General features: G+C 34.5%; 5 protein-coding genes and 1 long non-coding RNA gene across 6 annotated transcripts; 3 read left to right on the forward strand and 3 right to left on the reverse strand.

Annotated features, from left to right (window-relative positions):
- The first annotated feature begins 5,339 nt into the window (after window positions 1-5,339).
- On the forward strand, window positions 5,340-6,786 carry LOC102802595 (uncharacterized). Its single transcript, XR_438422.3, has 2 exons — window positions 5,340-6,168; window positions 6,394-6,786. It is a non-coding gene; the product is annotated as an uncharacterized LOC102802595 (long non-coding RNA).
- Window positions 6,787-28,198: 21,412 nt separating this feature from the next.
- Window positions 28,199-34,466, reverse strand: LOC100375470 (meprin A subunit beta-like). Its single transcript, XM_085490487.1, has 12 exons — window positions 34,413-34,466; window positions 33,125-33,221; window positions 32,828-33,026; window positions 32,622-32,748; window positions 32,408-32,477; window positions 31,409-31,612; window positions 30,942-31,068; window positions 30,509-30,764; window positions 30,197-30,264; window positions 29,636-29,897; window positions 29,088-29,163; window positions 28,199-28,397 (listed from the first exon to the last, which is right to left on the reverse strand). The coding sequence occupies exons 2-11, from the start codon at window positions 33,188-33,190 to the stop codon at window positions 29,091-29,093; spliced, it is 1,452 nt and encodes a 483-aa protein (XP_085346613.1). The 5' UTR covers window positions 33,191-33,221; window positions 34,413-34,466; the 3' UTR covers window positions 28,199-28,397; window positions 29,088-29,090.
- An 11,648-nt stretch (window positions 34,467-46,114) lies between these two features.
- Window positions 46,115-52,437, reverse strand: LOC102808721 (meprin A subunit beta-like). Its single transcript, XM_085490488.1, has 12 exons — window positions 52,307-52,437; window positions 51,025-51,121; window positions 50,728-50,926; window positions 50,522-50,648; window positions 50,308-50,377; window positions 49,313-49,516; window positions 48,846-48,972; window positions 48,413-48,668; window positions 48,101-48,168; window positions 47,553-47,814; window positions 47,005-47,080; window positions 46,115-46,313 (listed from the first exon to the last, which is right to left on the reverse strand). The coding sequence occupies exons 2-11, from the start codon at window positions 51,088-51,090 to the stop codon at window positions 47,008-47,010; spliced, it is 1,452 nt and encodes a 483-aa protein (XP_085346614.1). The 5' UTR covers window positions 51,091-51,121; window positions 52,307-52,437; the 3' UTR covers window positions 46,115-46,313; window positions 47,005-47,007.
- An 8,183-nt stretch (window positions 52,438-60,620) lies between these two features.
- On the forward strand, window positions 60,621-89,446 carry LOC102807552 (pre-mRNA-splicing factor SPF27-like). Its single transcript, XM_085490489.1, has 8 exons — window positions 60,621-60,720; window positions 61,746-61,909; window positions 65,005-65,106; window positions 68,082-68,141; window positions 72,450-72,500; window positions 88,120-88,162; window positions 88,801-88,838; window positions 89,045-89,446. Exons 1-8 carry the CDS (start codon window positions 60,646-60,648, stop codon window positions 89,148-89,150), a joined length of 639 nt encoding a protein of 212 aa, XP_085346615.1. The 5' UTR covers window positions 60,621-60,645; the 3' UTR covers window positions 89,151-89,446.
- A 4,500-nt stretch (window positions 89,447-93,946) lies between these two features.
- Window positions 93,947-106,387, reverse strand: LOC100313693 (opioid receptor sigma 1-like protein). Its single transcript, NM_001168148.1, has 4 exons — window positions 106,231-106,387; window positions 105,144-105,347; window positions 100,356-100,448; window positions 93,947-96,397 (listed from the first exon to the last, which is right to left on the reverse strand). The coding sequence occupies exons 1-4, from the start codon at window positions 106,370-106,372 to the stop codon at window positions 96,156-96,158; spliced, it is 681 nt and encodes a 226-aa protein (NP_001161620.1). The 5' UTR covers window positions 106,373-106,387; the 3' UTR covers window positions 93,947-96,155.
- Window positions 106,388-106,544: 157 nt separating this feature from the next.
- On the forward strand, window positions 106,545-117,970 carry LOC100313650 (MAD2B-like protein). The gene is given in 8 exon segments (NM_001168110.1): window positions 106,545-106,704; window positions 107,713-107,831; window positions 108,521-108,592; window positions 110,879-110,979; window positions 112,396-112,490; window positions 114,217-114,290; window positions 114,555-114,647; window positions 115,644-117,970. Coding segments are annotated over 8 exon segments (636 nt in total). The 5' UTR covers window positions 106,545-106,664; the 3' UTR covers window positions 115,686-117,970.
- Window positions 117,971-121,896: the final 3,926 nt, after the last annotated feature.

A 121,896-nucleotide genomic window follows, 5' to 3' on the forward strand; every position in this document is an offset into this window, starting at 1 on the left:
CGCAGCACTATGTTTTAGATTTTTGATTGTGGTGAGATATTTTTTATATGCAAACTCTGTTTTAATTTTCTGTAGGTTCGTAACTTGTTTTTATGATGTGTACTTTTATTTGCATCGTGTAATGTTTCTGTGCTATGAATTTCTAAAGGATTGTTCGAATTACCTGTCAATATTTCAATGATTTTCTTTTTTGTCATCCTGAGATTTATGTGTATTCCAAATATTATTTTTTCCATAGTCAAATTGTTTAAAATCTGATTCATGTCTTTTACAAGGATATTTTCTCAACTCTAGCAGGCTTGCCAAATTTCTTGGTTTGCTATTTACTTTGATCCATGTCTTTTACCCAGTTGTCTTTTCCCTTTTCGTCAATATGTATTCCATTCTTGTTTTACGATGAATATTCCTGATTTGTGTGTTTTTAGTATGCAGGTATATGTAGGTTTTTGTATATTCAAGTTCTCCCCCATCAGCATAAAATTTCGCTTCATAAAAATGAAATTTGTACGAGGGAGAACATCCACACACAAAATCCCGTCTTATGGCAAATCTGTCTAGACCAATGGAAAAAAAATGAAAATATATTACTGCAAATACCTTCTAAAATTAAATAGCAAAGCAAGAAATTTCGCTAGCCTGCTAGAGTTGGGAAAATATCCTCCCCCCATAGCAACTAGATTGAAATATTGGATCAAAATAAATAATTCTAACCCAAACTCGCTAGTTCACGAAGCTCACAAACTTGGAATACATATTGACGAAAAGGGAAAAGACAACTGGGTAAAAGACATGAATCAAAGTAAATAGCAAACCAAGAAATTTGGCAAGCCTGCTAGAGTTGAGAAAATATCCTTGTAAAAGACATGAATCAGATTTTAGACAATTTGACTATGGAAAAAAATATTTTGGAATACACATAAATCTCAGGATGACAAAAAAGAAAATCATTGAAACATTGACAGGTAATTCGAAAAATCCTTTAGAAATTCATAGCACAGAAACATTACACGATGCAAATAAAAGTACACATCATAAAAACAAGTTACGAACTTACAGAAAAATTAAAACAGAATTTGCATATAAAAAAATATATCACCACAATCAAAAATCTAAAACATAGTGCTGCGCTAAGGCGAAACTCGGAATAAGGGCTCATACCCTTAAAATGGAAAGGGGTAGATATAATAACTTTATAGCTGAAGACTAAATTTGCCCAGTTTGTGACAACTAGAAAATTGAGAACGAAAAACAACTTCTCAATTGTAATCTATACATGGAGGAACGAAATAATCATGATTAAAATATTAAATACAATAAAATCAACTTTAGGACGGACGATGAACACCTAACAGATATACTAAGAAGTTAAAATGACAAAATAATCATTGAGCTAGGAAAATTCGTCCACATCTGTTTCAGGTTACGACAAGAAAAAAAAACTAAAATACCAGATGTCTAAACCAATCACAAAATAATTTGTTTTTCTTTACATTCAAATGTTTGTGATTTTATTATTGTTACACATTGCTTATTTTTGTTACTTTATTGTATATAATCTTATAGCTGAAGACTGAATTTGCTCAGTTTGTGACAACTAGAAAATTGTGAACAAAAAACAATATCTTCTCATTTGTAATCTATACAATAAGAAACAAAAAAAATCATGATTAAAATATTAAATACAATAAAATCAACTTTAGGACAGATGATGAACACCTAACAGGTATACTAAAAAAAGTTAAAATGACAAAACAGTGAACGAAAAACAATATCTTCTCATTTGTAATCTATACAATAAGAAACAAAAAAAATCATGATTAAAATATTAAATACAATAAAATCAACTTTAGGACAGATGATGAACACCTAACAGGTATACTAAAAAAGTTAAAATGACAAAACAATCATTGAGCTAGGAACATTCGTCCACATCTGATTCAGGGCACGATAAGAAAAAAAAAATCCTAAAATGCCAAATGCCTCTAAACCAACCACCAAATATTTTTTTTTTTTTTTTTTTTTTTTTTGCTTTACATTCACATGTTTGTGATTTTATTATTGTTACACTTTGCTGGTTTTTTGTTACTTCGTTGTATTTCCAACCAAGATCCCACGCATGAATACGGTTTCAATTTTAATTATTATTGTGCAAATTAGATGGTTGGATATTGACATCATGGTCAGTTTACCACCTCAGTTATCACATCGTGCTTTGTAAATATTTGAAAAGCTCAGTGGTCACAGATAGTGTTGCTAACGCAGCACACGCACGCACTCTTTCGAAGGGGGAACTAGCCATGTTGTGTACGGCCGCAGTGAGTTGAATTGAAAAGCCCGCTTCAAGTTGTGTACGTAGAGTAATAGATTATTATAAATTATATTAGACATAATCATAATCGCAATCAAGAAGCAGATCTTTCCTCACCGATAAAATAGCTACTTATTGCTGACCCGTGTTTACCATGTTGTTAGGACAATTTGATTCATGGCATTATTCAATACAGGAGTTATGAAACGCGATCAGACCCCATTAAAACAATATCACGCGTCGTGCGTTACTTCAATAATAACACCCAGCTGATTTGAAGACTATATAGTTGTGTCTTCAATTATTATTTCAAAGGCGAATATCTTTCACGTATACACTATAAACATTACAAACGGTAACATCGGTGTAAAGTATTTATTTCGAGAGCAAGTCAACACTGTTCATAATGAAAGAATCGACAAAAATGGAAAAATAAAAGAAATATCTAATCATTCGAACTACAACGTGCATACATACATACAGTATTTTGAGGATCGTCGATTGATATTACGCCATATTGCAAGTGATACTATTATGAATGAAAGTGTTAACGAAATGTAATGTGCACGCACGCATTTCTCGTCCACCGGTGCCCCAGTCACGTCAAACAGTCGATTTACGAGAGTTTAAACAATGCGGTCAGGATATTATAATTGTATAGTGGAATCTGTCTAATGGATAAGCGAGTGCTCTCTGTACATCTTGGGAATAATCAAAACTTAGCGCATTTTATTAAACATGAATTAGCATACAAAGTGTATGCCATTATTACTGGTCGATGTTCGCCATTGAAAATGCGTACGTGTTTACCGTCAAAGAACAAACTACGCACCATCTCTATAATATGAAACATTTACGATTTCTTGACCCGCTTCCAGTTTGCTTATTGAATCTACAATGATAATAATAAAATTTCATCTCATTCTTTCCAATATAACTGTTTATTTTAAATTAGTGGTAAAGACATAATCGAGTATAATTTATAAGCGGAGTCTGAATTTGTCAATGGTATACGTTATTATACGTACTGTGATTCAGTAGTTTGTTGGTAAAAATGACAAGTTTGGTATTAAAATATGTATAATTTCAAAATTTGGTTAATTTTGTCTTAGAAATATGGGTCAATTTCTCGAGCTAGTAACTACAATTGTCTCTTTGTAGCCAAGCCAAGGCCGTTACCTCGAACAGGAGATCGCCTATAATGTTTCTTTTTTGTCGTTGATCGTGGAAATTTGAATCTGGTGGTGTGGTTAGTTGAGTGATTTCTTTTGCCAGGCTGCTAAGGATGTCAGCGTAATTTGTGACGAATCATAGTGCTTCATTTAATTTGGTTTTGAACCATTTGAAGAGAAACTCGTTGTTTGAAGCATCGGCTATGGCTCTCAATGTTTTGAGGTTGACTCTGTTTTTCAAATGGGTCAATGTATTTAATACATTCTGTTGCACGTTCGAGCGGGGTCAGCCCCTTGTCATTTGACCATTCAAATGTAACGTTCGTTCTTGCCTCTTCTAGTATTTCGAAATCGTGGATACTCGAAATGATGTTTAAAAAAACGATGAATGATAGTTTGCTGAGTACTGCCATTTTATTAGTGAAGAGAGAATGAACTGAATACTTAGTTTTGATGTTTGACTGAGTAAAGATTGAATCCTAAAATTTCGCGATTTCGGTCGGTTTTCCAGTTATTGTAAAATAAACCTTCAAAACTAAACTATTGATTGATGCATTACATTCGAGCGGTACACTGAATTACCGATGATATAAAAACGATCAGAGTGGTGGAATGTTTCTCGTCTACATCGATCACAGATATAGATCGACGGCGTGCACAGTCTTTGATTCGGCCTGAATTGAGACAAGGCGTCATACACCCTTGGGGTGTGCCTTTTCAGACAAGTGAATTGGTGACGGACTGGAATCATCATACTGCCTGGGTCAGATTCATGTTGACTGAATCAAGTTGACCCAGTTTTTATCCCCCAAATAGTCAATTTCGAGTATAATCGTAACATTGACACGGAGAACGCGTAATTACGAGATTGAACGTGTTTTATTTCAAATCCCTCCGCTGCGGGCCATGTTTTTTTTTAATGACGTGGAAAATGACGGTAGTATTTTAGCAAAGGCTAATTGATAAAAATAATTTAAGCACAGTCACTCTACTAGGAGTCACTCTACTAGGACGGTTAGGAAGCTCTATTGGTTAAAGGTGTGAACGAGCAGCTTCTGAGAACCTATGCTGGTCTCAAAACTATGACGTATTTGTCATTGGAATGCACTATTTTTCACCATTATTTATTGCGTTCGATGTTGCTCGAGAAGACCCTCGAGAAGACCGTGAACTTTTTTAAATTGTGCTTTATTTTTACATCAAACTACAATCTCAACTGAACTGTGACTAGGTGTGATATTGTATTTTTCAGATGAGCATTCTTTTGCAATCTTGAAGATGCTTTACTCGAGAAAAACGGTGTTTTGTTGACAGTCTCTTTGTCTTGATCTCTAACAGTCTTTCGGTCCGTAAAATAAACCCCTCACTCAGTTTAGAAACAATTTTATCGCTAAAAACATTGATGTCTGCAAACCTTTACAATATTCCTTTGTCCATTCTCGTATTTTTTGTGTGTTTTTAGAGTCACTTTATGGCGAAGTTTTGCATGTTTTCGTCTATGGAGGTGGTCGCCGTGTTGCTTTATTGCATAGTTTTCATAGGAGGTAATTGGACAAAAGAGATTTTTGATTGTCGTGCTTTCATATCCCTCCATTCGCTTTATTTGACGACTGATACAAATCCCGTTCAACATGTTTTGATTCAGTCGAGACAGGGGCGACTTTTGGGGGAAATTCACTAATATAGTATTCTATTAACTATTTATAATTTCAGAATGCCATACAAGACAGCAAGATTTTCTCGCGAAAAACGTGTATATACAAAGCATGTTCATTTCCGCATTTGAGACTGCTCTTCGTTGAAAGGTCAAAGTGCCATGTATTGCAATGCTTTGTGGGGGAAAAAGACGCAACTCTCGCACTGTCTCATGATTTATCGCGTGTTTTCCGTCGCCTGTTTAATGCTAATGACTTCTTAACTCGTTAACACCTCTCTTGTTTCAATGTTTATGGAGACAAGGGTGGGTACAATAGAATGACGCGGCGCTTCCTAACCGTCCTAGTAGAGTGACTGTGGTTTAAGTCAGTGAATTGACTGATAGTGCCGGGGTCAACAGAATGTCGAGTCATGTTATCAGTATCCCATACACGCAGGTCGAAATTCACGCTTTCAACTTGAAACTCGATATCCCTCAGGCTGTTTGTGAGTGTTCATGTTTTAGATAACATAAATATACCAACATCTGTTGTTTATCATCTACGTGGGAGGTCTATTTCACGTTGGGAACACTTAGGACTAGACACGCCTTACATTTAATCTTGTGATTGAGTTCAGACTGGCATTCACAAGTGTGCTTCGGAATGATACACATCGCTTATATCAAACACCGTTGATATTCGCGAGTGGAACGCGTTGGGCCACTTTCTGTCTGAAATACCCTTACCACGAAGACTATTATGACTCGTACGGTAGTCATGTCATGGAATTTATAAGATTTCTCGTACGTGGATCTACAATCATCAAATACTTTCAAGCCATGTGTTGCCAATACGTCCTGTATGACTCGTAGTGTCCATGAGATGAACTTTTCACGGAAGGTCAAACTTGGTCTATCGCCTTTGAATCTTTGGCAAGAAGCGAGGACATATTTTCTTCGTCGGGGGGAAAAACGAAAATCGCTACGTTACACCGTAAACTCATTCCGTGTGATGATTATGTATGTCAAAAGTTATTCTGTGAAACGATCAGGTAATTATACATTTTAACTCATAGTAGCGTAGTCCGCCATTTTTTGAAAAACAAACTGTACGTCGATCAACCGATTTTGCATACTTTGCATTTTAGCGGATTGATGACCGCAGTTTTACGGGATAATTCATACTATTAAATTTTCAACACATAACTTATACTTTCTTTATATAACTATCGGTTTTTAATATTATCCTCTCTCTCTCTCTCTTTCTTGTACGACAGATGAGCGATTCTGATTATAGTGATGGAATAAAAAAAAGTGTACAGACTGCTTGACTCATTGAAAGGAAGTAAGAAATGTAAAAATAAACAACATATGTATATATAGAATGAATTATTTTTTATTGATCAATGTTTACTATTATTGGCTTTTCTCGTTTCTGTGTTTTAATCGAATCGTTTATGTACTCGTATTTTTTGTGGCATTAAAAATAAATTTAACCACGCCGCACATTTACATGTATCTACGTATTTTTCGAGGTGTTAACAAAGAAATATTTAATCACGCTAAACATTTATACACTACGCAACTATTTTCCTTACTCACATCGTATGTTTTTTTGTGACGTTAAAAAAATACTCAACCATGTCATAAATATATACTCCATGTCAATATTTCATTCTTGTTTACTTCTTTTGTGCAATAAACTCCATTAGTTTTCAAAATGACGTGTATTTATTAACATGTGTGTGTGTGTGTGTGAGCGCCCTCTACGAAACATTCTGAAAAATCTTTCGTCCACGCCTGTCCAATTAAAAAATAATTAAAAATAATTTAAATTAATTAAAAAATAATTAAAAAAATATGATGGTAATTTATGCAAATGTATTCACGATGACCTCGACACGACCTCGTATTCACATCTATTTTATGTATGCAAATGTATTCACAATATCCCATTGTGACGTCATCCTCATGAAAAATCTTTCGTCCACGCCTGTCCAATTAAAAAAACAATTAAAAATAATTAAAAATAATTAAAAATAATTAAACAAAATAATTACAAAAAATTGATCGTAATTTATGCAAATGTATTAAAATACCCCATTGTGACGTCATCCTCATTCAAATTATCCCCTTTATGGCCATGGACGCTCATTTATGCTAATTTATGCACGAATTCCCATTGTGACGTCATTATTTATGCTAAAGCTGGACTATAGGGACGACCATGAGGGCGCTGTTCGTATGACGTCATCGCATCCGATTATGAACAGCGCCCTCATGGTCGTCCCTATTCGTATTCACATCTATTTTATGTATGCAAATGTATTCACAATATCCCATTGTGACGTCATCCTCATGAAAAATCTTTCGTCCACGCCTGTCCAATTAAAAAACAATTAAAAATAATTAAAAATAATTAAAAATAATTAAACAAAATAATTACAAAAAATTGATCGTAATTTATGCAAATGTATTAAAATACCCCATTGTGACGTCATCCTCATTCAAATTATCCCCTTTATGGCCATGGACGCTCATTTATGCTAATTTATGCACGAATTCCCATTGTGACGTCATTATTTATGCTAAAGCTGGACTATAGGGACGACCATGAGGGCGCTGTTCGTATGACGTCATCGCATCCGATTATGAACAGCGCCCTCATGGTCGTCCCTATAGTCCATGTTAAACTACTCACATCGACTTCATACAGGTGTACAGGTTTATATTGTCGCGTCTTGCCAAGCAGAAACATGTCTAACTACGCCATCGGATATATGGAAGTGTTATATTTGAGTATGCTTCGATTTTTGTTATTACCCACACCATTAACTTATGTTTCTACTCTATTTATAATAGTTGTTTGTTTTCAAAATCAAAATTATTCATATCGTATCCATTGTGAAACAAAACGTTCAAACTACGAATTATATTGATTTACGTTAATTAAGTTGGACATATATCCGATTACTATACATACGTAACAATGAAATGTGTAAGAAAATATAATTGTTTTAATTTGTACATTAGAAAATATTGTTTTTCTATGAATCTAGTTGGGCAACATTATTTTGCTGAGATGTATTCATATTTATTTTGAACATATTTTGTGCGGGTTTACGTTTCAGTGTAAAAGTACTAAACAGCTTAACAATCGGTTATTTTGCATACATTATTTATAATATTTTAACACGGGAGTAAAATGGCATTCGGCCGATATGACAGTTGTTTTACCTTCCTCGCTTATGCCGATTTCGTTTCACAAATTGTTTCTTGAGAATCTAATTCTAGCTGAATATAGTACTACACTTAAATATAAATATCTAGGGAAAAAATGTGTTCTGCTTTGATACCTCCGATCTATTCCATAGTTTGCACAAAACGTTTTCCAGCATCGTGATTTAAATTATTTGATATATTGTTTTTGTCGCTGTTACCATCAATTGAGTAACACTATAACATAATGGAAACATAATGTTCAATCTGATACACATGTGATATAATTTCAGATCTGCGGTGCCTGAAAAGTCTACATTAATAACTATACAGACGTAACAATGAAATGTGTCAGAAAATATAATTGTATTAATTTGTACCTTAGAAAATATTGTTTTTTCCATGAATCTAGTAGGGCAACCTTATTTTGCTGAGATGTATTCATATTTATTTCTTCCATATTTTGTGCGGGTTAATGTTTCAGTGTTAAAGTACTAAACAGCTTAAAAATCGGTTATTTTGCAGACATTTTTTATAATATTTTAAGACAGGGGTGAAAGGTCATTATGCCGATATGACAGTACTGTTACCTTTCTCGCTTATGTTGATTTGGTTTCACAAATTGATTCTTGAGAATCTGATTCTAGTTGAATATAGTACTACACTTAAATATAAATAACTAGGAAAAGGAAAATGTGTTTTGCTTTGAAGCATCCGATGTTTTCCATATTTTGCACAAAACGTTTGCCAACATCGTGATTTAAATTATCAGATATATTGTTTTTGTCGCTGTTACTTACAATTAAATAACTCTATAACATAATTGAAACATAATTTTCAATCTGTACACATGTAATATAATTTCACATCTGCATTGCCTGAAAGGTCTACATTAAAAACTATACAGACGTAGCAATGAAATGTGTCAGAAAATATAATTGTTTTAATTTGTACATTAGAAAATATTGCTTTTCTATGAATCTAGTAGGGCAACATTATTTTGCTGAGATGTATTCATTTTTATTTCTTCCATATTTTGTGCGGGTTTACGTTTCAGTGTAAAGGTACTAAACAGCTTAAAAATCGGTTATTTTGCATACATTATTTATAATATTTTAAGACGGGAGTAAAATGGCATTAGGACGATATGACAGTAGTTTTACCTTCCTCGCTTATGCCGATTTCGTTTCACAAATTGTTTCTTGATAATCTCATTCTAGTTGAATATAGTACTACACTTAAATATAAATAACTAGGAAAAGGAAAATGTGTTTTGCTTTGAAGCCTCCGATCTTTTACATAGTTTGCACAAAACGTTTGCCAGCATCGTGATTTAAATTATCAGATATATTGTTTTTGTTGCTGTTACCAACAATTGAATAACTCTATAACATAATTGAAACATAATGTTCAATCTGTACACATGTAATATAATTTCACATCTGCAGTGCCTGAAAGGTCTACATTAAAAACTATCCAGACGTAACAATGAAATGTGTCAGAAAATATAATTGTTTTAATTTGTACATTAGAAAATATTGCTTTTCTATGAATCTAGTAGGGCAACATTATTTTGCTGAGATGTATTCATTTTTATTTCTTCCATATTTTGTGCGGGTTTACGTTTCAGTGTTAAAGTACTAAACAGCTTAACAATCGGTTATTTTGCATACATTTTTTATAATATTTTAAGACAGGGGTGAAAGGTCATTAGGCCGATCTGACAGTACTGTTACCTTTCTCGCTTATGTCGATTTGGTTTCACAAAATGATTCTTGAGAATCCGATTCTAGTTGAATATAGTACTACACTTAAATATAAATAACTAGGAAAAAGAAAATGTGTGTTGCTTTGAAGCCTCCGATGTTTTCCATAGTTTGCACAAAACGTTTGCCAGCATCGTGATTTAAATTATCGGATATATTGTTTTTGTCGCTGTTACCAACAATTGAATAACTCTATAACATAATTGAAACATAATGTTCAATCTGTACACATGTAATATAATTTCACATTTGCAGTGCCTGAAAGGTCTACATTAAAAACTATACAGACGTAACAATGAAATGTGTCAGAAAATATAATTGTTTTAATTTGTACATTAGAAAATATTGCTTTTCTATGAATCTAGTAGGGCAACATTATTTTGTTGAGATGTATTCATTTTTATTTCTTCCATATTTTGTGCGGGTTTACGTTTAAGTGTAAAAGTACTAAACAGCTTAACAATCGGTTATTTTGCATATATTATTTATAACAGTTATGACAGTTGTTTTACCTTCCTCGCTTATGCCGATTTCGTTTCACAAATTGTTTCTTGAGAATCTGATTCTAGTTGAATATAGTACTACACTTAAATATAAATAACTAGGAAAAGGAAAATGTGTTTTGCTTTGAAGCATCCGATGTTTTCCATAGTTTGCACAAAACGTTTGCCAGCATCGTGATTTAAATTATTAGATATATTGTTTTTGTCGCTGTTACCAACAATTGAGTAACACTATAACATGATTGAAACATAATGTTCAATATGAGACACATGTAATATAGATCCGTGGTACATCATGGCCATTTTACAATGTAATCTCATCCTTACAATAAATTACAGAAAAATTTAGTATATTAGTCTTATTTTTGACTCGCTGTTAACATAACTCTGTACTATGGTATTGGTTATATATGACTTGCGTTCCATAGGATGGTACTTGATGGCCAACCAATCTAATCAAATATGTGTTCTGAATTGTACGAGTGCAAAATAAGTTATTAGGAAATTATAATATTAGGATATTAGCACCAGCTGTTTTAAACGCATGCGCATTGGCCGATCCTGTCAAATCTCGTCATCTGTTTTGAGGCGTGTCTGGTCGATGTGAAATTGCTTCAGCGGAACGACGGAATTAACTGGTGTCTGCGTGAAAACCGCTGTAACGTGGCGGTAAAATGAATTTGCGCGGTTTTTGTGCTGCAATTTTCTGAATGATTCGAAGCAGCAATGGCTGCCGACCATTTAATTGATAAAAATCTTGTCCAAAATATGATTTTAAATGGGCGAACTTATAGACAAATCAGTCTCGTATTGGAAAGCATATTTCCGGGAAGGAGAGGTGTCGATGTGGCGTGGCGTGTTGAGTAGATTTCCTCCCCAGGACGCCGAGTTGGGCGTCGGTACAGAAAAGGAGGCGGTGAATATGGTGTCGAGCTACCAACATAGTAAATCAAACTTAGAACTCGCGATACTGGTGCAGACGACTACGGTCGAACAACCATGAAAAATAAGTGGCGGGACTTTGGTGTTGCACGTTTACCGCAGAAAAAAGGACACGCCCACAGTTGGACAACCAATCATTTTAATATTAGTCACGATGTACCACACAAATCATCTCCACGTCCTTTGTAAACACCACATATACGATGTGCCGGCATCATATGGCGGGATGAGCGGCTTCCTTTGTGCACAATCAGCGTCAACTTCGTAAGAGAAACACGACGCACTTGCTAAGCCAGACCGTCTGGTGGCGCCCTACTATTTCATCAATAACCAAATATATTATTATCCTGTTCCCAAATTGGACATTTGTTTATTTGAAGTAATTTCCAATTCTACGTCAGGTCCTTAGTAATTAATGATTCCACGTATTTATTTGGCCGTTATTTGACAGACGTAAAATGCCATAATGTTGATTCACGGAAATTTAAACACACTGATACTGATAATGAATTAAAAATTTGCCAAAAAATACTAAATTTGTTATCCCATGGAAATAATTAAAATCAAAATGTTTGGCAATATATTAAGTTTTGCGTCGCATGCATAAAATTGAAATATCATTTAAAATGGGCCTAATATACTAATGTTGTATTTATTTAATTGTAAGAACGAATTGACAACCTGGAATGCCACGATGTACCACGAATCAATATAATTTCAGATCTGCAGTGCCTGAAAGGTCTACATTAAAAACTATCCTCGGGGGCGGACATCCGGGCAGTTTCTACCGCCTGGCAACACTCGCGGTGAAAAGAAAGACAAAAAAACTCGCAGAAAACGGTACTTTGCGATGGTTGTTGAGAGTCCCCTGAACAGTGTAACATATATGGATTTGGTTGTTCAGGATTACTTCAAAGTTGAGTTTGTGTTGTTTTCTCGAGTTTTCACCGGTTCCACCGGCGTTCCACAGCAGCGGTAAAATGGCCATAGAAATGGCCATAGAAATGAAATGGCCATAGAAATACGTGGTACAGTGGTGCGCGTCTTAGCAATGTAGAACGTCAGTGACGTAGCTCCGCCCCCGGGGATACAGACGTACCAATGAAATGTGTCAGACAATATAATTGTTTTAATTTGTACATTAGAAAATATTGTTTATCTATGAATCTAGTAGGACAACATTATTTTGCTGAGATGTATTCATTTTTATTTCTTCCATATTCTGTGCGGGTTTACGTTTCAGTGTTAAAGTGCTAAACAGCTTAACAAGCAGCCTCTTGGCTGAGATAGCTCCGCTGTTAGTAATGCACATTTCAATTAAAGAACAGAAGATATCATTAGAAAATGAACAAAATGTATAGTGTCAAAACAATCAGACTTGTGGTTTTCAACAAGAAGTGGAAAATATCACTTTCTACCAAAAATGACCAAAATATTCACCAAAATAAGAGAATTGAAGATATCATCATGAAATGGACAAATCTGAATTAGAACCACATGTAGTACCTATACTTGTAATGACAAAGCAATTGGACTTACGGTTTTCAACAAGAAGTCGAAAATATCACTTTTAACCAAAAATTACAAAAATATTCACCAAAATTAGAGAATTAAAGATATCATCATGAAATGAACAAATCTAAGATAAGTCTACCCAAGGTACATACACACCAAGTATCAAAGCATTCAGGCTTGTAGTTTTCAAGAAGAAGTCGAAAAAGTTAAACATTGACACGGACGCCGGACGCCGGATGACGACGGACAATCACTCATATGATAAGCTCTGCTCGACAAAGTCGACAGCGGAGCTAAAAATCGGTCATTTTGCACAAATTATTTATTATATCTAACACGGCAGTGAAATGACATTAGGCCGATATGACAGTAGTTTTTACTTTCTGGCTTATGTCGATTTCGTTTCACAAATTGTTTCTTAAAAATCTAATTCTAGTTGAATATAGAACAACACTTGAATATAAATAACTAGGAAAAAGAAAATGTGTTCTGCTTTGAAACCCCCAATGTTTTCCATAGTTTGTACAAAACGTTTGCCAGCATCGTGATTTAAATTATTAGATATATTGTTTTTGTCGCTGTTACCAACAATTGAATAACACTATAACATAATTTGAACATAATGTTCAATCTGAGACACATGTGATATAATTTCTGATCTGCAGTTTCTGAAAGGTCTACATTAGAAACTATACAGACGTAACAATGAAATGTGTCAGAAAATATAATTGTTTTAATATTTACATTAGAAAATATTGTTTTTCTATGAATCTAGTAGGGCAACATTATTTTGCTGAGATGTATTCATTTTTATTTCTTCCATATTTTGTGCGGGTTTACGTTTTAGTATTAAAGTACTAATCTGCTTAACAATCGGTTATTTTGCACAAATTATTTATAATATTTTAACACGGCAGTAAAATGGCATTAGGCCGATATGAGTTTTAACTTTCTCTCTAATGTCGATTTCGTTTCACAAATTCTTTTTTAGGAATCTGATTTTAGTTGAATATAGTACTACACTTAAATATTAATATCTAGAAAAAAAAGAAATTGTGTTCTGGTTTTAAACCTCCAATCGTTTACATAGTTTGCACAAAACGTTTTCCGATATCGTGATATTGTGTCAACACAGGTGGCGCTATTCAGCACAGACCTGTGTCTTATGACGCATAACTAGCCTCTGAAGGCTAAATATCCATCTGCCACTATTTTACTCAGCGTTTCTGCCGCGGAACTATATAAAAGTATTTTTCATTCTTTCCCGATTTTTAGCAAGATTAAATCTTTAATGTGTTGATCAATTAAAATAACGCACAACACTCATCAGAATGTCTTATTTTATTAACATTAAAATACATGTAAATTAGAGGTCAAAGGTCAAATGTTCCTCAATATTGGCATTGACACACAGATCGCTGCAAATCAAACGAATAGCGCAACCTGTGTTGACGCAATGTGAAAATAGTTCCGACCACCTTTTCCATAGTTCCACACGCGGTATGTGTAAGATCGGTTGGTCTGCGGCGATCTGCGTGTCAATGGCATCGTGATTTAAACTATTAGATTCTTGTTTCTGTCGCTGTTACCAACAATTGAATAACAGAATAACATATTAAATTGAAACATAATGTTCGATCTGAGACACATGTAATATAATTTCAGATCTGCAGTGCCTGAAAGGTCTACATTATAAATTATTATCGCCATTACAAGGCACAATTATTTATGTAAATTTTTCCATTTTACTAATCTCCTAAAAATATGTTATTTTGCGCAAATTATTCATACAACATTAACATGTGTGTAAAATTGCATGAGCGTAATTTTACATCTTTGGTTTCTGCTTGCTTCATTTTCAAAATTGGTGTGTGAATTATGTACACTACAGTACAGTATATATGAATCATAACAATGTTTTCACAGGAATACGTCTGCTCCCAGAAAGCAAGAATAAGATGGTGCTTAGAGTATCCACGAAATCTTAAAGTTCAAGATACTTGCATTGCTTACTGTATATAATATTGATATTGTTGGTATTCGAAAATTCCTGACTAGAACATGTTCTCTACCCATATCTGTATAAACCAAAAACATAATTTGACACATTTAAATTGGAATAATAGTCAGTAAATATATGATTGATGGTGGGTACAGTTGTAATATTGCATCTGAGTGTGGATTAAATGATTCTGGCAATGTAGACTCTAAATTCGTATCGATAGATTCTCTTGAAATTCTGCTCTGTGTGAATAAAACAAATAAACCCGCCGCAATTTTTTTCCCAATAGATTACAAACATTGTGCTCGTAGGTGCAGGTGTTCGTGGACAGTTATTAAACAGTTTTTTTTTTACATATTTAGGCGCTCTTTACTTCACATAGTCACCATTTCGGAGAGCTAACACAAATGAAACAAACTAAAAACGCCATTTACCATTAAAGTGCGAGAAACGTTACATAGTTTGAAAGGTTAAATAATGAATGTGAAATTTTGATATAAAAATGATGCCACAATTTCTATAAACTATACTAAAAATAACATGTTACAAACAATAATTATTACTTTTTATGTTAGGGTTATAATCACTTTATTACATGTAAAATTTGCATTTGGCGAATGATTATGAAAATTAGCCATTCCACAACTTTCACAGTCGAAGACGGTAGTTGAAACTGGAAAAGCTTTTCAAGTACTTTTTTGTTTCTTTGCACACAACTTACATACTATGTCGATGTCTTGTTCTACAGCAAAATACTGTGATACTGTCTTGTTTTATTATAACAATGTGCCAAACTGGTTTTAGCCGTGTAGCTAAAATATTATGATTTTTTTCTTGAGAAATACATTACTTAGGTTGTGTGGCAATTTCAGATCCCATGAATATAAACTCTCAAAACTGTTTAAGTTTGAAACTTTCTCTCCAAATTAATAACAAATATGTAATTATTATTAACCTCGCCAAAATATAAAAAAGCTGAAATTCATCAAGCTATGCCGTGGGAACTGCACAGTACAAATGAAGAACTTTTTCAGTTCCGTGAAAAGGAAATATGTTTGGTTTTAAGAGAACACCTTATGGGGTCAAATATTAACCAAAAATACCAAATAGTATGTAATACTTTATGTAATACAGCTCGTGTGCGGGTTCTTAACCAATATAAAATTACACAATTCGTGCAACACAAGGATAATTCAGACTGATGGACTCCAGTATAGTTCAATATTACCATATGCACATATAATAAGAAGCAATAATCCACACCGGCCAATCTTAAATTTTGGGATGTGGACACCACAGCAAGGTCGGTAACGATCCTATGACCCGGGGAGAAACGGCATACCCTACTCGTCACGTATATCAGTGACATGCATTCATAAAATGTTACATAAATAAACTGGCCAGAAAAAATAACACGAAATTAACAGGATAATATAATAACTCAAAGCCCAGGAGTGTGTGTGTAGGAATGTTAGGTACCTGACGTTTCCCGACGTGTGTCGAACAGTGTCAGTCGGGGGCGTCGCCCGGTGAATTGTAAGAAGCCAGCGACAGTAGTCAGTGACTTGAAGCGTCGAACTCTACCTTCTCATCCACAGCGCCATGGCTTCCTTCCCAGTGGGACTTCAGACTGATGTTCAACGCCGGGTACGACTATGGTAGTTTGTGGTGGTACTGCTCGCCGCTTCCAGAGTCGTACAAAGCGTAGATCTCCAGCAGCAAGCACCCATCAACACGCTGTCACAGTTTTTAAATACCATGCCATCACACAGCTAATTGTGTCAATCGCTAATTGGTTCGCGACACCTATTCATTCATCACACAGTCAAGTATTGTCCAAGTGTGATTTCGAGGTCATATACTAGGTACTTTCTGTAAGTGTAGTGTCAAATGCGGCTACCTACTGGGCTATAAAACCTACCTTTGGGCTGTTATCAATTTATACTACAACAATGAATTAATAGATACAAAATTACATCTTGCGTATATAACGCATAATAACAACTGTGTCCTTTTAATCATACAGTTTCTGATAGGATTCAAACACTTCGTGACTTACCCCCATGCTAAGATGTAACCATGGCATTAAAGATGGTATTATGGTTACGTCAACAATACAATCATTGATGTCACGGATCTGGGAGACTACAACATAAAACTACAATCATCATTTACTATATTACATTCAACACCATATTGGGGCAAATTTTGCCGATTCTGAAAACTGTCCACTTTGTGGTGATCTGGATTCGCTCATTCACATTTTCATTGAATGTCCGGCGATTGGCGCCCTCTGTCGCTTCATTTCGCGCATTTCTACTGAATTTTTACAACCTGGTTTGACGGTTCCTCTTTGGTGGTTTGTCATTTTGCCACCTCACCACTCACGTTGTTTTCTCTCTCGTCAATGTGAGAGTATTTTCTTTTTTATCCTTATCACTACAAAAGTAGCTATCCATATCTCCCGGCGGAATAAACGGGAAGGAAGTGCTTTTGTGGATCCGTTGGAAATTTTCAAAACTCGCATCACCAGCAGAATTAAATCTGAGTACCAGTACTTCAAACTTGTAAAACAGGAGGACAGTTTCGAATACATTTGGACCACAAATGACGCTCTTTGTTCCTTGGAAAATGGAAAATTACAAATCCATTTGTGAAAACTGTTATGGTTCAGAAGTCGTTTTCACATTTCTGTTTGTCAACTTGTCAAAGTCCTGGGCATGACGTTAAAACTGCATCCGGTTGTGGAGTTTTTGTACTTGGGAGAATGAGGTTACCCTTTGCCACAGCTACCTCCATGTCACCCTTGGGCAAGGTGTAGTACCTGTCAGCTTTGGGTGCCAACTTTCCACATAATAAGTTTGGTTGACGTCAGTAAGGGCATACGGTCATAAAAACCTTGCACCAACTCAACCTCACATGTGAGGTATTACCTGATAAAGGCAACGTACGGTTATTTAAATATGTATATATTTGTCCTGGGTAAGAGTTTAACTACATCCGGTTGTGGAGTCTATGGACTTGGGAGAATGGGGTTACCCTTTGCCACAACTACCTCCAGGTCACCCGTGGGCAAGGTGTAGTACCTGTCAGCCTTGGGTGCCAACTTCCCACATAAAATGTTTGGTTGACGTCAGTAAGGGCATACAGTCATAAAAACCTTGCACCAACAGATCCGCATAGGTGGACAATATATCATGTAAATATGTATATATACGTTTCAGTTTTCCTTAGCATTTGGCAGGGGGGATCGTAACCTCTTGTAGTGAGAACCAGTGTGACTGGCCTGCCAACGGGATGCTAAGGTTTTTATAGTAAAGGTTATCAGTCACGTTCGTTAATGTAATTTCGTTTTATTTATTCGAAATCAAAAATCAGTATAACAATGAATTAATAGATACAGCATTACATCTTGCGTGTATAACGCATAATAACAAATGTGCCCTTTTAATAATACAGTTTCTGATAGGATTCAAACACTTCGTGACTTACCCCCATGCTAAGATGTAACCATGGTATTAAAGATGGTATTATGGTTACGTCAACAATACAATCATTGATGTCACGGATCAGGGAGACTACAACATAAAACAACCACCATTTACTATATTACATTCAACAACATATTGGATAGTGTACTAAAACCTCAGGATTTCTAATTAAATAATTTGCCTTTAGATTATGATTACCCATTATACTAATTATTCGATAGAAATGATTTAAAATATGTGGTCCATCGCATAATTCGACTATTAGAAAGGTTGGCAGTTTTCATATAGACTAGAGGCTTGTGGTCGGTCTCAATCCAAAATTCACTGAGGTATAAATATGGTTGAAACTTTTTTATTCCCCAAACTATCACTGCATAATGCGACTCTGTGTGGATTACCTTCCGGCTAGCATACGCCATTGGAAATGCAACATCATCATAATATTGCAACAATACCGCTCAAGGCCCGTTTCCGAGGCGTCTGTCCGTAGAACGAAAGTTCGCTCATAATTAGGAAGTCGCAATGCAGGGGCATTACTCAAAATATTTTTGAGCTCTTCAAATGCCAGCTGATGGCCAGGCTCCCAATCGACTTTCTTGGGTGTACCTTTCTTTGTAAGTTCGTGTAGAGGCGCAGCAATGGCAGCAAAGTTTGGAACAAATTTGCGATAATAACCCGCCAGTCCTACAAACGATATAACATTAGTTACTGTCGGGGGTCGCAGGGCATTCTGCAATGCACGAACTTTTCCTGGGACTAGACCTAATTGGCCTCTCTCACCACATGGCCAAGAAATTCAAGCTGAGTGAAATCAATATAGTATTTTGATGGTTTACCCGTTGAGCCCGCCTTCTGGACGATCTAACAATCTCTCCTTCAGTACCCAAATGGCAGTTTTGGCTTTTGCCTCATGAGCCAAACGTTTGGTCAGGTAATTACCATCGGCGAATTGTTCAAATAATTCAACTGGGTTAGACATTGGCTCAGCATCAAATATTGCGATCGTATTGAGCTTTCGGAAGTCTTAATAATTTTCAAGAACAAGTTGTTGATGCTGTCGGCAAGTAGTGGGATTTAACCTGTTAATACACCGGATAAAGTTGTGCAAAGTGATTGTAAAGTTGGTGGATGTACTTGTACATATGACCAAAGTGGTTGACATATAGAAACGCCCAGTATTAAAGTCGACAAATTTAATAAAAGCCAGCTGAAAACAGCCTATAGATGTTCACATGAGCTGAGAGTAAAATGTTAGAAAACAGCGTGCAAAGTTGGAAAAAATGATGACAACCCCCACATTTAAATTTTGAAAAAATTAAGTAAATGTCTCGAAAATGCCTTCTATATGAGCAGATTATCACAACAGCAAACGGAAAAATCGACTGCTTACAAAGTTGTGAAAAGCGATTGCAAAGTTTGTAGATTCATTCAGGATTGTTACCTGTGATATCATATTAACAAGTCCCATAGTTAAAAGTTCGAAAATGTGAATATATATTTCGTAAAATGCCGTTAAATTAGCGTAGTGTTACTCGAAATATGTGGAGGTCATAGGACAATTCTAGATGATACTTGTGCAAGCGATGTCGATTTAAAAAATTCTAAAACATGAAATAGCCGGCAATTCGCCTCAATTTCAAATAATCCATGCAGCTGTATGGTTAGGTGACCGATCAATGTCTAAGGTAAAGCACAATTTGGCGTCGCTAGTACCTGCATGGGAGACTCAAGATATTAACACACCATACAGAGTTGTTCTAAGCGATTGAGAAGTCCATGTGGAGTCGACAAATTTAATAAAAGCCAGTTGAAATCAGCAAATAGATGTTCACATAAGCTGACTGTGAAATGTTTGAAAATAGCGTGCAAAGCTGGGAAATGATTGAAATGTTTGCTCAATTGCTTGTATATTTAAAGTCATTGTCATGACAATCCCGCAGTTAAATTTCGAAAATATTAAGTTAATGTCTCGCAAATGCCTCATATAAAAGCATATTATCACAACAGCGAACCACAAAATTGACGATAAACTGCTTACAAAGTTGTGAAAAGCGATTGCAAAGTTGGTAGATTCATTCTGGATTGTTACCTGTGATATCATATTAACAAGTCCCATAGTTAAAAGTTCGAAAATGTGAATATACATTTCGTAAATAGCCGATAAATTAACCCTATAACCTTGTAAGATGGACGCATTAGAGAATACGTTCACTTTTACATGTAAGAGTAGGCGTGGGGCCAACAAAGGAATGAAAAGTGCACGTGTCTGATTTCAAGTAACCATAAGTCGCCAGTGTATACATGAAGTTTTTGAGAGTACCGTTTTGATTTACGCAAGATAACAGCCAGGATCGGCCACAATTATATTAAGTAGTTAATAAAGATGCAGCTCTGACGTTTTGTTTTTTTTTTGTCTTGAGTGTTTTCATTTGTCGTCTGTGAACAACGATTAGTGACAACGAGTTGTTGCGCACACTTGCATAAAGTGAAAGTTTGCACACATGCACGGGTGTACGGGTTCTACTTGACAATGTACGGGTTCTACTTGTCGCTCAGGAAATATCGTCCACCAAGTATACTAAATTTAGAGATCCTTTGTTTCCGCTACCAATTTTCTGAAATAGTAAGTAAATTTACAAATAACGCATAATTTGTTTTCTTTTCTGTGCTTGTGTGCGAGTTCTGCTTTTCGGTATTAAATTCATCTTAAAATATCATCAACTTAATTGTGCAAATTAATTTGAATAATCGTCTCCTGTCTTTTAATTTTACACTATACATTCTTTTCACTCTTACGCTCAGGCAATTTCTTCGGCCAAATACGCTAAATTTCCCCCAAGAGAGTCTTGTTTCCGATACCAAATGTCCTCGCCGTTTATCACTTCTTAATAAGGTAATTTTTGAAATATTCTCTTTGTGACCATGGAAAGGTTGTTACGTGCTATACTTCGTTGATAGTTTACACAAAGTAAAAGAGAGCTATTGTGATTTGCGATGTATGATGATTGGGCTAGTATACAAAAAAAAGAACCACCAAATCTTTAAGGTAGATGCCTAATCATTACTTTCGAAAACGTTGGTTATAAATCACATAACAATGTTTAATGGTTTATTGTGTAATATCACAGGAACGTATGGTAAAACCGGTATAATACGGACAAAATGGCCGTTATTCAATAAAATACAATCATCATTATCTCAACACAATATTTTTATTGCATAATAATGAAATTCTGGGTATTTGTGAAAATGGTTCTACCTCATGTTACAGTTACATACAGTGTGACCCACGTTGTATTCACCTGAATTTTGAATGGAAGTACCCCACATCGGTTGAAATCTGTGCCCAAAATGATCAAGCTTGAAATCTTCTTCCGCCAATTCAATTGGCTAAATTTTTCCTAAAATAGCAGTAAATCTTAAAATTGATGTTTTGAATTTCTTGGTAATTAAACAATATTCGAGTAAAGTGTTTTAATTACCTATCTGCATCCTTAACGAAAAATAGCTAAATGTAAAAAGAGTGGAATATTCTATTTAATAATTTAAGCTAATTAATTAGACAAAAGATAAGTTGGTCTGGATATTGTCTGTTAATAATAACAACAAGACGAATGACAGAAACGTAAAAGCCACTACTGAACAATAGCAGCGTGATTCAAGTTAACTAATGGATTTGAAATTTTCCATTTTCAAAAGAACAGAGAGTGTCATTTGAAGTCCAAATATATTCAAAACTCTCATCTCTTTAACAAGTTTGAAGCACTGGTTGTCAGATTTAATTCTGCTAGTGATTTTCAATGGATCCATAAAAGAACATCCCTCCCGTTTATTCCGCTGGGAGAAATTCATATAAACTTTTGCGATGACAAAATACTCTCACACTGACGTGAATATATGGTGAGGTAGCAAAATAAGGAACCACAAAGCAAACAGTCAAACCAGGTTGTAAACCATTTTGTTTTTAACTTTTTGTTTTACTTTAGTCCAGTTTGTATCATAATTGTTATGATGTTATCCAAATATACACTTAATGCCCAAGTGAAAGTTGTTATTATTACGCCTGATGCCAACCTACACTCCTTTCGATTTGTCTGAGTAGATTTTGAATTTAATTTAGGCTAGTTTATTTAAGCCTTGTTTTCGCGTAATGCATATTCTTACGCCATCATCGTATTGATAGACAAATCATTTGTGTGTTCTCATAACATACAAATGTTGTTATATTTCCTAATTTCGGTATTTATGACATTTGAACTCTAAGCTCTGTGCTTGAAAGGTTTGAGTTGATGCATGGCGTCATCACCATGATAACATACTTCACATGAGGGCGTAGCAACACTTCCATACACCTTGACAAATATTACATCTTCAATCATATGCATAGTTGTTGGAATTCTAATGAAATACACGATGACGCACAATCTATTTCAAACGATCCCCTCATGTGCATCAAACTGACCAAAGTCTGCAAGACGCAGAATATGTGAATATCATTACATAATTCAATGATGATATAATCATCGTTTCTCCTTATTGGGGTACCAGGAAAAGACATGCCTTGAACAGCTTGAAAACAGAGGCCATGCCATTCAAGCCCATCACAAAAATATAGGAACCCTCAATTCATATTTTTCAAACATGAGAAAGTAAATGGGCACAAAAAAGCGATATGATGAAACCATTTCTTTTGAAGAAGTTACGATTAAAGTTCTTGTCAGTGGGTGCCTCACACACAAATTCTACTCATGACACGTCAGCAAGACAATACCCATCGCTCTATTCATGCGAGAGGCCACAATAATTAAATCGGAGCGCGCCTCAACATATGGTTGCAAACACATTCTGAAATTTCACAGCAAACAGCATGATTTCCTGGATTTAGATGAATTTAACCTTGGATGTGGAATATATTTGAATGGACGCCTCCATCTTGGTTGCCGTTTACCTTGCCACATCTAGAAAACCAAACACATTCCAAAAAGCCAAAATAACCCAGTAAAACAACACAAATAGTTACAAAAGACTGTATATAAAAAAATTACCCGAGAACCCCATTGGCAGGCCAGTCACACTTCTAACCGAAGAGGTTAAGACCCACTCCGCCAAATGTTAATACTAAAACGTAACGTGTTGTGTAATTACATACAAACAAGCAAAGGCGTTGAGTGAGATGCATTTAAGCAGGCTCGAAAGGATACAACAAGATTGAACTGAACAACAAGTTGAACTATAGAAACGTAAAAACAACCACTGCTAAATAACAGTGTGAATTCTAGTTCTCAAATAGATTTGTGAGTTGTCATTTTCCGTTGACAGAGGGCGTCATGTGGGGTCCGAATGTATTTGAACCTGTTCTCCTGTTTAAAGAGTTTGAGGTACTGTTATTCGAATTTAATTCTGCTGGTGATATGCTTAGCAACTTTTGTAGTGATGATGACAAACAGTAATGCTGATACAGGAAGGAAATGTATGTGTGTGCTGAGGTGACATAATAACGAACCATCACCGGGAAACTGTCAGACCAGGTTTTAAAAGATCGTAGAATTGTGACGAATGAAGGGGGCACCAACACATTTTGGTTTCAACTTTTTACTTTGTTTCATTCCAGTTTATGTTCTCTAAATACAAACTCAAATGTTTTAGGCCAGTACAGTTTCACTTAATATCCATAGGTGAGCTGTTAATGTTTTCCCAGCTGCCAACCCACAGTCCCTGATTTTGAACTTGGATGTGCTCCCATAAATTTCCAATCATTCTGCCAGATTATTAAAGAACTGTTTATATCTATATCATCAACAATCGCTGCCAGTTTGCTCACTTCCCCCCTAATTTTATAGAGTAACAGCGATGTTACATTAACAAGAATTCCTGAAGAATGCCTTGATACAACATAATAGATGATGTGAGGGCGCAACTCACGAAGAGATTTGGCATTTTTTATGTATAATGAATATAATTTTGCCTAAGAACAAATGCACGTAAACAAGAAATTGTGATTGATTCTGTCAAAAGGCTTTTTCCTGGTCAAAAGCTAAAATATCCAGGAGAGTGTTTGTGACGTTACAGTAATTGAAAGCCTCACGCAATAGATTGATTGTTCTGTCAATATACTGGGATACTGTAGTCTTATTCAGGATTAAGGATTGAACCAATAACTGAACGAAAACGAAGTGTGTTCGTGAAGATCTAAACAATTATTACACCGGAAGCTAACTACCAGTTTTTAGTGATTTCCTCATTTTTGTTTCGTTTTGTAAAGTGATGTATAAACGTTTTGCGTGATATCACGTACAGTATCTCACAAAGACAGTTAGTGTTTTGTTTGTTTTTTTGTTCCGTTTCTCAAGTTTGACAAAAAAATATAATTGGGAACATCCGACTCATTTAAATATTTGTGACGGGCTAGAATAGCAGTTCCTCAGTTTTCGTGCTGTTCGAGGCGTGAAAGAGTTGCGTTTTTTCTGATAAGTACAAGGCTTCATTTTATTAATTAAGGCTTCCTCGTTCTCTTCATTCACTTGTTTAAAATGACATTAAATTACACTATTCCTCGGACCACACTTTGATATCATGTTTACAAATGTTCTATCATGTTCGCAAGTTTTTGATAGCATCACGTTGGGTTTGCCACAGGGACCATGATTCTGTAATGACTTTTGCTTATTCTGCGTTTTGAAGTACATCAATATTCAAACACCATACTGGATGTTGTTGTTTTATGTTGCCTTTGGTCAGTTTGATGCGCACTAGAAAGTTGTCTTAAATTGATAGCTTATTTGAATAGCGTTCAAACGATTGTGCATGTGTTTATAGATGTAAAAACACTTAAGGCGTAAGAGAGTGCTATAACGCCCCTGTTATGAAAGGGTCATCGTGGTGAGGGGACGAGCGTGCAGACGAATTATATACGTTACGATACGAGTGTTGTGTACACAAATTAGTTTATTACAGATAGTCCAGCTTTATTCATCTAAGCCGTCAGTTGAAGTAAAGGCCTGTTGCCCATTTTGTCCTTATTCTCTCTCTCTTTATTCTCTCATCTTGTCTAACAAAATCTTAAAAGATCTGCCATAAAACTAAACATTCCATCAACAAATCGCAGTAGTCAGTGGCACGATCACGTGATTACCAGGGATGTGTCTCGCGGTTAAAGCCATGCGAAATTGCCAATATTAAATATAATATAAATATAATATAAATATAAACAAACTATACAATTCCTGTAGTGTGTGTTTAAAATGCCTATCCTAAACATACAAGTTGTTGATTTCAAAGAATACTGCAACGGCGTGTGAACCAAGTGTACGTATGTGACCTCATTACGATAACACGCCCCTATGTGAAGTTTGTGTTTGTTTGTTTGGAGGGGTTTGTACAATATCTTCAATATTTCAGTATTAATGTTTTCGATATTAGCCTTGACTTTCACCCATTACATTTAATTTTTCTCAACAATTTAGTATGTGCACGTTTATTTTATAGTTGACATTTCTTTCATTTTGAAATTCTATCACTCTTTCTTCACTTATTTTAAACCTTCTGCTCTGAGTTTCAGTTTCCATTTTTTCAGTATTACTGTTTTATGTTCGTATATGTAAAGCACATTCCCCTAACATTTGTATGCGTGTGCAAATGACAATTAGATTACATGATAATCAGTAGCACTTTGCAACCTTTTGGTTTTTCTACTCACTGTTTAACCCACGATGGGGTGATATGATCGCTCCCCTTTCAATTGTATGCGTCTAGTTCCGCGTACATCACATTTTCATAGTTGCCGTTTTTTATTAGTATATCATCAATATTCATGATATCTGGCTTTCACAGATGGATATCCACCTACCTCGACCACTATTGTTCACAGTATTATTTGTTGACGGCTATATTCAGCTTTTGGAAATTATAGTTCAATCAGGCAAATTCGTATCACTCTGATTTCGAGAATGGGACGGCCATTCTTCCATTTCTTTCTGATACTTTAGGTAGGGTGTGTGTTGATGTTGTATAACTGTTTCAGATCAATTTATTTACTAAAAATCATTTTATCCACGTACATCATTTGATGCTCTCCTTTAAAGTTGTATCATCTCATACCGCCATCATGTGTTTGATTTTAGCTAATGGGCTTGTTTATCCGCATATTCTCTCTAACGCCGTATGTGAGGGCGTACGTTTACTAGAGTACTACTGTATGATTTTTTGTTTACTGCCAAGTACCGGTGATCTATAGATTTGGTTGACTTTTAATTGTGTTGATAGAGAATCACGTACATGTTGCTTTCGCAGAATTGTTGTCGAGCAATGAATCGTCAACAGCAATCGTGTTATTGGCGTATAGCCTACCTAATGGTAAATGTATATTAGATCCCGTTTGGACGTAGTCAACCCATTTTATGAACTTATAAAACGACCCTTGAGTGTGGGGCCGAACTTGTGTCTTAGCCGTGCCTGGACCGATTACATTCAAACTTCACATGTACATATTTGTTTCATGATCTGATTCAAGATAGCCGACGCCCGGCTATTTTTGTGATACAAAATAATCAAAATCAAGCATTTCTGGCATTCCGCAACCGGATCTCTGCTGTCTACAGTTGGATTTTGTTCAACCTTGTACATACATTAAACATTATTGAACCCTGATGCACGTCATTGAAAATGACGAACTGATTTAAAATAGCCTACTGGCTGCCATTTTGTTCAAGTGCAATATTTTTGACTTGCTTTGACTGATCATGTTCAAATTTAATATTCATTATACATCCAGTCATCGATATCGAGATGTATTTAAAAAGCTTTTCCAGTCAATATCTATCAATATGGACAAGTACTCGTTTGAAGATCAGACACAAGATTAAGCATCAGCTTCGAGATCCATATCTGACATGTTTGTGTTCCAACTATATTATTATAACTGTGCCATGCATGGTTGTTTTCATAAATATACTGCAGTAAGTCTCTGCAAGACTTGCCCTTGAGAGACGAGGTGAGAAACTGTGTGATCATTCAATGGCTTATAGTTATTGGTGGATAATATATAACGTACCCCTAAGTAATTAGTAGAACTGTAAGCAATTTTATAAGGAGAGCGAGGAATTTTAAAGCTGGAAATGTTCTCTGACTAGTAATCAAGTGGTTTACATGATATCTTCCTAGTGTAAGTGCAGTGTGTGTTTCCTGCACACTACGTCCTACTTGTAAAACAATTGTCAACGATCGGTTTTGTGATTCATATTGCAGTATCGGTGTGTGGCGGGTGCTGCAACAGAGCAGGATACGCTCGCCACCTCTTGGTTGACGAATCTCTCCCTGAATTGGCTATGTTGTACCATTTTTTTTTTCGCAATCGTAAAGTTGCCTGTGGATTCTGATGTTGTCGGAGTTTACTTATCGACGTTTAATTATTGGCATCCTATTTTTTCATAAAAAACAATGAAGACAACAAATTTGCTTAATCCCACAGCTCAGTCTTGATATTTAGAATACTATGACATTTAGCAAGTTTATTTTAAGTGTCACATTTGTCGCAACGCATTCTTGTGGGTCACATGAGAAGCATTAATTATGTGTCAACATAATTCAACTCATAACAGACTGTAGGTCTTTAATACTGTGGTACTATCACGATAAAAGACTCAATATTTATGCTTTAGATAATTTATTTTCCAGCAATTCAACAAGTTTTATAGCATGCAATTACACTAATAATAAACTAAAATAACATTAGGAATGAAACTAAACTACACGTACGATTTATTTACGAGGCATGCGATTGCAGTAATATAATTTGCGGAGTGATTTCATGAATGAGATACACTTCATGTTTGACTCGGCGATTTCCTGCAATAAGAGAATTAATAATTAAGACTTTGATTTAAAGATGTAATTTGAACAATAAATCATGCCGTGTTTACCATACACAAAAAGGTTGCGTTGAAGACATGAAAATGAAATAAAAAGTGATTTTCAGTTTACCTACCAAAACAAATTGTTCACAACTTAAAAAATTATTGTATTGGTTCATAGAACAACAAATCGGATGTTTGCTTCAATATCAGGTCATTATGCATCCAATATAGTTATATTTTAGTTATATAATATATAATTATCTACTTTCAGTATCAAATAAGAATATTATTTTTTTTCAAACTGCATTAAAAAAATTACAGCAATACAATTAATTAGACTACAATTAATCAAAAGTAAAACAGTGTCTATCTCGAAGATGTCATTATCATTATGCTCAATTGTTTCATGTACTTTTTTTTTATTTTCCACTATACATTCTATATGTCCGAGGAAACTATTCAGATGCCAGATATAGTGGCGCCCCAATGATGGCTGGTAGCTCTACAGTTAAAAATATTCATTTAACATGATGCCTAGCCGGAAATACATTATACAATCAATTTCAAGAATTTTAGTTAATTTTACAACAAATGTGGGCGCGAGTAAAGAGAAGATTTATTAAGACTTTCACATATAATTATTTATAACTATTTATAATTATTCAGTTTGTATGATACTTACCGCTTAAGCAGAACATAAATACTTTTGAGCATAGTCGCATGTAGTGTCGTCTAATTTCCATGTATTGTTATAATACCTGTATATAAGGACAGAAGTGATTTTTTAATCCGATGAAATTGTTTGCATTTGTAAGCGCGAAGCTAATAAATTTGCAACTGAAGGTAAAACGCAATTGTGTCAAAATGTGTTTATACTTATGAGGAGATTTTTTTTCAAATCCAATGAAATTATTGATATAATAGATACGTTGTGAGATAACAAATATCATTTTGCACGATATGTCACCTGGCTTAATTTTAAAATATTGCGAGATAAGATACAATTGTATGTTTTACAAAAAATACTATTTTAACACCATTTTGTCAATCAAATTTTATTTTATCCTAAAATGTAGCAAATGTGAATATAATGACAATATTTTATTTTTGAGGAACTTCTTATTTTAAAATTGTGCTAAAACATGTAATTAACCTTTCTGTGTTTCCCATAGTACACTATCAACAATAAGAAAAACACACTAATACATAGTATATATTACATGCACTCACCACAAATGGAGACAGGGACCACTTCCATTGGGCTCATTTGGTTGAAACAATTCTGAATTAACCGATATTGTTGAACCACCAGTAAAGGTAATGGTATTGCCTGATATGCGCCCATCCACCCAGAAATTTCTATTCTCTCCATTTGTTTGAATTACGAGCTGTGCACGTTCTAAATCATTCTTGTCAGCAACTTGGAATAGAGATCCAAAATCACACTGAGGTTTAGTCGGAAGCGCTGTTATGGAACTAGGACGCGGTAAATCTGTTGAATATACGACAATTACAACATTATTAATAAGACATCACTTATACATGGAATATTTTCAGAACACGTGAATGTGTTGCCGTATAAATGTAAAAGTAGAACTTGAGTATTCATTGACCTTGGGTAAACATTTTGCGGAAAACTATAATACATATATATATATATATATATATATATATATATATATATATATATATATATATATATATATATATATATATATATATATATATATATATATATATATATATATATATATATATATAATACATATATGCTTATAACGATCATTGTACCTGCACATAGATACTTCTGATTGTAGTCGCACGTCGTATCATCCAATTTCCAGTCATTGTTGTACCACCTGTAAATATGATTTTTAAAGGCAATTTGTGCTTAAAATGATTTACTCACCTATAAACTCACGCACGACCTTCGTACTACATGACAAGTTGTTCAGATAGCTATTTTATGATGAATATAATTACTCTGCAATGTATATCGTCGTTCTGACAGTGTTTAAATAAACATCAAACTGTGTTTCAACATACAAAGCAAATACGGAATAAAATGTAATAATGAGAACAGGCCTTATATTTTGAACTCACCACAAATGGAGACATTGCCCACTTCCATTTGGTTCATTACTGTGAAACAAAGACGAATCTACGGACATTGTTGAACCATCACTGAATGTAATTGTTCTGCCTGAAATCTTGCCATCAACCCAGAAGTTTCTATATTCCCCATTCAGTTTCATCGCATATTTTGCTCGATTCCGACTAGCTTGATTATTAACTTTATATGGAGATTTACATTGATTAGCCGCTGGATACACTGATTCTGTGCTTACTTTTGGCAGAGCTGAAAAAATGTGTCATCAACAACAATTTTATAACGTAATACATTGATACAAAATGAGCTCGAATAGCTAAAACAACAGTGAAAAAACTGAATAATAACTGGGTATCACCAGAAACTAAAAAAACACAACTGTATTGATTAATAGAATAAAAAAATAAAAAATCCATACATACATACCTGGGCATTCATAAATTATATTGGCTAAAAAAATATCAGCGTTACTCAAATAATCACGCTCGCCCATTTTGTCTTGGTCAGCTGGGTTTTTCGCTGTTATTGTATTCTGTCCATTATTGCTGAAATACTGAATTTATTTTGACTTGTAAATATCACATATTGCATGTATAAAGGGGTTATTTAGATTGTAACTGCACGATACCCCTTTGAAAATCGTAATTATTCTCTCAGCATAATAGGTTATATTTAATTGACAATTGCGGGCAGAATGAGCATAAGTTTGGAAACTTAAAGAGTATGTAGGTTTGACATTTGAGAATGGTGACAAAAGTTGACTTTAGAACTCGGTGGGTTAATTATTATACAAGCTTCCAATGTAAAGATATATTGCATAGAACCGGTCGTATTATGAGTGATCACATATGGTGAATACAGTTAATGCTGTAATATTTACAATATAGTCCTACCTTAGCACCATAATGCATAATCGATCCAATGTCGTATGGCACGTTGTACATATTAACATTCACAGAGGTATATTTGTTGAAATTGTGACTTTTACCCGACTTGATGTTGTTCCAGTGAACTGTAACGTAATCATCTCGGTCCGTGCGACTTTGTTCATGCCAGAATCCTATTGCATGACCAATTTCGTGAGCAATAGTTCCCCTCTGTTTAACGCAACAACATACAAAAGAAGTGAGTGGGCACATAACAAATGTCAGTATCTGTATAATCAATTACTAGTATGTAAAAGTTAATTGATGAATGTGGTGTGACTTGAAAATATATTGCATTATATTATTTTCCTGACACCCTTGTATTATGTATGCATTGCTTTGCTGTGGTTTTGTTTGAAAAATTGGTTCTAAATTCAGACAAACTAATATATATTAATCAAGATCGTCACAATACAGCATGGCACAACATTATAGATCGCCACTGATTCAAAATGCTTTAGCAAAATTGAGGATTATATGTCATGTTCATTATAATTTGGGCCATCGAATATTTTGAATATTTATATATCTGACACGTGTATCTGTGTTGAGATGCTCAAATGTTCAATGCTGCAAAATTTGGTCTCCATGCCTCTGTGTTGTAGAGACTATGAGCTATCAGAAATCGGATTACGCAGAATGTGAAATCTCATACTACCAGATGTGAATGATCAAAAATTCTTACTAATCGAGTTTTATAATATAATAATTTAATTTGATTTAAATATTATCAAGATAAATCAATGTGTAGTATTTTGTACTATTTTACTACGTAAATATCTCTTAACGACGTTATGGTCAATTCAACAGTCGCATTTCTATGTCAGTGTTGACGTAACAATGACTATTCATCATAATTATAATTTAATTATTATTTAATTGATAACACGCACATATTTATTTCATAAACCAAAAATACACCAAAAGTATACAAGAAAAAAACACTTAAATACAAACGTAACTCACATATTCACAACCATATCCGATAGAAATATCTTGAGCACCATTACCAGTGCGACCAACGTAAGACCAGCATCTATAAAGGTAACACATACAGAAATGTATCATTAATAATATAAACCTTCACACAACAACGCCAGCTACGGTAACGGTACATACGTTAACTAATATGCTCAAAGACTGTTACTAATTCAGTGTTTAAAATTGTTAGTAACCTTACCCATAATCTTTTTTAAAGTTAATCCTATCAGAATGCCCTGCGCCCGAATTATACGGTGGGAATCTAATACAAGTGTTGCTTTCCCAGTAGGTCATCGCTTTTCTTATTACGGTAGAATCAGATTGACCTGTAATATTATAGATACATGTTGTGTACTGAAAACTTGATACATGAAAGCACAAACTATCAAACAGACATATACTTACTTGTTGATGATATCACATATGGCACAATAGCATTATTCCAACGCTTTGAAAGGCTAGTTATAGCTTTTCTTGCACCGACCCCACTTGCTTCATCGGCTATTATTGATTCAATTTCAGCTAGTTGCTCATCAGTTAACTTTATATCAGACTCAATAGTATCAGGACTTTCCGTTTCTTCGGGTGGTTCCGAAGAAGCTGCCTGTTGAAGTATAAACAATATTAAAATTCTCGATCCGATATCTCAAAATGCTGAGACAAATGAGTTTGATTGATATCAGTATGTTAATTATCACTTACTGTGTTGGTGCCATGTACAAACATCGCCACCATAACAAATATACATATTGATTGAATATGAAGCATAGTAACCAATTCTTCAGAACGGTAACCAAGTCTGTTGAATCAAATATTAAAACCGTTACTAATGACAGAGTAAAACCACTAAATAATAAACATATTCCTTGATTGCTAAAAATAATAATTTGTATATAAATTGATTGTCTCATTATCAGTCATAAGTTATTGTGTTTTCCATAATTCTTAGCTTTCTGATTTCACTTAGCTAGGTTAAATAATAATTATAAAAAGATAATATTTATATAGTACAAAACACAAATTTCAATCATTCTCTTGTCTAATATGTAGCTACAATATTCACTAAGTAATTATACACCAAAGTATGTTACATAGTACAATTGAGTGAGACATCAACATTAATATGCGTGTACATAAATCATGTTGGTCAACATCTAAATTAATAAAAACAACTGGGACAAACACTAAAACAGTACTAGCCTGTATTGATCTTAAATATTTCTACCCAACAAACGTTCATAGTCATTTTGATACCTGAACTATGTTACATTACGTGTCATCACAGCAAATAAAGACAGCTAAATGTGAATAGTATTCGCGATGTGTTATATTAGTTGAATAGTTATTACACCATGATTTCAATCCAAATGGGAGGAAGGTACATATATATCACCTAAAAACAGTCTATAAAATTGTTATCGTATTTTAGATGCATTTGGAAATCGCCGTATAAATACAAAACCTTATATATTATACACTACATATTGTACACTACGACGTGTTTACCATCGGAGTTACGTCGCTGTATAGACTACATGTAAATACTACATTTTACTTACAACCGAATATAAATAGGCTATCAAAGAAAGTTGGAAATATGCGCGAGTGTCAATAAACAGATACCATGCAATCAGTGCTATTCGCAGTTTTTAATTGCAAAACATGTTTTCAATTAGCTAACATATAGGTACTTTTAAATAGTGACGTTATGATTGCATTTTATCTAAGTACATTGTATAGTCAGAATTGGGATAAAACATGTACAAATTTCATTCTTTAAATCTCAACCGAAATAAGAAAGCAAAAAACAAAATTTAGAAACACAAGAACGGATTCTATATGGCCAATATTAGCAGTCCCAATAAACCAACAAAAATGAAAGGCGTATATACAAAGAAAGAATTTTGAATAATCAATACTTGCATGCATAAGAGATGCTATAGACAGATATGCTGCAAACAATTCATAGCATAAAGTTCATGATACTCACGTAGATACTTCAGACAATGTAAACACAGTCAGTCGTGTCAGAATGAATTGAACCTGAGAGCACGCTATGTTTATATGCGGTTGAATTGGCCAAGAATAATTTACATATTTCTGACGTAGTTTTTAATTCCTATATATCGCACCCACATACTGTTTCCGGAAAATCTATGTTAAAAATGTATGCAAGATATTGATCTACTTTTGAACTCTCTAGCTTGATGTCAGAGGTAACGCTATGAAGGACTAGGTTATTGATTTGTTTTCACTTGTAACTTATATGTGCATTCCATTTATATTTGTTTCTCTTGAGTCATACTAGGGTTGGGCATTTTGTAACATGCGTAATACTTCTTCAGTGTTAGTTATTTTGTTTTGCCTTAAAAAGGCTTTCTTTCTTAGCTTTCTCAAAACAAGATGAGATAAGAAATAAATCAACAAATCAACATGTGATTTGAAAGGACGGATATTTAAAGATCTGACATGAAAGACTGACTTTAAACGTCAACTATTCAAGTTTCGTCACGTTATTTGATCGAAAATAATGTACAGTACACAATCAATTTTCTCTATTCAGGAAATATTAAGCTATTCCTAACAGTTAAGTTTTTTGAGTTGAACCACATCTTCACGTGTTTTTTTTTTTATTTTGTTAAACTGACAATCAGAATCCATGTACTAAATTTAAGGTCAGGAAAAGAAAAAAATACATTATTTTCAAATGAAATGAAAAAATTAATACACTGATACAAACTTGGTAGAACACCTCGACTTCATACAGGTGTACAGGGTTATATTGTCGCACCTTGCCAAGCAGAAACATGTCTAACTACGCCATCGGATATATAGAAGTGTTTTATTTGACTACGCTTCGATTTGTGTTACCCACACCATTAACTTATATTTCTACACATTAACTCCATTTATAATAGTTATATTATTTCAAAATCAAAATTATTCATATCGTATCCATTGTGAAACAAAATGTTCAAACTACGAATAATATTGATTTACATTAATTAAGTTGGAAATATATCCGATTACTATACATACGTAACAATGAAAAGTTTCAGGAAATATGATTGTCTTAATTTGTATATTAGAAAATATTATTTTTCCATGAATCTAGTAGGAAAACATTATTTTGCTGGGGTGTATTCATTTTTATTTATTTGAGCGGGTTAAGTGTCAGTGTTGAAGTACTAATCTGCTTAAAGATAAATAACTAGGAAAAAGAAAATGTGTTTTGCTTTGAAGCCTGCGATGTTTTCCATACTTTGCACAAAACGTTTCCCAGCATCGTGATATAAATTATTAGATTTATTGTTTTGGTTGCTGTTACCAACAATTGAATAACACTATAACATGATTGAAACATAATGTTCAATCTGCAGTTCCTGACAGGTCTACATTAAAAACTAAACAGACGTAACAATGCAATATGTCAGAAAATATAATTGTTTTAATTTGTACATTAGAAAATATTGTTTTTCTATGAATCTAGTAGGGCAACATTAATTTGCTGAGATGTATTCATTTTTATTTCTTTTATATTTTGTGCGGGTTTACGTTTCAGTGTTAAAGTACTAAACAGCTTAACAATCGGTTATTTTGCATACATTTGTTTATTTGGAGTAATTTCCAATTCTACGCGAGGTCCTTAGTAATTAATGATTCCACGTATTTATTTGGCTGTTATTTTACAGACATTAAAATGCCATAATGTTAATTCACGGAAATTTAAACAGACCGATACTGACAGTGAATTAAAAATATTGCAACAAATACTGAATTTGCTATCTCGTGGATATAATTAAATTAAAATACTTGGCAATATATTAAGTTTTGCGTCGCATGCACGCGATTGAAATATCATATTAAATGGGCCTAATACACTAATGGTGAATTTATTTAATTGTAAGCACGAGTTTACATCCTGGAATGGCCACGATGTACCACGGATCATAGTACTACACTGTTACCAACAATTGAATAACTCTATAACATAATTGAAACATAATGTTCAATCTGAGACACATGTGATATAATTTCAGATCTGCAGTGCCTGAAAGGTCTACATTAAAAACTATACAGTCGTAACAATGACATGTGTTAGAAAATATAATTGTTTTAATTTGTACATTAGAAAATATTGTTTTTCTATGAATCTAGTAGGGCAATATTAATTTGCTGAGATGTATTCATTTTTATTTCTTTTATATTTTGTGCGGGTTTACGTTTCAGTGTTAAAGTACTAAACAGCTTAACAATCGTATAGTTTGCATACATTATTTATAATATTTTAAGACATGGGTGAAAGGTCATTAGGTCGATATGGCAGTACTGTTATCTTTCTCGCTCATGTCGATTTCGTTTTCAAATTTCTTCTTGAGAATCTGATTCTAGTTGAATATAGTAGATCCGTGGTACATCGTGGACATTTCACAATGTAATCTCATTCTTACAAGTAATTTAATAAAAAGTTAGTATATTAGTGTTATTTTTGACTCGTTGTTAACATAACTCTGTGCTATGGTATTGGTGATATATGAATTGGATGCCATTGGATGGTACTTGATGGCCAACCAACCTAATCAAATATGTAGTTTGCATTGAACGAGTGCAAAATAAGTTATTAGGAAATTAGGATATTAGTACCAGCTGTTTTATACCCATGCGCATTGGCCGATCCTGTCAAATCTTTTCATCTGTTTTGGGGCCTGTCTGGTAACGGAATTAACTGGTGTCTGTGTGAAAATCGCTGTAAAGTGTCGGTAAAATGAATTTGCGCGGTTTTACCAACAGAGTGAACCAAACTTCGAGCTCGCGATACTGGTGCAGACGACGATGGTCGAACAACCATGAGCAATAAATGGCGGGACTTTGGTATTGCACATTTAGCACAGAAATAAGACACGCCCATAGTTGGACAACTAATCATTTTATTATTGGTCACGATGAACCACGGATCATCTGCACGTCCTTTGTAAACATCACATACACGATGTGCCGCCATCCAATGGCGGGATGAGCGGCTTCCTTTGTGCACAATCAGCGTCAACTTCATGAGAGAAACACGACGCACTTGCTAAGCCAGACCGTCTGGTGGCGCCCTACTATTTCACCAATAATCAAATATACTATTATCCTGTTCCCGAATTGGACATTTGTTTATTTGGAGTAATTTCCAATTCTACGCCAGGTCCTTAGTAATTAATGATTCCGCGTATTTATTTGGCCGTTATTTGACAGACATTAAAATGCCATAATGTTAATTCACGGAAATTTAAACACACCGATACTGACAGTGAATTTAAAATATGCCAACAAATACTGAATTTGCTATCTCGTGGAAATAATTAAATCAAAATATTTGGCAATATATTAAGTTTTGCGTTGCATGCACGCGATTGAAATATCATATTAAATGGGCCTAATATACTAATGAAGAATTTATTTAATTGTAAGAACGAGTTTACATCCTGGGATGGCCACGATATACCACGGATCATAGTACTACACTTACATACAAATAACTAGAAAAAGGAAAATGTGTTCTGCTTTGAAGCCTCCGATCTTTTGCATAGTTTGTACAAAACGTTTGCCAGCATCGTGATTTAAATTATTAGATATATTGTTTTTCTCGATGTTACCAACAATTGAATAACTCTATAACATAATTGAAACATAATTTTCAATCTGAGACACATGTGATATAATTTCAGATCTGCAGTGCCTGAAAGGTCTGTATTAAAAACTATACAGACGTAACAATGAAATGTGTCAGAAAATATAATTGTTTTAATTTGTACATTAGAAAATATTGTTTTTCTATGAATCAAGTAGGGCAACATTAATTTGCTGAGATGTATTCATTTTTATTTCTTTTATATTTTGTGCGGGTTTACGTTTTAGTGTTAAAGTACTAAACAGCTTAACAATCGGTTATTTTGCATACATTATTTATAATATTTTAAGACATGGGTGAAAGGTCATTAGGCCGATATGGCAGTACTGTTATCTTTCTCGCTCATGTCGATTTCGTTTCACAAATTGATTCTTGAGAATCTGATTCTAGTTGAATATAGTAGATCCGTGGTACATCGTGGACATTTCACAATGTAATCTCATTCTTACAAGTAATTAAATAAAAAGTTAGTATATTAGTGTTATTTTTGACTCGTTGTTAACATAACTCTATGCTATGGTATTGGTGATATATGAATTGGGTGCCATAGGATGGTACTTGATGGCCAACCAACCTAATCAAATATGTAGTTTGCATTGTACGAGTGCAAAATAAGTTATTAGGAAATTAGGATATTAGTACCAGCTGTTTTATACGCATGCGCATTGGCCGATCCTGTCAAATCTTCTCATCTGTTTTGGGGCCTGTCTGGTAACGGAATTAGCTGGTGTCTGTGTGAAAACCGCTGTAAAGTGTCGGTAACATGAATTTGCGCGGTTTTACCAACAGAGTGAACCAAACTTCGAGCTCGCGATACTGGTGCAGACGACGATGGTCGAACAACCATGAGCAATAAATGGCGGGACTTTGGTATTGCACATTTAGCACAGAAATAAGACACGCCCATAGTTGGACAACTAATCATTTTATTATTGGTCACGATGAACCACGGATCATCTGCACGTCCTTTGTAAACATCACATACACGATGTGCCGCCATCCAATGGCGGGATGAGCGGCTTCCTTTGTGCACAATCAGCGTCAACTTCATGAGAGAAACACGACACACTTGCTAAGCCAGACCGTCTGGTGGCGCCCTACTATTTCACCAATAATCAAATATACTATTATCCTGTTCCCGAATTGGACATTTGTTTATTTGGAGTAATTTCCAATTCTACGCCAGGTCCTTAGTAATTAATGATTCCACGTATTTATTTGGCCGTTATTTGACAGACATTAAAATACCATAATGTTAATTCACGGAAATTTAAACACACCGATACTGACAGTGAATTTAAAATATGCCAACAAATACTGAATTTGCTATCTCGTGGAAATAATTAAATCAAAATATTTGGCAATATATTAAGTTTTGCGTTGCATGCACGCGATTGAAATATCATATTAAATGGGCCTAATATACTAATGAAGAATTTATTTAATTGTAAGAACGAGTTTACATCCTGGGATGGCCACGATATACCACGGATCATAGTACTACACTTACATACAAATAACTAGAAAAAGGAAAATGTGTTCTGCTTTGAAGCCTCCGATCTTTTCCATAGTTTGTACAAAACGTTTGCCAGCATCGTGATTTAAATTATTAGATATATTGTTTTTCTCGATGTTACCAACAATTGAATAACTCTATAACATAATTGAAACATAATTTTCAATCTGAGACACATGTGATATAATTTCAGATCTGCAGTGCCTGAAAGGTCTGCATTAAAAACTATACAGACGTAACAATGAAATGTGTCAGAAAATATAATTGTTTTAATTTGTACATTAGAAAATATTGTTTTTCTATGAATCTAGTAGGGCAACATTAATTTGCTGAGATGTATTCATTTTTATTTCTTTTATATTTTGTGCGGGTTTACGTTTTAGTGTTAAAGTACTAAACAGCTTAACAATCGGTTATTTTGCATACATTATTTATAATATTTTAAGACATGGGTGAAAGGTCATTAGGCCGATATGGCAGTACTGTTATCTTTCTCGCTCATGTCGATTTCGTTTCACAAATTGATTCTTGAGAATCTGATTCTAGTTGAATATAGTAGATCCGTGGTACATCGTGGACATTTCACAATGTAATCTCATTCTTACAAGTAATTAAATAAAAAGTTAGTATATTAGTGTTATTTTTGACTCGTTGTTAACATAACTCTATGCTATGGTATTGGTGATATATGAATTGGGTGCCATAGGATGGTACTTGATGGCCAACTAACCTAATCAAATATGTAGTTTGCATTGTACGAGTGCAAAATAAGTTATTAGGAAATTAGGATATTAGTACCAGCTGTTTTATACGCATGCGCATTGGCCGATCCTGTCAAATCTTCTCATCTGTTTTGGGGCCTGTCTGGTAACGGAATTAGCTGGTGTCTGTGTGAAAACCGCTGTAAAGTGTCGGTAACATGAATTTGCGCGGTTTTACCAACAGAGTGAACCAAACTTCGAGCTCGCGATACTGGTGCAGACGACGATGGTCGAACAACCATGAGCAATAAATGGCGGGACTTTGGTATTGCACATTTAGCACAGAAATAAGACACGCCCATAGTTGGACAACTAATCATTTTATTATTGGTCACGATGAACCACGGATCATCTGCACGTCTTTTGTAAACATCACATACACGATGTGCCGCCATCCAATGGCGGGATGAGCGGCTTCCTTTGTGCACAATCAGCGTCAACTTCATGAGAGAAACACGACACACTTGCTAAGCCAGACCGTCTGGTGGCGCCCTACTATTTCACCAATAATCAAATATACTATTATCCTGTTCCCGAATTGGACATTTGTTTATTTGGAGTAATTTCCAATTCTACGCCAGGTCCTTAGTAATTAATGATTCCACGTATTTATTTGGCCGTTATTTGACAGACATTAAAATGCCATAATGTTAATTCACGGAAATTTAAACACACCGATACTGACAGTGAATTAAAGATATGCCAACAAATACTGAATTTGCTATCTCGTGGAAATAATTAAATCAAAATATTTGGCAATATATTAAGTTTTGCGTCGCATGCACGCGATTGAAATATCATATTAAATGGGCCTAATATACTAATGATGAATTTATTTAATTGTAAGAACGAGTTTACATCCTGGAATGGCTACGATGTACCACGGATCATAGTACTACACTTACATAAAAATAACTAGAACAAGTCATTGTCAATGACACGTCCCCGTTCCGTTCATATTTGAGTGACATATACATTCAAAGCAGATCATGACCGAAATGCACCTGCATATGTACAACACATTGTGCTAAATCTGAACAAAATCCATCCATGCATGACTGAGATCCGGTTCTGGAATTGTGAAAATACGTGATTTTGATGCATTTTCGGCCTTAAAATGGCCATCATTTCGCTATTGTTAAGCAGATCATGAAACAAAGGCACATATCTATTTGTGACATGATGTACCATGTGTGTGTGAAGTTTGAACTTGATCAATCCAGACATGTCTTGGATACGGATCCAGAACTGAATTCTTTAAAACAAAATGGCCGCCAGTCGGCTATTTTGAACTTGATCCGAAAAAAAAAATGACGTGCATCAAGGTCCTATTATGTTTAATGTATGTACCAAGTTTGAATGAAATCCGTCCATGCATAACTGAGATCCGGGTCCGGAATGGTGAAAATGTGCGATTTCAATGCAGTTTCGGCCTTAAAGCGGCCGCCATTTGGCTATCGTTAATGAGATCATGAAACAAATACACATACATATTTGTGACATGATGTACCTTGTGTGTGTGAAGTTTGAACTTGATCAATCCAGACATGTCTCGGATACGGATCCAGAACTGAATTCTTTAAAACAAAATGGCCGCCAGTCGGCTATTTCGAACTTGATCCGAAAAAAAAATGACGTGCATCAAGGTCCTATTATGTTTAATGTATGTACCAAATTTGAATGAAATCCGTCCATGCATAACTGAGATCCGGGTCCGGAATGGTGAAAATGTGCGATTTCAATGCATTTTCGGCCTTAAAGCGGCCGCCATTTGGCTATCGTTAATGAGATCATGAAACAAATGCACATACATATTTGTGACATGATGTACCTTGTGTGTGTGAAGTTTGAACTCGATCAATCCAAGCATGTCTCAGATACGGATCCAGAACTGAATTCTTTAAAACAAAATGGCCGCCAGTCGGCCATTTCGAACCCGATCCAAAAAAAAAATGACGTGCATCAAGGTCCTATTATGTTTAATGTATGTACCAAATTTGAACAAAATCCGTCCATGCATAACTGAGATCCGGGTCCGGAATGGTGAAAATGTGCGATTTTGATGCATTTTCGGCCTTAAAATGGCCGCTATTCGGCTATCGTTAATCGGATCATGAAAAAAATGCATGTGCATATGTCCCATATAATGTGTGATGTATGAGTGAAGTTTGAACTCAATCGGTCCATGCATGTTCGAGATACAGGTGATCACGGACGCACGGACGCACGGAAGCACGGACGCACGGACGCACGGACGGACGGACGCACACAGGGCAAAACATAAGTCCCCGTTTTCGGACTGCGTCCGAACGGGGACTAAAAAGGAAAATGTGTTCTGCTTTGAATCCTCCGATCTTTTGCATAGTTTGTACAAAACGTTTGCCAGCATCGTGATTTAAATTATTAGATTTATAGTTTTTGTCGCTGTTCCCAACAATTGAATAACACTATAACATAATTGAAACATAATGTTCAATCTGAGACACATGTGATATAATTTCAGATCTGCAGTGCCTGAAAGGTCTACATTAAAAACTATACAGACGTAACAATGACATGTGTCAGAAAATATAATTGTTTTAATTTGTACATTAGAAAATATTGTTTTTCTATGAATCTAGTAGGGCAATATTAATTTGCTGAGATGTATTCATTTTTATTTCTTTTATATTTTGTGCGGGTTTACGTTTCAGTGTTAAAGTACTAAACAGCTTAACAATCGGTTATTTTGCATATATTATTTATAATATTTTAAGACATGGGTGAAAGGTCATTGGCCCGATATGGCAGTCTTGTTATCTTTCTCGCTCATGTCGATTTCGTTTCACAAATTGATTCTTGAGAATCTGATTCTAGTTGAATATAGTAGATCCGTGGTACATCGTGTACATTTCACAATGTAATCTCATTCTTACAAGTAATTAAATAAAAAGTTAGTATATTAGTGTTATTTTTGACTCGTTGTTAACATAACTCTGTGCTATGGTATTGGTGATATATGAATTGGATGCCATTGGATGGTACTTGATGGCCAACCAACCTAATCAAATATGTAGTTTGCATTGTACGAGTGCAAAATAAGTTATTAGGAAATTAGGATATTAGTACCAGCTGTTTTATACGCATGCGCATTGGCCGATCCTGTCAAATCTTCTCATCTGTTTTGGGGCCTGTCTGGTAACGGAATTAGCTGGTGTCTGTGTGAAAACCGCTGTAAAGTGTCGGTAACATGAATTTGCGCGGTTTTACCAACAGAGTGAACCAAACTTCGAGCTCGCGATACTGGTGCAGACGACGATGGTCGAACAACCATGAGCAATAAATGGCGGGACTTTGGTATTGCACATTTAGCACAGAAATAAGACACGCCCATAGTTGGACAACTAATCATTTTATTATTGGTCACGATGAACCACGGATCATCTGCACGTCCTTTGTAAACATCACATACACGATGTGCCGCCATCCAATGGCGGGATGAGCGGCTTCCTTTGTGCACAATCAGCGTCAACTTCATGAGAGAAACACGACACACTTGCTAAGCCAGACCGTCTGGTGGCGCCCTACTATTTCACCAATAATCAAATATACTATTATCCTGTTCCCGAATTGGACATTTGTTTATTTGGAGTAATTTCCAATTCTACGCCAGGTCCTTAGTAATTAATGATTCCACGTATTTATTTGGCCGTTATTTGACAGACATTAAAATGCCATAATGTTAATTCACGGAAATTTAAACACACCGATACTGACAGTGAATTAAAGATATGCCAACAAAAACTGAATTTGCTATCTCGTGGAAATAATTAAATCAAAATATTTGGCAATATATTAAGTTTTGCGTCGCATGCACGCGATTGAAATATCATATTAAATGGGCCTAATATACTAATGATGAATTTATTTAATTGTAAGAACGAGTTTACATCCTGGAATGGCTACGATGTACCACAGATCATAGTACTACACTTACATAAAAATAACTAGAAAAAAGAAAATGTGTTCTGCTTTGAATCCTCCGATCTTTTGCATAGTTTGTACAAAACGTTTGCCAGCATCGTGATTTAAATTATTAGATTTATTGTTTTTGTCGCTGTTCCCAACAATTGAATAACACTATAACATAATTGAAACATAATGTTCAATCTGAGACACATGTGATATAATTTCAGATCTGCAGTGCCTGAAAGGTCTACATTAAAAACTATACAGACGTAACAATGACATGTGTCAGAAAATATAATTGTTTTAATTTGTACATTAGAAAATATTGTTTTTCTATGAATCTAGTAGGGCAATATTAATTTGCTGAGATGTATTCATTTTTATTTCTTTTATATTTTGTGCGGGTTTACGTTTCAGTGTTAAAGTACTAAACAGCTTAACAATCGGTTATTTTGCATATATTATTTATAATATTTTAAGACATGGGTGAAAGGTCATTGGCCCGATATGGCAGTCTTGTTATCTTTCTCGCTCATGTCGATTTCGTTTCACAAATTGATTCTTGAGAATCTGATTCTAGTTGAATATAGTAGATCCGTGGTACATCGTGGACATTTCACAATGTAATCTCATTCTTACAAGTAATTAAATAAAAAGTTAGTATATTAGTGTTATTTTTGACTCGTTGTTAACATAACTCTATGCTATGGTATTGGTGATATATGAATTGGGTGCCATAGGATGGTACTTGATGGCCAACCAACCTTGTACATACATTAAACATTATTGAACCCTGATGCACGTCATTTAAAATGACGAACTGATTTAAAATAGCCTACTGGCTGCCATTTTGTTCAAGTGCAATATTTTTGACTTGCTTTGACTGATCATGTTCAAATTTAATATTCATTATACATCCAGTCATCGATATCGAGATGTATTTAAAAAGCTTTTCCAGTCAATATCTATCACTATGGACAAGTACTCGTTTGAAGATCAGACACAAGATTAAGCATCAGCTTCGAGATCCATATCTGACATGTTTGTGTTCCAACTATATTATTATAACTGTGCCATGCATGGTTGTTTTCATAAATATACTGCAGTAAGTCTCTGCAAGACTTGCCCTTGAGAGACGAGGTGAGAAACTGTGTGATCATTCAATGGCTTATAGTTATTGGTGGATAATATATAACGTACCCCTAAGTAATTAGTAGAACTGTAAGCAATTTTATAAGGAGAGCGAGGAATTTTAAAGCTGGAAATGTTCTCTGACTAGTAATCAAGTGGTTTACATGATATCTTCCTAGTGTAAGTGCAGTGTGTGTTTCCTGCACACTACGTCCTACTTGTAAAACAATTGTCAACGATCGGTTTTGTGATTCATATTGCAGTATCGGTGTGTGGCGGGTGCTGCAACAGAGCAGGATACGCTCGCCACCTCTTGGTTGACGAATCTCTCCCTGAATTGGCTATGTTGTACCATTTTTTTTCGCAATCGTAAAGTTGCCTGTGGATTCTGATGTTGTCGGAGTTTACTTATCGACGTTTAATTATTGGCATCCTATTTTTTCATAAAAAACAATGAAGACAACAAATTTGCTTAATCCCACAGCTCAGTCTTGATATTTAGAATACTATGACATTTAGCAAGTTTATTTTAAGTGTCACATTTGTCGCAACGCATTCTTGTGGGTCACATGAGAAGCATTAATTATGTGTCAACATAATTCAACTCATAACAGACTGTAGGTCTTTAATACTGTGGTACTATCACGATAAAAGACTCAATATTTATGCTTTAGATAATTTATTTTCCAGCAATTCAACAAGTTTTATAGCATGCAATAACACTAATAATAAACTAAAATAACATTAGGAATGAAACTAAACTACACGTACGATTTATTTACGAGGCATGCGATTGCAGTAATATAATTTGCGGAGTGATTTCATGAATGAGATACACTTCATGTTTGACTCGGCGATTTCCTGCAATAAGAGAATTAATAATTAAGACTTTGATTTAAAGATGTAATTTGAACAATAAATCATGCCGTGTTTACCATACACAAAAAGGTTGCGTTGAAGACATGAAAATGAAATAAAAAGTGATTTTCAGTTTACCTACCAAAACAAATTGTTCACAACTTAAAAAATTATTGTATTGGTTCATAGAACAACAAATCGGATGTTTGCTTCAATATCAGGTCATTATGCATCCAATATAGTTATATTTTAGTTATATAATATATAATTATCTACTTTCAGTATCAAATAAGAATATTATTTTTTTTCAAACTGCATTAAAAAAATTACAGCAATACAATTAATTAGACTACAATTAATCAAAAGTAAAACAGTGTCTATCTCGAAGATGTCATTATCATTATGCTCAATTGTTTCATGTACTTTTTTTTTATTTTCCACTATACATTCTATATGTCCGAGGAAACTATTCAGATGCCAGATATAAGTGGCGCCCCAATGATGGCTGGTAGCTCTACAGTTAAAAATATTCATTTAACATGATGCCTAGCCGGAAATACATTATACAATCAATTTCAAGAATTTTAGTTAATTTTACAACAAATGTGGGCGCGAGTAAAGAGAAGATTTATTAAGACTTTCACATATAATTATTTATAACTATTTATAATTATTCAGTTTGTATGATACTTACCGCTTAAGCAGAACATAAATACTTTTGAGCATAGTCGCATGTAGTGTCGTCTAATTTCCATGTATTGTTATAATACCTGTATATAAGGACAGAAGTGATTTTTTAATCCGATGAAATTGTTTGCATTTGTAAGCGCGAAGCTAATAAATTTGCAACTGAAGGTAAAACGCAATTGTGTCAAAATGTGTTTATACTTATGAGGAGATTTTTTTTCAAATCCAATGAAATTATTGATATAATAGATACGTTGTGAGATAACAAATATCATTTTGCACGATATGTCACCTGGCTTAATTTTAAAATATTGCGAGATAAGATACAATTGTATGTTTTACAAAAAATACTATTTTAACACCATTTTGTCAATCAAATTTTATTTTATCCTAAAATGTAGCAAATGTGAATATAATGACAATATTTTATTTTTGAGGAACTTCTTATTTTAAAATTGTGCTAAAACATGTAATTAACCTTTCTGTGTTTCCCATAGTACACTATCAACAATAAGAAAAACACACTAATACATAGTATATATTACATGCACTCACCACAAATGGAGACAGGGACCACTTCCATTGGGCTCATTTGGTTGAAACAATTCTGAATTAACCGATATTGTTGAACCACCAGTAAAGGTAATGGTATTGCCTGATATGCGCCCATCCACCCAGAAATTTCTATTCTCTCCATTTGTTTGAATTACGAGCTGTGCACGTTCTAAATCATTCTTGTCAGCAACTTGGAATAGAGATCCAAAATCACACTGAGGTTTAGTCGGAAGCGCTGTTATGGAACTAGGACGCGGTAAATCTGTTGAATATACGACAATTACAACATTATTAATAAGACATCACTTATACATGGAATATTTTCAGAACACGTGAATGTGTTGCCGTATAAATGTAAAAGTAGAACTTGAGTATTCATTGACCTTGGGTAAACATTTTGCGGAAAACTATAATATATATATACATATATATATATATATATATATATATATATATATATATATATATATATATATATATATATATATATATATATATATATATATATATATATATATATACATATATGCTTATAACGATCATTGTACCTGCACATAGATACTTCTGATTGTAGTCGCACGTCGTATCATCCAATTTCCAGTCATTGTTGTACCACCTGTAAATATGATTTTTAAAGGCAATTTGTGCTTAAAATGATTTACTCACCTATAAACTCACGCACGACCTTCGTACTACATGACAAGTTGTTCAGATAGCTATTTTATGATGAATATAATTACTCTGCAATGTATATCGTCATTCTGACAGTGTTTAAATAAACATCAAACTGTGTTTCAACATACAAAGCAAATACGGAATAAAATGTAATAATGAGAACAGGCCTTATATTTTGAACTCACCACAAATGGAGACATTGCCCACTTCCATTTGGTTCATTACTGTGAAACAAAGACGAATCTACGGACATTGTTGAACCATCACTGAATGTAATTGTTCTGCCTGAAATCTTGCCATCAACCCAGAAGTTTCTATATTCCCCATTCAGTTTCATCGCATATTTTGCTCGATTCCGACTAGCTTGATTATTAACTTTATATGGAGATTTACATTGATTAGCCGCTGGATACACTGATTCTGTGCTTACTTTTGGCAGAGCTGAAAAAATGTGTCATCAACAACAATTTTATAACGTAATACATTGATACAAAATGAGCTCGAATAGCTAAAACAACAGTGAAAAAACTGAATAATAACTGGGTATCACCAGAAACTAAAAAAACACAACTGTATTGATTAATAGAATAAAAAAATAAAAAATCCATACATACATACCTGGGCATTCATAAATTATATTGGCTAAAAAAATATCAGCGTTACTCAAATAATCACGCTCGCCCATTTTGTCTTGGTCAGCTGGGTTTTTCGCTGTTATTGTATTCTGTCCATTATTGCTGAAATACTGAATTTATTTTGACTTGTAAATATCACATATTGCATGTATAAAGGGGTTATTTAGATTGTAACTGCACGATACCCCTTTGAAAATCGTAATTATTCTCTCAGCATAATAGGTTATATTTAATTGACAATTGCGGGCAGAATGAGCATAAGTTTGGAAACTTAAAGAGTATGTAGGTTTGACATTTGAGAATGGTGACAAAAGTTGACTTTAGAACTCGGTGGGTTAATTAATATACAAGCTTCCAATGTAAAGATATATTGCATAGAACCGGTCGTATTATGAGTGATCACATATGGTGAATACAGTTAATGCTGTAATATTTACAATATAGTCCTACCTTAGCACCATAATGCATAATCGATCCAATGTCGTATGGCACGTTGTACATATTAACATTCACAGAGGTATATTTGTTGAAATTGTGACTTTTACCCGACTTGATGTTGTTCCAGTGAACTGTAACGTAATCATCTCGGTCCGTGCGACTTTGTTCATGCCAGAATCCTATTGCATGACCAATTTCGTGAGCAATAGTTCCCCTCTGTTTAACGCAACAACATACAAAAGAAGTGAGTGGGCACATAACAAATGTCAGTATCTGTATAATCAATTACTAGTATGTAAAAGTTAATTGATGAATGTGGTGTGACTTGAAAATATATTGCATTATATTATTTTCCTGACACCCTTGTATTATGTATGCATTGCTTTGCTGTGGTTTTGTTTGAAAAATTGGTTCTAAATTCAGACAAACTAATATATATTAATCAAGATCGTCACAATACAGCATGGCACAACATTATAGATCGCCACTGATTCAAAATGCTTTAGCAAAATTGAGGATTATATGTCATGTTCATTATAATTTGGGCCATCGAATATTTTGTCTTGATATCTGACACGTGTATCTGTGTTGAGATGCTCAAATGTTCAATGCTGCAAAATTTGGTCTCCATGCCTCTGTGTTGTAGAGACTATGAGCTATCAGAAATCGGATTACGCAGAATGTGAAATCTCATACTACCAGATGTGAATGATCAAAAATTCTTACTAATCGAGTTTTATAATATAATAATTTAATTTGATTTAAATATTATCAAGATAAATCAATGTGTAGTATTTTGTACTATTTTACTACGTAAATATCTCTTAACGACGTTATGGTCAATTCAACAGTCGCATTTCTATGTCAGTGTTGACGTAACAATGACTATTCATCATAATTATAATTTAATTATTAATTAATTGATAACACGCACATATTTATTTCATAAACCAAAAATACACCAAAAGTATACAAGAAAAAAACACTTAAATACAAACGTAACTCACATATTCACAACCATATCCGATAGAAATATCTTGAGCACCATTACCAGTGCGACCAACGTAAGACCAGCATCTATAAAGGTAACACATACAGAAATGTATCATTAATAATATAAACCTTCACACAACAACGCCAGCTACGGTAACGGTACATACGTTAACTAATATGCTCAAAGACTGTTACTAATTCAGTGTTTAAAATTGTTAGTAACCTTACCCATAATCTTTTTTAAAGTTAATCCTATCAGAATGCCCTGCGCCCGAATTATACGGTGGGAATCTAATACAAGTGTTGCTTTCCCAGTAGGTCATCGCTTTTCTTATTACGGTAGAATCAGATTGACCTGTAATATTATAGATACATGTTGTGTACTGAAAACTTGATACATGAAAGCACAAACTTACAAACAGACATATACTTACTTGTTGATGATATCACATATGGCACAATAGCATTATTCCAACGCTTTGAAAGGCTAGTTATAGCTTTTCTTGCACCGACCCCACTTGCTTCATCGGCTATTATTGCTTCAATTTCAGCTAGTTGCTCATCAGTTAACTTTATATCAGACTCAATAGTATCAGGACTTTCCGTTTCTTCGGGTGGTTCCGAAGAAGCTGCCTGTTGAAGTATAAACAATATTAAAATTCTCGATCCGATATCTCAAAATGCTGAGACAAATGAGTTTGATTGATATCAGTATGTTAATTATCACTTACTGTGTTGGTGCCATGTACAAACATCGCCACCATAACAAATATACATATTGATTGAATATGAAGCATAGTAACCAATTCTTCAGAACGGTAACCAAGTCTGTTGAATCAAATATTAAAACCGTTACTAATGACAGAGTAAAACCACTAAATAATAAACATATTCCTTGATTGCTAAAAATAATAATTTGTATATAAATTGATTGTCTCATTATCAGTCATAAGTTATTGTGTTTTCCATAATTCTTAGCTTTCTGATTTCACTTAGCTAGGTTAAATAATAATTATAAAAAGATAATATTTATATAGTACAAAACACAAATTTCAATCATTCTCTTGTCTAATATGTAGCTACAATATTCACTAAGTAATTATACACCAAAGTATGTTACATAGTACAATTGAGTGGGACATCAACATTAATATGCGTGTACATAAATCATGTTGGTCAACATCTAAATTAATAAAAACAACTGGGACAAACACTAAAACAGTACTAGCCTGTATTGATCTTAAATATTTCTACCCAACAAACGTTCATAGTCATTTTTATATCTGAACTACGTTACATTACGTGTCATCACAGCAAATAAAGACAGCTAAATGTGAATAGTATTCGCGATGTGTTATATTAGTTGAATAGTTATTACACCATGATTTCAATCCAAATGGGAGGAAGGTACATATATATCACCTAAAAACAATCTATAAAATTGTTATCGTATTTTAGATACATTTGGAAATCGCCGTATAAATACAAAACCTTGTATATTAGCATATTGTACACTACGACGTGTTTACCATCGGAGTTACGTCGCTGTATAGACTACATGTAAATACTACATTTTACTTACAACCGAATATAAATAGGCTATCAAAGAAAGTTGGAAATATGCGCGAGTGTCAATAAACAGATACCATGCAATCAGTGCTATTCGCAGTTTTTAATTGCAAAACATGTTTTCAATTAGCTAACATATAGGTACTTTTAAATAGTGACGTTATGATTGCATTTTATCTAAGTACATTGTATAGTCAGAATTGGGATAAAACATGTACAAATTTCATTCTTTAAATCTCAACCGAAATAAGAAAGCAAAAAACAAAATTTAGAAACACAAGAACGGATTCTATATGGCCAATATTAGCAGTCCCAATAAACCAACAAAAATGAAAGGCGTATATACAAAGAAAGAATTTTGAATAATCAATACTTGCATGCATAAGAGATGCTATAGACAGATATGCTGCAAACAATTCATAGCATAAAGTTCATGATACTCACGTAGATACTTCAGATAATGTAAACACAGTCAGTCGTGTCAGAATGAATTGAACCTGAGAGCACGCTATGTTTATATGCGGTTGAATTGGCCAAGAATAATTTACATATTTCTGACGTAGTTTTTAATTCCTATATATCGCACCCACATACTGTTTCCGGAAAATCTATGTTAAAAATGTATGCAAGATATTGATCTACTTTTGAACTCTCTAGCTTGATGTCAGAGGTAACGCTATGAAGGACTAGGTTATTGATTTGTTTTCACTTGTAACTTATATGTGCATTCCATTTATATTTGTTTCTCTTGAGTCATACTAGGGTTGGGCATTTTGTAACATGCGTAATACTTCTGCAGTGTTAGTTATTTTGTTTTGCCTTAAAAAGGCTTTCTTTCTTAGCTTTCTCAAAACAAGATGAGATAAGAAATAAATCAACAAATCAACATGTGATTTGAAAGGACGGATATTTAAAGATCTGACATGAAAGACTGACTTTAAACGTCAACTATTCAAGTTTCGTCACGTTATTTGATCGAAAATAATGTACAGTACACAATCAATTTTCTCTATTCAGGAAATATTAAGCTATTCCTAACAGTTAAGTTTTTTGAGTTGAACCACATCTTCACGTGTTTTTTTTTTATTTTGTTAAACTGACAATCAGAATCCATGTACTAAATTTAAGGTCAGGAAAAGAAAAAATTACATTATTTTCAAATGAAATGAAAAAATTAATACACTGATACAAACTTGGTAGAACACCTCGACTTCATACAGGTGTACAGGGTTATATTGTCGCACCTTGCCAAGCAGAAACATGTCTAACTACGCCATCGGATATATAGAAGTGTTTTATTTGACTACGCTTCGATTTGTGTTACCCACACCATTAACTTATATTTCTACACATTAACTCCATTTATAATAGTTATATTATTTCAAAATCAAAATTATTCATATCGTATCCATTGTGAAACAAAATGTTCAAACTACGAATAATATTGATTTACATTAATTAAGTTGGAAATATATCCGATTACTATACATACGTAACAATGAAAAGTTTCAGGAAATATGATTGTCTTAATTTGTATATTAGAAAATATTATTTTTCCATGAATCTAGTAGGAAAACATTATTTTGCTGGGGTGTATTCATTTTTATTTATTTGAGCGGGTTAAGTGTCAGTGTTGAAGTACTAATCTGCTTAAAGATAAATAACTAGGAAAAAGAAAATGTGTTTTGCTTTGAAGCCTGCGATGTTTTCCATACTTTGCACAAAACGTTTCCCAGCATCGTGATATAAATTATTAGATATATTGTTTTGGTTGCTGTTACCAACAATTGAATAACACTATAACATGATTGAAACATAATGTTCAATCTGCAGTTCCTGACAGGTCTACATTAAAAACTAAACAGACGTAACAATGCAATATGTCAGAAAATATAATTGTTTTAATTTGTACATTAGAAAATATTGTTTTTCTATGAATCTAGTAGGGCAACATTAATTTGCTGAGATGTATTCATTTTTATTTCTTTTATATTTTGTGCGGGTTTACGTTTCAGTGTTAAACTAAACAGCTTAACAATCGGTTATTTTGCATACATTTGTTTATTTGGAGTAATTTCCAATTCTACGCGAGGTCCTTAGTAATTAATGATTCCACGTATTTATTTGGCTGTTATTTTACAGACATTAAAATGCCATAATGTTAATTCACGGAAATTTAAACAGACCGATACTGACAGTGAATTAAAAATATTGCAACAAATACTGAATTTGCTATCTCGTGGATATAATTAAATTAAAATATTTGGCAATATATTAAGTTTTGCGTCGCATGCACGCGATTGAAATATCATATTAAATGGGCCTAATACACTAATGGTGAATTTATTTAATTGTAAGCACGAGTTTACATCCTGGAATGGCCACGATGTACCACGGATCATAGTACTACACTGTTACCAACAATTGAATAACTCTATAACATAATTGAAACATAATGTTCAATCTGAGACACATGTGATATAATTTCAGATCTGCAGTGCCTGAAAGGTCTACATTAAAAACTATACAGTCGTAACAATGACATGTGTTAGAAAATATAATTGTTTTAATTTGTACATTAGAAAATATTGTTTTTCTATGAATCTAGTAGGGCAATATTAATTTGCTGAGATGTATTCATTTTTATTTCTTTTATATTTTGTGCGGGTTTACGTTTCAGTGTTAAAGTACTAAACAGCTTAACAATCGTATACTAGTAGTTTGCATACATTATTTATAATATTTTAAGACATGGGTGAAAGGTCATTAGGTCGATATGGCAGTACTGTTATCTTTCTCGCTCATGTCGATTTCGTTTTCAAATTTCTTCTTGAGAATCTGATTCTAGTTGAATATAGTAGATCCGTGGTACATCGTGGACATTTCACAATGTAATCTCATTCTTACAAGTAATTAAATAAAAAGTTAGTATATTAGTGTTATTTTTGACTCGTTGTTAACATAACTCTATGCTATGGTATTGGTGATATATGAATTGGGTGCCATAGGATGGTACTTGATGGCCAACCAACCTAATCAAATATGTAGTTTGCATTGTACGAGTGCAAAATAAGTTATTAGGAAATTAGGATATTAGTACCAGCTGTTTTATACGCATGCGCATTGGCCGATCCTGTCAAATCTTCTCATCTGTTTTGGGGCCTGTCTGGTAACGGAATTAGCTGGTGTCTGTGTGAAAACCGCTGTAAAGTGTCGGTAACATGAATTTGCGCGGTTTTACCAACAGAGTGAACCAAACTTCGAGCTCGCGATACTGGTGCAGACGACGATGGTCGAACAACCATGAGCAATAAATGGCGGGACTTTGGTATTGCACATTTAGCACAGAAATAAGACACGCCCATAGTTGGACAACTAATCATTTTATTATTGGTCACGATGAACCACGGATCATCTGCACGTCCTTTGTAAACATCACATACACGATGTGCCGCCATCCAATGGCGGGATGAGCGGCTTCCTTTGTGCACAATCAGCGTCAACTTCATGAGAGAAACACGACACACTTGCTAAGCCGTCTGGTGGCGCCCTACTATTTCACCAATAATCAAATATACTATTATCCTGTTCCCGAATTGGACATTTGTTTATTTGGAGTAATTTCCAATTCTACGCCAGGTCCTTAGTAATTAATGATTCCACGTATTTATTTGGCCGTTATTTGACAGACATTAAAATGCCATAATGTTAATTCACGGAAATTTAAACACACCGATACTGACAGTGAATTTAAAATATGCCAACAAATACTGAATTTGCTATCTCGTGGAAATAATTAAATCAAAATATTTGGCAATATATTAAGTTTTGCGTTGCATGCACGCGATTGAAATATCATATTAAATGGGCCTAATATACTAATGAAGAATTTATTTAATTGTAAGAACGAGTTTACATCCTGGGATGGCCACGATATACCACGGATCATAGTACTACACTTACATACAAATAACTAGAAAAAGGAAAATGTGTTCTGCTTTGAAGCCTCCGATCTTTTCCATAGTTTGTACAAAACGTTTGCCAGCATCGTGATTTAAATTATTAGATATATTGTTTTTCTCGATGTTACCAACAATTGAATAACTCTATAACATAATTGAAACATAATTTTCAATCTGAGACACATGTGATATAATTTCAGATCTGCAGTGCCTGAAAGGTCTGCATTAAAAACTATACAGACGTAACAATGAAATGTGTCAGAAAATATAATTGTTTTAATTTGTACATTAGAAAATATTGTTTTTCTATGAATCTAGTAGGGCAACATTAATTTGCTGAAATGTATTCATTTTTATTTCTTTTATATTTTGTGCGGGTTTACGTTTCAGTGTTAAAGTACTAAACAGCTTAACAATCGTATAGTTTGCATACATTATTTATAATATTTTAAGACATGGGTGAAAGGTCATTGGCCCGATATGGCAGTCTTGTTATCTTTCTCGCTCATGTCGATTTCGTTTCACAAATTGATTATTGAGAATCTGATTCTAGTTGAATATAGTAGATCCGTGGTACATCGTGGACATTTCACAATGTAATCTCATTCTTACAAGTAATTAAATAAAAAGTTAGTATATTAGTGTTATTTTTGACTCGTTGTTAACATAACTCTATGCTATGGTATTGGTGATATATGAATTGGGTGCCATAGGATGGTACTTGATGGCCAACTAACCTAATCAAATATGTAGTTTGCATTGTACGAGTGCAAAATAAGTTATTAGGAAATTAGGATATTAGTACCAGCTGTTTTATACGCATGCGCATTGGCCGATCCTGTCAAATCTTCTCATCTGTTTTGGGGCCTGTCTGGTAACGGAATTAGCTGGTGTCTGTGTGAAAACCGCTGTAAAGTGTCGGTAACATGAATTTGCGCGGTTTTACCAACAGAGTAAACCAAACTTCGAGCTCGCGATACTGGTGCAGACGACGATGGTCGAACAACCATGAGCAATAAATGGCGGGACTTTGGTATTGCACATTTAGCACAGAAATAAGACACGCCCATAGTTGGACAACTAATCATTTTATTATTGGTCACGATGAACCACGGATCATCTGCACGTCTTTTGTAAACATCACATACACGATGTGCCGCCATCCAATGGCGGGATGAGCGGCTTCCTTTGTGCACAATCAGCGTCAACTTCATGAGAGAAACACGACACACTTGCTAAGCCAGACCGTCTGGTGGCGCCCTACTATTTCACCAATAATCAAATATACTATTATCCTGTTCCCGAATTGGACATTTGTTTATTTGGAGTAATTTCCAATTCTACGCCAGGTCCTTAGTAATTAATGATTCCACGTATTTATTTGGCCGTTATTTGACAGACATTAAAATGCCATAATGTTAATTCACGGAAATTTAAACACACCGATACTGACAGTGAATTAAAGATATGCCAACAAATACTGAATTTGCTATCTCGTGGAAATAATTAAATCAAAATATTTGGCAATATATTAAGTTTTGCGTCGCATGCACGCGATTGAAATATCATATTAAATGGGCCTAATATACTAATGATGAATTTATTTAATTGTAAGAACGAGTTTACATCCTGGAATGGCTACGATGTACCACGGATCATAGTACTACACTTACATAAAAATAACTAGAAAAAGGAAAATGTGTTCTGCTTTGAATCCTCCGATCTTTTCCATAGTTTGTACAAAACGTTTGCCAGCATCGTGATTTAAATTATTAGATTTATTGTTTTTGTCGCTGTTCCCAACAATTGAATAACACTATAACATAATTGAAACATAATGTTCAATCTGAGACACATGTGATATAATTTCAGATCTGCAGTGCCTGAAAGGTCTACATTAAAAACTATACAGACGTAACAATGACATGTGTTAGAAAATATAATTGTTTTAATTTGTACATTAGAAAATATTGTTTTTCTATGAATCTAGTAGGGCAATATTAATTTGCTGAGATGTATTCATTTTTATTTCTTTTATATTTTGTGCGGGTTTACGTTTTAGTGTTAAAGTACTAAACAGCTTAACAATCGGTTATTTTGCATACATTATTTATAATATTTTAAGACATGGGTGAAAGGTCATTGGCCCGATATGGCAGTCTTGTTATCTTTCTCGCTCATGTCGATTTCGTTTCACAAATTGATTCTTGAGAATCTGATTCTAGTTGAATACAGTAGATCCGTGGTACATCGTGTATATTTCACAATGTAATCTCATTCTTACAAGTAGTTAAATAAAAAGTTAGTATATTAGTGTTATTTTTGGCTCGTTGTTAACATAACTCTGTACTATGGTATTGCAGATATATGATCCGTGGTACATCGTGTACATTTCACAATGTAATCTCATTCTTATAAGTAATTAAATAAAAAGTTAGTATATTAGTGTTATTTTTGGCTCGTTGTTAACATAACTCTATGCTATGGTATTGGTGATATATGAATTGGGTGCCATAGGATGGTACTTGATGGCCAACCAACCTAATCAAATATGTAGTTTGCATTGTTAAAGACTACAGTTGAAAACGAGAAAGCCCTTCAATTACGTTTGATTGTGGTGATAGTGTCTTTCGTATTATAAAAATGTTCGAAATACACAATGTAGGTTGTAGCTGCGCATGCGTAGGAAAAATATTACGTTCTTTCCTCGAAAATACATTACCTACGTTTCAAATCCAATGAACATAAACTCTGAAAGCTCTTAAAGTTTGAAACTATCTGCAACAAATGAATAACCAAAGCGTAGATAATGCCAATTGTATAGCATAAACAATCATTCATGAATTTGTGTTTTGATATTTATAACATATAAATATATAAAAAAGCAGAAATATATTGTTAGGGCTCCAAGTCACAACGAACCAGCATCTGTATCATAGAAACAAACTCATAATATTCTGCCCAATAATTTTCTCATTAATTGAAAGTTTATTTTACTTTTTTTGTTTCTTCTTTTTTTGTTTCAACATTTTTATACTAGTTCTATTTTGGTGTCAAACGTGTAATCTCCCGCTACTTTCAGAAAATATGTTACGTCAAGTAAGTTTTTTAATTTTTTTTAATTTTTTTAATTTTGATTTTTAATTGGAATTCGCGTTTCAGTTGTTGATATATAATTTTGTGAAGCGATTAATAATCGTCGAGCGAGTTCAATTGAACTATAAGTAACCGAACGAATGGTTTAGATTTTTTATTTATTTTTTTTTTTTTATTTTTTATTCATTTATTTCACCAGAATGACCATTATAACAGAACTTATAAACAAAATACAATAGTACTAATTCCGGCGTGGAATTCGATTCGATTCGTTTCAACTCAAACACATTAGCACTTGTTGGTGAGATGTTCATATGGTTATCCCATCACCAGGCCCCTTTATAATAATACTTAGTAAGTGGTACTTCCAAATGGAAATTGCATCAACAAGTCCTTTCATAATAATATAGTATTATGTTCTTGGTACGCATTACAATAATTTGTTGGTGAAAACTGTATTGAAAGATATTTACAAGAGTAACACATTACAATATCAAATGTTTCCAGCATAAACAAATGTCTTGTATAGTATGCATATTTACGTATAATACTTATTTATGTCTTCAAAATTCCTAGTTTTTTGTTGTCTTTCATGTGTATGTGCGGTTGCACTTCTCAGTGTTAAATTTGCAATCTCCTTCAAATATCACTTGCTTTATCGCACAAATGAATTTGCATAATCGTCATCTATAATAGAATTTAACAATGTACAGGTTACATTCTTACGCCCGGGTATATTTTGTCAATGACTTTACATGCGATAATTCGATTATTTGATTGATTTTTTTAAAAAGTGAATCAGAGCGTCGTTGAATATAGTTATCCCAAAATACAGTGTATAATGATGGGCTAGTTACGGATTCTAACTAATCTAGTAACCAGGGAAGAAACCTGCCAAATTGTTAAGGAGTCTATGGGCTCGACGACTTATACGAGCCTTTTTAAGTAAAGGATTTCATTATCGGTGATGTATTGTTTCGTACACAGCGCCCGAAGAGATTTTTCAGGGGGGCGGACCTCAAGACAACCCCCCCCCCGTTAAAAAATTTATTCAGTTTGTTTTTGTATAATATAAAAAAAATCATTAACTTAGTCTGTCGATTTTAAAGTTTGGACCCCCCCCCCCTCCCCATAAACAAATCCTGTATCCGACCCTGCTGGTAACTGATTAAAACCACTCTTGGTACTGTATATCGAGGTATAACCCACTGATTACTGACTAAAACCACTGGAAGGTGCCCCTTTAATAGACAATTAACAAATATAAAAATGTCTTATATCTGTGTAAACTATATCACAGGTTATCCCCAAAGTTATCATGTAAACAAGCTTGGGACTCAATTTTAGCGCATGCGCAGGTGACGACCTTCCCGCTTTAATGTGTTGTTTATGTAAATGTACAAATAAAACTTAGTTTTAGAATATTTAGTAAAATTTAAAATGTTTGAATGTACAAATTTTCAGAAGAAGCTATGAATTTCCTGTTACAATTATGTTTTCCATGACAAATCTTTAGACATTGATATAGCAAATTTACAATATTTTCCAACCGAATTCCAAGTCAAGAGGGCGCTGTTCTTTAAAAAATTACCTGATTTTGTCCGCAAAAGCACATAATTTAATGTCCAAATGGGAAGTTAATAAAATCTAGGTGCTTTTTCTTTTATGGGACGAAAGGTGAAGCGAGGTCAAACCCCATTTTCCCGTGATGCTTTGCAATCCAACATGGCGGGTGAAGTTACTGTTGACGCTTTGCCGTATTTTGATCAGGGATATGACGAACCAGGTGTGAGGGAAGCGGTGAGTAATGAGCTCGAGCCATTTGTAATACAACTCATTAATGTGTGAGTGAGTGAGTGAGTGAGTGAATACAATGAATTTCCACATTCCACGTTTTTAATTTTAATAGGACACACGTGTTGAACGCCGGTGCTGTTTTTATTGTTTATGAACTCCGACCATTGAACTGTGGCTGTGGTTCACAACCCCATATTCGATCATACATTAAGAATCTTTTTGTAGTTATTCACTATTTTGGATACGAATTAAAATCTAGAGTATAAGTAAGACATAATCAGGATTGACTTTTCTTTAAGTTTCTGTCAAGCTGACAGTTTCAGACACTAACTATTAATGCTGTTGCTCCTAGTATAATTGTTGTTGGTTAAGGTGCACCCTCAATATTTTTACTGTAATTAGTGACTTAATTAGTTAGTGTCTGCTAGCAAATAGGGCAGTTCTATCATAATTATGATTTCCATAATTTGAAACTGTCTACTAACTATTAAATGTTACCTATTACAAATTGTAGTCAATACATGTATGTTTTATAGCACACAAGTGGTTAAGGTGCACACTCAATATTTTTAATAAAATATTGGGAATAGTGTTTATATACACGCACATAGAAATACACTTTCAGAGGGGGGTGAATACATTTGTTGGAATTTCTCTGTTTAAATGAATATTTAATACCCATTTACATAAATATATTGATGTCAAACTATGATTACGTGATGCAAAAGATGTGATAAACTTTGATTCAAAGCATTGTTATGCCTTATAGACTGTGGCTTCTAGTGTGTCTGCTAGCTTCCACTGTCTGCTGGGAGTGTCTGCTGGCTTCCACTGTCTGCTGGGAGTGTCTGCTAGCTTCAGATGATTGTGTCAGTGATGACAAACACGAGTGTGGAAAGATGCAGAGACCTTTTAGTAGCCAATGAAAATGGTTTAAATGTAATGCAAGGATCTTGCAGAGAAAATGTTTCAGATATTTCCATGGAAAACATTATTTGTATGATGAAAAAAATGTCATGTTGTTTCAGGCGTATGCCCTTGTAGAAGAAGAATGCAGAAGATACCGACCAACAAAGAATTATTTAGAATATCTGCCCCCTCCAGATTATGCAGGATTTGAAACAGAAGTCATGAAAAATGAATTTGAAAGATTAGCATCAAGACAACCAATGGAAATGCTTAGTATGAAAAGGTAAGACTGCAGTTATGTTTTGTACCAAAGTTTGGACACTTTGTCTTTGAACGGAGCAAATCTTATTACAAATTGTCAATATATGTGACTATATCATTTGCATATGAATATACGTTTGACACTGAGGCTTACGGCTATAATAAATTTGTTATTAATAAAAAATGTGTTATTATATCCGGCGGTACTGTAATAACACAACTTGTATCCAACTCTGTATTGGCTTTGAATATTTCAACATAGTTTACTTAGTGTGCTGCTTGTCTAATAACGCAAATATGTTTACAGTATTGCACGGGCTCTAAGTATTTCAACTTTGCAATGTATTGCTTTTATAATAATTACGCAAACTAAGTTATTTTTATTATTGTTGGGACACTAACCCGGGCTATTGGGTCTATGAATATTTCAATATTACCGACTTGATAATGCGTTGCATTCGTAACTATTACGCAAATATAAACATGGGCGCATTCAGTGTTTGAAATTAACTGAAAATCATTACAGGCCCGAAGGACCTATGTCAAATTAAAACTGTAGTAAGACTAAACGGATAATACAAGCTTGCAATCGCAAAACCTTTATTTACTAATTAATCAGATATATTATCTGTAGCCTCAAAGAGGTCATCATCATTTCTTTCATCGTCACTAAACTCATCAAAATCTTCAGAAAAAACATGATCACTGGCCGACTCTGAATCTGACATGAATTTTGCATCGTGTTCACAATCCTACTAACCGACAGCTGACCGTAGGATCCTCGACAAGGCCGGCAATACATCGCCTTGTTATCAAAAAGTAACCAGTCTTTGAACTCCGCCTGCCAGCTAACTTGGAATGTGTGTGGTTTACGCCTAGACCGTTTGAATTCTTGCTGTTTGTCACGCCTTCCTTGTGTAGTTTTCACACGTTTAGCAGCAGGCTACTGGCAGTTTAAATATCGCCACATACTTCGATGTAGACGTAACTCTGCAACTATTGATACCAGCGTGTTCGATGCAAATCAAAGATGGCGGAACATAAAATGTAAGCGCGAATTCTATTTGTTTGAATCGGAGGCTTGATCGGCCTGCAACCAATCAGATCGTTTGTTACAGTTTCCACGTTCGGCACATTTCGCGATCATTCGGCGAGCTTGAATTATGACTCGTATGCCTTGGTCGATGAGTGATGCCATTTGTTGATCAAACGTGCAAGAAAACGCAATTTTGAAACAATTCAGGAGTTACCGGTACTATCGATATTTATTATATATTTGGTCTTACAATCATACTAAATAATGGAACGTTTTTTTTTTTAAATATAAATTTATGGTCGGTCACAAGGACTGATGGTCTTTCACAGCTCTAGGCCCTTTACACCCACTGTCGGCGTGAGGCCGACGGACTGACGTTAATTTAATTTCGAACACTGGGCGCATTTAAATCATTGAAAAAGATAGTCAGATTCCGGAGTCAGGTGTCTAACAAAAGTCGAGAAAATATTTTCAATACTTGTGACTCATTGGTGAATTATTTTATTCGAAATAAAGTGAATATGTAATATTAACCATACAATAACATACAATATCATGCGTAATGTAAAATTTTTCTATAATAAACTTGCAGCGCACTTCGATCGCATTATTCGCGTACATTTTGACTGAACTCTAATAACCACGTGTTTGAATTATGTGCGGCAATGGGCAATGACCTCAATGAGTTCATGCACTGACATTTAAATTCAGGCCACCCAGCTTGACGCAAAACCATATAGTTACTTAACATTTGTTCGAAAAATCGGTAAACTCTCGCGAGTTAACTGAAAGGCAACGTCGTTTTTGACCAAAAAAAAAAACACGTCAATACAATATTATGTGTGCGAGGTTAGATTTATAGAACGTACATGACCGCTTAACTTTTTTTTAATAATCATGTCGCACGTGAAACACAGGAAACATTTCAGTTCGTCCATTTCTTGTTTACCGATCTTGAACTTTTTGTCTAGAATGCGATACAGGCAAAGAATAAACATTAATGATACCCACCATTGTCAAATCAACAAGAGGCTCGAATCAGGAAGGCTCGACTATTTAAAACTTCGTAAATAACATTCTTTTCATGTGGTAGACTTTATTCAAGTGTAATAATACTCGTAGCTTCGAAAGTTACGACTTTTAATCTTGGAATAGGTGATAAATACATGCATAAAATACAACATTGTTTCACGCAACAACAATTCGTATACAACATTGGACTTATAGATTTTTATATTAATAAAATACGTGGGCCGATAATATTACCATATGCCAGTGATGCTCGTAACCTGCTCGATTTAAAAACAGCTATTTGAAACAAAGACTCATGGAATCACAAAGGAAACTGTTAAGTATGTATTTCACACCTTTCCTACGACCGTGGTTGCAACTGGTACCGGTGGCCACCGCGGTAAAGACCCCTAATTATAAGCAGTCCGCGGCTCTCCCCGGTGTACCGCAGAGAGCCGCGGTGATTACCGCGGTGAACCGCTCGTTTGATTTCCTACTCTCCCCTTAGTTAGCAACATCTTGAATTAGTGAAATTACAGATTAGTTAAATTAGCTAAATAACATGCTAGCTAGAAAGTATTTTTACAGTAGTTTAAATTTTACTTCATGAAACTGCATCCATAAAGCTATTGACATGTGAAGTAATATTATACTGGGATAAATGCAACAGTTAAATTCTAAGAAGATAGTTTGTATTTAGGTTGTGATTGAATTTTCAGCATCTGAGGATGTTATCAGGTCACTAAAATCGCATCTTGGGTGCTCTATTGGGTTTACTGTATCACCATAAGGTCCCTTATATTTGAATTTGTTGCGCCATTATCATATTACAACTACATTTGAGTGAACTTCAAATATCGAACATTACTCATTTCCTTCAAGTTGATTAGTTGTGTTTAGCGTGTACATTTGTACCCCAGGCACAAATTGAATAGCAATGCGTCACTGTTGACTGGATTTATTTAAATTTTGATGGAAAATTTGCTTTCTAGCAACATAATAGAATGAATAGTGTATGTCCACTGTAAATTGGACAATACTTCACCTTTTTTACTTTGTTTATATTGTAGGTATGAATTACCGCAGCCACCACCAGGAAGACAGAATGATTTGCTAGCTTGGAATGAATGTATAGACAATTCAATGGCACAGTTAGAGCATCAATCTACTAGGTTTGTATTGATTTTCAAATAATTCACATGCTACATGTATATAATAATATAAGGTTACTGTAGAATACTTTATTTTCGCATGGAATTAATTTTTGCTATAGAAGGATTCAGTGAAAATAAAATCCAGCGAATATACCCTTTTTCCTATATTTTACATTTTACTTGTCAAAAATCAGTGAAAATAAATTCCATACAAAGCATCAAAAATGTCTTTTCAGCGAAAATCAATTCCAGCGAAAATAAAGTATTTTACAGTATTACAAGGATACCTCAAATTATGCTCGAAGACAGTACAGCGAGAGTATCAGTGGGACTGTGTACTGTCTTCGTGCATACTTTGAGGTATCCCCCTAATAACCTTATTATTACACATTTTTTTCTTCCAAAGATACATCATGGGAATGTTGAAATCCAAAAAGTTTAGAACAGAATCAATCAGAGAACTTTTTTTGTGTGGAGTCCGGTCAAACCCTGGTGGCAGCCATGTTTGTTTTTTATTATTAGAGGTTGCTTACGATCATTCCATATTTGGAATTCACAATATGGTAGGATTAAAATACCCTGTAAAATACCTCAAAGTTACGACACGCTGTAACTTATTGCGTTACGGTGACAGATGTATAATAATTATCAGTATTTACAAAATTATGTCCCTATCCCCTATGCCCCGCTTGCAGTCAGGCAAAAAAAACATTACTATTTTTTTTAAACAGTCACTCACTCACTCGCAAGCGGCTTGTTAGTTTTATTTGTATGCAGAAATTATCGTTAATTTAGATTTTTTGAAAATTCTGTAGAAAAATAATTGATGCGTTTGACTACTAGAAACTTGAATAAACACTAGTTTATTATGACTAAGGGATGATCTCATATTCAAACACCTGGGTCAAACCTGGGTTAACCTGGCCTGCCCGATTCAGACCTACTAGACCTAAAATATGCAAATTAGTAGTAGGTTTGAACCAAACCTCTGGATTAACTGCCCATTAACGCCCCCACTGAAAACAAACAACAAACAACAGAGAAGACAGACCTAGGAAAACCTAGGTTTTTCTTACAATACTGTTTCAGCCTGGTTTCAGTAGGAAAAAAAATAAGATGTATACTATGAGCTCCATGTTCATACTGAGTGTTATATTTCGAAGTGTTAAGAATTACAGCAGCGATTTTTTTTCTTTGCAAGTCTTGTACATGTAAATGCTAATAAAAACAAACTTGCATTTGTTTCACAAATCTATTTACATCATGTCATTTATAAGTAAAGTGTGATGAAAATTATATTCATTTATTTCTGTGATTGGTAATAATAATCAGTTTCCCACAACTTACATTTTGGTACAAGTCAATACAATTGTTATTGTTATTCAATTTATCTGGAATTAATTACAGACGTGATGGTTTGTTATATTTTGTCATTAAATTTGAATCAAGTGATACCATAAACCCTCTCTATTGTGATATATATGGTAAATTAATGTTTGAAACAGAACAGGGAAAAGATGCACTAGAATTTTAATGAGCAGCTTCTTAGGATAAATTACTTGCGTTATATATATATATTTGGCATAGTCAGTAAAATATGTTTATCCATGGAGCGAACTGGTACATTTTGTCCGCAACAAGTACGGTCAGTTTTGTGTCCATGTCAGTTCATAAATTCATAGAACACATTTTTTGGTTAAATTTGTAAAGTCTGTGAGATATGATGAAAGTATTAAATCGATAATGGCAATATTCTTTTCTATGAAGGCATCTGAAAACCACAGTCCCTCTATCACTGTGTCAAAACTAAAGTCGGGGCTAATGCTACGACTCCGGCGCTACGACCACCATAACATTGTCAGCTGACAGCATTGCGGGAAAATTACGGGTATTTACCGCTGCCGATATCTTACTTTTCTGTGACAAAATGCACACATTTCGAACCCCTGGTTAATTAAAAATAAACGATTATTTTAGAAAATACATCGAAGCACAGTGCCTTGAGGGACTGTGGGCGAAGTAGGCAGCGAGGAGTTGTTTTAAACACCGCAGAAAATCTTGCACTCAACCATCTTGGTTACCTCAATCAGAATTTCCCCTTGTCACCCAGCATGCATTGATTGCGATATCGCAACGTGCACTGTGTCGCCTTGGGCGACGGTCTTAGGTACAAGACACTCTATGAATAAGGTATTTTCAGAGGTCAGGGTTCGTTTTTTATAAGCAGTCTCGTCTGCAGATGAATAGCCGTAAATAATAAGTCCATATAATTTAATTGTCTGTTTTGATACTAAGTGTCACTGGAATTTTCATGGCGTACGCTGCATTTGTTTGTCCGGATTTTGCGATGCCGCACTCCTGAAAGAACTGTTTGAAAATTGAACACGCAACAGTAGTAAAGGCTTGAACACAGTAGCGTAAGTCTCAAGTGCAACTTTGTATCAACAAATGTTCGTCTTTTGATACTTATTAGCTGTCAGAGACACATATCAATTGTCCAGCCCAATGAAAAGTCTGATTCACATCCTCTGCTCAATTTGCGACTCCAGCACAACAGTTTATCAAAACAAATCAATTTATTCAGCATGCTGTTCACCGATATATTAAAGAGTGTTTTTTTAGGCAAGGGACGCGGTAAAATGACTACTGTACACCAATAAATCAACACATTTTAGAGACAACTATCTAGTCTTCAAAAAGCAATGTAAACTCTGTCAATCCTAAAAATAAACAACAGCTTGAAAGAGGTGTGAATGAGATCGGTTCGAACCGCAGTTTTTATGCAAATTCGTGCGGTCGTCCTGAACCGCACTGTCTATTGTTTAAACTTCCAAACCGCAAAACTGGGTTTTGTTCGGGCGGTTTGGGGCGGTTTGGGTTTTCGTAGATTTGACCTGCGTGTTTGAATATGAGATCACCCCTAAGTCCATGGGTAGGATAGCGAAAAATTTACAAATTAGTGATGTAATGCGTAATTCTTTTTTCTACTGAAGAATACAGAATCTGGAGTTGATGTCCAAGTATGGTAGCAATGCTTGGAGGGCTCACAATGAGTAAGTATAGTTTAATGTTAAATCAAAGATTCATAGGATATATAAGTGAATATTTTACAAGGGAACTTGTAAGCATAGCATGTGCATGTCAGTTGAATGTATTTCTAACCTATAGCATTACAAAATGCAATAAATACTTGGAAAAGTTTGATTGCAAGAATAATGGAATATACAAAAAAGCAAGTATTAATTTACACTGTAAATATGGCATCCATATTGGAATGTTGACATTACATTGTAAATATAACAGCCATATTGGAATGTTGACATTACACTGTAAATATGGTAGTCATATTGGAATGTTGACGTTGCACTGTAAATATGGCAGCCATATTGGAATGTTGACATTACACTGTAAATATGGCAGCCATATTGGAATGTTGACATTACACTGTAAATATGGTAGTCATATTGGAATGTTGACGTTGCACTGTAAATATGGCTGCCATATTGGAATGTTGACATTACACTGTAAATATGGCAGCCATGTTGGAATGTTGACATTACACTGTAAATATGGCAGCCATGTTGGAATGTTGACATTACACTGTAAATATGGCAGCCATATTGGAATGTTGACATTACACTGTAAATATGGCAGCCATGTTGGAATGTTGACATTACATTGTAAATATAACAGCCATATTGGAATGTTGACATTACATTGTAAATATAACAGCCATATTGGAATGTTGACATTACACTGTAAATATGGTAGTCATATTGAAATGTTGACATTACATTGTAAATATAACAGCCATATTGGAATGTTGACATTACACTGTAAATATGGTAGTCATATTGGAATGTTGATGTTGCACTGTAAATATGGCAGCCATATTGGAATGTTGACATTACACTGTAAATATGGCAGCCATGTTGGAATGTTGACATTACACTGTAAATATGGCAGCCATTTTGGAATGTTGACATTACACTGTAAATATGGCAGCCATATTGGAATGATGACTTTACCCTGTAAATATGGCAGCCATGTTGGAATATTGACATTACACTGTAAATATGGCAGCCATATTGGAATGATGACATTACACTGTAAATATGGCAGCCATATTAGAATGTTGACATTACACTGTAAATATGGCAGCCATATTGGAATTTTGACATTACACTGTAAATATGGCAGTCATATTGGAATTTTGACATTACACTGTAAATATGGCAGTCATATTGGAATGTTGACATTACACTGTAAATATGGCAGTCATGTTGGAATGTTGACATTACACTGTAAATATGGCAGCCATATTGGAATTTTGACATTACACTGTAAATATGGCAGTCATATTGGAATGTTGACATTACACTGTAAATATGAAAGCCATATTGGAATGTTGACATTACACTGTAAATATGGCAGTCATATTGGAATGTTGACATTACACTGTAAATATGAAAGCCATATTGGAATGTTGACATTACACTGTAAATATGGCAGCCATATTGGAATTTTGACATTACACTGTAAATATGGCAGTCATATTGGAATTTTGACATTACACTGTAAATATGGCAGTCATATTGGAATGTTGACATTACACTGTAAATATGGCAGTCATGTTGGAATGTTGACATTACACTGTAAATATGGCAGCCATATTGGAATTTTGACATTACACTGTAAATATGGCAGTCATATTGGAATGTTGACATTACACTGTAAATATGAAAGCCATATTGGAATGTTGACATTACACTGTAAATATGGCAGTCATATTGGAATGTTGACATTACACTGTAAATATGAAAGCCATATTGGAATGTTGACATTACACTGTAAATATGGCAGCCATATTGGAATTTTGACAATACACTGTAAATATAACAGCCATATTGGAATGTTGACATTACACTGTAAATATGAAAGCCATATTGGAATGTTGACATTACACTGTAAATATGGCAGCCATATTGGAATGTTGACATTACACTGTAAATATGGCAGCCATGTTGGAATGTTGACATTACACTGTAAATATGGCAGCCATTTTGGAATGTTGACATTACACTGTAAATATGGCAGCCATATTGGAATGATGACTTTACCCTGTAAATATGTCAGCCATGTTGGAATATTGACATTACACTGTAAATATGGCAGCCATATTGGAATGATGACATTATACTGTAAATATGGCAGCCATATTAGAATGTTGACATTACACTGTAAATATGGCATCCATATTGGAATGTTGACATTACATTGTAAATATAACAGCCATATTGGAATGTTGACATTACACTGTAAATATGGCAGCCATATAATATGGCAGCCATATTGGAATTTTGACATTACACTGTAAATATGGCAGTCATATTGGAATTTTGACATTACACTGTAAATATGGCAGTCATATTATAATGTTGACATTACACTGTAAATATGGCAGCCATATTGGAATTTTGACATTACACTGTAAATATGGCAGTCATGTTGGAATGTTGACATTACACTGTAAATATGAAAGCCATATTGGAATGTTGACATTACACTGTAAATATGGCAGTCATATTGGAATGTTGACATTACACTGTAAATATGAAAGCCATATTGGAATGTTGACATTACACTGTAAATATGGCAGCCATATTGGAATTTTGACAATACACTGTAAATATAACAGCCATATTGGAATGTTGACATTACACTGTAAATATGAAAGCCATATTGGAATGTTGACATTACACTGTAAATATGGCAGCCATATTGGAATGTTGACATTACACTGTAAATATGGCAGCCATGTTGGAATGTTGACATTACACTGTAAATATGGCAGCCATTTTGGAATGTTGACATTACACTGTAAATATGGCAGCCATATTGGAATGATGACTTTACCCTGTAAATATGTCAGCCATGTTGGAATATTGACATTACACTGTAAATATGGCAGCCATATTGGAATGATGACATTACACTGTAAATATGGCAGCCATATTAGAATGTTGACATTACACTGTAAATATGGCATCCATATTGGAATGTTGACATTACACTGTAAATATAACAGCCATATTGGAATGTTGACATTACACTGTAAATATGACAGCCATATAATATGGCAGCCATATTGGAATTTTGACATTACACTGTAAATATGGCAGTCATATTGGAATTTTGACATTACACTGTAAATATGGCAGTCATATTGGAATTTTGACATTACACTGTAAATATGGCAGCCATATTGGAATTTTGACATTACACTGTAAATATGGCAGTCATGTTGGAATTTTGACATTACACTGTAAATATGGCAGTCATGTTGGAATGTTGACATTACACTGTAAATATGGCAGTCATATTGGAATGTTGACATTACACTGTAAATATGAAAGCCATATTGGAATTTTGACATTACACTGTAAATATGGCAGCCATATTGGAATTTTGACATTACACTGTAAATATGGCAGTCATATTGGAATGTTGACATTACACTGTAAATATGAAAGCCATATTGGAATGTTGACATTACACTGTAAATATGGCAGTCATGTTGGAATGTTGACATTACACTGTAAATATGGCAGTCATATTGGAATGTTGACATTACACTGTAAATATGAAAGCCATATTGGAATGTTGACATTACACTGTAAATATGGCAGCCATATTGGAATTTTGACAATACACTGTAAATATAACAGCCATATTGGAATGTTGACATTACACTGTAAATATGAAAGCCATATTGGAATGTTGACATTACACTGTAAATATGGCAGCCATATTGGAATTTTGACATTACACTGTAAATATGGCAGTCATATTGGAATGTTGACATTACACTGTAAATATGAAAGCCATATTGGAATGTTGACATTACACTGTAAATATGGCAGCCATATTGGAATTTTGACAATACACTGTAAATATAACAGCCATATTGGAATGTTGACATTACACTGTAAATATGAAAGCCATATTGGAATGTTGACATTACACTGTAAATATGGCAGCCATATTGCAATTTTGACATTACACTGTAAATATGGCAGTCATATTGGAATGTTGACATTACACTGTAAATATGAAAGCCATATTGGAATGTTGACATTACACTAATTATAGAAACCATAATTCTCACGACAATATTGTTTTCGTTGCAGTACTGCTGGGATTCCATCCACATTATAGTAATCAGGACAGAACACTATTGTAGTTTAGTTGAAATTCTTGTTTGTTGTTTCCCTGATGAAAACTCAAAATGTATATCATTTTGCTGAAAGTATTTCTCTCTTCATAACTGTCATCTTATTTAATATTTGTTTTCTCTAAAGGCTACTTGTACAACTTGTTGAACAAGCACAGAAACAACTACAGGACATCAGGTGAGTTATAATTGTGTCACTTGTGTTACAGTTGAAAAAATTAATAATATCACTCGTTGTAGAAAATGTTATTGTTTTGTTCAACTATTGATCCAGATTACTGTAAAATGACTAATTTTCACTGGGTTTAAATTTCGCTGATTTACCATTTCAGGCATATTCAGTAGGATTTAAATTCACGGTTTTATAATTTAGATAATGTTTTCTATGCTAAATTTTACATATTTACTGGGTTTTAATTTAGCACATTTTCAAGTCAGCGAAATAAGCAAAATTAAAACCCGGTGAATAATTAATCTTTTTGACTCCCATGTCTTTGCAGTTAGTGTGTCTGTATGTGTGTGTGTATGTGTGTATGTGTGTGTGTGTGTGTATGTGTGTCCGACTGTTCCACTGCTATCTCAAGAACCATACATCGGTTTTTGATGAAACTTGGTGCATAGATGCTCTGGGCCAATGCGCAGATTTGATTAGGTTTTGGTAAAAATCCATGCTCGTTAATTACCTAATTTGCATGATAATTAGCTAATTTTTAGCTGTTCTATGACTGTTCCACTGATATCTAAAGAACCACTCATTGGATTTTGATGAAACTTGGTACATAGATGCTCTGAACATATGCGCAGATTTGATTAATTTTTGGTAAAAATCCGTGCATATTAATTACCTAATTTGCATGATAATTAGCTATTTTTTAGAGGTTCCATGACTGTTCCACTGATATCTAAACAACCACTCATTGGATTTTGATGAAACTTGGTACATAGATGCTCTGAACTAATGCTAGGTTTCGATTAGTTTTTGGTAATAATCTGTGGATACTAATTACCTAATTTGCATAATGATTAGTCAATTTTCGGTTTTTCCACTGATATCTCAAGTACTAATCATCACATTTCAATGAAACTTGGTACATAGATGGCATACGACACTGCACAGACCTGATAGTTTTTATGGTAATATCAGTACATATTAATTACCTAATTTGCATAATTAATTAATTTTCAGCATTTGATATAAGTAGTTAGCATTACATTTCAATGAAACTTGGTACTTACATACTCAAGGACTATGCAGAGATTGATTGTTTTCGATAAATATTTGTGCATATTAATCATCTAATTTGCATAATTAGTTAATTTTCAGCTTTTCCACAGGTATCTCAAGTACTAATCATCGCATTTCAATGAAACTTGGTACATAGATCCTTTAGGACTATGCAGAGACCTGATTAGTTTTAGGGTAAATAATTGTGCATATTAATTACCTAATTTGCATAATTAATTTTCAGCTTTTCTACTGATATCTAAAGTACTAATCATCACATTTCAATGAATCTAGAATTATGCAGACCCAATTAGTTTCCGGTAAATATTTGTGCATATTAATCACCTAATTTGCATAATTAACCAACTTTCACACTGATATCTCAGGTACTATACATCACATATCAATGAATGTACATGGATGCTGTAGGACAATAGACAGACCTGAATAATTGTGGGTTAAAATCTGTACATATTAATTACCTAATTTGCATAATTAACCAATTTTAAGCTTTCACACTGATATCTAAAGTACCGTAAAAACTCCAAAATTTCGACCGGTTTTAAATAATTGGTGTTCGATATGTGACGTGTTTTTATAGTCAAAATTAAGGTGCATTTTCGGACGGTCGAATTTTTCAGAATAGAAATCAGCAAATGAAAAAATGGGGATGATAGACAGTGTGCTTCATTAGTTTTTAAAAAATGCAATGTCCGTCAATTGACATAAACTTCCTCATGTTTCACGGTAAAAGCAAAGGTCGTGGCCGAGTTGTAACTCAAAATCTAAACAAAGTCATCAATCAGTGAGTATTATGACAAGCAAAACAAAACATCAAAACGCGGAGAAGAGGTCAGCACAAAACTAATAGGTCAAAAGACAAAGTTGTCTCGCACTACCTAGAAAAACTTGCGAATGTTCGAAGTACAGGTACCCATTGGACAAAAGATGCATGGAAGTTTAGCAAACTATCTCCCCGACCTAGTGCAATGTATCCGGTTAGAATCAAAGCTCACGTGTCCCTTATTTGAGGGACCAAATTCTGCCGTAAATTCGCCCTTGGATTAAAAAATAAAATGGGATTTAAGAAAATAAAATGGGACTTTTAAGGTGTATTTTGGCGTCATTTTTCGGACATTTCAATCAATCCTGCCGGCTAAAATAGAGTCTAAGTTTTACCGTAGTCATTGACGTTTGTCTATTCAAGAGTACACGTGTATGATTTTTATCGTGACTAGCGTGAGCGGGTAAGCTTCCTTTCGAGAATGAGCTGTTATCACTGTGAACAATGTTAAATTATTCTTCAGATGACCAGTTTATTTTTTAAAAACAACTAATTTTTTTATTTAAAAAAAATCATGCCGTTTTCGCATCAAAATCCAAGCCAAAATATCGTACTACAACACCAATCTCTTCCGCATTGCGTTCAATAACATTAACATATTTAAATAAGCTATGGTAATTTGAACACGTTGGCATCATCCAGCTTTTTGATTGGTTAATTAGCGATTTGACCTATTTGACCTAAGAGAACATGGCGGATATCCTACAGCAACAAACGTTTATACGAGACCGGAATCATTCGCTTACGATGAAACTAAGTTGACTTTTATTTGTATTTCATAACCATTCAACAAATTTATTTTGTGTACATTATTATAATCACTACTGAGTACAGTAATAATCAACAATTCAGAAACGCAGCATGCCGAGATTTTTGTGTTCGTTTTTATTTCAAACTTCGTTTATTTAGAATATATTTTCGTTACCAATAAAATAAAAATCTCTCAGTCAATCAGAAACCCGGATTCATGCCTTCGAGGAAGGTCTCGTTTGAACGCTCACATCGTGTTTTTTTTTCGTTTGGGGGAAAACTAAAACTGGTCGCAATTTTCGAATAAGAATGAGTCGGCAATTTTTAGTGGAGTCGAAAATTTGTAGGTAAATAAAACACAGAAACCGGCAAATAAATAGGCGGCCGAATTTTTAGAGGGGTCAAAATTTTGGAGTTTTCACGGTACTAATTATTCCATTTCAATGAAACTTAGTATAAAGATGCTCTAGGACAATGTACAAACCTAATTAGTTTGGGGTAAAAATCTGTTCATATTAATTCCCTAATAAGCATAATAATTCATAATTTTTTGGTTCTAATCACATTTCAATTAAACTTGGAGACATAGATTTTCTGTTACATTGCGCAGACCTCATTAGTTTTACACTCAAATCTGGTCATATTAATTTTCTGATTTGCATAATTAGTTTTCAGCTAAGTAATTTCGAATTATATTTAATGTGTCTCCAATACTCTCAGCACATGGGAGTTCTTTCTAAGCTTTCTTTGATTACAGTTTATCATTCATCATTATAACTCTAAAGACAACTTTTTTCACCTTTCATGAAATAAAAATGCTGCACCAACATATTTGGAGGATAAAATATAGCATTCAGGGGGTAGATTATCTACATCGCAGTTCACTGGATATAGAAATGTGTATGTGGTAAATCTGTGGAAATATCTGGTGGTTAAGATGATACTAGGTTTACATGAACAATATCACCCTGTTGACTTATTTGGTGCAACAATTAAAGTTTATTCCCACTTGTATGATTTGTAGAAAACTTCTCACTGACCCCTGTAATAATTCCTACTTTGTATGATCCGTAGAAAACTTCTCACTGACCCCTGTAATAATTCCTACTTTGTATGATTTGTAGAAAACTTCTCACTGACCCCTGTAATAATTCCTACTTTGTATGATCCGTAGAAAACTTCTCACTGACCCCTGTAATAATTCCCACTTTGTATGATCTGTAGAAAACTTCTCACTGACCCCTGTAATAATTCCTACTTTGTATGATCCGTAGAAAACCTCTCACTGACCCCTGTAATAATTCCTACTTTGTATGATCTGTAGAAAACTTCTCACTGACCCCTGTAATAATTCCTACTTTGTATGATCTGTAGAAAACTTCTCACTGACCCCTGTAATAATTCCTACTTTGTATGATCCGTAGAAAACTTCTCACTGACCCCTGTAATAATTCCTACTTTGTATGATCCGTAGAAAACTTCTCACTGACCCCTGTAATAATTCCTACTCTGTATGATTTGTAGAAAACTTCTCACTGACCCCTGTAATAATTCCTACTTTGTATGATTTGTAGAAAACTTCTCACTGACCCCTGTAATAATTCCTACTTTGTATGATCTGTAGAAAACTTCTCACTGACCCCTGTAATAATTCCTACTTTGTATGATTTGTAGAAAACTTCTCACTGACCCCTGTAATAATTCCTACTTTGTATGATCCGTAGAAAACTTCTCACTGACCCCTGTAATAATTCCTACTTTGTATGATTTGTAGAAAACTTCTCACTGACCCCTGTAATAATTCCTACTTTGTATGATTTGTAGAAAACTTCTCACTGACCCCTGTAATAATTCCTACTTTGTATGATCTGTAGAAAACCTCTCACTGACCCCTGTAATAATTCCTACTTTCTATGATTTGTAGAAAACTTCTCACTGACCCCTGTAATAATTCCTACTTTGTATGATCCGTAGAAAACTTCTCACTGACCCCTGTAATAATTCCTACTTTGTATGATCCGTAGAAAACTTCTCACTGACCCCTGTAATAATTCCCACTTTGTATGATCCGTAGAAAACTTCTCACTGACCCCTGTAATAATTCCTACTTTGTATGATCAGTAGAAAACTTCTCACTGACCCCTGTAATAATTCCTACTCTGTATGATTTGTAGAAAACTTCTCACTGACCCCTGTAATAATTCCTACTTTGTATGATTTGTAGAAAACTTCTCACTGACCCCTGTAATAATTCCTACTTTGTATGATCCATAGAAAACTTCTCACTGACCCCTGTAATAATTCCTACTTTGTATGATCCATAGAAAACTTCTCACTGACCCCTGTAATAATTCCTACTTTGTATGATCCATAGAAAACTTCTCACTGACCCCTGTAATAATTCCTACTTTGTATGATCTGTAGAAAACTTCTCACTGACCCCTGTAATAATTCCTACTTTGTATGATTTGTAGAAAACTTCTCACTGACCCCTGTAATAATTCCTACTTTGTATGATTTGTAGAAAACTTCTCACTGACCCCTGTAATAATTCCTACTTTGTATGATTTGTAGAAAACTTCTCACTGACCCCTGTAATAATTCCTACTTTGTATGATCCGTAGAAAACTTCTCACTGACCCCTGTAATAATTCCTACTCTGTATGATCTGTAGAAAACTTCTCACTGACCCCTGTAATAATTCCTACTTTGTATGATCCGTAGAAAACTTCTCACTGACCCCTGTAATAATTCCTACTTTGTATGATTTGTAGAAAACTTCTCACTGACCCCTGTAATAATTCCTACTTTCTCTGATCCGTAGAAAAGTTCTCACTGACCCCTGTAATAATTCCTACTTTGTATGATCTGTAGAAAACTTCTCACTGACCCCTGTAATAATTCCTACTTTGTATGATCTGTAGAAAACTTCTCACTGACCCCTGTAATAATTCCTACTTTGTATGATTTGTAGAAAACTTCTCACTGACCCCTGTAATAATTCCTACTTTGTATGATTTGTAGAAAACTTCTCACTGACCCCTGTAATAATTCCTACTTTGTATGATCTGTAGAAAACTTCTCACTGACCCCTGTAATAATTCCTACTTTCTATGATCTGTAGAAAACTTCTCACTGACCCCTGTAATAATTCCTACTTTCTATGATCTGTAGAAAACTTCTCACTGACCCCTGTAATAATTCCTACTTTCTCTGATCCGTAGAAAACTTCTCACTGACCCCTGTAATAATTCCTACTCTGTATGATCCATAGAAAACTTCTCACTGACCCCTGTAATAATTCCTACTTTGTATGATCCATAGAAAACTTCTCACTGACCCCTGTAATAATTCCTACTTTGTATGATCTGTAGAAAACTTCTCACTGACCCCTGTAATAATTCCTACTTTGTATGATCCGTAGAAAACTTCTCACTGACCCCTGTAATAATTCCTATTTGTATGATCTGTAGAAAACTTCTCACTGACCCCTGTAATAATTCCTACTTTGTATGATCTGTAGAAAACTTCTCACTGACCCCTGTAATAATTCCTACTTTGTATGATTTGTAGAAAACTTCTCACTGACCCCTGTAATAATTCCCACTTTGTATGATCTGTAGAAAACTTCTCACTGACCCCTGTAATAATTCCTACTTTCTCTGATCCGTAGAAAACTTCTCACTGACCCCTGTAATAATTCCTACTTTGTATGATTTGTAGAAAACTTCTCACTGACCCCTGTAATAATTCCTACTTTGTATGATCTGTAGAAAACCTCTCACTGACCCCTGTAATAATTCCTACTCTGTATGATCTGTAGAAAACTTCTCACTGACCCCTGTAATAATTCCCACTTTGTATGATCTGTAGAAAACTTCTCACTGACCCCTGTAATAATTCCTACTTTCTCTGATCCGTAGAAAACTTCTCACTGACCCCTGTAATAATTCCTACTTTGTATGATTTGTAGAAAACTTCTCACTGACCCCTGTAATAATTCCTACTCTGTATGATCTGTAGAAAACTTCTCACTGACCCCTGTAATAATTCCTACTTTGTATGATTTGTAGAAAACTTCTCACTGACCCCTGTAATAATTCCTACTTTCTCTGATCCGTAGAAAACTTCTCACTGACCCCTGTAATAATTCCTACTCTGTATGATCTGTAGAAAACTTCTCACTGACCCCTGTAATAATTCCTACTTTGTATGATTTGTAGAAAACTTCTCACTGACCCCTGTAATAATTCCCACTTTCTATGATTTGTAGAAAACTTCTCACTGACCCCTGTAATAATTCCTACTTTCTCTGATCCGTAGAAAACTTCTCACTGACCCTGTAATAATTCCTACTTTCTCTGATCCGTAGAAAACTTCTCACTGACCCCTGTAATAATTCCTACTTTGTATGATCCGTAGAAAACTTCTCACTGACCCCTGTAATAATTCCTACTTTGTATGATCCATAGAAAACTTCTCACTGACCCCTGTAATAATTCCTACTTTGTATGATTTGTAGAAAACTTCTCACTGACCCCTGTAATAATTCCCACTTTGTATGATCCATAGAAAACTTCTCACTGACCCCTGTAATAATTCCTACTTTCTATGATCTGTAGAAAACTTCTCACTGACCCCTGTAATAATTCCTACTTTGTATGATCCATAGAAAACTTCTCACTGACCCCTGTAATAATTCCTACTTTGTATGATCTGTAGAAAACTTCTCACTGACCCCTGTAATAATTCCTACTTTGTATGATTTGTAGAAAACCTCTCACTGACCCCTGTAATAATTCCTACTTTCTATGATTTGTAGAAAACTTCTCACTGACCCCTGTAATAATTCCTACTCTGTATGATCTGTAGAAAACTTCTCACTGACCCCTGTAATAATTCCTACTTTGTATGATTTGTAGAAAACTTCTCACTGACCCCTGTAATAATTCCTACTTTGTATGATTTGTAGAAAACTTCTCACTGACCCCTGTAATAATTCCTACTTTCTCTGATCCGTAGAAAACTTCTCACTGACCCCTGTAATAATTCCCACTTTGTATGATTTGTAGAAAACTTCTCACTGACCCCTGTAATAATTCCTACTTTGTATGATCTGTAGAAAACTTCTCACTGACCCCTGTAATAATTCCTACTTTCTCTGATCCGTAGAAAACTTCTCACTGACCCCTGTAATAATTCCCACTTTGTATGATTTGTAGAAAACTTCTCACTGACCCCTGTAATAATTCCTACTTTGTATGATTTGTAGAAAACTTCTCACTGACCCCTGTAATAATTCCTACTTTGTATGATTTGTAGAAAACTTCTCACTGACCCCTGTAATAATTCCCACTTTGTATGATTTGTAGAAAACTTCTCACTGACCCCTGTAATAATTCCTACTTTGTATGATCTGTAGAAAACTTCTCACTGACCCCTGTAATAATTCCTACTTTCTCTGATCCGTAGAAAACTTCTCACTGACCCCTGTAATAATTCCTACTTTGTATGATCCGTAGAAAACTTCTCACTGACCCCTGTAATAATTCCTACTTTGTATGATCCATAGAAAACTTCTCACTGACCCCTGTAATAATTCCTACTTTGTATGATTTGTAGAAAACTTCTCACTGACCCCTGTAATAATTCCCACTTTGTATGATCCATAGAAAACTTCTCACTGACCCCTGTAATAATTCCTACTTTCTATGATCTGTAGAAAACTTCTCACTGACCCCTGTAATAATTCCTACTTTGTATGATCCATAGAAAACTTCTCACTGACCCCTGTAATAATTCCTACTTTGTATGATCTGTAGAAAACTTCTCACTGACCCCTGTAATAATTCCTACTTTGTATGATTTGTAGAAAACCTCTCACTGACCCCTGTAATAATTCCTACTTTCTATGATTTGTAGAAAACTTCTCACTGACCCCTGTAATAATTCCTACTCTGTATGATCTGTAGAAAACTTCTCACTGACCCCTGTAATAATTCCTACTTTGTATGATTTGTAGAAAACTTCTCACTGACCCCTGTAATAATTCCTACTTTGTATGATTTGTAGAAAACTTCTCACTGACCCCTGTAATAATTCCTACTTTCTCTGATCCGTAGAAAACTTCTCACTGACCCCTGTAATAATTCCCACTTTGTATGATTTGTAGAAAACTTCTCACTGACCCCTGTAATAATTCCTACTTTGTATGATCTGTAGAAAACTTCTCACTGACCCCTGTAATAATTCCTACTTTCTCTGATCCGTAGAAAACTTCTCACTGACCCCTGTAATAATTCCCACTTTGTATGATTTGTAGAAAACTTCTCACTGACCCCTGTAATAATTCCTACTTTGTATGATTTGTAGAAAACTTCTCACTGACCCCTGTAATAATTCCTACTTTGCATGATTTGTAGAAAACTTCTCACTGACCCCTGTAATAATTCCCACTTTGTATGATTTGTAGAAAACTTCTCACTGACCCCTGTAATAATTCCTACTTTGTATGATCTGTAGAAAACTTCTCACTGACCCCTGTAATAATTCCCACTTTGTATGATTTGTAGAAAACTTCTCACTGACCCCTGTAATAATTCCTACTTTGTATGATCTGTAGAAAACCTCTCACTGACCCCTGTAATAATTCCTACTTTGTATGATCCGTAGAAAACTTTTCACTGACCCCTGTAATAATTCCTACTTTGTATGATCTGTAGAAAACTTCTCACTGACCCCTGTAATAATTCCTACTTTGTATGATTTGTAGAAAACTTCTCACTGACCCCTGTAATAATTCCTACTTTGTATGATCTGTAGAAAACCTCTCACTGACCCCTGTAATAATTCCTACTCTGTATGATCTGTAGAAAACTTCTCACTGACCCCTGTAATAATTCCTACTTTGTATGATTTGTAGAAAACCTCTCACTGACCCCTGTAATAATTCCTACTTTGTATGATCCGTAGAAAACTTCTCACTGACCCCTGTAATAATTCCTACTCTGTATGATTTGTAGAAAACTTCTCACTGACCCCTGTAATAATTCCTACTTTCTATGATTTGTAGAAAACTTCTCACTGACCCCTGTAATAATTCCTACTTTCTCTGATCCGTAGAAAACTTCTCACTGACCCCTGTAATAATTCCTACTTTGTATGATTTGTAGAAAACTTCTCACTGACCCCTGTAATAATTCCTACTTTGTATGATTTGTAGAAAACTTCTCACTGACCCCTGTAATAATTCCTACTTTGTATGATTTGTAGAAAACTTCTCACTGACCCCTGTAATGATTCCTACTTTCTCTGATCCGTAGAAAACTTCTCACTGACCCCTGTAATAATTCCCACTTTGTATGATTTGTAGAAAACTTCTCACTGACCCCTGTAATAATTCCTACTTTGTATGATCTGTAGAAAACTTCTCACTGACCCCTGTAATAATTCCTACTTTGTATGATTTGTAGAAAACTTCTCACTGACCCCTGTAATAATTCCTACTTTGTATGATCTGTAGAAAACTTCTCACTGACCCCTGTAATAATTCCCACTTTGTATGATTTGTAGAAAACTTCTCACTGACCCCTGTAATAATTCCTACTTTGTATGATTTGTAGAAAACTTCTCACTGACCCCTGTAATAATTCCTACTTTGTATGATTTGTAGAAAACTTCTCACTGACCCCTGTAATAATTCCTACTTTGTATGATTTGTAGAAAACTTCTCACTGACCCCTGTAATAATTCCTACTTTCTCTGATCCGTAGAAAACTTCTCACTGACCCCTGTAATAATTCCCACTTTGTATGATTTGTAGAAAACTTCTCACTGACCCCTGTAATAATTCCTACTTTGTATGATCTGTAGAAAACTTCTCACTGACCCCTGTAATAATTCCTACTTTGTATGATTTGTAGAAAACTTCTCACTGACCCCTGTAATAATTCCTACTTTGTATGATCTGTAGAAAACCTCTCACTGACCCCTGTAATAATTCCTACTTTGTATGATCTGTAGAAAACTTCTCACTGACCCCTGTAATAATTCCTACTTTCTATGATTTGTAGAAAACTTCTCACTGACCCCTGTAATAATTCCTACTTTGTATGATTTGTAGAAAACTTCTCACTGACCCCTGTAATAATTCCTACTTTGTATGATTTGTAGAAAACTTCTCACTGACCCCTGTAATAATTCCTACTTTGTATGATTTGTAGAAAACTTCTCACTGACCCCTGTAATAATTCCCACTTTGTATGATTTGTAGAAAACTTCTCACTGACCCCTGTAATAATTCCCACTTTCTATGATCTGTAGAAAACTTCTCACTGACCCCTGTAATAATTCCTACTTTGTATGATCCATAGAAAACTTCTCACTGACCCCTGTAATAATTCCTACTTTCTATGATCTGTAGAAAACTTCTCACTGACCCCTGTAATAATTCCTACTTTGTATGATCCATAGAAAACTTCTCACTGACCCCTGTAATAATTCCTACTTTGTATGATTTGTAGAAAACCTCTCACTGACCCCTGTAATAATTCCTACTCTGTATGATCTGTAGAAAACTTCTCACTGACCCCTGTAATAATTCCTACTTTGTATGATTTGTAGAAAACTTCTCACTGACCCCTGTAATAATTCCCACTTTCTATGATCTGTAGAAAACTTCTCACTGACCCCTGTAATAATTCCTACTTTGTATGATCCGTAGAAAACTTCTCACTGACCCCTGTAATAATTCCTACTTTGTATGATTTGTAGAAAACTTCTCACTGACCCCTGTAATAATTCCCACTTTCTATGATTTGTAGAAAACTTCTCACTGACCCCTGTAATAATTCCTACTTTCTATGATTTGTAGAAAACTTCTCACTGACCCCTGTAATAATTCCTACTTTCTATGATCTGTAGAAAACTTCTCACTGACCCCTGTAATAATTCCTACTTTGTATGATCCGTAGAAAACTTCTCACTGACCCCTGTAATAATTCCCACTTTGTATGATTTGTAGAAAACTTCTCACTGACCCCTGTAATAATTCCTACTTTGTATGATCTGTAGAAAACTTCTCACTGACCCCTGTAATAATTCCTACTTTGTATGATCTGTAGAAAACTTCTCACTGACCCCTGTAATAATTCCCACTTTGTATGATTTGTAGAAAACTTCTCACTGACCCCTGTAATAATTCCTACTTTGTATGATTTGTAGAAAACTTCTCACTGACCCCTGTAATAATTCCTACTTTGTATGATCTGTAGAAAACTTCTCACTGACCCCTGTAATAATTCCTACTTTGTATGATTTGTAGAAAACTTCTCACTGACCCCTGTAATAATTCCCACTTTGTATGATCCGTAGAAAACTTCTCACTGACCCCTGTAATAATTCCTACTTTGTATGATCCGTAGAAAACTTCTCACTGACCCCTGTAATAATTCCCACTTTGTATGATCCATAGAAAACTTCTCACTGACCCCTGTAATAATTCCTACTTTGTATGATTTGTAGAAAACTTCTCACTGACCCCTGTAATAATTCCTACTTTGTATGATCTGTAGAAAACTTCTCACTGACCCCTGTAATAATTCCTACTTTGTATGATTTGTAGAAAACTTCTCACTGACCCCTGTAATAATTCCTACTTTGTATGATCTGTAGAAAACTTCTCACTGACCCCTGTAATAATTCCTACTTTCTCTGATCCGTAGAAAACTTCTCACTGACCCCTGTAATAATTCCTACTTTGTATGATTTGTAGAAAACTTCTCACTGACCCCTGTAATAATTCCTACTTTGTATGATCTGTAGAAAACCTCTCACTGACCCCTGTAATAATTCCTACTTTGTATGATCCGTAGAAAACTTCTCACTGACCCCTGTAATAATTCCTACTTTGTATGATCCGTAGAAAACTTCTCACTGACCCCTGTAATAATTCCTACTTTGTATGATTTGTAGAAAACTTCTCACTGACCCCTGTAATAATTCCTACTTTCTATGATTTGTAGAAAACTTCTCACTGACCCCTGTAATAATTCCTACTTTGTATGATTTGTAGAAAACTTCTCACTGACCCCTGTAATAATTCCTACTTTGTATGATCCGTAGAAAACTTCTCACTGACCCCTGTAATAATTCCTACTTTGTATGATCCGTAGAAAACTTCTCACTGACCCCTGTAATAATTCCTACTTTCTATGATCTGTAGAAAACTTCTCACTGACCCCTGTAATAATTCCTACTTTGTATGATCCGTAGAAAACTTCTCACTGACCCCTGTAATAATTCCTACTTTGTATGATCCGTAGAAAACTTCTCACTGACCCCTGTAATAATTCCCACTTTGTATGATCTGTAGAAAACCTCTCACTGACCCCTGTAATAATTCCTACTCTGTATGATTTGTAGAAAACTTCTCACTGACCCCTGTAATAATTCCTACTTTGTATGATTTGTAGAAAACTTCTCACTGACCCCTGTAATAATTCCTACTTTGTATGATTTGTAGAAAACTTCTCACTGACCCCTGTAATAATTCCTACTTTGTATGATTTGTAGAAAACTTCTCACTGACCCCTGTAATAATTCCTACTTTGTATGATCTGTAGAAAACTTCTCACTGACCCCTGTAATAATTCCCACTTTGTATGATCCATAGAAAACTTCTCACTGACCCCTGTAATAATTCCTACTTTGTATGATTTGTAGAAAACCTCTCACTGACCCCTGTAATAATTCCCACTTTCTATGATCTGTAGAAAACTTCTCACTGACCCCTGTAATAATTCCTACTCTGTATGATTTGTAGAAAACTTCTCACTGACCCCTGTAATAATTCCCACTTTGTATGATTTGTAGAAAACTTCTCACTGACCCCTGTAATAATTCCTACTCTGTATGATCTGTAGAAAACTTCTCACTGACCCCTGTAATAATTCCCACTTTGTATGATCTGTAGAAAACTTCTCACTGACCCCTGTAATAATTCCTACTTTCTCTGATCCGTAGAAAACTTCTCACTGACCCCTGTAATAATTCCTACTTTGTATGATTTGTAGAAAACTTCTCACTGACCCCTGTAATAATTCCCACTTTGTATGATCCATAGAAAACTTCTCACTGACCCCTGTAATAATTCCCACTTTCTATGATTTGTAGAAAACTTCTCACTGACCCCTGTAATAATTCCCACTTTGTATGATCCATAGAAAACTTCTCACTGACCCCTGTAATAATTCCTACTTTGTATGATCCGTAGAAAACTTCTCACTGACCCCTGTAATAATTCCTACTTTCTCTGATCCGTAGAAAACTTCTCACTGACCCCTGTAATAATTCCTACTTTGTATGATCCGTAGAAAACTTCTCACTGACCCCTGTAATAATTCCTACTTTCTCTGATCCATAGAAAACTTCTCACTGACCCCTGTAATAATTCCCACTTTCTATGATTTGTAGAAAACTTCTCACTGACCCCTGTAATAATTCCCACTTTGTATGATCCATAGAAAACTTCTCACTGACCCCTGTAATAATTCCTACTTTCTCTGATCCGTAGAAAACTTCTCACTGACCCCTGTAATAATTCCTACTTTCTCTGATCCATAGAAAACTTCTCACTGACCCCTGTAATAATTCCTACTTTGTATGATCCGTAGAAAACTTCTCACTGACCCCTGTAATAATTCCTACTTTCTCTGATCCGTAGAAAACTTCTCACTGACCCCTGTAATAATTCCCACTTTCTATGATTTGTAGAAAACTTCTCACTGACCCCTGTAATAATTCCTACTTTGTATGATTTGTAGAAAACTTCTCACTGACCCCTGTAATAATTCCTACTTTGTATGATTTGTAGAAAACTTCTCACTGACCCCTGTAATAATTCCTACTTTGTATGATCTGTAGAAAACTTCTCACTGACCCCTGTAATAATTCCTACTTTGTATGATCTGTAGAAAACTTCTCACTGACCCCTGTAATAATTCCTACTTTGTATGATTTGTAGAAAACTTCTCACTGACCCCTGTAATAATTCCTACTTTGTATGATCTGTAGAAAACTTCTCACTGACCCCTGTAATAATTCCTACTTTGTATGATTTGTAGAAAACTTCTCACTGACCCCTGTAATAATTCCTACTTTGTATGATCTGTAGAAAACTTCTCACTGACCCCTGTAATAATTCCTACTTTGTATGATCTGTAGAAAACTTCTCACTGACCCCTGTAATAATTCCCACTTTGTATGATCTGTAGAAAACTTCTCACTGACCCCTGTAATAATTCCTACTTTGTATGATTTGTAGAAAACTTCTCACTGACCCCTGTAATAATTCCCACTTTCTATGATTTGTAGAAAACTTCTCACTGACCCCTGTAATAATTCCTACTTTGTATGATCTGTAGAAAACTTCTCACTGACCCCTGTAATAATTCCTACTTTGTATGATTTGTAGAAAACTTCTCACTGACCCTGTAATAATTCCTACTTTGTATGATTTGTAGAAAACTTCTCACTGACCCCTGTAATAATTCCTACTTTGTATGATTTGTAGAAAACTTCTCACTGACCCCTGTAATAATTCCTACTTTGTATGATTTGTAGAAAACTTCTCACTGACCCCTGTAATAATTCCTACTTTGTATGATTTGTAGAAAACTTCTCACTGACCCCTGTAATAATTCCTTTATAATAGAGCAGTGTTCTCACCAGACATGAAACAATTTCTTCATAGTTTATTTTTTTGTCCCAGGTTTTTTACTCTCGAACAAATCGCCTGACAAAAATGTAAAAAAAATACAACTGACATTTTATAAATAAAATTCAAACATAATAAACACACTGTCTTCACTATAAAGGGAACAAAATTTCATTTCTGTCTGTTTTTAAATTGATGGGAATAATTCCACCCATATATTTAATTCCTCTGTGACATGTAGTTTGTATTCTTTCAATGAATAGAAAACGAATTCAAGAAATAAACTGGGAACGCAAAAGTAACCAGGTAGGCTGTCTTTACATTCATATTCGTTTTCCAAGCAATATTTTTTAGGCCAGATACCACTGTGATTGAATTTGTATGAACTGTAAATGTCTATTAGCTGCTGCAATACTTGAACATGTTATGAATTCCAATTTCATCTGAACAATTTGCATCTACAAATGTACATGAAAAAAATGCTTTGTTACCGGTAAACTTTTCTCAGTCACTGCCAGATGTTTCATGACGAATGCCCCCTCTAATTGGTTAGAATCTATATTTAAGAGGGAAGTCTGAATTGAGTAGCCAATAAGAGGGAAGTCTGAATTGAGTAGCCAATAAGAGGGAAGTCTGAATTGAGTAGCCAATAAGAGGGAAGTCTGAATTGAGTAGCCAATAAGAGGGAAGTCTGAATTGAGTAGCCAATAAGAGGGAAGTCTGAATTGAGTAGCCAATAAGAGGGAAGTCTGAATTGAGTAGCCAATAAGAGGGAAGTCTGAATTGAGTAGCCAATAAGAGGAAAGTCTGAATTGAGTAGCCAATAAGAGGGATGTCTGAATTGAGTAGCCAATAAGAAATATTTATTTGTCCAGTATCATAGGTGTTTTATACTGATCTTCCTTGATCAATTTCACCTTTTCTTTTCTTGTTTTTTCTGATAGACAAGAGCAGGCTCAAAAATTAAAGACCTGGAAAACAAGTAAGCCATTTTTTAGTTTTTACGTGTACTTCATATTTTAAATATTTTTTTAGCAATGAATGTTTTAGTTTGATCCACTGCCTTGCACTGAAAATGATTCATAAAAATATACTTACTGCAATGTGTGCATCTTTTACAGTTCTAAACAGCTCCACCTAGTGGCTGATTATTGGTTTCTAACATCTTTTGTTTTTATTTATGTATAGTTGGGTTGGACTGGTGACCAAGAACTATGAGATAGAAAGAGCCATACTAGACTTGGAAAGGGAAACTGAAACACTGCAACAAAAACAAAAACAAGGACAGCACTGACAGTTGCAAGCACTACTCAGTACAACAAAACTTTTCATCAGCTGTAATTTGATATCCTAACTACATCATGATGTTTATTGCAGTTTCATTATAAACCAGACCAGCTGTGCTGAACAGTACATAAAATTCAGTGTTCAGATTGTGTATTTAGAGGAGCACTATTCGTACGATTCTGAATTTTGCCGACATTAAAATCAGCAACATGAGTAGATGGAAAATCCTGAGTTGTATTTGTATCTTTTTAAAAACTTTGTACTGCTTTTCAAAATCTTCAACAAATCTTCACACAAAGCTCAGACTTTTTTTATTAATGTTTTGTATTGGAATCTTTTACCCACCCCCATCCCACCCCTACCTTTATTTAATTACGAGTCCATCGCATCAGCATTATTAAACTTGAACAAGTTTGGAGACACTACCACCAGGTACATCTCAACATCAAAATCATCGCTATCATCACAGAACAATAGTTGATTGTAGGTTCTTATTTTTTATGATTGAAGCATGTTTTCATCCTGTATCAAATCACAGTGATTTAATATTGCTATTTTTGAATAATAGGTTGGCAAGCAGATATATTACCGCGAGACACAGAACTGGCTTCACTTACAGTAGTAAACAATCATTATGAGTGGTTTTAATTGGTTCTGTGTTCATACGCATAGCTAATTAGTCAGTGTTGATATCGGCCGTCATGTTTCTTTAAAGCGCGGTGGTCATCATGTAATTAAACAATGTTTTTCACAAGCGTTGTATACGTCACTATGAGTCCCATATCGAACAGGACGCAACGCGACGACTGTCGCCCTTTAAAATACTTGCAATGAATGGAACTCCAGAGCGAGGCTGACATTTAGAGCGTACTTTTAAGGCGGTGTTATTGTTTACACCCGATAAAACTGTACAAGGTGTCGGTCAAGACTTGTCATTTTAGGGTGTCTTAAACTAAATCGTCGCGGCACTGGCTTATCTTGTTTAATACGGCCGGTTTAAATATAAAGCTGTGGTCTCCAAACCGGCATTTGGCACACGTGAACACAATACAAGTCGTGTTACACTTATCTAGAATGGAAAGCTTGTTATAGGTGAATACACATTGTTGCAAAATATAAGGTGTTTTTATGTAAATTTTCAAGGCAGTGTTATACTGAAATAAAAGAGAAATAACTTTGAAATAACTGGCATCCAGACGTTTATTACAGAATTTCATCTTTTACCGGGTATATAATATATATATCAATTCTGGTAGACAGGAAAAATGACGTTCAATGCAGTCAACACTGTAAATTGTGAAAGGCCTATCAGATTCCAAAACATTAATCTTGCCATTGAAACTGAAATTCGGGTCATTCTGATTAACCCTCTGTCAGAATGACGGTAGCTTTTCAGTGCACTATATACATTGTAAATAAAAAAAGATGCCTAAAATTAATTTAAAAATTATTTAATAAACCATATGTTTAACAATATAGTAAGTCACATGTGTAATAGCTCTTGCCAAAACCCTGAAATACTGTTATTATTGGTAATCTTGTCATGAAACCATTTTGACCATACAACAGTGAACAGATATTTAAAAACAATAAAACCACAATTGTTTGCACACAATGGCACATTAGGTACCCAAAACCATAGTGGCTGTCCTGCCAAAAATATCAATGTCACACAGTAAGTGGCTTTTAAGTCATGGGACTATTTTAATGCTGCATAATACATCAGACAGCTGTAAATAATTTTAATACATACTGAACATACCAATCAGTAATTATGACTTTTGTTATAGCGTCCACTGCTTTAAAAACGAATATGAAATAAAGAAACTGATCTCAACTATAGAGGGCCTCAATCACAATAGACAGTATGGTTTTGTTGTATGTATATGGTTTCATATGCAGGTATTTAGACAGGGGCAACAGCACAAACCCTAAAAATTGTATTAAATTGTGAAGCCTTGTCTATTTTGCTTTAAGTCTCAAATACAATTTCTATCAAAATCTAGCTAGTGAAATCTGGTAAAAAGCAACAGCTATCATCTGGTAAGAAAAAAAATCATCCACAAAAAATAGATATGTTTTCTGACATGTTTATGTCCGACTATATTACTATAAACAAAACTATAATATATCTTAAACTAACAGGGACTGCCATGCATTGCTTGTTTGTTTGTTTTTTTTACAATTTTCCAATGCCACAAATGATTAAATAGGCAAACGTGCAACTATAAACCTGCAAGCGAGTTCTGTGTTTAACATTGTAGTTAACGTATGTTGTATGTCATGTTCCAGCAAAACTTTCCATTGTACACACTGGAAACTGAGTAAATTAAATTTTGGATTCATATCAATAGCAAGACTTTTAATCCCATGTCATCAAGCAAAATTTTTAGATATGAAGAAATAATTTTAATGGGTAAAAAATGAAAATGTTACATTTAGTCATACCTACCTTATAGTTTTCTTGGTGGGATATGAGAAAATACTGAAAATTAAAACCAGGTTTTAATTTATTTTTTTTCTCTGATAAGTAAAATTGAATTCAGTGTTTCAATGTCAAATCAGTGCATTTAAAACACATAAAATATGCTCAAAATAGTAAAAGCCAGTCAAAAATAGTGATAGGAGTGTGGTTTTATAGATGTTTATTTGCGATGAACAAAATAACTTTAACAGCACCAAATGTATCAGAAATTACTAAAATATTATCAACAAAAAAAGACCAATACAAGAAGAGCTACCTATTGTATTGTGTTTTGATATATTGGGTTTAATTCTTGTCCACTCTGTGTCCCAGATGATATTCTAGTACAATATAATCATGTTATTACCGTAGTTCCTGTTTGAACGAAGGTCTCCTTCCATCTGTCCATCCAGAGTCGTATTTCAGAACCACGGAACCAAATCTGTTCATTCTTTGCATGTGCCTAGTACTTTATCTGAGACTTTTACACATTCAGTGGTTTACTAATTCAATCCAAGATGGCTGACTGGCAGCCATTTTGTTTTTTGAAAATGTAGTATCTTGTGCATGCTTTGTCAGTTTTTGTTCAAATTTGGTACATATATTGTACATTTTAGATTACATGTCCATGGCAATTTGTTTCACAATCAGATAAAAGATGGCCAACTGGTGGCCATCTTGCTTTTTGACCATACTACTATATCTCCAAGGCTTTTGGACCATTTTCAATCATATTTGGCACATACATCATAAATATATAAATACATGTTCATGTCAGTTTTTTCCATAATCAGATCAAATGGCAGATCTTTTTTTTTTTTAGGAAATTATGTTTTTTGGACAGCATTTGTCAGTTTTTGTTCAAATTTGATACAAACATTGTACATGTCCATGATTTGTTTTGTGTTTGAATCCAAAATGACCAAATGTATCATTAACATGTTTGTTTTTTCCTGATAATTAGTTTCACAATCATGGTTGTCTGCCTGCAATCTTGCCTTTTGACCATACTACTATATCTCTGTACATGAGCCCAGGGAAAGGAATCTCAGTTTAAGATACAAAATGCATGAATAGCAACCTGTACATCTAATTTCTGACAATATATTTCAATAGGTGATTTTCCGTACAATTGCGAGATCTCGCGAGATGCATGAAAGACGCGCGTCTAACGTCTGCCGCAAAAATCGAACGATTTGATTTTGAACGAGAATTTCTTTATTTCGTAGCTTACATTGACCGGCCGATCTTCGACAGAGGAATATTGCTTCCGAATACCCTTACTTAATTGAAATTGCCTATCATCAAATGTGGACAGCACATTATTAAGCATGGAAATGTCCCCGTAATACTTTCGCGTTTGTCGAATCCCACGCGATGTTTGACGCGACTACGATGCTATGACCTTTGTTTGTCCTGTTTTTTCGTTCGATTTCACACATAACGCGTGATTCTCACAGTGAACGGAAAATGGTCTATTTTGGGAGAGTAATTTAATATCTGTTGATACGTGACCAGTCGTTTATTCACTCTTAATTACTAACTTGTTTTTGGTTTGTAACTTTATTTTTGGCACAAATAACATTTTCGATAATTCCAACAGTCATTAACAATGACTTGTTTGACCAATAATTTAGACATAGATTCTTCATGTATTGCCCAAAACACTCCCCGGGCTGCCACTCAGGTACGTTGTTTATTTATAATTAATTACACCAAACTTTTTAATTTCGTGTAAAAAGAGAAACAGTTGCCATATTTGCACTATGGTAGCAATGCATATGTCTATGTCAATTGTGAAGGTACAGTTTAATTATTCAATTTTTTGTTTTTTTTATTCACTTCAATAACATTGAAAGAAAAATGCAAAGAACAGATTATTCAGTATTTGAAAATTGGCAGTCCCCAAAAATGAAAAACCTGGCAGTTCACAAGTATTGCATAGAATTAATTTTTTGGGACATTTCATCATTTAAAAAATAGATAAATGATTGCCCTCAGAGTGGCATTTAATACTGATCTGACTATTGCATTTGTCCTGAAATAATATAAATGCGTAATTTTAGTTTTTTGGTTTGATTCTTTGATTCATAAACATTTTAATTTCATTTGTGAAGAAGGGATGATTTTATGGCATAAATGTTTGATAGCTCATAACAGGAACCAGCGAATAAATTCTCACACAGAAACCAGTTGCTGACGCGACAACTCAAAACTCGTCTACTGTACACCCTATGGTTCGAAAGGTATTACCTAGATAAATAACATATCTTAATTAAAAATAGTTTATTATAGCTGATTTATCATTAATATTTCTGCTACATATAATGTACTCAACATTCACCTCAAATGCTATTTTAATACATAAAATACTATGCCAAATCAACAAATTCAATATTTTGAATTTAGTTAATAAGTTTATATATTCTCAACTAGAATGTTAATTAAAGCATATATTAAAATGTGTTATAAATATACCAGTATGTTAAACTAATCAATGTAGTATTTTTATCAATTCATGAAACTGAATCAGCAGGTGTGGCTGATCTATTTTCACATGTGCAGCCATATTGTGTCACTGTAACTACAAAGCATTACTAATGTAGCCCTGTTGCATAAGCCGTGTGCTGATTGGTCAAAGACATGTAGCCAATCAGCGCAACGCTTAAAAAGTGTAGCACTTAAATTAATTTCTTTCATTTTTCTCTGTGTACATACAGCCTTAGCTAATTCTGAAATGCTAATGCAGTACCTTAAAACTAGATTGAATCATCAGTCTATTTACGATTGAACTGAGCAAAATGGTGACAATTATTGGAACATTCTCGTTATAATATAAAAATGCCCACCACCACAAAAATATGTAACTTTTTGTATTTTGAATTCGCATTTTCTAATATGGTTGGATGCAGGTATCTCGTGCAATAGTGGCTAAATTACGACACACTGTAACTTATGGTGACAGATGTATAATTATCAGCGTTATTGCCATTGCATGACATCCCTTATATATATATATATATATGATGTAACCAAACTGTACAACATTGTCATATTCATTCTACTGCTCAGTTAAAGTGCTACACCAGGCGATGGAGGTTGTAATCTTCCGCCCGCCTGTTAGAATAATGCTACACAAACAACAAAGGTTGCATGTTTTTAATTAGTGAGTGGGCAGAACTTGGTTCCTATAGTAGTTAGACTGGAGTGTTGTTTGTGTAGCATTATCCTACTGGGCGGGCAGAACATTACAACCTCCAGCGCCCGGGATATTAAAGTACTATAGTCCTTGTAGACGTGTCAAAATCTATGTACACAAATAATTTATTTTACATGCATTGTATACGCCACTATCTCATATCGAACATGGCTTCGTACGATGACTGTAATACTTCAATTGCACCCTCTTGTGGGCATTCAAAGAAATGCCTGAAATACAAGTCATAATTACATTACTAGTATATCAAATTTCAATCCAGCCACTAAAGTGACCCAATATACCCCTAGAAGTGGATCCAAGCGTATTAAAACTTATGTCCTTGCGGTAGTCAGATATTCACCAAAAAATGTTGCCAGAAAGTACAAAAACAGTGAAAATTCTCAGAATTTGAATGGCATAATAAATATTTCAGTCTTGGACGGTATTCAATTGTCAAACCTTGGATCCACCTCTGTACACCTAAAGCATTGGTCACACTACACTGTATAGCACTGACGAACATCCAAGACATAACAACATTTTTTAATCAGTTCAGGCCAGTTCGCAAGCATTTCCTTACGGCTCTTTGTGCAGCCCCTGCGCTTTTTCTTGCGTGGTTATACATTTTCAAAATTTGGAAAGTACATCACCGAACAAAGTTGTCCATTAGATATATGGAAGCAATGCGCTGGTATGCGTTTTGTATGTTACATGGGTTACATGTATTCTTTATTCTGTACTTGTCCAGTTCAAAGAAAAGCACATGTTAATATTATTAATTCATGGCGGACCATCATTTTTATTAGTTAATACATGTTCCATGTCTGTTATCGACCGTTGAACATTATATGCATGTCCGGTGCGAGTACGGTCATGTATCAGATCCACTGGATAAGGACGGATGCTACTTGAAAACGTACATGTAGCTGAGTTCGTCAATGTTACTTTTAGACGATCTTACTATGAGAGCACTGAGCATCAGCCGAGGGTGTTTTTGCCACTGGGTAATGTTTGTTATACGTTGGGCATCCGCTATACGGTGCAGTGTGATTGCTAATTAAATATCTTTTCTTTTGATTCCATTATTGCACATTATAAATTATTTAGTTGAAGGAAATAAAAGATTACATATAGATTTAAAACTAAAAAACAAGATTATTCTTGTTTAAATTCAGCAAGATTAAAAGAAATAAGATCAACATATGAAATCATTAATCAAAATTTACAAATGATTGATCATCTACTATCAGTGTTAAAACAAAATTAGCATCTAAACCATGACTGGAAACTCAATTCCCACTTTCATTTCATCATTCTGACATGATGTTATCACGTGTTTTCCACTGTCATCACATCTCTTTGACATGATGATACCACTCATTCGCCACCAACATTGTTTCTTGAAGCAACGCTTTGCTGTAGATCCTCAGAGTATAAAATAAAGTCATGTAGTCAGTAGTTCCAAATAATGTGTCAGCTAATGCAAACCCCAGCGTAGATGGGATGAATCCTCGCCCGTATTCGATCATCCATGTGTCATGTGACCACTGCACAGCTGTAGCTTCTCCGAATACATGTACAATGGTATCACCTGAAATAAAAAATATGTTATGCCATGAAAAAAAGAAGTCCAGCTTCAGACTAAGTTGGTTATTGGGAACAACTGGGGGTGTGTTATTTTTGTCACGTTCGACTTCATAGTATGTGTTATACGTGTTGTGTCATCCTTAGATTTGCTAAATTTTCAAATTTCGGTGTGGTCATGGAGGTAATAAGAATAACCTATGTCTCGCGATGTATCGTGATAGTGGATTGGAATATGAATAGATCTCCTGTAATTTTGTGAGAACTAATGATAATCCTGTTGCTCAGCAACCTTTACTCAGTACGATAAAAACTGATAACCTAAACATACGTGGCACGCATTACTTCAAAAGAAAACGCAGCACTGCCAGTCTGTTGTTTTAGTAGTCTGAGGTCCAGCATATATTTTGTTGGTAGCTACTTAATCTAACAGGAATAGTTTGGCTTTTCGCAAATGCATTGCAGCTTTTGATTTTAGCAGAAAAAAACAAACATTAGGTCAGGGGGACTGTCAACAATCTAATTATAGATTTACAACTCTTGACTTGATGCAAAATTCCATTCTTGTATACACATCATGAATGACTCCTTTCACTATCAAAATTACAGTTGAAACTTCTGCAGACATTGACCATAGGTCACCCTGAAAGCTACCGAACACTTAATGATATGCAGAAATAAACAAGAAACGACCATGCAAGAACCTCCTCAAGGATCATTATGCACAAGTCAGTAGAGTGACCTTTTTTAAAACCGATTTGATTGTTCATAGTCTTAGCATATATATAATACCATTTAAGCATAATATTCTATGTTAACTTTAGACATCACGATTGGATGAAAATTATTTCCCCTTGTTATTTTACCATTTTTGTCTTGGCTATAGGAACTATGACAAATTACGACGCCATCTCATGAGGGACAATACTATGCATTAGAATTGATGACATGGACAAGTGTGTGCAAATGATGAGATTAAAATGCTTAAGGTTCTCAGCACAGTGGCCACCAAACGGCCATTTTGAAAATTTTCTGAAAAACAAAATTATGTGCATGAAGGTACCAGGGGTTTTTCTAGAAAATTCTAAGTTAAAATGGAGCATTCTATGGCTTCCTAGTGGCCAAAATTACTATCAGACAGGTCACAGTTGAAGACTGTGGCCACATGTGATCCCTGGTCAATCAGAATTGTAAGGTTGCCAGAGGATCTGCTCCCCAGTAGCAACCGTACGTACTTCTCGGCCGGTCCCTCTTCGATTTTCTGATCTCTATTTCTCAACTGAGCAGCATGTCTAAGCGAGAGCTATAAACTCGTCGTCTGTACGCCATAAACTCGCAGCGATCAACTGTGTCAAGAAAAGGTGAAACCAAGTCAAGGGTTGCACGTGATCTAGCAGTCGGTGGGTCCACTATTCGTGGGTTGGTAAAAAATGAAGAAAAGCTGAGGAAATTTGTTTTCGAAGTTGACCAAGAGACGGGACTGAAAAGAAAACGTGCGAAATTATCCGCTAACAATGACATTGATAAAGCTGTTTACATATTATTTCTTCAAGAACGGTCTGCCGTAAATCTACTCTCTGGTCCCATCACCTAATGCAAAGCATGCAGCCTCGCCAAGCAACTCGGACATGACGACTTTGAATTTGAGGCCAGTTCAGGCTGGTTCTGGAAATGGCAAAAAAGACATGCTATACACGAAGTCTCAATCCAAGGCGAAGTTCGATCTGCGGACATGGACGCTGTCAGAACTTGTCCCGAAAACTGAGAGAAATTATCTATGAAGGTGGTTATTCTGACGAACAAGTTTATAATTGCGATAAAACTGGTTTATTTTGGAAGATGTTACCGTTGAAGTCGCAAGCAACAGCAAACGACCCACATAATATCAGACACATACAAACTAAACAATGCATCACTGCAATGTTTACAACAAACAATCATGATCGATTCTTATTCGAATACTGCCTGATACAACATACAAATTGTAAATATGTTTCTAACCTTTCAATTAACTTGTGTATTTATTAATCATGATCGTACCATGGGTGTATATGTGCTTTTTATATGTTTTCAATGCACGACTCCCCCCTTTCACAAGGCCCCTCGGTAAGTCGCGACCCTCAATAAAATGCAGTTTTTGCTTGGATCCCAACACCTGCAAATTAGCGAGGGGCCACTGTAACAATATATTCCTTTATTCTTATGTTTAAAGGGCGTCCTGTTCGATATAGGACTCATAGCGACGTATACAACGCATGTAAAATACATTGTTTATTTACATGAAAATCGAACACGCGCTGCGCGACGACCACAGCGCTTTAATACATCACCTGCTGACATTGACCAATTTTTAGCTCCGCTGTCGACTTTGTCGAGCGGAGCTTATTATATGAGTGATTGTCCGTCGTCGTCCGTCGTCGTCGTTCGTCCGTCGTCGTCCGTGTCAATGTTTTACTTTTTCGACTTCTTCTTGAAAACTACAAGCCTAAATGCTTTGATACTTGGTGTATATGTACCTTGGGTAGACCTCTCTTAGGTTTGTTCATTTCATGTTGATATCTTTAATTCTCTAATTTTGGTGAATATTTTTGTCATTTTTGGTAAAAACTGATATTTTCGACTTCTTGTTAAAAACCGCAAGTGCAATTGCTTTGATATTACATCTATAGGTACTACATGTGGACCTCTCTCAGATTTGTTAATTTTGTAATGATATCTTTAATTCTTTAATTTTGGTGAATATTTTTGTCATTTTTGGTAAAAACTGATATTTTCGACTTCTTGTTAAAAACCGCAAGTCCAATTGCTTTGATACTACATATATAGGTACTACATGTGGACCTCTCTCAGATTTGTTCATTTCGTGATGATATCTTCAATTCTCTAATTTTGGTGAATATTTTTGTCATTTTTGGTAAAAACTGATATTTTCGACTTCTTGTTAAAAACCGCAAGTGCAATTGCTTTGATAGTACATATATAGGTACTACATGTGGACCTCTCTCAGATTTGTTCATTTTGTAATGATATCTTTAATTCTCTAATTTTGGTGAATATTTTTGTCATTTTTGGTAAAAACTGATATTTTCGACTTCTTGTTAAAAACCGCAAGTGCAATTGCTTTGATATTACATATATAGGTACTACATGTGGACCTCTCTCAGATTTGTTCATTTTGTAATGATATCTTTAATTCTCTAATTTTGGTGAATATTTTTGTCATTTTTGGTAAAAACTGATATTTTCGACTTCTTGTTAAAAACCGCAAGTGCAAATGCTTTGATATTACATATATAGGTACTACATGTGGACCTCTCTCAGATTTGTTTATTTCGTGATGATATCTTCAATTCTCTAATTTTGGTGAATATTTTTGTCATTTTTGGTAAAAAGTGATATTTTTGACTTCTTGTTAAAAACCGCAAGTCCGATTGCTTTGATATTACATATATAGGTACTACATGTGGACCTCTCTCAGATTTGTTCATTTTGTGATATCTTCAATTCTCTAATTTTGGTGAATATTTTTGTCATTTTTGGTAAAAAGTGATACATGTATTTTCGACTTCTTGTTGAAAACTGTAAGTCCGATTGCTTTGATATTACATATATAGGTACTACATGTGGACCTCTCTCAGATTTGTTCGTTTTGTGATGATATCTTCAATTCTCTAATTAATTTATTTTGGTAGTATTTTTGTAATTTTTGGTAGAAAGTGATATTTTCGACTTCTTGTTAAAAACTGTAAGTCCGATTGCTTTGATACTATTCATATTGTTCATTTTCTAATGATGTCTTCAGTTCTTTAATTGAAATGTGCATTGCTAACAGCGGAGCTATCTCAGCCGATAGGCTGCTTGTTTAGCTATCCGTAGAAACAGGAAATGTGATAACAAAATTGCATTATGGGTAACTATTCCAGACCACACTTGGGTTGTGTTGCTTTGTTTACAGTCATACTTACCAGGTTTAAAGACTTCACTTTTTAATTCCCCTTCCTTCCATTGTCTAAAGCTGCCAGTTAGGATAGTATCCGATATATTAGCCCAATATCTCCCTTTGTTAAAGAAGAAATATAGATTTGAAATGGGTTATTGAAACAAGGCATAGAAAGCAGGAGAATACAAACAAATCAATATTTCATACACACTATGCATGCTGGGAATTTTTTCATTTCAATCCCTGGTATATACGGAATGAATGTATCTATTATATTTATTTTTCAAATTTTAGCTTTGTTTTATTTTAGATTGCACCAATTCTTCTTCAACAGTGCAATTTTGGTAATAATATGGGATGGTGATACAATAATATACAGTTTCCATGGAAATGATTTCATTCTTGTTAGCTCGAAATGGGTTAAAGAGCGATAGTCGTCGCGCCACACATGAGCGAGATATATAGGTCCCATCATGGAAGGTATTAACGGAAGGAGCCACGACGCTATTGTTTTAGCTTTGCCCCATGATCGTTTGTCAATGTTTGTTCACAAACATTGGTTTTGTTAGCTCTTAACAACTTCGTACAATGGGTTGCGCTAGTCTCGAGCATTCGTTGATATTCGGAGCATGTTCGGAAGTGATAGACGAACCTCGCATGTAAAATGCTGAAAATGGCGTCCAGTTTGAATGCTGTTGTTTCCGGAGATCTTAGCGAACTTTAATGAAAAATTAGCAGACATAACATTGATTGGAGAAGAACTGATGAACTATCGTGAATCTTTTTGTATTTGTAACGGTGATGAGACTTAATCAATGATTGCCTGTGATAATAACGACTGCATTATTCAATGGAACCATTGTCATTGCGTGGGTTTGACGCCCGAAACTATTGAAATTTTCGACCACCGGGCATCGACGAACACCACCAGAAAAGATAGGATCAAAAGAAGGGCATGCCTAGACACTTTCTCTGTGATAATATTTTATAGGAGTCCTTAGGAATTTTTGTTGTAGACACTCAAAATCTTGTTAGGGGCCCAAGCCTGTAGGGCGTGGCCCCTATTCTTATTGTTCGGTTTTTTCTTCTTTAAACTTCTTCTTCATCTTCTTCTTTCTTCCGTAACTTTTTTCGTCAAGCCGTTTGAGAAAACTGCTGAACAGAATGGTCTGATAATGCTCTATACTGATAGTCCATAATGTGAACTGGTGCAACATGCTTTCAGAATTTCGATTGGACAATTAGTTTGACAGCCATATTGGATTGAAATAAAACCGGAAGTGGCTGTTTGATCACTTTCTGAGGGTCTAGGCGTCTAGATTTTTTTATGGTATATAGTACAACTCATGTGTAATAAATATCAGCAATAAAAACTTTAGCGGTCATGTGACTTTTCCCGCCATTTTGTTTTTCCTAAAAACGGCAAAAAACACTTGAAAATCTTCTTCTTCAGAACCACCAAGCAGAATGCTCTCATATGTAGTATTTAGCTTCTATATATGAATCCCATTTATGTTTGAAAAAATGTTTACGATTTGTCACGTGGTTTGGCCACCATTTTGGATTTCTTCTAAACAGGAAGTAGTTTTTTACTCTGGCAATACTTGAGGGAATATTTTCAATTTTGCTTCATGGCATCTGTGTATCAAGCCCTTTCAGAAACCTAAAAAAAATTTCAGATCAGTCACATGGTTTGGCCGCCATTTTGGATTTAAAGCAAAATTGACCAAAAGTTTGGGTATTTGTTTCTCAGAGACGATTCAACCAAACTACTAGATGTTTTTATATTTACCATGCCTGGCCTTAGCTGCATACGAGAAAAATAATATTATTTTGATCAGTCACGTGGTTTGGCCGCCATCTTGGATTTTGTGAAAATAGAAATTATGCAACTACATGTTTTGTATTAGTCTGATTTCTTTCAAATTTTGTATGTGCATTTGTGTCATCAGATGCATCATTTTGCCCCAATAGCACACTGTTAGGCCACGTGGCTGGGCACCCATGGGGTGGGGGCTTCTAACCTCATTAATATGCATAACTGTTATAACTCAAGCACTGTTGTAGTTAGGATGATGAATCCTGTGTTATTATGACAACCTTGAACAAGAGATTCGATTAAAATAACAACTGACCATATATGGTCATGTGAGCTCATTAATATGCATAACTGTCATATCTCAAACACTGTTGCAGTTAGGAAGTGGAATCCTGTGTTATTATGACAACATTGAACAAAAGATTTGATTAAAATAACAGATGACCATATATAGTCACGTGAGCTCATTAATATGCGTAATCGTTATATCTCAAACACTGTTGCAGTTAGGAAGATGAATCCTGTGTCATTATGACAACAGTGAACAAGAGATTTGATTAAAATAACAGATAACCATATATGGTCATGTGAACTCATTAATATGCATAACCATTATATCTTAAACACTGTCGCAGTTAGGAAGATAAATCCTGTGTCATTATGACAACAGTGAACAAGAGATTTGATTAAAAATAACAGATGACCATATATGGTCATGTGAACTCATTAATATGCAAAGCAGTCATATCTAAAACACTGTCGCAGAGCAGGACATGTAACAAGTGTCATTATGAAGACATTGAATGAAAGATGTAACTGACATTAGAAATGGCTATATATGATTATGTAATCTCATGGCTCATTATATATCCTGAAAACCATATTTCGATAACCAAACCAGGTAAATACATGGTACCAACTTCATTTTGACCTCATGTTACTGATAATTCAAGCTACCTGATTGTCTAACATGTGACCACATTAATTATGAAACAGAATCTTGTCAGCTTGGGCCCCGGTGACGCCGCTTGCGGCTTTAATTCTTGTTACAGTTGCTAATAACTAAAACATGTGAAATCTGTGAAGTCAAACGTTAATCTGTTGAATTTCCGGTTGTGAAATACGTATTTTGACCTTTCACACCTAAACCAACCGAGTCCGCATGTATGATGACCGTAGTTTCATGATGCGCATATATTTTATGGTCACATTTAAAAATCGGCGAGGTTGTATCATATTCCGCTAACTCGTTACTTGTGTAAACAATCGCAAACTATCATCGACATCAAAGATGAGCTAGACAATGTCCTAATCAGGATTAACTTGGGTTGAAACAAAAGAAAATAAGCCTGTTAATAAGCTTAACTGGCCACTTGAGTGGTGTCGTGGCTCCTTCCGTTAGTACCTTCCATGGTCCCATATAAACTAAGAAGACGACATTGGCTGTTGCGCAGATCAACGCGTACAAACTGAGACGTAACCAAGCTTTAATTAGGTATTTTTTAGGTGATTGGAAGGTATCAAAGGAGTCACCGGCGGTCATTATTGCCAGTCATGCCCAGGTCAAACCCCATACTTGTGGTTTCCATTATTAGAAGAGCGCATTGGATTGTGGGAAAATCAATGTTTATCAACACAAATGTCACACATGCGCTTCGCGACGACTACCGCGCTTTAACATACTGAGGGACCATGCTGTTTTGCGTGCATGCTCATAATTATCAAGTAAGTTTATAATATATCACTACGGTATATATATAATATATCACTACGGTATATATATAATATATCACTGCATTTATACATGCCTCAAACACAACACCAATGATGCAGCGATATGACCATCAAAACATTAATAAACTACCAACATTTTAGTAATGAAATGATAAAATTAGAAACTGAATAGAATGTATTCAAATAAAACATGTGAAAGGTGAGCCAAACTTAGGGAAATAATATACCAGCAAAATATACCAGAATAATTATGTTAAATATAGCATGTTGTGATATTTTACCAATATTCCATAAACAGAATCAGAAGACTTTGAATTTAAATTTTAATCAGTAATTCTACGATAATGGTTTAAATTGACTGCTTACGAGATTTGTCTCAAATCATACCTAATTAATCCATGGAATGTAATACAATTTGAGAAGTGAGATTCATTTAAATACATCGTGTAAACTTGTAAACATGTACATATACAGAAACAAGAAATAAATTGCACCTATTTTTCTAAAAGAAAAACTATCAATATAGAAATACAAAAATTGTTTTTGAACCTGAGATGTTCAGGAATAAGCACTTTTTTTCTGACATTTTTACAATATTTTTGGTGAAACCAGAAAATTAAGTTGTGAAGAGGCCCTTTGAACTGTTGTGCATACTGACTGGAAATAATTATTTTATTTGGCCTAGCCAACATAAAGTAATAAACTGTTATGGATTAAAGCCAGGGTGTTAGCCTAGCCTAGCCACCAGTCCATCCACCAAAGAAACTGGCAACTTTTATTTTGAACTGGCAACTTTTTCCCATTATTTTTGTTTTTTTCCTATTCTTCTTTGATAATTTTACCAAAATATATCGAAAACCTTCTACATTTTCATGAAGTTGAACTGTTTTGGATTGGCAGTTGCAAAAATCCTGGCTAATAGCCTGATTAAAGCACAGTCCCTCTATCCCTGTGATGACTGTTAATTATTTAAGTTGCTGTGCAACATGCATGTAGTGGCAAAAATGACGTGTGAAATTTGTGCATCCTAGTTACAGAAACATAGCCCACATACAAAATTTAGTCAAAAAGTCAAAACAAAGTACATTAGGATTATACTTGTTTAGAAGACTTAATGTTTTTTTTGAAAATCATTAAAAATGAAAAAAATGAAAAAAAATCCCTGAAATTATTTGTATTATTAATATCTTGATCAATAATAACAGTTATCAAATTATAAATGTTTCTTCATGGTTGTAATAAAGAAATATCTGTTCTTACCTGAGTGTCCAACTGTGTCTACTGCAGTACCAAAGAATAACACATATTCAGTGAGTGATGCATGAAGTAAGCACATGGAGCCCATCCATCCACCAGCATTCACAAATATCCACTGCATGTCATCATCTTGTAAAAAATGTTCTGATCCATATTTATCTCTCAAGACTGGGGTAATTTTAGCGAAGGCTTCTTCATGTGGTAAACCTGTTGGCAGGATAAATGTTATAAGTGTAACTTTGGAAAGAGTTCCTTTTGTACTCCCCATCCCCATCCCTAACTCTAACCCTACCCTCCAGCACTCCCCATTTAATTGTACATGCCCCTCCTAAGAACATCTATAGTTATCTAGAGGGGGCATATACAAATGAATTGGGTAACTGGGAGTATGTTTAGGGTTAGGGTTAGGGATGGGGGGTACAAAAGGAAATCTTTCCGGATATTTTCCCAGGAAAATGCCAGTGCCTTCACTTAATTCTTAGCTAAGATTTCCTTCCCATGATAATGATTGTGTGAAGTTATTTTCCATTCCCTGTATAAAATGTGCAAGATTGTTTTTTATAAAGTTTTGTCAATATGTGAAGTTTTCATGATTTATGGCTGTGAAGATTTCATTTTCGAAATTTACCCCCCGCCCAGAGTGTATAATGGTCAACCCCTTAGTTCTTTCCAGTCTGTAATACTTGCATTAACTTTTGGTATACATGACCACTCAAAAAATTTGGAAAAACATATTTCAACTGTAATACAGGTGAACTTAAACAGTGTACACATAAGCACAGACAAATTAAATTGTTTTTGTATTGTTCCCCTTTTCCTTATCATTCAATGAATCATGGTCCAACACAGAACAGCTGACTCCACAAACAGCCACGCCCATTGACATATGTCTGGCATAGCGGCAAGCTGGGTTCGACATTCACATTCTCGGCGTCGAAGATAATGTTTTGGTAGAAGAAATAGTCGTTGCACACAGTCGATTAAGGGTCAGAAGAACGACCGTGCGATTATAATAATCAATTCCAACTGCGGCCTCGGTAAGTGATCATTTCATATAAATAACTTGCTTCAAAATGTTGCGACGACTTACCAACATATTTCTCAGCAATTTTCGCGATACTTGCATCGTCGAATAAATACGTCTTTGTTTCTAACCAGAACTGTATCGCGAAAGTAGCTATTGCTATAACTATTGCCCATTTCAAAAGTCGAACTAAACATGAACAAACCATTGTACTCACTTTGTATTCAATTGGTCTGAGCATGCGTGGTGAATAAGCGTTTACACAACCTTAAGCTCTTTGTAATGAGCCAATTCATTGGTCTAAAAGTTATTTGGTCGTATTTTTAGCGAATCAGAAATGATGTAATATATGGAGTTGGCCACGATTTCAAAATGGCTACGTTCTTGCAGTAGAGAAACGCTGTTTCGTCTCCCGTTCAGACAATCTACACTCGTTGTTAAATTGCTTCCGAAGAATTCAAGATCGTCAATTACAACAAGTTTTGGACCAAGAGAATGAAATGGCTTCCAATGAATCACATGGTATCAACGTAACGCAAGGTACGTTGATTTTTTTTTTAGAAAAGCTGTCTGCAATGTTTTGAAATATGAAATTATAGTGTTTACCAAGGCTTGACTTATTTGTATTGTTCACACATAGCGGCGGATGGTCATACTCGCATTACCGTTCGTGGAGTCTATGGTTTCACAAACATGACAAATGTAATGCTAATGAAAACATATATTTTTGTGCTCGTAATATGTGAGTTGTTTTGCCCCCTCGCAGGATGTTGGTGGATTGGAACACAGGCGTCCGGAACGTTTCTTTGATAATAAAAAGGACATAAAGTAAGGAAGGCATACTTAGTCAGTCAGCGATACTTTCGTCGACCACTCATATTATATATTATATCATATTATTATATGTTTTTTTATTATCCAAGAAACGTCCAGAGCGCCTGTGGATAGGAACGTTGAATTTATATTTTCATGTGTGCTGGATGGGGTACAGAGCCTCACAAAAAATGTTGGCACCCGTCGAAGCTTCCCAGAAAGGTTTTGAAATTTTTGTTGTCTCCAGTATGATTTTGTTCAGATTTTGATTTAATTTAAAAGCCATGGCAACCAAAATGCTCTCTATCTAGAGGCCTGTAATTTATGCCTCAATTGGACTAAAAGTGATCACTATTGCCAGGGGGTGTTTATATAGAGGTGGTCACTAACACTGTGTTACTAACACAGGTTTAACTAGGTTCTAGTTTACTAGACTTGATGCTGTATATTATTGTGAGACTTCTACAAAACATAATAGACTACTAATAGTGAATCAGTCTACAGGGCTGTGGGTGGGCCTTACATACAGGTCAGACTGCGTATATGAGTTCCCATGGTAATGTACTGAAGTCATGGAAACAGCCAATCAGTGATGATACAACATTTTGCAGCACATAAAAGTTGTTTTTATCGCCAGAATTCATTCATAGATCTCAAATTTCATGTACGAAGTGACAAAAGCCAGACCTTTGCTCCTGTTTAATAAACTTTCTGTATACTCTGTTATTTCCGTAGTATGTGCTGATATATTGTGTGAATTCTTAGAGGTTGCTTTCCATCTCATCCTTTATATAAGAGAGCTATATCCACCGGGAATATTTGAACGACGTAAGAAGTACAATGTGCCTGTGCAGGTAAATTTATTTAACATTAAACAGTTTTGTTTTTATAAATATAAAATTATTTTATAGAATCAGGATTTTGAACAGCCATAGAAAAGAAAAGAAATCACACAAAATTAAAGATTCATGTCCAAAACAGCTGACTAGTTGAACGTCTGAGGGCAACATTCAATATGCAAATCATTCTCACTTACGTCATTGTTATTCAGGCCAAGTAGCAAAATGTGTTTGCTGTCAATAACCTAACCCTACCTAAAATTCATTGCCTACCCTAAACTTTTTGACCAAATTATGCAAAATCACACAAGATTTTAAAGAGACAAATGAAACTGTCTTTCTTGTCCAGAATTTTCACCAAATTGGAATTTTACTGTAATCAAAAAACATGGGACTTATTCAGCAAGCTAAGTCAAATGAAATTAAGTCCAATTAGAGAAAAATAAATAAATAAAATTTAAATGCGATCTAACCTACTTGTTTTTGAATGCATGTTATCAGAACCGCACAGTTTGTTGTCGTATTATTTTCAAATCTTGTATGATTTTGAGGTAATTATAAGTTATTGTGCACTATTAATAATATTAATACTGGGCACTATTAATATTATTAATATTGTGCACTATTAATATTATAAATATTATATAAATTGGTCTGCTTTTCGGTATAGCCTCATAATTTATGACTTATATATTTGTCTGTAGATGTCTTGTCATCCTGAAGTGAACCAGTACATCACAAATGTGTTACAGAGTGTCAAACCTTTAATAGTCAAGGTTAGTTAGGTGGTTTGTTTTGTTTGTTTTTTAAATATTTTTGTGCCAACTAGGTGACATTTTCAGACATTGAAGTCAATGCTATCTCTCATGACTTTTTTGTTTTAGGTGCTAATTTTGTACATTATAGCGCCCTCAAATGGACTAATTATCAGTCACTTTGTTTATTGGTCCCGGGTGCAAATCTGTCAAATCAGTTCAGCCAGAGGCATACTATTCATAGCAGAACTAAAATTCATCGTCAATACCCACCCACCCAAGCACGAATGATTACTGTATTTTGCCTTTCTGACAACCATTCATGTGATACTTGTGTATTTTAAAATTGTTTATGTTGATGACTGTTCTTGTTCAATTTGAATTGTTATCAATATGTTATCGATATGTTGTCAATATGGCCTTTTTCGCAGGTCACCAGTTAATAAAAAAGGTGTTCCTACCTCACACTGCCAGTCCCTGTCTGTGTGTTTTTGTCGTGGTAATTTGAAGTCTATGTCTTCCAAACCAATTTTCCAAATCTGAAACCGCATGTTTGGAAGGCAGAGCTGAGTGAACAGTCAGCTCTGAGAATAGATCTTGGAACCTCGCTGCAAGGTGCAGGGCAAACACACTGGCCACTGTACCATCATCCAAAGATGGTCTTCTTTATTCTATACATGTAATAACCAATCAAGCAGGGATTTTTTTAAACAAGGGAACAGGGGCACAGCGCCCTCATGTCATGGCCATGCATACCCTGGGAAGCGGAACCTCTAGCAACCATAAAACTCTGATTGACCAGGGATCACATGTGGCCACAGTCTTCAACTGTGACCTGTCTGATAGTAATTTTGGCCTCAAGGAAGCCATAGAATGCTCCATTTTAACTTATCAAAAACTCCACACCCTGGTAGAGAGAACCCAATCTCCTCCAGTTGCTGGTGCCGCTGAATTGCAGTGCTCCCTCTTGCAGTTTTTTTCTAGAAAAACCTCTCAATCCAGGATTATGTGGGTATGCAAGCCATGTGATAATCAGTGAAATCTTCATGTGAATAGATTAGTTTCAAGTCATAGCACCATCAGTCAGTTTCTGTACGAGAATAGGGGGTTGATTTCTAGCTCATGCACTATAGTCACATTTAAGCTGCATAATAACTCTCTTACATAGACAAAATTGAAACGTTTTTACACTAAAGTTTCTGACGTAATTGTTTGGTGTTTATCCTGGGCTGTTTCTAGTAGTTTTGCTCATTTGCAATTGAACATTTCCAAATATTTGCTGTGTGTTGAGATGTACTAGACATACCGACATAAATCTTGAAATCATAATCTCTTATACAGATATCATAGTTGAATACCATTAACTTATTAATCCTTGCTGATCAGGAAGCCTGATTTCCGCTTAAATTTTGGGAAAGAAAAATTTTCACTTTGAGTCCATGTAAATTGTGAAACTACATAGTAGTTGCAATTCCTTTAGGGTCCTATGATAGTATAGTATAGTAGTATAGTATATTTTATTTGACACTAAATAATATATTTTGTTACATTATCTGTGGTCAAAAGACATTAAATATAATAAAACACAAGTACACACACGAGACAAAGAAAATACATAAATAACTAAAGTCTAAGTAAAATTACTTATAGTAAAATAGTATGCTGTCAATAAATTTGCTAGCACTATTGGCAATGAACCCATCTCTCGAACTTAAAATTTTTGTAAACATTTGTTGTTTTGATAGTTTAAGGATACTTTCATTATAAATGCTAACTACATTCAGAAATTCAGTACGAGCATTTGTTATTCCAGTATGGTTACAGTCTAAAAGTGCATGGATTTCATTGCCAATAGCTCCATTGTTACAAAGTTGATATGTAGTGTCAGCAATTTTTGCAAAAAGTTCATTAATTCCATAAAATTACAAAAATTTCTCGTTTGTGTGGAAAGCAAATGTTTGTTAACAAACTCCCATATTTAGACTGTATTTACTTTTATTATACCACTCAGCTGATATATATATTTAAAGCGGGAGGGTCGTCACCTATGTACGCGCGAGAATTGAGTCGCAGGCGACGATAACACCACACAATAAAAATGCAAAGGCTCATGGGCAGACGCTTGTTTGTAAACAATGACACACTATGGCCATCTGACGCATGCGCAGGTGACGACTTCCCCGCTTTAATCTCAAAAACAATTACAGACATTGACGGCAATTGCCTTGATAAAAGAGAAATCTGTATGTGCCTCATGTAAAATATGTAGTAGAATATTTATACTTTTGTTGTTGTTTTTTAAATTAGGATGAACTTCATCGAGTGGTCTTAGCTGTTCTTAACAGCAGTCACCAACCTGTGGAGAGATTTGTATTTGAAATTGCACCAGTTATTGCACGGTCACTCAGGTATGGTACAGTCATTGTCAAGGTGTACATTATATATATTGAATGTGTAGCATTGAAATTAACAGAAGTTACCAATTCATATACTCGGGCTACCATTTTCCAAAAACAGTAGCTGAGCCGGACTACTAGAAATTTTCAAATTATTGAAAATGTCCCCAATGGTATCCCAAAATGACAAAGTGATTTAGTTATATTTCACAATAGACTTGTCTTAAGTTTTGCTGTTACCTTAGAAACTTGCGTGTGTCAAAAAGTTGTCGGTGTGTATGTGGGAGGGGGTTATATTTCACCATGTAAACATTTGATAGCTCATCAGTACACCGGGAGTCAAGGAATCCAGCGAATAAATTCCATGAACTAGAGATTAACCCCATATTCTCACGCAAAAACCGACTTAAAGTTCTAAACTCGAAACTTGTCTATTGTGTATATGGTTTCAAGTACAAAACCAGTGATGGACTACCCAACATTTTAAATTTTTTAGCCCTAGTGTATACGGTGAGAGTGTCTGCAGAGCATGGGGATGGCCGGATTCCAGCATGCCAAATTTGGAGAATGCATTGTGTTGAATGGCATTCCATTTAGTGGAATAACATGGAATGTGGTTGTCCCCCCCCTCCTTACTTATGGCTAACATTGTCCAATTGGACCCGCTTATCAGCTTAGAAACCAAAATTCACTTTGATATATTATTATTATTAATCCTTTATTTCAGGCCAAAAAAGTCCCATATTAAATACATAACAAACACCAACACTATACAACGTATAGTATAGATGTAAACAGTACAAAATGTGAAACAAGTACTATGTTAGTCCTGGCACCTGGTATAAGAGATCTAATTATATTTGGAATTCTTATAAAGGGTCCTCTGTGACCGTTTTTCTGCAAGGTTCACTGAGAATACATAGCCTCCTGGTACTTGTTACTTAATTAGTGTGTATTACATGGTTTCACATATCTGTCTGTCACTGATTTGATTTCAGATCAAGTTAATAAGTGCATGCAACTGGTGGCTGCACTAAAAGATCCACTAATCAAGACAAACACACACTTCAGCAAATAATATCAAGTTTGAATGAGCAAGACTGTGTGTTTAGGATTACATATAGGCTTAGGATTTCTCTCAGTTTTTTAGCCACTCTTGTACCTAGTCTGAAAGACGACTTATGTTTTGGGCTCCCTTTATAGGTCTCCGTGTCCGACCATCCAACATCATACAAAATGATGTAAAATAACTTGCATATCAATATTTGCATTCTAACAAAAGTTATAAAACTTGCTTACCCTTGTTGCTTTCACTACACTCAATTCTAATGAAAATTGACTTGAAATTTTGCTTCATAGATAATACGTTTATATTTTCATTTGGTATAAATTTATTGGATAACCTCATATTGTGTGTTTTTTTTACAGCAATGATAATTATTTACTGCGACTGGAACAGTCATTGAGAGCTTTTTTACTTAAACTGAATGTCTGTGATGCTGTACTGGAAGAAATCCCATCAGGTATTTGAAACAACGCCCTCTATTGGCGTTTTTTTGCTATTTCCCTGATAGTCTGGTTCCTTACCCCAAGTCTCAATGATTAATTACCGCAATGATGTTGGCGACTAAAAGACTAGATTCAGATGTGTGCCTGCTCATCAATGCTTGGCTTGACAATAACACAAAATTGTATTGGTCATCAATGTCAAATCTGATGGCTTTGTACCAATTGATTAGAAGTCAGTTTCAACATCAACGCAGCTTTAACTGTTTCGCAATTTTACTTATTGGTAAAAATAATGAAAATTTAGAACTAGAGAATAATGAATGCATTTTTTCCACAATTTTAGTGCAATATTTTGTATTTTTAATTTTAATTTATTAATTATTGGACCAAAAAAACATAATTTTCTATTAGCTATTGAAGTCTTATCCAAAACTTTTGAAAAATAAAATATTTATAATTTGAGATGTGACAACAGTTGACTTTCATGTTTAAAGAAAAAAAAAACAATGCATATTCCTGAATAAGTACCTTGTTAGTTCATTCAAATATAGCATACATATACATGCTGTTTGCCCAGTGTAAATACTGTAAAATACTTTATTTTCGCTTGGAATTAATTTTCGCTGAAGAAATGATTCAGTGAAAATAAAATCCAGAGAATATACCTTTTTTCCTATATTTTACATTCAACTTGTCAAAAATCAGTGAAAATAAATTCCGTACAAAATACCTAAAATGTCTTTTCAGCGAAAATTAATTCCAGCTAAAATAAAGTATTCTACAGTAGGGTAGGAGGTTACCACATGAAAAGCATAAATAATTTGTATAAATAACAATAATATTTCTTAGAAATTAATATTTCAACTATACTGCAAAGTACGCTCAAAGACAGTATGGTGATCGTATCGACTAACACGTAGTGGATGTTGATGCAACCCGTACTGTCTGAGTGCATACTTGGCACAATTTTCATGATAACCTCATTAGTATGCATCTTTTTTCGCTTTGTAGTAATTAATTAATGAGAGATCATAGGCTGGAGTGACAACAAAAATACATTTTGTGCTGTGTGAACATGTCAGTGACTGGATTTCCATCGGGCACTATAGTTATTCTGTGTCCAATGTAAACAAAGGAATGTGTTTGAATGTGATGTCAATAATCTGGAATGAGTCTGATATTGATGACCATATACATGTAATGTTCACCCTATATAAGGGGAAAACTTTCAAATGAGTGCTGATATGTTTTGGAACGCATGCTGATACAGCCTTTTACAGAACGACAAATTGTTTTCAGTGCTAGATGTTTAATAATACGAGGTTATTACGAGGATACCTCAAAGTATGCACGAAGACAGTACAGCGGAAGTATCCACCGACGTGCAATGGAGGTCGATGCGACGGTGTACTGTCTGAGTGCATACTTTGAGGTATCCTCGTAATAACCTTATTATTATACATCTTTTCCTTCCAAGAATACATCATGAGAATGCCGAAATCCAAATTGTTTAGAACAGAATCAGCAAACTTCTTCTGGTCAAACCCTGGTGACAGCCATGTTTGTTTTTATTAGTAGAGGAAGCTTACATGCATAACCATTCCATATTTGGAATTCGCATTTCCTTATATGGTAGGATGAAAATACCTCATAAAATACCGCAAAATTATGGCATGCTGTAACTTATGGCGTGACAGATGTATAATAATTGAGGTTATGTTTTGTTTCTTTTATTTTTAGATTGTTCTTTCATAATTTTAGTTTACACCAAGGAGTCTTCAGTATTAGAAATAGAACAGACTCAGTTTATACAGGTATCTGCTCTATGATATTTTAATTCTTATAAAGACTACCGGTACTTAAATTTCTCAAAAATTGATATAATTTCAGGATAAAAATGCAGTAAAGATGACAGCACTTATTGGACTAGAGTTTGATAATTTCCAGCATGACTATAATGTTAGCCTCTATAGATAGCCAAAATAAATATGAAATAAACAGTGTCAGCAAGCTATTTGGTAACTGTAAGAAATCATATTACTTTTATGATTAAATTCTATTGGTATTATGTCTTGTAGAATTTCCCATGGATAGAGGCTGATAAAAGTAACTATACAATGAATGATGTTAAGATGGTTCCTTTGAAAGCTGTGTCATCAGATCTTATTAAGGTATCCTGTTTTTATTTGCAAACAATGCTTGTGGTTGCAGACATGTTCTTTACTGTGACAACCTTATTTGGTGTTGTCATTCCTTAGGCTTAAAAAGGATTCAGTGACGTTAATGGGGTTTTTTTTATTGTAAGATTATTTCATAATTCAATACCTCAATAATTAGCTCTACATATTTGCTATAATATTACATCTCAATGTCAGATTTAAATTTGATTTGAATTTGAATCACAAGAGCATCGAAACAAAAACACCCAATTTCAATCAGAAAATACATTGAAGTCATAAAATTTTGTTGAGTCTTTGCAATTCGTGCTTCTGTTTGTGTGTCTGTTCCACTGATATCTCATGAACCAATTATCACATTTCAATGAAACTTGGTACATAGATATTTTCAGACCTGATTAGTTTTTGGTTGAAATCTTCTGCATATTAATTACCTAATTTTCATATTAATCAAATTAGGCATTGTTTCTGAAGTACCATTTAACATATTTTAATGAAACGTGGTACATAGATGCTCTTGGATAATCCACAAACCCGAATAGTTTTTGGTTGAAATCTTATATTAATGACCTAATTTGCATATAAATTAGCCAATATATAACTTTTCCACCAACATCTCAACCACTCATCAGATTCAATGAATATTTATAATTGTTAAACCATAGCTACGTGGAACCATCGCAATCATTTGCTCTATTAGGCGCACAAGTCCATGGTCAAAATAACACATATTTCAATGATTTTGTATCTAATAAACACAATGCTTTATGTGTAATGAAGATGTGCTTCTAATATAATAAATACAGTATTTCTTTGTTGTACTTCATGCCTCTAATACCTTCAGCACACGGGAGTTCTTTCTAAGCTTTTTATGATTATAGGGAATGTATTTGCATTTAACTGATAGCTTCATCTACAAACTTGTATGTCATATCTTGAAACTTACAACACATTATAAAACTCCATTTTTTCAACTATATTCTTTCTCAGATGCAACTTTATGCTGAAGAAAGCAAACAGAAAATATCCTGATGTTAAAACATCAAAATGGTGGATGATAGAATGTGAACATACATTTTGGACTATATATCCTATGAGAATAATGTGGACAAATCAATGATTCAGAACAGATGGGAATTACTGTATGCATAAATCAACTGTAGACAGTGCAGTAAATGATGAAGACAATTTGAATATAATAATGAAATTGAATTCACTTTTCAATATTATATTTTTTTTTTTGTATTAAACTGCATAGAAAATGTAAGAATAGATCCTTTGTTTATCAGGAACACATTTCAATGGACTTGATTACGGACAATGCATGACGCAAATTTCACCCGGAAATTCCACAGTGTGCTCTCGCAATTACAGATTTAGTCATTTTTGCAAGTTTTGCCATTTTTGTTGTCACGTGGTTATTATGTGAACAATGAATGTCTGGTTTATGTGAACTTGCCCCTCTATACTTATGCTTTTGAATTATATACGCTAAAGTACGGTTCTGAATGAGACAACAGACAGAGAATGCTTTATTCAAAAACATCATCAAACCCTTCTCGCTACCTTAAGCTACTCTAATGATGATTTAAAGATTTTAATGAATCAGGAATAGATACAACATTTTGTTCACCATGTCTATGGAGCAACTTTCATGTATTTTGAAATATGTGTACTGAGCATTTAATGAGTATACCACATGCCTCAAACAGTTGTCTCTGGTCTATGCGTTGTATATGAAATATAGACTGTGATATTTAAAACGGGGGAGTCATCACCTGTGCATGTGTCAGATGGTCATAATGTGTCATTGTTTACAAATAGCATCTACCCATGAGCCTTTGCATTTTTAGCGTGTGTTGTTATCTTCGCTTGGGACTCAATTCCTGCGTATGCGCAGGTGACACCCTCTTACTTTAAAAAAACTGCTTGCTAATGTCTATTCATTTGTTAATTTTACTTGTAAACACTGTTTTCATTCAGAGTTTCAAAATAATATGTAAGCTCTATTTAATTGATTAATTAGTTAATTACAAATTTACATAAATAAGTTTTTGATAAGATACAAGTGGTATTGTCAATATTATTATTACTTGGGTTGTAATGGTTGTAATGATGATCAACTCAGAAAAAGATTATGAGTGTGTGATGTGTTGACTCAGGAACACACCAAACATCAAAGAAAACAGTAGCTTTCAAGTGTAACTTCTTGTTTATTCCGCCATTTTCAGTTACCCCATGGCACTACTTTTTACATATCAATACACTCAGGTGATCAGATGACATATAACACCATTACAAAAGTATGTATTCTGAGGCATACAATAAACGTGTACAGTGTACAGATTATGACTACAGTTCAAATTCACCACACAATGTTACTAACAATACTGTTTGCAGTACATAGATACTTTGGATTTATAATTTTAATTGAGCTTGATGATGATTGCTAATGCAGTTCAGATCTAATGTGCACATACAAAAAACGAATCCATTTCGTGTCACGTTTGATATAATTGCTTAGAAGTCAGTTTTGAAAGGATGAATACTTGTTAAAAAAAGTTTTTCATAAGCATTCTCTGCATATGGTCATTTTGTCACAATACTTTTATAATGTAGTTAAAAAAATTGTTATTTTTGTCTCAAATTTTGCACATGCATTTTTTAAATCTGTTTTATTACCTCCACTGTCATCAAAAATGACTGAGTGAGTTCATGTGTTGACTGGAGCTGTCATCGTCTGTCTATCGTCAAATTTTTTCCAAGCGACTTCTTCTCCCAAACCATAAACTCGATCACCTGGCTATTTATCGCACAGCTACCTGGGGTGGTCCTCTGTCAGATTTGTGCATTTCATGACATCACATCTAATTCTCTATTTTTTAGGGAATATTTTTAGTCAAAAATGAATGTTCTTGACATGGACTAGACTCTGACTTTCTAATTTCATGAGACCATATGCAAGTGTTTTTTATTGTAAATATTTCTTTGCTCATTTTCGCATATTTTTGACTTGCCAAAATGCCTGCCAGATTGCTATAAAAATCTTGTCTTGACTGGCCATATCATACTCCACAACGTCCATATTTTCAAACTGGTAATAATACAATGACCAGTTTCTTTTATAGTGCCAAACTTTATCAACATCTCTCCACCCAACATTTCCAACTTTCCAACTTTGCCTTAGCACTAATTGTTTCAGGCTTTAATTGCCAACATTCAGAATGACTGTAATTATTCTTGACAAAGTCAGTTAAAAATTACAGTAGTAGAGATTTTTTCTCTCATAGAAGTGATTGTATAATCGCTGTACAAAATCCAATGTCTAGATGTTTATTTTTGTTTATTAGGGGATGCAAGTGATTTTTAGTCGTTCTTGAATATTAGTGTTTTTGAGTTCGTGAATAAGCAATCATAAATAGTTCATCTGTGTGGGTTCTGTTATGAAAGACAATATACCACTATAGCACTACTGCCCCCGGTGGTGGGCCAATTGGCATCCCCGTATTTGCATTGTAATTTACTTCTAAATGCTGACTGCCATCACTGGTGACCATATTTTATTTTCATATTTGTTCAGAAAGTTCAGACTCGGTGGGTAACACATTAACATGCTGCAACATTTAATTATAATCTACCTGGTACATCTGTCATTGTTATTAAGGCCAGGCTTTTTTTATTCCTTATTTCGCGATTTTTTATAAGGCAATTTTTTGAGAAGGGTGGGGGAAAAAATCAAATTAATTTTGTTTTCAATTTGATTTGCATGATTCTCAAAGAATTGTAAGTGAGATCATTGATCGAAGAGAAGAAATGAAATACAATTTTATTCCATGTATAACCTTGTTTCTCATCTGCGCTAGACTTCGGTACTTTGATCATGATACTCCCATGAAAATGCAACTTGGATTTGTTTTGCAGCGGGCGGGCAGGTGGATATTGATCAATTGACCAGTGTCAAAAGCAATAATCATTTCCATAATTTATTATTATAAACGTCTCTTCCATCAAATCATATGGATTGAGCGAATGGGTCCCTGACCATCATGATTTGTTCCAATTACTGCATTCTACTCAAAACCTAACATGGCATTTTGGGCTGCACAGAAAGCATCATATCCTGGCGAATGTGGGAAAGATTTTCTACACCACATGGTATTAATAAGCATGTGTTATCACATCAAGTGATTGAATATGCACATATTAACACATGCAGACACAGAACCAGTGCGAGAAGAATTTTAAAATCTCAAATGATTTAAAGCATAACATGTTGACACATTTATAGTCTTGGCTATAGACTGTTAAAATTTTGACTGTTAAAAATCTCCATATTATGCATTATATTTAACTTTTAACAAAACGATAATACATTTAAATTTGGAAATGTTACAGCCATTTTAATTATGAGCATTAGCGAACTTCTTACTGAGTGAATTGTTATGCAAATTAGCAATTATCTCTGCTTCTTTTTAGTGCACATCCCAGAACTTTCAAAAAAAGTAGCTCCTAGACACTTCGACCTTTTGTTTTGAAATTTTCACAAATGATTAACAATGTGTTTATCTTCAAAACGCCGTCGGGGCATTGTTTTTGGTTGAACAGTGTTACAACAATCGTACAGACAACTAGCCTGGGTGTTAATTTTTGTATTAACTTAAAGTAGTAAAATTTGAGCTGCCGCCCTGCAAAATTGACAACTAGTAGACAGTTTTCAAGACGGCACTTTCTTCATAGTAAACATATGTACCCATAAACTAATTTTGATAGGAAACAGAAGAAGCATGGTTTAGAAGCTAATTAAATCACTTTTGACCAAAAAAGAACATTTTTGTGCATATTTCAAACTACAGTGTCCATAAAAAAATACTAACAAAATTTTAAAATTCATACAATAAGCTTTCCGAAAATATATAGTTTTGTGGACAAGGGAGGTCATCTTGGTTTCCTAATTAACTAATTAAAATACCTGTCAGGTAAACTGCATCTCTACCTTAATCGGCATACTTTATCTCATAAAGGACATAAACCATTTCAATGTGAAAAATGTGAGAAAGGTTTACTGAGTCAAATGCTTTAAAATGTTACAGTAAACAAGTTCCATAAAACAGCTAGCCGACTTGACAGTAAATGATTGTTTTGTCAAAGGTATTAACATGCTAGATTATACCTTATAAATGTTTTCAGACTTGTTGTATTTCTTACACTGAGGCTAAGGGAAACACAGGAGAAGATATAAACACATTTCTCAGTCAACGCATATACAATAGAAGGGAGAAATGCATAATTCATTTGAGATGTTTAGTTCAGAGAAATGAAATATGCAGCTTTTTTTACTTTAGATAATGTGTCAGGATCGGCAGATAACTTAGAAGTACTATTTGATGTTAAACGTATTTATTCCAAAACAATGCATGTATCACAGTATATTTAGATGAGACATGACAAACATGTGTCCTCCTGCATCAGCAATTGTCACATTTCTACGTCATGAGCCACTCGCGGGGTTGGAATGAAACTTTGTACATTTATTTATTTATTTATTAACACACAACATCCCCCGGAGGGGATGAAAAGGGTTACAAATCAGATAATAGTAAAAGAAAAATAACCACATAAAAGTAAGGGAACAAAAAGGCATAAAAAAAAAAAAAAGATAATAATTTGAATACAAGGAATGTATTACTGGCTTAGTTTATGTAGGTGCTGCTGTCTTGTATTAAAACAGTTTTTTAAATATTGCGCTAAAGGAATAGACATTTTCTCGTCACTTAGTAATGATATGAATTTATTTTCATTACTAAATTTGTCAAAATTTGGTATACGTTTATTAGCTACAATGTAAAGTTTTAATCTTATTTCGTTGTAATGAGGACAATTTGTGACAAAATGTTGTTCATCTTCAACATGGTCATTGTCGCACATATTGCAGACTCTGTCTTTAAAATCCAATCCTGTATGCCGGCCTGTTTCAATTTTCAAACAGTGGTTGCCAAGTCTAAATTTTGTTAAGGATTTGCGAAGTTCACTGTTTTTCATAATTGTTAAGTAGTTTTCTTGTTCTATTTTGGTTTTAAAAAGTTTGTAGGTTCTTAGTTTATTTTTAGAATTTGATTTTTTCCTATTGTCATTATTTATTTCATTTTTCCACTCAGTTGTAAACTCTTCTTTTAATTTCTCATCAATTGTTTTTAATTTTGATAATGAGATAATATTTGTTTCATTTCAAAGATAAGAATGGTTAATATTTTTAATATCAGATCAAGTTTTTTAAACCATTTACTTTTAATAATTTTATTGACATAGTATGCTTCTTGAAGTAGAGTATTTGTGGAATTTGCAATACGATTGGCATATTTTATCATTTGTTTCTTAATAAAAGAGTCAAGAGGTAATTTTCCCAATTCACTATATATTGCCATGATTGGTGTATTTTTTGAGATACCAAGAATGTACCGATAGTATGTAAGCTGAACATCCTCTACAATTGATTTTGTAGAGCTTTCTTCTCCCCAAATGTCACTCCCATACACAATAACTGGTCTGATAAGTTTATCAAATAGTGACAGTAGTATGGACATGTCCAGATTACCAGATCCAATTTTGGTCTTTAATGAGAATAAGGCTTTTATTCCTTTTCTTTTTAGGTTTTTCATTGCATCTTTAAATTTACCATTTGGACTCATAGTTAAGCCAAGATAATTGAAATCTTTAACTATATTGATTTCTTTTCCTTCATAAAAGAATATTTCCTTGTTAAGGAGTCTGTTACACTTATTGAATATCATTATTTTTGTTTTATCTGTGTTGACAGACAACTGCCATTTTGATGTGTAGGCTGATAGTTTATCCAAACAGTTTTGTAATCCCCTTTTGGATTTTGAAAGAATCACAATATCATCTGCATAAAGAAGGCAATTAATGGGTGTGTTGTGTAACAGTGTAGGGTCACAATGATCATTATCAAAAATATCAGGCAGGTCATTAATAAATAAATTAAACAGACTTGGGCTAAGGTTGCATCCTTGTTTTACTCCGATATTTGAACAAAATGATTCTGTTAAACCATTTCTTGTTTTTACCTTATATTTCACATCACCATACATATCTTTTATAATTTTGTACATATTACCGTTTACACCATTTTTCAACAATTTATAAAAAAGACCTTCATGCCAAACACTATCAAAGGCTTTTTTGAGGTCTACAAAGCAGGCATAAATTTTATTTGATGTTTTCAATT

Source organism: Saccoglossus kowalevskii, chromosome 15, assembly GCF_978046115.1.
Source record: "Saccoglossus kowalevskii chromosome 15, keSacKowa6.1, whole genome shotgun sequence".
In the NCBI taxonomy this organism is placed as follows: domain Eukaryota; kingdom Metazoa; phylum Hemichordata; class Enteropneusta; family Harrimaniidae; genus Saccoglossus; species Saccoglossus kowalevskii.

What these genes read in the sequence shown, in the direction of transcription:
- LOC102807552 (XM_085490489.1), top strand. Translation starts at nt 60,646, where the DNA reads ATGGCGGGTGAAGTTACTGTTGACGCTTTGCCGTATTTTGATCAGGGA. An exon ending in TTAGAGCATCAATCTACTAG is followed by an intron (nt 65,107 to 68,081) that starts GTTTGTATTGAT and finishes TTTCTACTGAAG; the next exon opens with AATACAGAATCTGGAGTTGA. An exon ending in GGGAACGCAAAAGTAACCAG is followed by an intron (nt 88,163 to 88,800) that starts GTAGGCTGTCTT and finishes TTTTTCTGATAG; the next exon opens with ACAAGAGCAGGCTCAAAAAT.
- LOC100375470 (XM_085490487.1), bottom strand. Translation starts at nt 33,190, where the DNA reads ATGCTTCATATTCAATCAATATGTATATTTGTTATGGTGGCGATGTTT. An exon ending in TTGTACATGGCACCAACACA is followed by an intron (nt 33,027 to 33,124) that starts GTAAGTGATAAT and finishes ATACTTCAACAG; the next exon opens with GCAGCTTCTTCGGAACCACC. An exon ending in GGTCCCTGTCTCCATTTGTG is followed by an intron (nt 29,164 to 29,635) that starts GTGAGTGCATGT and finishes CCTTATATACAG; the next exon opens with GTATTATAACAATACATGGA.
- LOC100313693 (NM_001168148.1), bottom strand. Translation starts at nt 106,372, where the DNA reads ATGGTTTGTTCATGTTTAGTTCGACTTTTGAAATGGGCAATAGTTATA. An exon ending in AATTGCTGAGAAATATGTTG is followed by an intron (nt 105,348 to 106,230) that starts GTAAGTCGTCGC and finishes TCCTGCCAACAG; the next exon opens with GTTTACCACATGAAGAAGCC. An exon ending in AGACACAGTTGGACACTCAG is followed by an intron (nt 100,449 to 105,143) that starts GTAAGAACAGAT and finishes TCTTTAACAAAG; the next exon opens with GGAGATATTGGGCTAATATA.
- LOC102808721 (XM_085490488.1), bottom strand. Translation starts at nt 51,090, where the DNA reads ATGCTTCATATTCAATCAATATGTATATTTGTTATGGTGGCGATGTTT. An exon ending in TCAGAAGTATCTATGTGCAG is followed by an intron (nt 47,815 to 48,100) that starts GTACAATGATCG and finishes TATATTCAACAG; the next exon opens with ATTTACCGCGTCCTAGTTCC. An exon ending in GGTCCCTGTCTCCATTTGTG is followed by an intron (nt 47,081 to 47,552) that starts GTGAGTGCATGT and finishes CCTTATATACAG; the next exon opens with GTATTATAACAATACATGGA.